The sequence below is a fragment of the Dermacentor andersoni genome, chromosome 1, assembly GCF_023375885.2.
Source record: "Dermacentor andersoni chromosome 1, qqDerAnde1_hic_scaffold, whole genome shotgun sequence".
NCBI lineage: Eukaryota > Metazoa > Arthropoda > Arachnida > Ixodida > Ixodidae > Dermacentor > Dermacentor andersoni.
The window spans coordinates 61,731,011-61,875,189 of record NC_092814.1 but is presented as its reverse complement, the minus strand read 5'-3'; the positions used below and the strand labels follow the sequence as shown (position 1 = coordinate 61,875,189).

At 49.1% G+C, this 144,179-nt stretch overlaps 1 protein-coding gene across 4 annotated transcripts; it reads left to right on the top strand.

Moving 5' to 3' along the window:
• Positions 1-35,010: 35,010 nt before the first annotated feature.
• Positions 35,011-102,206, top strand: Eip75B (Ecdysone-induced protein 75B). Of its 4 annotated transcripts, none has more exons than XM_050191328.3 (6): positions 35,011-35,528; positions 97,434-97,522; positions 98,721-98,865; positions 99,876-100,114; positions 100,428-100,827; positions 100,919-102,206. In XM_050191328.3, exons 1-6 carry the CDS (start codon positions 35,471-35,473, stop codon positions 101,827-101,829), a joined length of 1,842 nt encoding a protein of 613 aa, XP_050047285.1. In that variant the 5' UTR covers positions 35,011-35,470; the 3' UTR covers positions 101,830-102,206. The 4 variants fall into 4 exon arrangements, with proteins under 4 accessions (XP_050047285.1, XP_050047284.1, XP_050047286.1 ...); XM_050191327.3 differs by lacking the exon at positions 35,011-35,528 and adding an exon at positions 96,585-96,848; XM_050191329.3 differs by lacking the exons at positions 35,011-35,528; positions 97,434-97,522; positions 98,721-98,865 and adding an exon at positions 98,972-99,417.
• Positions 102,207-144,179: the final 41,973 nt, after the last annotated feature.

Below are 144,179 nucleotides of genomic sequence, written 5' to 3'. Positions count from 1 at the left end.
AGCAAGTGCACGCCTTCTCAGCGACGTGTCGTCGGCATGCCACTGACGTCATCGTTATGGTAGTAAGTCGTGCGGCCGTAGTCGATTGCTGTCGTCGCTGTCATGTCGTTGTTGCCGTCAGTGTTGCAAGCAATTGGGAGGAATTCGCAACGGAATGCAGGAGCTTTGCACAAAGTTCGGAGTGTTGGGTGAAGCAGGAGGAGTAACCACGCGTCATATTAAATGAGTTCAGAGTTCGACAAATTCCTGAGGACAGCTGATTTTTCTTTCTAAACCTTTTTACCACAAAAAAATAACAAGAAATCAGGCACAGAAAGAAGTTTTGGTATCTTCTTTAATGTGGGTGTAACGGGTGTCCCATAGCAGTCGCCAAAAGTCTTCAGTTTAGATGACTGAAAACAAAGCTGGGCTGGTTCTATAATACTCATGAAAATTCAGCAATTTCCCACTTTGTGAATATTTTATAATACTATCTCTTTACTTTTTTTTTTATATGCAAATGGCTACATATGTTCTGCTGTTTAGCAAGAAGCATTTAATTATTCGTTCGTTTTCTGGTTAGCGAGCCTTTTACCGGTCAGCAGGGAGTTATTTTTAATCCTCAGAATTATTGAAGAGGGGAAATGAAGTCTTGCGTGAGAAAATAAATTAAGACCTCGGTGCGAGAGTTTTATTGTAATGCTCCGTCGCGCGGCACCCAAATTCGACGCGACCATGCCGGGCGCGCTGTACCCAACCAGGGAAGGAAAGGCCATCCGACCTGGGGAATGGAGAGAACGAGTCTGGTGACTGGGGAACGCCGGGGAACTTCGGTGCTGCCTCGGGAGACGAAGCCGTCTGCACGGTGAGTGCGGTCGCTGGTTCTTGCATACTCACCTTGCACGCGGTATGTTGGTGCGCTGCAATGTTTTAGACGTCACTTGAGACAGCAGCGTATTCGGCAGGCGAACGTCATTACGATATTCACCGCCTGGAGCGTGACGTTCACCGTCATTTCGTGCTTAGGCCTAGGCGATTCGACGACCTCGGCGTCGACCGGTGTCGCCGCGCTCCCCGTTGCAGACGGTGGTCGTTGTGCTGCTGTGTAACGACAGCCTGGCGTGTATTCCGGACCGGACCGTGCACGCTGTAGTGGGCGCAGTGCTAACAGCTAGAATTTGAACAAGTTGTGCAAACACTCGCTATCCAAGCGCATGCGAACTGCTTGTTGCGAGCGGCAAACCGGCGGCGGGACAGCTGCATGCCCCTTTTTTACGATGCCCTTGCTCTTACTTTTTGAGTTCACTGCACGTGCTGTCGAGGTTATTTACAGCTCTCATTCAAAGTTCTGCCCTCGTTCTCAATTCACGTATAGTGTAGTAACTTCATTTGCTTAATATAAGTTTGTTTGCCTAATCTAATATGCGCAACCATAAACGGAGCTTATATATATATATATATATATAAGCTCCGTTTATGGTTGCATATTAGATTAGGTTGTTTACGTAACTTGAACCTAGGATTTTGAAAAAAGTGGTTCAGCTGAATGAAACGAACGACATATGATTTGCCGTCATGTGGCGAGCTTTAGAGTGTTTCTTTTTTTTTATATTCCGCTTAATTAGTTAGTAGTTATGCAAAACCTTTAATATTCACGTTAGGGCCAAGTGGGTTTCGCTGCGTTGTAGAAGGGGTTCAGAAACGACAGATCCAATTTTTTGTGGCAACGTACATGCAGCATGGCGATTTTCTTTTTTTTTTCTTTTCTTGCGTTCATAGAAAGCCTGCGATATATAGAAAAATGAAATAAAGCCACGTGACTGCGCTCGTGCGCTATCGTATTGCAGCGCTCTCAACCGTGCGTCGAGCCTATCACTTATCAGGGACGACGGCGCTTCCTTTCTGTGTGCCACCGCCAAAGATGCTGACGCGCTGTGAAGCCGATGCCTACAGCTGCGCCCTCTCATTTCGCCTCGGTCCGCGCGCACGGTTCTTTTTCACGAAGCGCGGTTGAGACCGCTGCAATACGATAGCGCACGAGCGCAGTCACGTGGTTTTATTTCATATTTCGCGGGCTTTCTTTATTAAATAAAAAAAAAGGAAATCACCATGCAGCATGTACGTTGCCACAAAAAAAAAAAAAAAAGGGATCGGTCGTTTCTGAATCCCTTCTACAACGCAACGAAACGCACTTGGCCCTAAAGCGAATATTAAATTTTTGCATAATTCATCTTAGTTAAGTAACTAATTAAGCGGAATATAAAAATGCTCTAACCAGCGCCACATGACGGCAAAACATATGCCGTCGGTTTCACTAAGCTGCGCACGGCTTACCACTTTTTTTAAAGTCCTTGGTTGAAGCCCTTCATGCGATAATTGTAAGTGCGAGGAAACAATCGCCCATCTTCCCGGTGGGTTTCCCCGCTTCAGTGCGCCCAAGAAAGAACTTTCAAGAGTGTTAGATAGTCTTGACAAACACCCTTTGTTGGAGGAAAGGGTCCTGGGACACGGGCTGAGACCGTCCGCAGCGCAGAGGGCTTTGAAAGCTTTGTTGCGCTCCTTGTGGAGAACTGGTCTTATACCCCTGACACACGGGCGAAACTAAAGTCCTTTCCAGTAAACCCCTTTTGCTACTCTGAAGGACCCTTTGCAGAAAGGAGTTGCGCCGATGACACACGGCACCGCACTGAACTTCTTTAGGTAGTTCCTCAGATGAACGCCGCAAGAAAAATAGCGCTGGCTGTTAAAGCCACAAGAGAAAACATTCTTAAAAAGCTGCGTATTTAATTACACTTAGCTACTGTAGAACCTAAAAACATATTTTTTTCATTGTTGATGGCTAATAATGCTTATAGTCGTTTGTTTTATTCGCGTTTTTGCGTTGTTAGCAGCCATTTAACTTGGTCCAGCAACTATGTGCAGCCGGTGTTTTGCTGTGCGTGCTGTTTATTCTGGTGATGCCCACGTTTCTGTCGTCCTTCACGTCTTTGTCGTCCCTTCCTTTTGTGCGCGCAGGCGAAACGCGTTTTATTCAATATGTTATTCCAGCAACTGTGGTTTCTTCTGGGTATTTCCTGCGAGCGCTGATTGTGCAGTCTCCATCTCGAGACGTGAACACACCACATGCGCGCAGCAAACAACGACGACACTGCCGGAATTCAACATGGCGGCACTAGCGACGTTATGCGAGCGTTTGAGAGTATAGCTAGAGGAAATCTTCACTATTCGACAAATTGTATTACCGCTAACAATTAAAACATTTTCGCAGGTAAAAAAAATACCTATGGGCACCGCAGTTGTGTGGTAGGTTTCCTTCTATTGGCGAGTTGTGCACGCTGTGTGCGAGAGTAACTCCTTTTCCGCTCGAAAAGTAGTTGCGCGATCTCCTTTCCCGAAAAGGAACTTTGTCGTAAAGGAGATACTCCTTTGTCGTGTGTCACTGCACTTGAACGCCTTTCCGGTAGATGTCCCCTTACCTAAAGGACTTTAGAGTGCCCGTGTGTCAGGGGTATTAGAGACGGACTTTAAGCAGTGCCGTATTCTCATTTCCTTTTCCCCTTTCTTGTTTGCTTTCCTTTCCTTTTTTTTTTAATAATATCTCTTTTCTATTATCTTTTATTCCCCTAACCCCCTTTCCCCAGCACAGGGTAGCCAGCCGGTCTGAGAACTGGCTAACCTCCCTGTATTTCCGTCTATTCCTGCTTCCTCCTCCTTGATTCAAGTTACGTGAAACAGCCTGTATACCTTTCTACTTTAAGGCTTTTCAGCTTGTCAATGAACACAATATTTTGAAGTATCAAATCAAAAATGAATAAAGGGAATTCTAGAATGGCATCCGCAGGTTTTCAGCATTGTCTGTCCTTGTTTTGCATTTGTACACGCCAATCTGCAGGGTGGCTGACATGTGCAGTAGACGTCGCCAAATAGTTTTAGCAGAAAAACAACTGAGTTTCGGTGATTTCTTGCGTGCTAAACTAAAATCATCTAATTGTTGTTTGGTAAACTCGACAGTTTTAATCGACAGCATGTGTAAAATATTTTATTTGCTAGGACCACAATGAACTTTACTTTGCCATATCAAATCCTTGTAAGTCACAATATACAAAGAATGTGTGCATTTGGCAGCACGATCGCAATTTTTTCATAATGATCATGAGCAAGTGCAACTACCGTTCCTGTCGACACGCGTACTCTTCGACAAGCAGTCTCCTTTTTTTCAGCTGATAATACTAAGCTAACTATTCCACCCTAATAAGGTAACTAACATATGAGTGAGAGATGTTGCATATATCGCTTCAGCGTATAGTCATACCGAGTTCACTGCTCGCATGCTGACAAGTGGGAAATGTAGGAATTTTTCCTGTAAACATATTGTGAATGAGGTTGATTGATATGTTATCACCGTTTCTCAGTAACAAGCCTGTCGGTAAACTAACTAATCGGCGAACGAATTAATTCATAATTAATTTTAAATGAATTAATGAATGAATTCCGTCTTGAGCGGTCAAATATTTGTGACCCAGCAGGAGGCAGACTGTTGTGATGAAATTCTCATGCTGCTTTGAGACGTAACCTGATCGAAACCACTCGGTCATATGATTACCTCTGCACGCCCAAAATGCACTTACCTGCTGTCGCCCTTTGAGCTCGTAGATGCCACTCGTGGCAGTTTACGCTACTTGCGGCGAAACCTTTCGAGAATGCGCGTAGCTTGTCTGGCGAGAGCGAGTTAAATTAAAGACGGAACGTACTATACTCTGAATGGAGGAGTACGTTGTGACTAGTTTTCCAGTAGACGAGAGAAAAATGTTACAAATAACATTGAGAAGAATACCAGTCATTTCCACAAATATAACAAATACTAGTTTCAATTGCAGACTAGTTTCAGCACCGTTTAGAAAGAAAAAAGAAAGAAAGGTTCGTTAATACAGAGACGATGAACGTCGCTAAGAACCGGTGGTGCCTAAATTTCGCTAGCAACCCAATGTACAGTATGTACACTGCGTGCATGGTTAGGAAAATGCTCGTCGATACACTATACCGCTTCGCAAGTCGCATTTCTGTCCACTATGGTGGCATAGCGGCTACGTCGTTGCGCTGCTAAACGCACGAGGTCGCGGGGTCAAATCCCGCCGCGGCGGCCGCATTCCGGTGGAGGCGGAATGCAAAAACGCCCGTGGATTGGGTGCACGTTAAAGAACCCCAGGCGGTCAAAACTAATCCGGAGTCCTCCACTGTCCGGTGTGAATCAGACCGTGGTTTTGACGCGTAAAAACTCCATAATTTAATTCTTTAACCTCCAGTTTCTGCTCACAGACAACGAGCACTTACCAAGGTAAAAATAAAACAGCATCTCACAAGTATTCAATAACGTTACAAAATACGATGCGACACAGAGCTGCGCATATGCGCAATGAGTAAACGACAAATATGTTTCCCAATGTTTCACAAAACGTGAAAGCAAGGTTAAGTCTGCAAAGAAGCTAGGCACAAGTATGCGCATGCTGCGACGTCTGTATAATAGGCCGAGACACGGAGGCCACAGATGTACGTGCGCAACACCGCCAGGGCATACGCGGCCCAGCCCCCGTGATGAATCCAGCTCGACTGCACAGATATTTGTAAACTAATTGCATATCAGTAAGACGTTTTCCTTTTTTCTTCTTTCGTTCTGAAAAGCGCTTCATCCCACGTCGAAGTTCTAATTAAGCGCACTAATATACCTTATATCGCGCTCATGCGAAGAAAAACCACCCCGCGTCTCGTATCAGCTTGCGCTCTTCTTGCCTGCTCAGAACGCGCATTGTTCTGTTTACAGGCTTTTGCATCCCCTTCCCCCCTTGTGATGCCGCGCGCCCCGATTGCACGTCATCAAATGCTGCTGTTGCAGTATTGTGTTTTAGTGATTAAGAGCTGCTCAAATTTCCTTTTATTCTCTTTTTCTTCTTTTTAGTAGGTTAAGGAGAGAGGGGGGGGGGGCATGAAATGAAATTAAGTCACTGATAACATTGCATTAACGCGTTGTGAACGTTAAGAAGCAGCTTGAGCCCCATGGTACCTTTATAGTAAAATACGTACGAAACAAACATCCGCCCCTTAGGCAAATGCTGAAGCCATTTAAGTGGAAGTTAGCTGCCATTAAAAGTAAAAGTAAAATTTCAGTGACTCCTGGAACTAGGGTAAGGAACGACAATTTTTTACAAAGTTTGATAAAGAATGCGCATATTTCGCGCAAGTTTGATGTATCTAGTTGGCAACTCTGGTATTTCTCTACGAAACCAAATATTGCAGCTTCGCCAACACGGACGGCGTTGATATACTGCACATGACCCTAGATGGTGTCGCTAATTTGTCAATAAGACATTTGAAAAATTAATCTAACTGAAAAAGAAAACATATTTTATATAGACTCTAAATTATTAGAGCAAATTTGCCTTTCTTTAAACGTTCTATGAGCTTGGGTTTACGAAACTACAATACCTGCTTTCGTTACGAAGTACTAGCAAATATCATGCTCACTTTTTTTTTCATCAACCTTACAACTTCCGTTGATTTTTACGCAAATACTGCAAGCCTAAATGAAGGTGTGCTCGCAACAGTCACTAGATTCTCACTATTCAATTTTTTCCTCTCTTTTAAACACGAGATATCTTATTGCAATAGGTTGTACAATTGTCTAAGGATAGCCTTTCCGTGCGTCGCGTGTATTTGAATAGGGAGGATGAATCAGCTTGGGTACCAGTATTTGACTAAAAGATAAATCGTGTCAGTGTGTAAATGCGGCGATTGTGTTATCCTCATGAGGGGGTGAGCAACCAACAAACGATTATTGGAAGTCAACCGCATCTGAAACACACTAAAACGGGCTTTCATAGTCATCGAGGTCGAAGTATGCGACTGAACCGGGAAAGTTCTAGGCTGCTGGAACACTTATACATCCAAGTTTACAATAAAGAAAGGTGTGTGCGTGTGCGTGCGTGTGCATGCGTGTGTGTGTGAGGCACAACTAAAAATGTTCATTAGTATAATTTTGTTAACTAATCGATTTAATGGAAATTTATCGCTCAAACCCTGACGTCCGCCAGTATGTGCTAAGTTCGTGAGCGAACGCTCAGAGCAGATAACTTCTGCACAGTAATTTCCCCAATCATTCAATAAGAAAGCCTCGCTATCAGACAGCTTACGAATTTGTTGTCTCGGTTTAGGCAAACCAGTTTATTATTCCACCAACCAGTCTCGCCATGTTCGCATACCCTCAAAACGATGTGTTATAGTATTACAATCAACTCCTTCAATGAACGCAACGCTCGTGGTGTATTCGGCAACGTGCTGTTTCCATTTTTTCCATTCCGGTCATTGTCCTGGTGTACCAGATAAGTGAAAGAAGTTGTTTGTCATTTATAAGCTCCTCAGTTGACCGGGCGTCCATTTGTGAACGGCATGACATGCATGTATCAAACTGAACGTAAATAAGCCTCTCTTTTTACCAAACGGACTTTGTTTCACTTTGCTAAGAAATAGGAAGATGGTCGGTATTGGATTGTATATTCGAAGGACGTTTTCCTCAAATATTCGTATTCGATTGATTCAGAAATTTTACTGTTTGAACAACATAATGCCTCGGGTTTCTATGAAACCTAGCCACTCTACATTGTTTTGGCAAATACCACTCGTGAACCGCGTAGTTCATAAAAAACAAAAAAACTAGCATTCTTAATTACTTGAATTTTCCTTTAAAAAATCTGCTTCTTATCAGTAGCCTAATTAAGTGCGCTGCTTGGTGGGGACGTATTCTTGGGAGATCACTTTCGGCGGTATATATACTATCACTTTTGCGTGGCATAGAACACTGCACGCTGTTATGATTCCATAGCCCTGAAAGTGATATTTCCAAAGCTACCGTCCGAGAATAATGTCCCCAGGACAAACTACTCCCTCCGGGAGTTCTATAATTACTCGAATTCTACTACGTCCGCCTTCTCCATAGCGTACCCGCAAATTCCCTCATCGTATCGGCCCATGCATGTACTCCTCTCGACAGGACGTGCCTTCCCTCGGCACCCTTACTATCAATCTTGATCGAGCACCGCTCTGCGCATTACGACGACCTGTCCAACTCCGCTTCTCCCTATTGATATCAGCTAGAACATAGCCTGCTCGTGTTTCTCGCGATCGATCCAATGTCCACACTGCGGTGTTTGTTCGTCTTAAACCAGCGACCGTAGCTCTCAGCGTCCTTTCAAGTACTTTCAAGTATTTCAGTTGGGGCACGTGTTGCGGCCGCATGCGTTTGTTTTTAAGAAGTGCATCAACTTTTCAACCATAAGCTTGCGGCAACCGAAGATATTTCTTCTGCTTTCTAGTCATATACAATATAGAGGGTATTCAAAATTAAGCTTCGTGGTTTTCTTAAAATTAGGCACTAGGAGGCACGTGAAAACCACCTGTGCAAATAAGTTATGTGGCCAGGGGGACACAAAGTGAGATGATAATTATCGCTGTCAGCAGCCCCAATGAACCAAAATTGAATAATAAACATTTTGTTTACTGCTGTAAGTGGGTATGTTTGTATTGAAAAGTTAGAGGTAGTCGCGTTTCTACACAGTATCAGTTGGAAGACTTCTTCCAGCGTGTCTGTGCTCCGAGATATCCGACTCCGATTTCTAATTGTCGTTCGTATGATTACGCATTCAAGAGAGTTAAAAAAAAATTAAGGGGTTTTACGTGCCAAAACCACTTTCTGATTATGAGGCACGCCGTAGTGGAGGACTCCGGAAATTTCGACCACCTGGGGTTTCATTAACGTGCACCTAAATCTGAGTACACGGGTGTTTTCGCCCCCATCGAAATGCGGCCGCCGTGGCCGGGATTCGATCCCGCGATAACATGCTCAGCAGCCCAACACCATAGCCACTGAGCAACCACGGCGGGTCAATCAAGAGAGTTAGGATCGGCGCAAAGCTCCTACCTGGTGTGACGCGGCTGTTGCGTGCGGTGTTTAGTCTGACAACGGGGCGGAGGCATTGGCAAAGATGATAACTGTCCCCCTTCCCTTCTCGGCTGGCGAAATAAAAAATCGAAGAACCCAGAACCGCTGTCGTAACACGCGATCACTCAGCTTGTAACTATGGCGGCAGCTGCCTTACCGAGATAATTGCGCGAGCGGAGAAGCCAGAGGCCAGTGCGCGTGCATAATAGTGACTATAGACGAGTGGTCATGGTTCTTGCCTGGGCTACGCAAATAAAGTGACTGCTTATTTCCAAGTAGTGTAAGCTTTATTGAAATCAAGAGCAACACCCGCGCTGTCATATTTTGATTTCGCCAGCATAGAGGGGAAGGGGAAAAGTTATCTTTGCCTATTCCTCCGCCCTGTTGTCAGATTAAACGCCGCACGCAACAGCCGCGTCACATCAGAGAGGAGCTTTGCGCCGATCCTCACTCTCTTGAATGCGTAGTCATGCGAACGACTATTAAAAATTGGAGTCGGGCATCTCGGAGCACAGACCACGCTAGGAAAATTCTTCCAACTGATACTGTGTAGAAGCACGACTGCCTCTAACTTTTCAATACAAACATACCCACTTACTGAAGTCAACAAAAAGTCAATTATTTAATTTTAGTTCATTGGGCCGCTGACAGCGGTAATTATAATCACACTTTGTGTCTCTCTGGCCACATAAATTATTTGCACAGGTGGTCTTCGGGTGTCTCCCAGTGCCTGATATTAAGAAAAGCATAAAGCTTAATTTTTAACACCCGGTATATCAGTGGGCTTCATATGTTTATGACTAACAAAAATCGAGCCGCCCAGTTCTCCTTCGTCTCGATCATGTATGTATGTATGTATGTATGTATGTATGTATGTATGTATGTATGTATGTATGTATGTATGTATGTATGTATGTATGTATGTATGTTTTCACGCTATGGGCGATACCTTCACCCACTTCGGCGGCTTAGTTTGGTACGTCTGTCCGCTGACTCTTACAGCAATCGTTCAGCATTGCCAATTCGATACGTCACTCCCGCCTAAAAAGGAAGCGCTGATCCTTGCTTTTCTTTTTGTTTTACAACGAAGCTGTTAAGGGATAATTTCCTCACAATCGTGTTCGCGTGTAGAAAAAAATCCCGAAGATAATGCAATGCCGGGCCGACCCGTGGCGGAGGTGCAGTTCGCCATTGAGGGGCCCACATGCACAGCTATTTTGCCTTGCCGTCACTTCTAGTGACACTCAAAAGTTAGCAATACTGTTTTCCGTGTTGTTCTTTGACATGGCCTATAATCAATTTTCTTTAGTAATTTTCATTAGGCGTCCGCTGCAGGGTATTTCTGAGGGTGCTTAGTTTGCAAAAACGTAGGGGGATGGCGTGTTGAGCAACTTCGAAAAATTAGTGATAGTTCATACAACAGGCACACTACTAACCAGCGCCTACGTCATCCATGCGTATGCAGCCAAGAATTCAAAAAATATTTGCCGGGAATATTTGAAAGTATTGAATGCTACCTTTGGATTTAGCCGCTGAACCTAGCAAAAGTTTTGGATTTGTTGTTCAGAATTACTACCTTACGTCCAGCCTGATGTAATCACCCCTAAGGAAAGTATAACGATCATGTTTGCCATTGTACAGACGTATCCGAAAATTGACCAAGCTGTCAAATCTAATTTGACGCATATGAGCTCCGCATAGCAACAGGTAAGCGCATACTTCATTCAATTGCGACGAAAACAGAAGTACCGCACTGCAGTATCTCCGTAAATCACCTGTCACGCCGAACAAAATAGGAATGTGGACGTACACCCACAGAACTGCAGGCAGAAACAAAGCGCAGAAGCCAAGCTATCGATCGCGATCGCAGTTGGGCAGTCCAACTTATTACTTTTTTTTTTTCTTTCAAGGGCGCGCTATTGATCCACGCCAGAAGGTCAAGGTTGAGCACGTGGTTGTACCCAGCGGTGAGCGAAATGAAAGGGACCCCCAGTACCGCTGAGCACTGTAGAGCTCCTAGAAACAGCGCCGCGGATTTTACTCGCATCATGATTCCTGGTTGCGCAAAAAGCTTCGCTTGACGGCCCGCACGGCTCTCACACCAGTCGGATTCGTTGGTGGCATGGGCGCCGCGTCATTTGACGGCTAGATGGTTGCCTGCGCAATGATTTGGACAACCTCGGGTCGGAAATGAATACACATAATCAGGCAACACGGCCTGGGTGGCTGCCGAGTCTCAACGCGAACTGGGCGGGCGTTGCGAAAGACGGCTCGCTGTTGCCAAGGCGCACGCCCGCAGGCAAGCCGCACGCTATGGCTGGTCAGTGGCAGACGCGGCAGCGCCTTGTGTTACATTATTAGTATTTCAATATTCGATTTCACAAGCAAAGGGATCTTGTGTGTGTTTGCGTCCACCGTTAAAGGTCAGAAAGATGGCCGAAGCAGTATATATATATATGCAAGCCGCTCGGAAATAACTTTAGTGAGAGCTCCTCAGTCGCTGTTTCTCTTTTTTTTTTTTTTTCGTTTTCTCTCTTTCTTCTTCTTCTATCTTCTTGTGTAGTTTCGACCAGACAGTCACGTGTCCATCGTCGTATCTTTTATACCGCTGTTGCAGAGACACCATTGTTTTTAAACCCTATCAGCTTTCGTGTATGAGTCATGAACTTTGATACTGTACTCAACCGTCTACTTGCTGCTAGCGATGTGCTCACGCAACAGTGCGCGAAATTGAAAAATTGCTGTTAACCGCCGAGAAGGACCAGGCCCACAAATGGAGGGCGAACGCGATCGGAAAGACAGGGAGGATGCCATGCTTTGCTCAACAAAAGCTTGGGTCGCTAGGCAAGGCGTTATTCGTGCGTTAAAGGACGCGCGAGCGGCATACGACATGAATAGAGCGGGGCGTTCCTTGCCTGTGATGCCGAATCCTCCACGGTACCATGCAAAGATGGCGCTGCACCAAGGGACGTGGGTCGATGGCAAGTGCGCGCCGGAGATGGCCCGCCTCTGTCGGCTGCAGTCCCTGTTCACGCTTTATGACGCTCTGGCCACGGCTCTCGAAAGCGCGCCGAACCCGGTGGTGACTACGTCAGTGGGCGCTGTCTGTCGCGATGGACGCCTCGTCAGGAGGGCACTGGGATACGGGCCCTCGAGCGAGGGGAGCCAAAAGCATCCGGGCACTTAGGATCTCCGGCTCCACACCGCGACTTCGCTCTTTCAGGCGTCGGTCAACAAAATGAAACCAAATGTGCCGGAAGCATGGTCTTGAGATATTAAAAGGGAAGAAAGAAAATGAAAAAGGTCGTGCCAGCTGTCATCCCTTTTGCGCCATACTTTATCCGCGACCATTACTACAGCGCCTAGAGTGTGTAGCTGGCATGTTTTGCGTATGTTATTTTACAGTGATCGTATCTCTCGCTTGCTGCTCAACAGCTATGGCGTTCGGCTACTGAAAACGTTGTGGCTGGTTAGGTGTGCCGCTGCGGCGACCGCGTTCCGAAGGGGCCAGAATGCAAAAGCTTCCTTGTGGTTAAGCCACAGGACACACTGACTAATAACCAATAGTAGAAGCTCGACCCTAACTTCGAGTGTGGGACCCAATATCCAAGGTGACGGCTAATCCAGTGTTGTTAAAACTTCGAGGTGGCTGTATTTTCAGGCGCATTTAAATATTCAGTTTCGTTTGACATTGAGGGCCACTGCGCTCTTTCCTTACTTCCGATGTCACTGTTAACGTACCCAAATGTAGCTTGGAACGAACGCAGAAGTAACAACGACCATTCAGACACACACATTATACAAAGAAAAAAAAGAAGCGTCAGGGTTGCTAGGCGAATTCTTCAGACGGCTGAGTTTCATTCACGTAAGGTACACGGGAATAGAAATAACGCATGTATCACCTGAAAGAGCAGTCGTTTTCACTCCATTTATTTCGCGTATAAAGCAGTCGTAATGCTTGCCAAGGATGATGCAACGTTCAAACATGGCAAAGCAGCCGCACGTATTGCAGTGGACTAAAAGAGCTCCTTACGTCCGTTTCACATTGTACTGACGTTCTCAGAGTTCTGCCATTCATGAATCATCCAGTCTTCCCAACGTAATGCTTTCCACAAGAGTACACGAACTCTATAAAAAAGAAGCTTATAAAAATAATTTTAAAAAATGAAAATAAATAAAGAAAAAAGCTTATAAAAAAGCTGCAAGCTTTACGCATCTGCACTTATGTCTCCTTTTCTAACTGCATCCGCACTGTATACGGTAGTCTGTTCTGGCGAACTTACATTGCGTACCTGCTACTCAAGTTGAGCTGCGAGTTCAACATTTCTGCGTAGCGGGAGACTTTCACCAGATGTACAAAGTCTTGTCGCGCAAGTAGAGAATGACGACTAATGCTTGTGTCTTCTGTAGTAACTGCTTGGACCATTCAGTTTCGCTTGCGCAGGATCTGCTGGGAATCTTTCCAGCTAACCTTCTGTGGGGACACGGAGAGAAATGCGGGATGAAAGAGAACGGAGGATAACCGGAGCTATATGTGGTCAAAACTTGCCAGCGTATTGGGCAGTCGGCGTTGGCCGAGTGCCCAGATTACCAGGTGCTCATCATCTGTGCCCGCAGGATTTCTTAAGCGCATTTGCAAAACATACCAATGCTATACATTTCGCATTTTCCCGGTGCGCAGAACGTAACGGTAAATTTGGCTCCTTGCAAAGCGCCATGGTGCACCCAGCCGGCGTCAGCTTTCTAAAGAGACACCTTTACATAAAGGAACTTTTTCTGATCCCTTCCCTCGGAAATCATAGTCTAATTACAGAGGGAGAAAACCACCTACTACGGTGGTACATAAAAACACCGGAATAGAAGATCTCCGAGTCGCTCTCAAAATATTTTTTATGAGATCATCGAAATGTCCAACCGTTTTTCTGCCTTTTCTTTTTCCTTACAGGATACCTGAAATGGATCGGTCAGGTTCGGCCAAAAGCAGGTCAATCACTATAGAAGTAGTACATCAACCTACGGAGACACCTTTCTTCTGAAGGTGAGTTATGCCGTTCCACTGGGCGAATATCGGTGCGAGATGATCATTGCGCTTTTCTAAAGAGATACTAATCTATGAAGCCGACGTGTGGAATAAGTCCAAACTCATGTGTACACTGGTTCATACAGGTTTGTGGTGCGTCAAAGGGGCAAAGAGTGAGAAACAGACATACATGCCTGTGCTACAGCTCGAACTGGCACAGTTCTCTGATTGCGGGACTGGGCCTTACTCCTGCATAGCGAAGCCAGACACCTAGGCTCGCAGCGGCCAGAATCATCCTTTATTTACGGGAATGTAAAGTACTGCAGCAAGTACAGCGTCATTGAGGACCAACGAGAAAAGAAAAAGGAAACCTATATAGCGAAAGTGTCATTTTGGACGTCAGTGTTGCAGGTAACATATTTCGCGCCTGCGAGAAAATATCCGTGCTGCGGTATGGCATGTCGTCGCGAAAAGTTTCTCACACTTTACCGCATTGTATCGAAAGGCCGACTACAAACCTATGAAAATTTAGTTTTCAACTATAAGTGACAAGCAGCAACGAAAGCGAACGAAAATTGTCCTAATACTAAATTTCTGGGCGACAGTAAAGAAATGATAAAGAAATAAGTGGAGCTAGAAACCAGGCTGCAGCAACAATACTTTCACGAATACATGCTTTAGACGGTATTGTATTTATTTATTTATTTATTTATTTATTTATTTATTTATTTATTTATTTATTTATTTATTTATTTATTTATTTCACGTACTTTCAAGGCCTGAAGGCGTTACAGAAAGGAGTGGAGTCAAAAAAAGAAGTAATGCATTAAAAATACAAACAAAAAGTATTAACAAAAATATTAACAAAAGGCATTCTGAACAGCGGTCTTGAAGTTGGTAGAGTCGGTGATGAGTGCGATTGATGCGGGAAGGCGATTCCAGTCCGTGCTTGTCCTAGGGATGAATGAGTCATTGTACCGGTTCGTACGGCACAATGGCACCCCGATTTTAAGGCTGTGGTCAGTGCGGGCCGAAATATAAGACGGAGGGGCAAGAAGGGTTTCTTTTAAAAGGGGGTTCAAGTGAAAAACATTGTGAAAAAGGGAGAGACGGGAATATTTGCGGCGTGACGAAAGATCAGGTAAGTTAAGAGTTCGTTTCATTGAAGAGATACTTGCATAGCGAGAATAATTAGATAAGACAAAGCGTGCACCGCGGTTTTGAATACTTTCAAGAGTAGAAACTAATGAAGAATAAGTCGGATCCCAAATGGCTCAAGCATACTCCAATTTGGAGCGAACTAAAGTTTTGTAAATAGTTAGCTTCAGGGAAGAATGGGCAGAGCTAAAATTACGGCGCAAGTAACCAAGCATGCGGTTAGCGTTTTTAGTAACATAGTCAATATGCGAGTGCCAAGAAAGGTTATTTGATATGTGAAGGCCGAGATACTTGTAAGAGGTAACTGACGTCACAGGGGCACCATTAATAAAGTACGTGTGCGTGGCAGTGTTACGAGATATACGCATGGCCTTGCATTTATTTGAATTTAGTTGCATGCGCCAATTAGAACACCATTCAGTTATGCGGTTAAGGTCGTCCTGCAGCTCTTGGGAATCTGGAAGATTAGTAATTTTACGGTAAAGAACACAGTCATCCGCGAAAAGCTTTATGGAAGAGGAAAGAACGCAGTTCGGAAGATCGTTAATATAGATTAGAAAGAGAAGTGGACCCAAGACTGAGCCTTGAGGAACACCTGCTGGTACATTAGAAAACCGAGAATTACAGTTATTAGCGTTTACAAACTGCGTCCTGTTAGAAAGAAATTTTTTTATCCACTCGAGTACATTTACGTCCCAGTTAAGTTCAGTCAGCTTAAGCAGAAGTAAATCATGGGTCACAGAGTCAAAGGCTTTGGCAAAATCAAGAAATGCGCAGTCAATGTCGGTACCTAGATCAGAAATTGCAAAGAGATCGTTGGTAAATGATAAGAGCTGTGTTTCACAGGAAAAGAACTTACGGAAACCATGTTGACAGGGGTTGAAAAAGGAGTTTGATTGTAAGAACTCAGCCAAATGTGAATATATTATATGCTCGAGAATTTTGCATGAAATGCTTGTTAGTGAGATAGGCCTGTAATTGCTGAGTAAGTGTGTATTACCTGATTTGTGAACTGAAATCACCTTTCCCACGCACTAGTCGTGTGGAAGAACAGACTGCTGTAATGACTGAGTGAAAATGTGCGACAAAATAGCAGCAGAAAATACATTAGTACACTTCAAAATTTTTGAATTCAGGCAGTCTGGGCCGGCAGAGGAGGACGTTTTTTGATTGTTAATTAGGCAGCTGACACCAACCCAGTCAATAGAGATTGAATCCGTGGGCGAAAAACCAGAATTGGATACAAGCGGTAATCTATGTGACATAGCGGTAACATGGGAAGAAACCCCCCCCCACATCATTAAATATATTACAGCATTCTTCAGGAGCAACAGGTTCATCGTTGGGGTATGTTAATTGGATTATTTTGCTAGGAATACCGTTAACTATGGTCCAGAAGTTTTGAGGATTAGTTTGCAAGATAGACGGAAGTGTAACAGAATAAAAATGCTGCTTCGCACTAGCGGCAGCTGCGTTGTAGTCACTCTCAGTGCGGTAGTAAGCGGACCAAGTAGCGTCACTGCGTGAAGCTTTTGCGCGACGAAACAACCGCTTTTCTTTTTTTTTTTTTTTTTTGTTACGTAGTCGTTTCAAAAAAGGGGTTGAACCAAGGGAACCTTGGCTTGCAAGCGACTGTTCTTTGCGGTACGAAATGTTCGATTAGTGATAACAATTTATTTTTGAAAATGTACCACTTTTCCTCAACACAGTGCTTACAATTAGCGATGTACGAGGCTGCAAAATTTTCCATTTCAGCGGTAATGGAAGCCATGTCGGCTATACTGTAATCGCGGATCACGTTCGTAGTTTTCTGAACAGGAGCCCGTGTGTTGATATGAAAAGTTAGTGCAAGGTGATCACTTAAGCCTTTTAAAGTAAAGAATTGGGGAAACTGTGTCGGGGTTCGTAGTGAGAATCAGGTCTAGTATGTTAGATGAAGAAGCAGACACGCGCGTTGGTTTCAGTACAAGCTGGGTAAAGTGGAAGTCCAAACAAGTGTTTATAAACTGGGTACTCTGAGAAGAATGGGACGTTGCCGTGTCGTTATGCCAAATGATATCGGGAAAGTTGAAGTCACCAAGAAGAAAAAGAGGCGGATTAGGGTATCTGACAACTAATTTGTTCAATGCGTCATGAAGGTCATCGCAAAAGGATGTCGAAGCAGTTGGAGGGCGATAGCATGTGCAAAAAAATTACATTTCTGTTGTCGAGTACAACACGCACGCAAACAAGTTCAAGTGGTGTTTCTAGGGAAACTGAGTTCGAAGTGAGCGTTTCAGTAACTGCAATCAAGACACCTCCACCTGATCGCACACCACGATCACAGCGAGAACATGAATACACTTTTTCACAATAAAAAATTTCGCTATTTTTTATCCGAGCAGAGAGCCATGTTTCGGTGAGACATACAATGTCAGCAGCACTTGAATCAATCAGTGAGGACACTGCAGCACGTTTATTTAGTAGACTTCGCACGTTAGTGAAAAAAAAACTGATATGCTGTTATTACATTGCGCATGCGCTAGCTATGTCGAACCATTTCCTTCGATAGCTTGACGCGACCGAACTGAAGAGCGTGCTGCACGTGGCATGTCGACGTCACATACATTGTCAGTGGGAGAACAGCAAACATAGCACTTCTTGTTCAAAAATAACTTGTTTCGCCGTATTGAGTAAGTCTGGCCCGATGCCCTAGCAAAATCGAGTAGCTTTTTCCTAGACTGGCGCGTTGCTCGGCAAAAATCTTCGCCCACAGATACCCCGGTGGATTTCAGATTAGATTTTAGTGCCAGAATTTTATCCTTTAGTTTTGAGCAAGAAAATTTCATTATAATCGGGCGAGTCTTATTGGCAGTATACAAGCCAAGTCGGTGGGCTCTACATACCATATTCTCGGGGATCTCAAACTTAAGATGATGAGATAAAAATTCACATACCAATTTTTCGGACTGCGCCCATGTTTCTGATGGAGTGTCAGAAATACCATAAGATATTAAGTTATCACGGCGGGAGCGATCTTCTAGGTCATCGAGACGTGTCAGGAGAAATGCATTTTCAGTTTTAACGGCGTGAGCTACAACTGCAGGTATGTCAGCTGACGACGGGTTAAGCTCAAATGATTCAACAAGCGATTCAACTGTCGTTAATCTAGTTGTTAAATCGGACACTTGATTAGTTAGTTGAGCTTGCTTTTCTTTTAATTCGGCGAGACCATTCATTACCTCTGTGTGTCGTGAATCTATTTTTGCTGAAAGGGCAGAAATGGCTGCAAGAAGTTCTTTGTACTGCATGTCAGTTGCGGGTCCCCGATTAAGTTCAACGTCACCACATAAGATGAGTAGCCTTACAACAAGCGCACATTCACACAGCGAGGCAAAAAATACACTTGGGCACGGGAAAAGCAGCAGACAGACGTTACTCGTACGTTTAGAGTAAAGAGACGGAGCTTCAAAAACCTGCATGTAGAAGTAAAAAGGTTTTAGCGGCAACTGCATGGTTGCCGCTTTCCCGTGCCCACTGAAAGTGGCCGGACGAAGGCAGCTGCTTAAGTAGTGCCAGATGGGACATGTCGCTCCTGGCGGCTGTGAATCCGTGTGCAAAGGTATGAAGATGGCGCCCTGGATTACTTGCTGGCACCAAAGATCTTGACTTGCGTCAGATAGCAGGACTGGCAGTGGTGTCGGTGAGTCATTAAAGATGAGCACTGGTGAAACCGCACATGCGCAGGTCGAGGGATACAGCCATGCTCCAAGAAGCGCGATGAACTGCATGTAGAAGTAAAAAGGGTCTAGCGGCGACTGCATGGTTGCCGCTTTCCCGTGCCCACTGAAGTATACTGTAGTCGTATATATATATATATATATATATATATATATATATATATATATATGTAAAGTCATATCATAAGAAGCCACCAAACAATGACACCAAGGACAACATATGGGAAATTACTTGTACTTACTAACTGAATTAAAACGATAAATTAATGGAAATGGAAGTGGATGAAAAGACAACTTGCCGCAGGTGGGGAACGACCATACGTCTTCCCATTACGCGTGCGATGCTCTACCAATTGAACTACCGCGGCGTCGATCTCCCATCCACTTTCTTGGGTATAGGTTTTTACTACTAGAACTAACCCTGGGAGTGTTAGCCAGCGCCACCACTCACAAACCTTGGCGGCGGATGTGGAACATCCTTCCTGCCACAGGCGTCACGAGCACGTGATCTTTTTTTTTGGGTAAAGGCAACTGGTCAATAAACCCACACATGCTACTTGAAGGGATGAATGTTGCCGGATTCGAGACCCTCGTTATGTAATAAATAAATATATATATATATATATATATATATATATATATATATATATATATATATCTTTGTGTGTGTATGTGTGTTACAGTCTGAGAAAACACACACGCGCGCGCGCCGGCCGATTTTGTGTTTGTATTATTAAAATAAAAATTGCATGATATTGTTACGTAACAATATTACTATGGTATAGTTTATTTTTGTGGGGGATAAACGTATACATTGCATGAGATTAACGTTGCATATGAAGAAAGTAAACACAATTGAACGCATGGCCGTTATTTGCATAACATTTAATTACCCGCTTCAATAAATCTTTGCTTCATATAGATTACAAGCTTTTTTTTTTTAATAAGCGGCCGGTCGGCCATCGCCAAATAGATGGTTCAATAATTCATTTATTTATTTGCTCACCATAATGACTTTTCCCAAGCTGAGAATTCCCTTGAAGTCGCTTCTTTCGGTCTATAGCATTCTAAGTGGTCCATAAGCACGATTCTCCCCTCCCCCCCCTCCCTCTCGCTTGAGCATGAATGCTGTTGATGAACGCTCGGTAGCGAATACATGTTGTCTTGCCCAGTGGAAACAGCGCTTACGTGGCACGGCTTGGTATACTGCAACGGCCGGTGCACATGCGAGGGTCCAAAGGGCGTTTCACACTACGCGCATTTACACGCGCTTGCATACACGCTGTCTCCATCATGCAAGCACAGAAACGTCATCCACGTCGAGCGGGCGGATCGTTGGAAGTCAGCATTCCGTTCGGTCACCCGTGACCCACCGCTTCTATAAGCCTTCATCTCAACTCGCTCCTAGTGTGTCCTTCACTATTATCGCTGCCCTCTAGGTAGCCGTGGAGCTGCGTACCTTTTCCTTGTGTCTGGTGTTCACCAGGCGGCAATATTGGGAGCGCGGACGCACGGTGCACTGACAAGCGGCCGTTGCGTGCTATAACATATCGAGTCTTCGTCGCGCGTCACTGGCGCCCGGAAAGGTCATTTTTTACGTCCATTCTGACGCATCTGCACACAACTTCGCACGCGTGAACAGTGGCTCCGAAATGAAAAAATGACGACCATTCCTCATGCTTTAGCAGCGACACCGAAAGCGTGTCGATCCGAGCATGGCCTCTGGGCTTCGAGCAGATTTATTGCCATCCCATGGTAATGCGAAGATATTACGCGCGTTCCTTTCTCTTAATGTCAGCGCGTGGACGCGAACTTTTCGCGCAGAGGGAAGCCGGGCGTAGATATGTGAAAGCAACGTGGCGGCGCGAGGGTGATCCGCCGTAGAATTCCGCTTCTTTCTACCCTTACTCCAATGCAAAAGTCATAAAGCCTATACGTAACGGCGCCAACAAGTATGGCTTGAAGCATATGTCTGACAAACCAACGTATAGAGAGAGAGGAGCGGATTGTGGAAAGCACAGTTACTCCGAAGAAAATCGTAAGGTCGTCGAACTTGTTATCTACGTGCTTCGGGGTCTCGCGCAGACCTCCGCGACTTCATGTTTTCTTGAAGGACAAAAGCCTCAACTAAAAGGGGAGTACGGTAGCGCGATTAAAAGATGGGACAAAAGAAGACACATAGGGACACACACTTCTTTTGTCCCGTCTTTTAATCGCGCTACCGTACTCCCCTTGAAGATGCATTACCAACAAGCCCACATTGCAACCCTCGTGAGCCTCAACTAAGTTTGCTGCCACGAAATGTCTGGACAAGGCACTCAGAAGGTTGTCTGCTTTAATTTTTTCAGTGCGTGTCTGTGTGCGCGCACACACACATTAGCACATGGGCACACACCCAGTAGCACATACCGAATGGCTAAATTAAAGAAAATAAAGTAAATCAACGAATCCTTTGACTATAATGCACCATTCCACTAAGAGGTCAGTAGGCTTTAGAGGTGCCTGTGAGCCGCTAGATTATATGTACATGTTTTAGTAGGAATTTATCATTGCGATAGCAATTATACGGTCGCTCGAGGTCGTTTTCCCTTCCCCTAGCGTAGGGTAGCCAACCGTGCTCTTGACTGGTCAACATCCCTGCCTTTCTTTTATCTCTCTCTCTCGATGCGCATTCACGCTGTTGGTAGCGCCGTAGTCATGCTGTCCGGCTGTCGACTGCGCCGATCGCGCGCGGAGTGTTAGAAGGTCTTCGGAAATATACAGTGCGCTTGGCTGCAAAAACGTCGGCGCGAAGTGCGACGCACCGTCAACGCTCCGCTTATGACTCGACGGCGTAGCCAGGGCTGTAGTCTCCTTTGCGCTGTTGGCATGAGCGCTGTGCGTACGCACGCTATAAGCACCGCGTTCCCGCTGAGCTGCTGTGTGTGCTCTGGTCTGAGCAGTAACTTGCCAAGCTATAATTTTCTTTAATATTTCACTGCGCGCTGGCTAAGGCCGACGGTTGCCCGACGCTCTCACCTCGTGGACCATCGAGGTGCGACGCCTGCGACTCCACTGGCGGCTCCCTCCTCATCCCGCCAGCGTTGTGAGACGCCTGGTAGCTGCCGGGGCGCTGTTCCTTCTGCCCAGCAGCAGTTACCTTGCGTGCTGCGTTGCGCTAACGTGCCGCCGCCGCATGTTTAGTTCAAACACCTCCCGAGGAACGCAAGCGCAACGCTAAACCTTGCTGTGGCTGTTAATGTGTCGTCCTTGGTGCTGAACTGCCAATCTTTATTATTATTATTATTATTATTATTATTATTATTATTATTATTATTATTATTATTATTATTATTATTATTATTAGCAGTAGTAGTAGTAGTAGTAGTAGTAGTAGTAGTAGTAGTAGTAGTAGTAGTAGTAGTAGTAGTAGTAGTAGTATACAGAACAGAGGTGCGCTTAGTGGCGCTATACTTTCGTCGGTCAGCCATACAGGTGTAATATAAGAAGCGCGTTCGCTGGTACTTGAATTCGGCGCACATAAAGCCTTCGTATATTTATCCACAAATATATCCGCCAAGGTACCGGCCGACTCAGCAGCGGCCAGCAGGAGCCGCCGCCACGCAAAGCCAGGGAGGGCAGGCAAAGAAAGATTCGCTTCAATAGGTTGCTCAGACGGTTTGAAGAGTAATGTGAGTGAGCCAGTAATACTGATCTCGGATCACTCGTACGATGAAACTCTCCGCGGACAAGGCCAGGAGACGATCTCGGCTTTAATTCTGCTTGCGGAGTGAGCCACTCATCTAAGGTTGGCGTTGTCGCTGTGTGCTTCTGGCAACTACTGTGGAATTCGAGGCAATGGCACTGTAGTAGAGCACCCCCCCCCCCCCCCCCTCAACCTCATTGCTCTCAATAATGTTTCGCAGGAGGGGCAGTCATTGACATACTCAAGAAAAGGACGGTTAGTTCCGTTCCGTATTATGGATTGGCTTCTGTCGCTTGTGCTCCTGCAAATGTGCAACAATGTCTGGCGTAAGGGCAAGACTGGTGCGCGTTCTGTAAGCGCTTAGTCCCTTAGTAAGCCCAGCCAGAACAGCGGCAGTTTAGCGTGTCTTCACTTTCGGGCACACAAGTAAAGACCGTGTTAGAGCAATTAAATAATGCTTTGCAGCAGCTACTAGCTGGTTAAAACACGACTGAGGCAAAAATAACCGTTCGGTTTAAGATCGCTGTGAACACGGCATGGGACGGTGGTCGGCCGTCCACCGGAGTGAAGTGCCGAACAACGGGGTGCGGAATGGGACATCGTACAGATGCTTCATCGCCACCTTCGTCGTACGGTCCTGTAGTCTACCTTCTCTTTGGCGCGCCAGAAGCATGTTTTTTGTGTAGGCCCACTACCTAGATTAAACTCTGTCCCCCATTCCCTCTCTCTGTATTTCCCGACTAGTTTCCTATACTTTCGATGGCAGCTGACATTTTTCACGCTAGCTCCAAATATTGTTTCTCGTTTTCTTCCCTCGTATACATGCACGTACGCTAAGCTAAGGAGTAATGCAAGCAAGCAGTGCAAGTGCATAGAACTATCAGTAGCGTTCAAGTGACCACTGTCGAATTCCTGACGCGGTCTTCGGCGTGGCTCCATTCATGGGACAGTATTCACAATACACTGAAGTAAATAACGCCAACGAAGAGCCTCTCGAAGAAGAGGGTGTGGGGGGACGGAGTGAAAGCGACGAAGCAGCGGCAGCCCGCACGGCGGCTATTGCCGTTTCCCCCTTCTCTCGCAGCCGGTCCGCGTATCACTGCAAGGCCAAGCGGAACGCCGAGGCGGGAGAAGCGCGAGGGGAGGGAGCGGCGCTTCCCCCCTCGCTGCCGTCCTTCAAGGTCACCCACTGCCTGGAGGAGGAAGAACGCTTTTCAGAAAGTAAGCTTTTTGCAGAGGGAAGGAAACTTCCTCGCCCGGCCCTCCGCGCTTTTCACGCTGGGCGCGTCCCACCACGGCAAGGCAACGGCGGCGGCGGCTGCCGTTTCGCATTGCCTTGTCTTCGCCCCTCCCGCCGAGCTGGTTAACGGACACAGCTCCAAAGCGGTCCAAGTCGAATTTTTAGAATTTCAATCGGTGCAGACGATTGAAACGATTAAAAAGCACCCGCGCGCTGTTGTGTTTGCACGTAGCGAACAACGATGCCTTACCCGGGATGGGGAGCAGTTCAATTCGCTCGTGGATGAGAGCGGATCCTTTGCTGACTCGATCTGATGAAGGTTAACAGGGTAACAGAAATTGCTGTACGTCGCGACGTAGCGACGATGGGTTAACGCGTGGCTCCTTGGCTGTCAAGCCGAGTAGCACGCGAATCTGGTTAACACTAGGCGCGCGGTATACACCGTGGAGTCCAACGGTTTCTGAAATTGGGCAAAACCACATCTCTTCCCGTACTCGGCAGTCGAACGTGGCCGGGCAACTCGCCAACGCACGACTCTCAGTGGAGAGGGACACACGCAGCTTCAGAGCTGATCAGGCCTGAAAGCCGACGTATATCGCGGTGCGGCAATATATGGAAAGCTCGGCTGAACACATGAGTCAGGCATCCCTACCTTCCACACGGTGTAGCCCAAGCCGCGCACGCGCGGACATTCATATACAAGGACTGTGTTGTAGATTTGACAATGCCCCACGTTAGCGACGCACGAACTACCTATGCTCGCTGCGCGACTGGCTCGCAGCTACGGCGTTCCAGTTGAGCACAAACTCGGGAGGTTCGAGTTCCGGCTCCGCCGGTTGCATTCCTATGGGGTCGCAATGGGAAAACGCCAGTGTAATGAAACTCAAAGTAGGGTAGAAGCCCAGATGACCCCTCCTACTGTTTCTTTTATGGCTTAAGGGCATCATTGAAACGTAGAGCCCCATAAATTATTGCTATATTATTTTTGTTTGTGCTCTTTTTTTTTCGCTATCTGATACGCAACGCCAGAGCAAAGTAATTAATAAGAAGTGACAGGTCCGGGAGAGCATAGGTACCCGGTAGCCTCCGTAAAGGAGAGAAAGAAAAGGAAAAGGGGGCGGAGGTAGAAGATAGTTTGTAGGTTTGTCTTCGAAACCATAGTGTCTGGGAAAACAGAATAAAAGTGCTGAGGTCTAAGAAATAAACAGCCTCCGGTACAATTCTAAAAATATCCGCCCTCGTTCGCTCCGGGAACGAGAGTAGAGAGTGACGAAGTAGAGAACGAGAATGATCACACGTGATATCAGTGCGTGCACTTATATCACGTGTGATCTTACCTCTTTAGCGCCTGTTTGTACTAACTTCATAAACCGCCTAGAGCCGCTCTCCTCAATTTTACCATCTGGCCCTATAGTGCACGCATGTTATTCATTGTTTAGAGATTGACGGTGATTTCTAACTTCTCACCTATTCCTTGCTGCTTAACTTTAATGGCGGCCTAAAGACGCATGGGGGGCATGTGCGGCCTTGTGATATCGTGAGTGTCACTAAAACGAAACTTAGCTTTACGGCAGTATATAGAAGTTTATCCAAGTGCGAATTTCAGCATCGGGTACGCGTCGCTACAACAACTTAAAGGCACTGACCACCAATTTTCATAGTACCTATGCTTTTTTTTTTTTTTTTCATGCAGTAAAAGCTTACCGGTCCGAGCGCCTAATAATGAAGTGATAACGAGGAAAACACCGTGGAACATTCTTTATCAGAATTTTTCGATCTGCAGTGAAGATGTAGTCGTTCACTGGAAGCATGCTGAAAACGGTCATAGGTACATTAGTGGGAGGCAGACGGGAAGTGCGGCCATAACTGTGAGAAAGTATTATGTTGTTTTTCAAGTTGGTGTTCCTGCGATTCATGTTTTCCGAAGTGTTAAAGTATTCCTGCAATAATAATTTCTGCGAACATACGTACGTGTGTTCGTAGTTTTCTGTCCAACTGCTTTGGTATTTAACCAGTCAAAACGAAACCAATCGGATCGAAAATGAAACGACGCTGTTACACGTGATACGCAGTTCAGCGTGTTGCCTAAGCCGTGCGTGCGATTTTGATTTCCCAAGCATATAATAAAGCGCAAGTGCCTAGTAATATAGCAACTGCAATTTTAAGCAATAATTATGTTGTACTTAATACCAGCCGACTTACGTACAGTAATCTCATAGACTACATCCGAAGTACCAAGATTTCATTGCCAGGCCTCGCCCACTTACTGGTTTTTGAGGGTTTCTTTGCCAATTTAAAATTATAGTTCCAGCTTAAATCGCGAACAGCGTGCTGGATCCTATCACTATAAATCATGGTTATTTCATTTCCATCAACGTCTCGCAACACATTCTGGCCAATTGTCAGTCCCTTTAAACTTACTTTCCCACAGCACCTTTCTACAGCGCAATAATGAAATTCAACGATACGATAGCCAAGAGGTTTACCACAGTAAAGAATGAATAGATTTTACTTAAGAAGTGCATTGGCATTTCGGCTCGCGGGTAGCCGTAGCACTCACGCACCCTTGCCGCTGGTCCCGCAAAAACTCGTTTTAAAACTGAGTTTGTTGCCTTACAACAAGAGGTTCTAATTAGTTTCCTTTTGCTTCTAGCAAATGGCTGGAGCCGTCGCAGTCGGGTGCTCCAAAACTATAGATGGCTAAATTAGTTTAAAGGGTGCGGCCGGTGCCCGAACAGCACATTGACGACGTTACGTCTTTCGCCAATCTGTGTGCCTGTTACAGTGCACTGCAAGTATTTCTTTTTTGGGTACCTTACCAATATTCCGTTGTATTACCCGCTTTCACGCAATCGCACCAATGAGAGAAAAAATAGGTAGGGACTTTAAACAAAACAATATCTGAAATCAGAGATGCGGAAAACATGGTTATCGTATAGCATTATATTACAAAGTAGTAGTAGTACCGTAGTATAGCAACAGCAGAACCACTACCATCACCACCAGCAGGAAGGTCGTGGTACCTTGTAGCGCCTCGGTATATCAGGTTCGTCCTGGAGGGTGCCCTTTGGCGATACGTTCGAAATATATGTCCAATGTGTCTTCTTGTGTCCGTGTCCCTGGGGCTTTCACGCTGTAACTCGCCTAGACATGAACAAAACCCACGTCGCAACACCGATTTTCGCACTAACAGATAAAATTTATCCGCTGTTGCGTATTGCGCTCCCTGCCGTTCTCTCTCTTTCTCTCTTGGCTCTCTCTCTATTTCACGACCCTAGAAAACTGCAGTCGTTCTTATTGCTGACCATTTTCACGATGAATTTCATACGCCAATACTATATGTGCCGGAGGGCTGAAAAATCCCATTTGTTCACGTTCGTTAATTGGACTCGCGCGAAAGTTTTCGGCCACACACGTGAACGTTGGCCAAATGATTCAAGAACAGTACAAGGGCACTGTGAGCCTCAGCGCAAAAACAGGTCGCTTAGGTCGAATAATTTAACTGTGCAGTTTCACGTGCCAAAACCACAATCTATGAGGCATTGGGTATTGGCTATTGGGTATTGATTTTGACTGCATGTGGTTCCTTGACGTGCATGTAAATCTGGGAACATAAAAGCTTCTTCTATCTCTCTCTCTCTTTCATCGAAGTGCGACCGCCTCGCCCGGGATCGAAGCCGCGACTTCGAGCTCAGCAGCGCAACGCCACAGCCACATGAGCTACCGCGGCGGGTTAGGTCGCAGAAATGTAACTAACATAACAGGGTACTAACTTCCCACTTAACGTTGTAAAAAGGCCTTCCGCTTCCTTTTCTTGGCTGCAGCTTTCACCGGCTGTCATTAAAAGAGAACAGACACTGTCGACGCGTTGCAGTAACCAACACACTGACGCGACCAAATTTTCGACAGCGTATCTAAATAAGTTGGTTCTTACTAGGACAGAGCGACGACGCCTTTCAGCGCATGCATCCGAGCGGGAAGGCCGCAGCAGCAAGCGCGTATCTACATATCTCGTAAGCTTCAGCGCGCTTGCTTCGTCATGCAGTAATCCGATTCGCGCGGCTGTTTTGTCAGGCACATGACGCATATGAAAGGAGGGGGGAGGGGTAATAGAACCCCACCCCCATATATCCAACCAGAACTGTAGCCTAAAAAAAAAAAAAAAAATTATGGCGTTTTACGTGCCAAAACCACTTTCTGATTATGAGGCACGCCGTAGTGGAGGACTCCGGAAATTTCGACCACCTGGGTTTCTTTAACGTACACCTAAATCTAAGTACGCGGGTGTTTTCGCATTTCGCCCCCATCGAAATGCGGCCGCCGTGGCCGGGATTCGATCCTGTAGCCTAAAATCACGACATGTTGAATAGCGTTATACTTAAGCAATATTCGACTTTCCTACTTTTCTTTCTTTGAACTCTCAGTGTTGCAACCATTTATTAAAGTTATCTGTCTCCTAGAATAAGTCCCACGTCATAGCCACTGGCGCAATGTCACAGTAAGCACACCTACGTCACTGCAATAGGAGCTACAATATGGGATGGTTATTCAGTGCTGATTTGATATTGCAATTGACAATGACAATGACAATAATGTTTATTTGCATCAGTACATGACGCGAGGGGCATGCAGAAAAAGCTGCCACATGGACATCTTGACGAAGCCGCAGGACCCCGCATTGGCGTTTGCGCGGCGTTAGCAAACATAATGGCAGTAGATCTTCGTTTAGATATGCCATTTATACATTTATACAATTAAGGTCCGTAACGCGCTCAAAGACATCCTCGAGTTTGTTCTCTTTTCTTATTTCTCCCTTTCTTTCTCATCTTCCTTTTCCCCAACCCTCGAGCAGGGTGGCAAACCGTTTTAACTCTCTATGTCGTACCCCCCTCTCTTCCAGTAAACGATGTCATTCGTCTGGTTAAATACTCGAAAAAAAAAAGTCAGCCATGCGCGAACGCTGCAAGAATTTTTACATATTTTTTTTATTTTTACATATTTATGCATCGCACGTTTCCTGTTTCAGTAACACGTGCGCACAAGTGAACGCGAACACTGTTCTCGATAACCCACTCTCGCCAAACCACGAGCTCATTTATAGCTGCATTGCGACATCGCACGTGACTAACGTGCGTGTAGGGACCCACATACCGGCAATCGGCTCACGCATTTCCCTATTCCTGCTGGACCTGCATTTCCGTTTAGATCACCTTTCTATACAAGAAGTCTGTCTATGCTATCAAACTCGGCCAATTAGTGTATTGGCGGCTGCTCGGTATACAGGCAGATTATCTCACCAGACACGGAAGAGAAGACAAAATCGTAGACTGCATTTACCGCTATCGGTTACTGCAGCAACCGCGTGAACTTACTTTGTGGCTTTGATGTTTCGCGCTGTGAAAAGAAAATAACTGAGCCATACAAAAGTATTTATTTATTTATTTATTTATTTATTTATTTATTTATTTATTTTCCTGCCTTGAATCACACGAGCGTTTTCAGGCGCAATATATATATGCGAATTGGCGTATTTTTGTCGATATCCTTGGCGCTGTGGACAGCTGCAATGGATGTCGTGATGTATGTTCCAGTAGGTGCGTCCATGAGCTTACATTTCTTGTAGGCTGCTTGCTTTGTCTGCATCGCAATCTGTATAGAAAAAAGAGAATCACAAGCGCTTAACATATACCTGCACATCGCGTCATTCGGGTCAACACCGCGCTCTTTATTTTTCCCACGAATGCAACCGACCTGGCGCGCAGCTTCATGGACAGTGCAAGAAATACAAGCAGACAGCCAATCCTGGAATGATTCCTCTATCCTTTTGTTCGTTTTTCTAGCAAGCCGCGCTTGTCTGCCCCGGACACTGTCACCTGACGAAATCGTATCAGGAGATTTAGTAGAGCTGAACATATATGCGGCTGCCGTCACATTTGTTAAGAGCGTGTGAATACTGGGTAGCGTGAATGCGCTCTGCGACGAAGGCCTTTAAAGTTGGCTCTTGGCTCGAAAGAGCTATGAAAATGGGCGCTGCCAAATGGACCGTAGTTTGCCTTTATTAACCCAGAATGATACGTCGAGCTAACCCGCCATGTAACGGTAACCGTCACCACCGCACTGTGATGCAGGTCATTATAATTCGTGCAATCTGTTGGCCAGCGTGACGGTAGCAGTGCAGTATTTCATTTTTGTTTTCTATTGATAATTATCAGCCACAGTTACACGCGGGTATATTAATGTGGGAACAAATCAACGGCCACCTAAACTACTGGTCATAGCACGGGAGATATGTCCGACGTAATTATTATTGTTGCTTGCTGCAATATGGTTGAAGTTCGAAACACGCTACCAAAAGACCGGTGGGGAATAGAGCAACAGTTTGCTCGAAAGAACAAACAGGTTAAAGGAAAAAAAAATCAAAAATTAAAACACCGCACTAACAGACACGCATCTACACAAGTACTTAAATATCTGCAATGACAGCGCAACCCCACAGCTCAGAAAGTTACATTTACAGAACCTCAGGGGGAGGTATTCGAGAAAGATGTGCTATACAGTGAGTTCTGTAAATATGCCAAACAAGAAATTCTCAAACGTCTCATTCAGTCTTGCGCATAACCTGAACCAAAAATGTCATAGTTTCGCCCGAAAGCCGAAGCATCGATTGTGATAGCAAATCAGTAAACAGCTATACGAAGTAAAGACAGTAGTTTTATCGGCCCTATAAACTTGTAAATGTTCACTTGCTGATTCAATTAACAAGCATGGTGTCACGCGCGCGCAAGCAAACTTGAACACATCTCACTCGATGACTGCGGAAACTCGCTGTCAAAACGCTGGAATGAGAATACGCGGCAGCAGCAGCGAGCGAATCTGCCTTCGTGCTGCCTCTCGCATCACCGCGAACTAAGCCGCGTAAACGCAGCGCACGGGGTGACTCTGTCCCCATCGCAAATGGCTTTCAAGATACAGCGGCCCGGGTGGGCGCGCGGGGCCGCCCGGGCAGCCCGGAGTAGAACGCACCAAAGTGACCCCAAGTGCTATACTTTTCATTGGCTGGCTGCATGCGCTATAATATGTCCAGCATTGGGATTGGCCGGAGTTTGCTCTTACGAACAATTCTACCGTACGAGTTTTTTTTTTTTATTTTATTTACGGGTCTCCTGCATTTTTTTTTTGTTGTTGTTGTTTTTGCTCTCTATACAAGAAAAAGCTGACAACGTCAGTGTAGTCCGAACTTGGGGCAGCGTGGGTGCATTACTCTCGACAACTCTTCCTTGGCGCAAGCCCACGACGTTGATCGGCTCGTGCAGAGAACCTTTGCTGAACAAAAACAATTGAGAGGCCACCCCGCTTTACTTCTTACACTCTCTACTATAGATGATTTGCTGCCGTTGTGGAATGAACCAGGTAATAACGATCGAATTATAATCGTTAACAGAATAATTCACTGATCAGCATGTAGCAGCGTAGCTAACATACAAGACCACCCGGGCCCTTGTAAAACTTAATTTACCGCCGTTTACCCTAGGAAACTGAACGCTTTCCCTGTTGCAGGGCAAATCTATCAAATATGTTCATTCGTAAGTGATGTTTATCATCGACAGGCCGCCTTCGATAATATTAGGTCTGAGATTACCGCTGGCCATGGCATTTGCTTTTACGAACAGCTTTAGCGTATGTAATAATTTTTGGGTGAATATGGGTCATGTTTCCGAGCGGCAATTTTCGTTACGCGTAATTTGAGAGTCGCACTATAGTAGAAGGATTCCTAGTTCATAAACAATAGTTGAGTACTTCATCTATTGGCGTCATTCCACAGATGAAACATCTAACGTAAACCAATTATTTACGAAGCTTTTAGTGAACTTTTCATTGTTGTCATTGCGCATTCCATTTTGCTGCGCCAGCATTGTGCGCCTCTTCGTGTAATGCAACTGAAATAGAAGAATTTAATTGTCTGCCATGTACCGATTATTTTTAGAAATCTGCATAGCCCGGCGGTTTAGCGTGATCATTTAGCAATAAGAACAGCTGGAATAAACAGCCTATAGCTGTGGCTCAATGTAAAATGAGTAATATTGAACTAGAAAGCAAACAAATTCATCTTAACCTACAGATGCCCTGATTGCTCCGTAATATGCTCGAATGCTTATACAGCGCTGACTAACGGCCATGTCCTCTGCTATAGAGGCCTCCTAGATAATAAGCAATACGGGGTAGGATTCGTAATCCATAACAACATAGCGGGCAACATTGACGAATTCCACTACATTAATAAGAGGGCAGTGGCGTAGCTAGGTCGTCTGGCACCCGGGGCCGATAGCTCTTCTGTCACCCCCCCCCCCCCCCTACAGCCTTAGAACAGAGATATGAAGATGATATAGAGGTAATGAATGAAACCGTAACTAGGCTGGCTTCAGAGGCAGCAATAGAAGTGGGAGGCAAGGCACCAAGGCAACCAGTAGGCAAGCTCTCCCAAGCAACAAAGGACCTAACAAAGAAACGATAAAGAATGAAAGTGTCCAACTGAAAAGATAAGATAGAATTCGCGGAACTGTGAAAACTGATCAACAAGGCGAAAATCAGTGATATTCAAAATTATAACGTGAGAAAGACTGAAGAAGCCGTAAAATAGGGACGCAGCCTGAAATCAGTGAGAAGGAAACTTGGCATAGGACAAACCAAGATGTATGCACTGAAAGATAAGCAGGGTAATATCATCAGCAATCTCGAAGGTATAGTAAAAGCAGAGGAAGAAGTCTATACTGACCTGTACAGTACCCATAGGACTCAGGATAACTCAATTCGAAACAGAAATGAACAGGATACAGAAACTTCTATAACTAGCTATGAGGTCAGAAGGGCCAAGACATGAAACGGGGAAGAGCTGCAGGAGAAGATGGAATAACAGTCGATTTAATCAAAGGTGAAGGAGAAATAATGCTTCGAAAACTGGCGACTCTATGTACTAAGTGTCTCTAGACTGCAAGGGTCCCAGAAAACTGGAAGAATGCAAACATTATACTAATCCACAAAAAGGGAGACGTTAAAGAATTGAAAAATTATAGGCCCATTAGATTACTCCCAGTATTATATAAAATATTCACCAAGATAATATCTAATAGAATAAGGGCAACACTGGAGTTTAGGCAACCAAGGGAACAGGCAGGTTTCAGGAAGGGATACTCTACAATGGATCACATCCGTGTCATCAATCACTTAATCGAGAAATCCGCAGAGTACAACCAGCCTCTATATATGGCTTTCTTAGATTACGAAAAGGCATTTGATTCAGTAGAGATAGCAGCAGTCATAGAGGCATTACGTAATTAAGGAGTACACGACGCTTACGTAAATACCTTGGAAAGTATCTACAGAGATTCTACAGCTACCTTAATTCTGCACAAGAAAAGTAGGAAGATACCTAGAAAGAAAGGGGTCAGACAAGGAGACACAATCTCTCCAATGCTGTTCACTGCGTGCTTGTAAGAAATGTTCAAGCTATGAAACTGGGAAAGCTTAGGAGTGAGGACCGACGGCGAATGCATCAGCAACCTTCGGTTTGCCGATGACATTGTTCTATTGCGCAGCACTACAGACGAGTTACAACAAATGATTGAGTACATTAACAGAGAGAGTGTAAAAGTGGAGTTGAAGATTAATATGCAGAAGACAATGATAATGATCAATAGCCTGGCAACAGAACAAGAGTTCAGGATCGCCAGTCAGCTTCTAGAGTCTGTGAAGGAGTACGTTTACCTAGGTAAATTACTCACAGGGGACCCTGATCATGAGAAAGAAATTCACCGAAGAATAAAAATGGGTTGGAGCGCATTCGGGAGACATTGTTAGATCCGGACTGGAAGCTTACCATTATTATTGAAAATAAAGGTGTACAATCAATGCGTTCTACCGGTGCTGACATATGGGGCAGAAACTTGGAGAGCGACAAAGAAGCTCAAAAACAAGTTAAGGACCGTGCAGAGAGCGGTGGAACGAAGAATGTTACGCGTAACGTTAAGACACAGAAAGAGAGCGGTTTGGATCAGAGAGCAAACGGGGTATAGCCCATATTCTAATGAAAACGAAAGAGAAAAAAAAATAGCGCTGGGCAGGTCATGTAATCGCAAGTTAGATAACCGCTGGACCATTAGGGTTACAGAATGGATACCAAGAGAAGGGAAGCGCAGTAGAGGACGGCAGAAGACTAGGTGGTGCGATGAAATTAGGAAATTCGAGGGTGCTAGTTGGAATCGGTTGGCGCAGAACAGGGGTAATTGGAGATCGCAGGGAGAGGCATTCGTCCTGCAGTGGACACAAAATATGATGCTGCTGCTGCTGATGATGATGATGATCGAATGCCTTGGAGAGTTTTTATGAAACAGTGAGAGGACTCTTCTCAGCAACAACTAAAGAAATTTAGGCTCTTTTTTAGTGCATTACACACCGTTCAAAGCTTGGTTCCACCGTGTTAACAATTATGACTGCGTTTTCGTAAAATGTGTAGTGATATCCTTCGCACCATTATCATTGTCGTATGTAGGCGACACATAGGCTCTCTTTCCCTTCGTAAAGAGTCTTATATAGATCTGCATCCATTCCTTTCCTCAAGATCTGTATTGTACTCCAAGAACGCTCAAGCGTCCTCCAGTGGTTTCCGGGGCACCAGCAAGGCAAAAACATTACAGAGTATTGTACCATGGAAATCAGTGAGTTTCCTCGCCGCCTTGATTGCTCATTAAAATCGGCGAACATCGTGTATTATAATGCACGAACACCAAATTGCACCATTGGATAGACTCTGGGCTAAGATAGCGGTGAAATTATGTTTTCTATCATTTATAAAAAAAAAAAAGTATCAGTTTTCAATGCCGCGAAATCATGAGCGCGCTTGTATACTTTAGTTGCTTTAAGGGCGAAACTTCTGATGGTGGAAAAGCATGTTACTTGTATGGTCTTGGGCGCATGGACTGTTAATTTGTTGTCACAATACACATTGAGGCCTATGCCGGCGGCACACACTTGCAACTGAATTTTCTCAATCAAAATTTGAAAACGAGTGTGTAACAACTAGCCGCGAGTGCACGGGTCTACTGCACCCCAATGTAAACAAATGAAGCCACTGCGCTGCCCCACGTGTGACCTGCGCCGCGCATCTATACAGCATGCTGTCGGACTGAGCCCTCTCATTTGGTACGCGCGGCGCTGCTGCCAATCAGAGGAGCGGTGGGGCCCAGGTCCGAGCGCTGAAAGCGCGCCGATTGCGCGCCGGGGGAGCGCGCGGAGGAGACCCGAGCTGAGTGTCCCTCCTCCTCGGTTTTCCTCGCCCGCGCCGGGGCTCCTCCGGAACGCGGGCGCTTCCTCGAGCCCGGGAAACTATGTCAATGGGGCTGGCAGCGCCACCGCGGCCGACGTCAGCGGGTCAACGTCCTGGGCTCCCCTCCTCTCGGCCTGCCCTCTCCCTCGCTCCGGCGCGCTGCCTGCGCGAATCTAGGTGGGCCGCCGCCGCCGAAGTTGGTCGAGGCGCCGCCGCAATCCAACTTCCGAGCGGCCGCGAGCAGCTGCCGACTTCCGCGACCGGATTCTTAGCGGCCGCGCTGGATCGCCTTGCCTGCCGTCCGCGCACATGTGCCGCCGAGACGGGCCCGGGGTCCAACACAAGTGATCTGCAGTCAACATGGTGCAGGGACTCGTACAAGCCAAGCCGTCCGAGCCGCCCCACGAAGGAGCGATTGGTGAGTCCCGCAACCCCTTCCGCCGACAGCGTAACTGCACGCGCAACAACCGCGCGCCGCGCGCTTCCGAGCACCGGGAGCTCGCGCTGGTGGTGTGCGCGCTGTGCGCTCTCGCCGGGTTTCGGAACTCGGCGCGCTGTGTTCATGTTGCGCCCACGCCGGAGAAGCGTTTCTCAGTTTCGTGAAGAAAAGCTGAGTGGTGGAGTTTTGTGCGTCGCATCTGGCGGTGCGGTACTAGAGACCGTGTGGCTGCCTTGACGCCTGAAAAGCTCGCCAGCGTCCAACTCGGACTATTTGGGAGAGCTGCTTCTCCGGCCGGAGGCGCAGTTGGTGTGGATGTTGTGAAGCCCGTTTGCATGCGTTTGTCGATTCTCGATACTTTGTCTGAGCATGGCACTGCTTGTTTATTTGAGTTTCGCTTTCGTAGGCGTATACACTGTGCAAGGTAGCTCGGCTATAGCTTTCAATGATGAGAGGCCCACACTAGCGTGCATCGCTTCCCATTTGCTTCCGCAATTTATTGCTTGAAGTCAAAAGGCGTGATGTGATGCTGCATAAATAAAGCGCGTTTTTCTTTTTTTTTTTCGGAATGAATGGCGGGTTCGCAGGTGCTGTCTCAATCACTTGAATGCATTTATAGAACGCATGCTGGGCTTTGGTGTTCATGTCGCTGTGCTTTATTCAAACGAAAATCTCGTTTGTGTTACGTCCCTGGCCGATCATATATATCGCATTCTTCGGTATATCTTTCATTCGCTTGCGCGGGCTTGCTGTGCATCTCATTTCACATAATTGTTGGACGGTAGACCATTGAAAGCGAGCTTCGTTTAGCTTTATAATTATTTTAGCGATGTATAATTTTTGAAATGTCGCTATTAAGCTATATACGCGTTACGCATATCCGCATGTGGACAATGTACGGTAAGGTTTCGCATAACAATAGCATGCGTGTTTCGTTCTTTCTTGCAATAGAATAAGAACGTGCAGCTTATGAGCGTTCATGCGTGCGACGGCTTTGAGGTAGCAGACTTCGATGTACAACTGAACAGGCGCAAAAATAATGATTCATTAGTCATGACATATATCCTTGCACGAATAAACAAGCAAACCAATAGATGTGCACGCTAACATCGTATGCGCCGTACATTGATGTTTTGAATGCAAAATATATATATATATCTATAAACGAAAAGCATTTCTGCGGAACACTACTTGAATCGCATGCTGTTGAAGCGTAACGCGGAAAGGCTAATGAAACTACACATAGAGCGCCCTATGGGAAGGGTCCCTGTGAGAGTGCGTATATCCAGCACGGTCACATTTCAATCAAACCGGATTTTAGTTCATTCTGGCGCCTTGAAACATTTACGCGATACTTTTGCTTGATCATTTCATGTAACACTGCACTGTGGCATGTTGCAGTTCTGCCAGCATTGTGTCAGTGTGCCGTGAGTGGGGCCCGAGGCTGACGAGCTCGTGTGTTTTCCGCATGTGCACGACAGTTTTGCAAGCGGCGGTTCTGTGCCTGTGGTACGAGCCTCGTCGAGGCGTGCTCTCGTGCGTCAAACTCAAGGGGATTTCAAACCGCGGTTCGGGCCTCGGCTCGATTTGTTTTACAACGCGCGGTGTGACGGCGGTTGCGCAATCTACCCGCCTGCACGGAGCAGTTCCTCGCGCGGAAGTTCCGCCTGGAAGAGCGCGCGGCTTCACTTTCACGAGGAAAAGAAGCAAGGGAAAAAGAGCCTGAGCGCCATCTTTGTGGTCTAGAGCAAGGAGGTGTATCGCCTCCTCGCTCTACGCCTAACACTTACGCAACGCCGGTTGTGAGCGGGCGCTTGGCCTCTATTTTGGTAGGCCCCCCTTCTCCGGCGACCGCTCAAGCAAGCGCGGAGTGGGCCACCGAGGGGCTTGTTCCTGGCTGCGCGCGCTGCCCTTTTTGTCGCTGCCCTTTAGGAGGCACCCTTGCAGACTTTGATCGGCCACTTCCGCGACGCATACGAAACAGGAACGCAACACGGTCATGCAGGACGCCGTCTCCTGTGGATGGGCCGCCCCGCTCTCTTTCGGCGCTGCGCGCCAAGTTTCGCCAGCGCGTAGCTGGCTTCCGCAAAAAAAAGTTGCGGGGAAATGGGGAAAGAGCGTTTTGGCTGACCTAAAGTGGCTTACCGTTGCCGCCCGAGCCAGGAGGCAGGTGGACATGCGCTTGTAGTACCGCACGCACATCAGTGTTCCCCGTGCGGTAACGGTATCGATATAACGGCAGCCGTAGGCGAAAAGGGCGGAGCTAGGTGCTCGGCCCAATATGATGTATTCTGAAAAATGTACATTTTCTCAAAGTTAGTGCTGGGAATCTGGAATCATGGAAGTTTCTACACATATCTCACACTCGCCCCATCTCTTTCACCCGAATTTTGCGTCTATAGAAGCACTTATTTATATTATTCACATTTTCATAAATCACTTTAGTAAATTATGTTGCATTCAAGACAACCACACAAAATGAGTATCTTTAGAGAGCACATGTCAATATCTTGCTACACATTTAATTAGTATAAATTACAATGACAATGACGTTTATTTTCGCCTAAGTATAATGTAATTATATGAAGGGGTGTGCGGAAGAAGCTGTCATTTCGACAGCTTGACAAAGCCGCAGGCCCCGTATTGACGATTACAGCAATAACAAACACAATCAGCTCATAACTTTTGAAAAATTATAGAGAAAAATTACGCAAATAACAAAAGAAAGTTGTGTACAAAAATGTAAACTTGCACAATCTTACAGGAATACATAAAATGTAAGCATATATTCCTACACAGACAAATTCAATCTTCTACAGAGATAGCATTCTAAAAAAAAAAAGCCCAAGGTATAAATTATTACGCAAATATCTTTCTGCTAGACGCAGAGCAAAACAAACAAAGCAAACATACTGATCTTGTCCAAAAAAGGCAGCAGACCAAACAACAATTTTTTAATAATAAATTAAATAAGGGAAAAGAAAGATCAAAGCAATTCGTCTAGATTTAAGTTGAAATGTCTACGAATAGCTTTAAAGGTAATGTTCTCGAGTTGAATCGCTTCGCTGTGTAATCTATTTAGTAATCTTTGCAGGTTATTACGAAGCTTTAGAAACGTTTTAGAAACTTAAGAAAAGCGCGAATTGATGCAAGGCATCCAGCTCACTAAACAATTCTCACTCTTGGAGTATTTCAGCACTACTGGGCAGCATTGTAACTATCGACACAAGTTCCTTATTCTTCACGCGTGCAAGGCGATTCCTTTAACTAGCGTGTCTCTGCTCGGAAATGCTTTCGAAGTGGCGTGAGATCGAAGCCAGTTCGAAGCGTGTATCACTCTCATTAACACGTTCGGGCGCAGCAACCGTACAGGCGACCAAGTCCCGTTCTATGGGAGATCGATAGTTCACGTCCGAGCGATCGATGTGCAGGCAGTAGTAGCAACTTATGCGCTTGTCATTGGGGGCGTTCGGGTACTGGAAGGAGGGGGAGGGCACCGTGTTCCTGTTGCTGCGATGAGAGAGCGCCAAACGACCAGAAAGAAAAGGGGGAGAGGAAGTCCCGAAAAAAGCAGTTGCGGCGGGGCAAAGAGTGAGCAGCGGACGTGGCACTGGGACCCAATCGATGCCCGTATCAACGACGACGGTGGGGAGAGGCGCGCGCACTGCCGAGGGCGGAGAGGAGGAACAACCTTAGCGCGCTGGAGGAGGGTTGAGCGGCGCGTGACTAGGTTGGCGGGTGAACGACCCGCGCGGCCCATTCTAGGTCACTGGTGACGACATCCCGAGGGAGAACCGCGCTTTTCTTCGCCGCGCGCGCGCGCGCGCGCTCCCCGAAACGAAAGTGAGACCCCCCCCTCCCGCCACCATCCGATCCTTGCGTCACCGTCGCGCGGCTCAGCGGAAGCGTTGGGGTGTTGCGCGCCGTGCTGCATTCGGCCCAAAGCCGGGCCCCGTCGGGTTAGAGCCAGCTGAACCGGCGGCTGCTGCTGCGTGCCTGCACCCCGCGTAGCTTCCTGTTCGGAGGCCGCCGTGCTGGGATGCCTCAATGCTGCCAAATTGAGCAGCGCGCAGCTGAAATCCGACTCTGTAACGGCTGAGAAACGTGCGCGTTTCGTTGACCAGCTGCTGTCGATCTCGCATGTTTGGTTTTATTGTTAAATTTTACTACTGTATGCGTCTTCTGCGTGTGAGTTGCGATACTGATAAGAGGTTTTACATGTGCCAATGGGCCTTGCGTTCGGGCAGCCTCATCACGTACATACTTGAGACACTTTAAAGTTGGTTTTGTCACAACCTCTGTAAACGCTGTAGTGAACACGCAATGTGGGGGCTTTACTTTAGAACTCCGTGTTATTTCTGAGTGAGACGGAACGAACTTAGAGAATTACTAAGGGGTACAAATAGTTAATAAATTTGGATGTGTGTTTAGTTGCCAGTGTCCGATTATTCTCGATACTGCTGAGTCGAAGCAGAAACCTTCTTGGCTTCAGTGAATAAGTATTTTCTTCCGGTGGTACTAACTCCAACTTGCTGCAGTCTTCCTTTTAAATAACCTTATTGGAAAAGACAAAGCCTCAGTCTCAGTCATATTCGTATTATTTATCGCGATGGAAGGCGACGCGCGTAACACCGCCATTATTCATGCTGCCTCTTTTGTGAGAGGAAGCGCGCCTAACCGAATGGAATCGACGAAGTGTGAAAATCGACCGGCGTGCAGGCGCTGGGTTCCTGAATGAAGCGAGAATGCGCCTGCAAAGTCGTCCGCGAGGTGCGAAACGGACAGAGCGCGCGTAGGCACCGTCTCCGTTGTCGGCGTAGCAGTCTTTGATTGGTCACGTGACCGCGGCGAATTTTTATGTTCTTCTTTCGTTCTTTAATATTTTTTTTTTTCCTTTCTTTTTCGCAAGGTTGAAATTACAAAGGAAGATGCAGGTTCAAGAGGTTAGTGCATGTCTTCAGCGTTTGCAGGGAGCCACCGACTGGCTGCGAAAAAGCAACAGGTGTTCGTGCGAAGCATCCGTTTACATCTCGGCAGCGGACCAATCAAACGCTGCGTTCGTGAGCGCAGAGGGTGGAGACGAGAAAAGGTGCAATGCGCGCGGCGGCAGACGTAGGCGAAAAACGCTGGTAGGCGCACCCTCACCTCCCCACCCCCGTCTATCTTTAGAGGAGAGTGCGCTCGCAGTGTGGTGCCGGGCGCCCTCCTCTTCGCCCTCGCAAACCTGCGTTTCTGGGCAGTGCGTAAAGGCCGGCAGGTTTTGCTTCTCCTTGTCGAGCCTCCTTTCCGCGCACTTTTCTTTTTCGCCTTGAACGGTGCGTCACAGCTCCCAGAGTCTCGCCTCCTTTGTTTCTCTTTACAACCTCGCGCTTTTGTCGGCGGAAAGGTTGCCGCTTAGCGCCGTCCGTTTGCGTGTGCGTTTAGCGCAACCTAGAAGTGGGCGCCGATACTATCAACCCCACTCGGAGCAGATACGGATACAAAAAAGAGGGTGATAGTTTTCCGTTGTATAACAGAAGGCGCGCGTAATTAACCGTTTCGTGGAAACACTGCGGCGTTGCTGATGGAAAAAATAGTTTAACGCAATGGAAAAATCTATACCTGACTACGGCCCTTCAGAGCACAGAGCACACTGTAACGAATTCCTTTTTCTGCCCCCCCCCCCTTGATAATTTCTACTTATATTTTTATTTTTCACATTAGTTTGAGGAAGACATAGGGTGTCCCAGCTAACCTTAGCCGAGCTGCCCAATGAAAAAAAAATTACAAAAACGCGATACAATATACTATTTTAAGACCTGCGGTGTTCGGTCGGCAGTGGTATGACTGCTGAACACCGTAGGTCTTATATTTGAGCTTGTACCACGTCTTTAAATATTATTTTTTTTTCGTTGAACAGCTTGGCTAACGTTCGCTGGGACACACGGTTTAGTCATTGCCGGCATGTCAGTCGCCTGGGCGGTATTCACTCTATCGTATCTTATGTTAACACTTCCGCTTAGTGTACAGCACTTTAGCTCGAAGACGTTTGTCACACGCGTGCCCATCATCGCAAACCACACTTGCGGAGTGTCGAACCCACGCGTGCCCCAGCAGAAATGTCTGACCTCCGACTGTCTTCTGCTGCGGGCACGCTAAGCGCAGCACCTGAGGCGTATGAGTTCAGCACGCTCACTAGAAATGCGTCGGACAGTTTTCGCAAGGCTTTTCATGGCGTGAGTGAGTGCTCTACCACGAATGAGTGCTCTACCAAGTCGCGAGTACCATCGCGGTGCACGTTAGGTAGGAAGTCGGCACCACTGCGCATGCTGGGGGAATTCTAAGGCAGCCGCGCGCGCATGCGCAGTAGCAGTGACGTCCATTCCGAAGCCCGCCCCACAGAGAGTTTCCTTCAGGCTATGGTAACTCCGACCAACTCCGACTCACTATAGCGCATTTTAGTTATCCGCTCGTAGCCAGAACCAATGTTCGGTGGTATACGCCAACGGAGAGAGCTTCGCTCGCCGACTGGCGAAGCGAGTCGGGCTGTGAACGCGGAGATGCTGCCAGAAGTAAGCACCCGTCTAACGTCAAGTATAACTATTCTTATCTTCAGCTAAGAGAGGTATAGCAGCTGAGGCGAGCTGCTGGGATACCGGGAACGTGCTACGTTAGCGCGTTAAATTAAGTCGCGGCGCTGGCGCGCGCGTCGGCAGCGCGTGTGCTGCAGCATAGCCGTGGTTCGGCCAGTCCTTGCGTGCAGCCAGCCTGTTCGCTGTTGCAGTGCCGAAGGAATGGTGCTGCTTCGGCGAGACCTTGCCCCCACCGTGGAACTGAGATGTGTGTTACGTCAGGCCTTGTCCCCAATGAAAAAGCGCGTGCGGCGCTGCTGCAGGTGAACGCTCGCCGTCACGGCCGTGTGCTAGAAAAAAGCCGCTCGTGGCGCCTGCTCGCCCGCGCAGCCATGGCCGCGCCGATATATCCCTTCCTTCCCCCCCCCCCCTTACCGCCTTGCCTCGTTCGCGGACCGCGTCGCTTTGCGCCTTTTGCCCCGCGTCCGAAAGCTGGCGGTCACACCCGCGGGGTTTCTCGGCATGTCACTGGCTCCTGCCTGTAATGACGATCCCTATCTCTAAGCGCTGGAAGCCTCAGCTTGGGACATGTCGCTCACATGCCCCCCCCCCCCCCCCCCCTTCTTCTATTGTTGTCAAAGCAGAGTCACGCGTATATGTATACATCGATAACAAGCAAAACACCAAATGCAACGACAACAACAACAACAACATCAACAATAATAATAATAATAATAATAATAATAATAATAATAATAATAATAATAATCGTGGAATCAGCTCTGCATGTCCTGTGTTCCCTATTTATACGTACGAATAGTAAGCCTTATCTCTGTTTCTGCACAAGAGCGTTGAAAAGCCGCTTGTACCCTGGAGCGGGCATATTAGCCACTCCAAGCTCAGTGTGGGTGTGCATTTGCGTATAAGGTTGTAGACTTGGGGTGCGACAGCGACATCGTAGCCGCCTTACTTAGGCGTAAAACTTGATGAAAAGTAAGGCGACTAATGGATAAGTCTGCACGTTTAGACTAAGCAGACACATCTCACGAGTTTTCTTGGTAGAGCAACTGCGTAGCGCTCCGTCTGTGTGCGAAGCCGTCTGAGTATACGCTGCCGGATTTGAGACAACGGCAAAAAGGTACGACTGGAGTAATAGCCACAAGATGTAAATGGGGGCGAGCACCATGCTCTTGTCAAAAGATATCTAGTAAACAATTTTACCACTGTGCTTTGTCGTGTTGCTAGTCTACTGTATCTTATTTTTTAAACTTCGGCAATGCGGTACTTTGTTACTTTGTTATTGTGTGGAAAAGAGCGGAAAAAGAAAGCGCGTGCTTACCAGTCAGCCGGGATAGTGTACAATGAACAAATGGACAGCTCCCTTGAATGGAAGATGCAGTACGCGAGAAACGTGATGAGGCGTGCTGATAACCAATGGCTATGGACTCTCGCGTTTTAACCTCGGCACGCTACGTTTCGTTTATTTACGCACTTTCTTTTTTCAAAGTAGCAGATGATCTACCAGGCTGGCGCATTTAATCTAAAGAGGGATACCTCTAATATAGTATTATATGCCGGCCGCACCGTGGCTATAACATGGACAAAGTCTACACGCGATCGATTAAAAGCGGCGTGATACGTCAGGTGTCCGGCTGTGCCTGTAGGGTACTTGTAACACCGTGCGGAAGTAAAGTCACCTTGACGCTGCTAAAACATGGCCTGCGCGAACAGCCCCTTCTCGATGCGAAGACACAGATGTGTGACCTCTAACTCCTTGTTTCCTTATGGAAGTTCAAACGAAACCTACGAAAGGGACAGTCCAACTTGCTTTATCAACTGTTTCATGAAAAAAAAAATCATATTTGCCACAGAGATAGATAGACAAAAGAAAGGGGAAAAGCAGGGAGGTTAACCAGATGGTAGGTCCGGTGTGCTACCCTACGCTGGGGAGAGAGGGGAGGGGGAGGTAAAGCGAAAGCAAAGTAGAGATAAAGAAAGAAAGGAGCATAGACATACAATCACAGTCAAATACTGTCACCGTATACCGTCACCACACAGCACAGTAGCACTTGCTGCACTATAAACATCTGTTCAGGCTACAGCCGCTTGTCCAAGAAATTGCCTTATGCTAAACGGGGGGGGGAAAAGACAACTAGGGGAAAAACTACAATAATTGTTACGCAGTTGATGTCTTTTTTTCAGTGCTTGTACATTATCAGGATCATTACGCCTTCTCAGAAAAAAAAAAGATATACATTCCTTGTCGGGCAAGATGACGCAAACTACACTGTGACACGGATGATGTTCTTGCGTACGTATAGGTAATGAATTGGCTATCGCAGCTTTCGAGTTACAAAAACTTCAACTGAGTACTTTTGGAAAATGCTGGCCAACGACTGTGCAGTTCCAGGTCTCCTCTTCCCTTTAAATATGTTTGCGTCAACCTCCGCCTCGCTTTCATCAAATGGAAGACAGCAGAGTTCTCGTTCTCATAAATCAATGTCGTTGCGCTGAAGTTGCATGAAAGATATAACCACTGGTCTGGAAGTCCCTGCTTTTTCACCCATGATGCGCACAGTGGTTCGCCTATGGAATAGTATCAGTTATTGACATGAGGGTGAATTTATTCCAATAGACATGGTGTTTTGTTTTTCTTTATCTACTTTACATTCATGGCAATTGCCACTGTAGACATTTGTAACCACACCTAGCCGCCATTCCTGGACACTAAAAGCCCAATAATGCTCCTCTGGTTTACATTTGTTCGTGTCCTTATTGCATCCCAATTTATCACATCAAGCATAGTCCGCATTGCATGCTCCTATATTTTGCTCGCGGTTGGAGCGGGCAGTAAAGTATTTAAGCTTCGGCATGTTAAGAAACACTTAGCCATCAGGAAGGACTCTCAGAGATAGGTTTTTGCAGCACTACGCAAGAGCGCTTTCCCCTGATAAATTAACACTTGTTCGATATTTGTGCCCGCTGGCGGTCTTAAGACATATTTTCATATTCCTGCGTGTGCCGCCCGTACGGAAGTGGGCGGAGCAAGCAGCAACAACATCGGTGCTGGCCTCGCGCGCGGCGTTGGCGAGCAGTACCGTCGCCGCCGCGTCGTCCATCACCACAGACAATCGAGCCAGCCGCCGCGGCGGTAGTAGCGGCGGCCGAGGAAGGGCGCTCGCGCTCGCTCGCCGAGCGGGCGGCAGCGCCCGGCGGCCTTCCACTTTCGCTCGGCCCGGAATATCCTTGGCGAAGGAAAGTGGGACTGGAGCGGAGGCGAGAGAGGGACGGGCCGAAAGTCGGCGAAGGGCACCCGTCGCCCCGGCAACGCGCGCGGAGTCAACGAACCCGTCCTCGTTGGTGGCGGGGGGGAGCAGCCGCAACTGGGACAGCCGAGCGCCGAGGACGCGCGGGCCTCTCGCGCCGGAATCGAAAGCGAGAAATGGGTTGAGATTAAGTTTCGCATTTCCGGATGCGGCGGCGGCGGCCTCCCATCGGCCCAGAGCACCGATGCCGCGTGCTCTTTCTCGGCCGTTCTGTTTCCCACTTGGCTCTATTTCCTCGCCACTGGTATTTTCGCTCACGCGCTGTGTTGAGGCTGGGGCTGCAGGCGTAACCGCAGACAGGGCTTCGCGTCACCACCGAGAAACAGGACCAGCGCCGCGGCCCAGTGGGACTCCGAGACTGGGCCGCGCTCTGATGAAACGCGCATCATGCATGTTCCAGTTCGTCCTGGACGCTTAACTTGATCCGGCAGTGTTTCGTGTCACCCTTGCGTGTGCCACACTGTCGTGCCAATTAGCACTCAGTTTCGCGTCTGGCGGCTGATTGGCTTCCTCCAGTAATATAAAACCCTTGCACAGGTATATGTACCTGGTGTTTACCATGCGACCACTGTTCCCCTTCTTCGATCACTCCGGAATATTGCGAGGAAAGCTTTCCAGGATAGAGGATAAGGCCGCATTTGTTTGGGAAAAACAAGTTATTTCTTTCCATGAACTAATGCACTTGGTGGCAAATATTGGGGGGAAATGGTATTTATGGCAACTTCGCTAGGAAACAAATAAAGAAGAAGAAATAAGCGGGAAGTATGAAGGAGAAAAATTGTTGCGAATTGCAAATTACGTGGAATTTCGGCTCTAAAGAATGCTGCGGAGTGATGTATAGTAAAGCGGTCGTTAAATCAATATTACATAAGCAGCGCAAAGGTTCTGTTGTAATTTATTCTTATCGTTACTTTCATTAGGACTTAAATTTCACAGGGCGTGATTATAACCAGAATTTTAATAGAAAAAGAGTCGTCAATGCGCTTTAGTCCCGTTATCGTTCGTTTTTACACAAGCTCTCGGTCTACAATAGACAATGCCATTGTAACGACATATTTTAACGTAACTTTGAGAAAGTATACCGTGTTTATGATAGCAGCCCTATTCCGTTTAACATTCAAGTAAGAAATTTGCATTACGCTGATGAATGAGCGCCACCGATTAAAAAACACACGCACACACACAAACAGAGACGAAATAACCATGTCCTCACTACTGTGCTCCTAGCTCGTCATGTGAGGAGGAGACCCCGAGATGAAATGTCATGGTGTTCCCGGTGCAATTTCAAACCGCTACTGCTGCATATTCACCAGCAATAGAATTGAAAATTTCCGCTCTTTTTGTTGTCGCCTTCTTGCCTAGACATTTGACAACTGTAAACTTCTGACGCACAACATTCCATTCGCGCGTAACTGGCTTTTCTTTTTTGAATTAGCTCTTCGCTCAAAGTTATGCACTATAGCGGTCGCGCAAGCTTCGATGAGGTTTGCTGCCCAAGTTACAGGGTTCGACACCCGCCACAAATGGAGGAAACGTACAAAATTGGTACAGTGTTCTTTGCTGCGCTTCAGTGAGCCGCTGTGGAGGAATGTATTCGGAATTCATAGTTTTATCGTAGCTTCTAAAGCGCAACGCAGAAACTGCAGCTCATCAAAACAAAGTCATTGTACTGTGCCGTTTGCCGCGATTTGACAATGATAACAATCGAGTCTTAGCCGCGGAGGAGTCGTCCGCGGTGTCGTTTGCGTTCCGTGGAGAAATGAAATACTTGTATGAGCACGGCCGGAATAGTGCAGAGAAGGCACCGGTACGATTCCCTTCCTGGGAACCGCCAGCTGCACGCAACGAAGCAACCGTGCGTGATCGGTTGTAGGAAGGGGGCCCTTCTTTTTTTCGGCTGTGACATAATTGCGGATTTGGCGCCCTCCTCGCGCGTCCGCCGCCGGTTGCCCTCTCCACTTTCGGACCGGGTGACCCAGATATGCCGGGGGCGACGACCCCACGTTTCGCCGGCGCGCCGCTAGGGACATTGGCGCTGCGGGCGCGCCGCGAGTCGGCTGCCCAGCTCGCTGTTGGCGCCATCTTTGGAGCAGCGTTGCTTCAACTGCGCTTAGTAGGAACAGAGCGTCCTCCTCGGCGACTGCGATGGGACGCTGTGGAAAAATATTCTTCTGTTGTGCAATAAGGGTACATGAGAGTGCATAAAGCGTTGCGTCGATGCTTTCTCGAGTGCTAGAAAATAGATTATAAATTTAGTAGCTTAAACAAAGAAAGACTGAAAGAAAGAAAGCTTACTTCCGGTTAGCATTGTACAAGTTAAGAATTGCAAGGAGAGCGAGTGCATGGAATCAAAATCAGCAAATATCTTGCTTCAAAACTATCAGAGTAGAGTTGCAAAATTATTCGTTTAAATTAGCTTAATATATAGTCATCTATTATCGGGAAGTCTCTAGAATTGCGCCATAATTCAAAGTTTGCAAGTTAAGAGATTTCTCTCAAGCTGCGCCGTGCCCGGCGCGTTACAAATATATGCGTTGGAAGTTAGCGTTATGTATTTGAGGATTCAAACCCGATGCGCATACATATCCACAGGCATTGCAGCCGCCCGGTTAAATACAGCAGTGTACATATCGCTTTATTGTTAGATTCCAGCTGTGGCGAAATACTTCTTGACAAGGCAGATGTCGACGAATTATATATTAGTCTAATAACATTTAAGTACAGACAACATCATCGTTTATTCTATCGCTACGACGGTTTGTCAAAAACATACCTTGCAACCTTTATCTTTATCAACTTTATCTCGCAGCTTCATTAAGAGCGGTTGATCGCTCGAAGAAAGTGACAAGAAAAGTGCCAACAGACTCACTGCGATCTAAAATAAACGTGTCGTTATTTAATCCGTCTTTTTAGTGTGTCACTGGTGCAAATGGTTTCACTTTCAGAAGTCTTTCGTTAACCTTTATACACAGACACAACGTTTCCGCGTTCATCTCAGCTGATAGTAGCGGGATCTGGCTCTGAGAAGTACAGTGTTAAATGATATGATACTTTGCATAAACGCTGCTAAATGTGAGATGAGATGTCTGTCCTCTAGCCGCTATCAACTGGCCGTGCTGTACTAAAGTTATTGCTTGTCACGACACGCGACGCATTCCGACAAGCACAAGAGGGTAACGTGAAGTGATGCAGAAATGTCCATGCACCCAAACTCAACTTTTTGCCTGCAGCGAAACCATATTTTATGAATGGCTTACGATTCGGCGACTTCGTTACAAAGTATCAGCGCTGAAAAGGAAGTCGGGCACTGCATGCGTACCACTGTATGCTTTCTTCGCCGTTATGCTGGTTATTCCACAGCGCAAAGGGAAAAGAACGGGAATAAGAAAAAGTGTAATCGGAACTGTGCGCGGAAAAGAAAGAGGAAGAACCAAAACGGCTTGCGTAATGGTTGCTCAAAAGCGCGCCACCTTCTTGACCCCATTGCGCGAGCACGGCGCATGCGCGAGCCGGCGCGGTCAACGACCCGACCGACGGGAGCATTGGAGCTGCGACGGGAGGTGGCGCCATCTGGTGGAGGCGCAATAAACTTGCAACAATAATTCGGCGCTGCGAAAAAAAGAAAAAAGCAAACATTTTAACGCCAATCTCTATCGCGTAGAAATTTGTATCAGGTTCTTTCTTTCTTTTTGCGCTCATGATTTATGCCTCATCGGCGATCGCGTAAACGAAGGCATGGATACGAGTTATGCCTATGTTGGCATGTATTTTATATTATTCTTTATTTTTTTGTTGTTGGTGTTTCTTTTTTCATATCAAATCTGTCATCTACACCTTAACTATCAAGCTCAGCAACACCATGCCTGACGTCTTGAGATGTGCTTTTCTCAGTTTGTTTCATGCTGTATGTCACATGCGCTTTTCTTTAGAGCCTCCCTCAGATAAAATGGTTGAATATTACTGTAATGATCTACTGAGCAGTTGCACACGCGAAATGTGAGAGCCCTACATTTTAAAGCTGCCGTTGCTTCCTTGAGCCGATTAATAGAATTTAGTCTCTTAAATATTTTCATCTGGTGTATGAAACTGAGGATAAACATATATGTTTTGACAACACTCTCGGATACCTTACCACCGTAGCAGGTGATCGAAGGCTTCGGTCATTTTGAACTGTCTATGACCGCATAATTCATTTTATTTGCTACGTTCCGCACGGGCGTGTGATATAACGAGTGAAAAAAAAAAGAACATTATGGCAGACGACTGAGCGTATGCTGCCCCCAAAGCGCGTCATATCAAATCTAAAGGCTGCAGGTGCAGCTACTCGTGGGCCAAACACCTTGTCCAGACAAGAGCGCGTTGACATTTTCGTGAAGTCTCTTTCGGCGTAGGATGCGGCCTTGAGTCCTGAGCGTATCGCTATATCTGTGGAGCGCGCATCACGGCGCAGGTGTTCTCTTGCGACTTCTCTCGGGAAATTTTGCCGATGCTGAGGTCAGATTCCGTGAATGCCGAGTCAAAGTACTGCATGACGAATTACTCGGCTATGCAAGGCTTTCGCGCGGATTCAAGTACATGCTGTGCACCAATGGAGGTGCGGTAACTTCATGTCTGTGCGCATTGCATAGTCAGTCATACAATCGCTTACTTGGGCCCGGATGATGCAGTATTCCGTTTTAGCTAGAAGGAAAAATAAAAAGCGCGCAGCTGAAAGGGGCGAGAACGTTCACCAATGGAAGCCGCTATAGATAAACCAATCTACATTAAAGCTATTTACAGACACCGTTAGTATGTGCTGTATGTTGGGTGGTGATATTGGAGCGGTGCGACATTTGTTACCACTTTCCCTCATTTATTTACATAAGGGCTGCCGCTGTTCATTACTGGCATATATCACCGCATGCTATAGTTGTTGTCTGTACCGCATGTCAGGCTTCTTCTACATGATCATATCACATTTTGGAACGTTGTTGGAAATTTCTTTTGGCCTTACAAGAAAGACGTCAGCGAGTGTGTTCCACACTAGTGCTGCGAAAAGAAACATTGACGCTTGTCGAACTGCTTCGACTGTCCAAAGTCGGGGCTGCAGAAGCGAATCAATCACTAGTCGTGGGGAGCGGCGCAACGCGTTCGTAGGCTGCACCTTAGCGTTGTGGTGCGCTGTGGGGAAGGTGGCACCGCGGGGGCTCTTTTGGCGAACCGTAGAGTAGCGCTGCCCTGGCGGGTGAGGCGCGTACTAGAGCTCGCGGCGGCGGCGTCGTAGAGCTGAACTTGACCCGGTTACGTCTCCATGGCGACCGCGGTCAATAAACGCGCGTGCGGCGGCTGCGGCGCCGGGAAAGCCAAGTCCTCCCCCCCTTCCTCCACCTCCTCCTCCGCGGGACGTGTCGTCATCCGAGCGGCCGCCGGATGGGGGCTTCGCTTTGTTTTGTCCCTCTCCCGGTGAACGGCGTTTCCTTTGATGCGCTCTCCTTGCTTGTTTGTCTGCATCGAGAGGGCCGTATTTTTAGCCGTGCCACGCGTTCATTGTGGCGGTTCGAACGTCCCTCGTGTGTCCCCAGACTGCTGCGGCTCGAGCGTGACGCTGGCGACACTGTTGTTTGGCCATGCCGGAAACGCAATCGCCTCTTCTCGAGCTCGTCACGTGAGCCGTCGTAAACAGCATGAAGACGACGCTTGACCGGACGTTCGCCGAGGGTACGCGAAGGCATATCCGGACGGTATTGTCAGGCCGATGATACGCGTTGAAACGCCATTGTTCGATGAGACGTCATAATAACCGCGTCAATTCGCGGAAATATTGTCGCCTAGAAGGGCAAAACTTGCCGTTCTGACATTTCAGTAATGTTATACAACTGAATGGAAAAATGCGCATTAATCTTTTTTTTCTTTTTATTCTGTTATGAGCGTCATAAAACTTCTACGAACTGTGTCTTGCGTATAAGTATTTACGTGATTATTTTAGTGTGTTATTTTCATTCTGAGGAATGAACAGAATTATTGGCTTCGGCGTTAAGAAGTCGCTTGTTTGTGCTTGAGCTCGCGTAGAGGTGACGTTTCGCAGAAAGTGAACGGCAAGGCGCATCTTTGGAGTGTCACGAAACGTAAGGTTAAGCCGCCTAACTTGGTTGAGGAATTCGGTATTTGATCGTGGCTGACACATGTCGACGACACAATACCGACTAGGTCCCACATCACTAGCCGCAAAAGCCCACATAAAGCGAATATTAGTACGTGCTCGTAAGCCATGCAAATGAATCGTGACGGACCTGCGTGCCACTCGGCGAAGCAGATCAGCCTCACTAAAGGGGGCAAAAGCGAGACATGCTAAAGTTGGCGCCTGGGACATCACAAAGCCGGTGTTACGCTAGAACAGTTCGTAAGAGTAGGTGCCAAGTGAATCGTGATGTTAGGCGCATCATTATTGAAGACGGCCAGCCGATGGCAAACAGCACTTACTAACGAGAAAATGTTTTGCGAATTCGGCCTATCGAAGCCGTCACTTCCGAAAATGCGCTGGTAAGCAGCCGCCCGATGCACCTACTAATGATGACTTCATATTCCAGAGCCGAAATACTAGATTGCGCGACGCACCAGGCGCACGGCGCGCAGTCTAGCGCTCTACCCCCCCCCCCCCCCCCCCCACACACACACGCGCGCACACACACCTTTTCCTTTTTTTCTCTTTCTGCTGCTCTCGGTACTGACGCGACGCCGAAGGATTGCGAACAGCGCGGCGGTCTACTCGTGCGCGCGCTGCCTACGTGCGAGTCCATCGGGCGTTATTTAAAGCGAGCCGTTGCGGACGTGACTAATGGGCGCCGTGAACGAAGAGGGGGAGGGCCCGCTGTCAATGCACGCGCCTTCCCGTGACGTGTCCGCAAGGCCACCCTGCATTCCCAGCACTGGCTCAGTGATCCACTGCGCTGGGGTCGAAAGATGCGCGATACCGCGAACCGGTGCAAGCGGTCCAAGTGCTTGATGCGGGGGCAAATGGTCCCCGTGTTTCAGTTGCGACGGTGCCCGGTGCGCAAGACGGCCTTCAGCATGCTCAGCTGCAGAAGCGTCTCTCTCTCTCTCTGTCTCTCTCTTTCTCAGTTTTCTTTTTTTTTTTCTCCTTTACCCTTGCGTTCGTCTATTTGTTTTCCAGCCACGGCAGTTTTTTTCCAAGACACGCAGCTCAATCGCAAACGAAGCCAGCTTCATTAATGTCTCCGGCACGAAGTGGTTACGACAGAAAAGCCAGATCAGACATTGTTGTTCGGCCTGCAAGAAGAATACAACCACGTTAATGTAAGCGTTCAATGTACGGCATCGGCACGATTTTAAATTCCATGCACCGTACAGTTAACATTGCCGCGGTCGTGAGGGACAACTTGAACAAAAGATGTAGAAGAAGAAAGGAGCGCATTAACGATGCACTTCGTCGCGCAAATAAAAGCGTGCACGTCCACGCTAAACTTCCCGTTAGAATACTAAAATGTGTTATGTTATTTATTTATTTATTAACAATCCTCACAAGATCCTCATATACAGAATGGTAGGGTACAACGAATTGTTAAAACATATGTAGAACATAAGCAGAGTGTGTTGTTGGGCTAGTTGGGTACATGACGTCATTTTTGTAGGGTAGCAAACCAGATTTTACGTTCTTGCTCACTTCCCGGCCTTTTCCCTTACTGCTGTTTCTTTTTCATAAACGTAAAGCAAGTGGTTTCTATGTGCATTACTTGAAACAGGTGGGCATATAACTCATTAAGCAATTAATCATAAAGCGTTGGTAGTTAACACTAGATCGTTCTGAAAAGTATGCAAGTTCTTCAAGTTCAGTTCTGCAAGTTACAATTCCACAGCCAATGGAATTCCAGAAAAGGAGCTTTTGGTTGTTGGTGCATAAGTGCGTCCGTGTTCTCTTTGCATTTAATATTACAGGTTTACGAAAATGCGTGTATTTCTCCTAAGAGGACATTGTTTTTTGTTTATATATCATTTTCTCTCTTATCCATAGCTTTTCAACCACGAGTTTTCCTAGGCTCAAGTTGCCGGCTCTAAGTTTTTGTTCTTTTTTTTTTTTTTTTTTTTTGAACACTGATCGAACTAACGGCGTAGCAAGTATACTATGTTTACCACATGAGGTAGGCAAATCGGGCTCTCGTTTAATCAACAGCTGGAGCGTGTACACGTGATCTCCTGCAGCCATTATGTACAGCTTTCATCACATTCGCTCATGTCACCCATGCAGAAAAATATGGCACGCACTGCAAGCGGCGTTTGTGACCGCGATAAAGTGTGCGAACGGTAGCGCTGCGGGTTCCCTGATTTTTTTTTCTTTGTGTGTGTGTGTGTTTAACTAAATTTTTATTCATTTGAATGTCGTCAACTATTTCCATTTGTATACAGGCGCGTCGCCATTTCTGCGAGCGAATGTTTCGCAATAACTTGTGATAAGGGTAACGGTATCGCCGTTTAACAATCGGTGGAGCAGACTGCGATTTACAGTTGCTGGCTTCTGTTCCTGGGTATAGAGGGATTTCTCTGCTGCAGGCGACAACGAATCAAAGGAATATAGGTGCACACGTCTCCAGGCTGCCCTAAATCAACGCGCCTTCTCGCGTGATAATGCGTTGTATACGCCGAAAAACGTGCCGTTAACTAACCAGTATAGAAGCGACCCTTTTCATTAGGTATTTTTTGCCGGCGTTTGGCGAGCTTTCTTGCCCTTACTGATATAGTGAGTGCCTTGTGCCTGTTGCTCCGGGAATCAAAGAGAGACAACAGTGACTTTCTGCTTTGAAAAGTGTTTGAGATCCTTTGAATGTACGTGACGACGTGTGAGGTTAGTTATCGCAGCGTGCCACTCTGTACGGTTACTTCTTCGTGAAGTCGCTCATTCGTTTCTCTGCGACTATGAAGAGAGCTTAACGATGACACAGCGCTGTACAGTTGAGTATCTAATGGGGCTTTCAAGTTTATGTGAAGAAGGTGCTAGATGAATGCTGTAGGCCTTTATTTAGCCTGTAGTTTAGTTTCGGTAGAGCCACGCTGACGCAATACAGCACACGCGTGTGGAATCCGAGGTCACTGACAGCGCATATAGAGGAAGGGGCTAGAGTTTGTACTTAAAACTCACACACACATTAATTATTTATTTTGTACCCTCTGTCAAACCCCGGAACTAAGAATACGGCGTACCTGACTAGTTATTTCGGTCTACTACACCTTGCACAGGTTCAACGTCGCCAAGTTTGCAATGTGAAAAGGATTTGTGGCAATGAAAATTATCTGACGACACTCCAAATGTAATAGCGTGAGCTGAATAGCTCCCAGAGGAATATCGTCAGTGCGAACGCCAGAAAAGCAGTCTGCAGCTGTAGGTACATGTCGCTATGATAAAAAAAAAAAGAAAAGGTGAGTTCAAGCGTTTAATTTTAGCTTAACCGTATGGACTGGCTACGTCGCGACCAATGACAATAAATTCCGGTTGACATCGTCGTTCCTAAGGGTTGTGTTTGTTCGATGCACGCTGTTTCGAACGGAGAGCAAGCGTAGCGGCTCCAGTTTCCGGTTATGCATACGCCTCGTGTATTCGCTGCGTAACAGAACCGTTAGTGCTCCGCGCGTGCACGTCGCGCGGGAAAAAAAACAAAACAAAGAAAGAACAGGAACAGTCCCTGGGTGCGTGCCGCGCGAACTGTCAGCCTTGCGCCCGCGGCGTTGGCGGTCGCACCCGTCGCACCGCCGACGGTCCCGGTCGCGCTCGCTCGTCGTCAGGCGGCGCTAGCGAGCCACAGCGCGGGGGGAGGACTTTTCCACCGCGCCTCAAACGGAAATGCCGCGGCCTTAACCATGGCAGCGGATTGAAAAAGCACGGAGGTGCGCGCGTTCCTGGGAAAGGTTAAACACACGCGCGCACACCCAGCTGGGCAGCGGATCCTGACGGTGCGCACGACCTCAGCGACGGCGCGGCCCCGAAAAGTAGTTCACCTTTATCGGAGAAGTGGCTTCCCCCGCGTCGAGCTCTCTCAAGACCTCGGGCGCGCGCGGGCGAATGCCCTTGCCGGCAGACAGCGCGCACGGCAAGGCTTTCCGCGCATATTCGGGGAGCGAGAAGGGGCGCTGCTAACCGGCTGACGCGCCAAGAATGCCCCCCCCCCCCCGCTGATTATGCAGGAAGATGGCAATAATATCCCCCGCCACTAGCCGACTCCCCCTCCCGTTAGTCGTCGCTATGCCATTGTGCGCGCCGCGGAGATGTGCAGCTCGTGGGCGCCTCGTGAAACATGCTACATACTCGCACTTGCAGGCGTCTTCGCGGTCTCGACCTTTCGCCGCGCCTTCTAAGGGGCCACAAAATGTCACCGTTATGCACGATGCTCGCCAAGCTCGCGTGGGCTGCGCATTCGAACGAATTTCGAAAGAGGGTCGCAGACTTTCCCTCGCTCTTTGCGTAGTGGGACACTGTCGCAGTGGGACACTGTTCAAGCGGTACACGTGCATGCGCGCGGTACATCTTCCGGTCCCTGCGCACACGCCTCGGCATGACATTGTCGAATATGTGTGGCCATTCCACGCGGGTGTTTTGACTTATTCAGTAAAGAAGCATGGTTAAACATCCACTGAGGCTTAGTGAGGCTACATGGATGCATACATGCCTCTAAGCACATATGTACCGCTATGCCGATTAAGCATTTTCTTTTTTAATTCTTCCGCTCTCGATTTATTTTTTGTGCCTTCTGGCTTCAAGAAGACGCAAATATCTTAGCGATGACGCATGCCAGTGGAGACAACGCACGCACACAATTCACGTCATTTGAAGGTTATCAGCCGGGCGATTTCGTGAGTGAAACGAATAATAAAAGCGCTGAAGACGCATTGTCGAGCCCATGGGGAGTCAGTGCAAACTGTGCGTGCTATTTTCCTGCCGACGACATTTCGCTCGCAGCAGCAATGAGCCCGACAGAGCGTGTCAGAACTGATCGGCAAGCAGCTCCTTGGCTAACGCGCAGTCTAAGCTGCAATCTATCTTTCTGCTCACATTCAGCGCGAGAGGAATTCGGCGACGCTGTGCGCGCGATGCGCAGCTGCGAAATGGCGTCAATGCAGCGGCGCTAAATCGCCGTGAACGATTTGAAGCACGCCGCCACAGCTTCCTTTGCCGCCTCTGTATAACTGCCCAGCACCGGGTCCCTATCCGATCGCGAGCCCTGAAACCTGTGGGCACTCATTGTTTTTGCTGTTCACTTTCCATACACTTACATGTGAAGCCCGAACATGTCTGTTCCCATTGTCCTTCCCCGCCTCCGCGTCCCTTCCCCTCCTCTGAAGAAAACAAAGAAAAACCGACGAGGGGACGATGCCACGGAGGGCGTCGTAAACAAGCCTTTTTTTTTTTTTGCACCGCTTATTTTTCTCTGGGTCATAGGGAGTCACTGACAGCGGCGGCATTATCGGGGGAAACGCGCGTTATCGTGACCCGCGGCGACACCCAGCGTTTTCGTCGTCTGAGTGGGCCTGAGCTCTTTTTCTGGCTGTTTCATTTCTTACTTGCTCTTAGGTCTGCTCCTTTCAGCTTGTCTCCTCTGCGCCTTTCTTCTTTTCTTGTTTTGAACCTCTTCCCAGGCTTGTGCACTCCAGTGCACGAACCGCGAGAGTTTGCAGCCGTTCCACCATGCAGCTTTACATATCCGATCGCGAACCCTGAAACACGTGGGCATCCATTGTTTTTGCTGTTCGCTTTCTATACGCTTGTAGCAGCTACAGCTCCTATATCCACGCGCAGGTGAACGGTCATCGGACGCTCGCACTGAACGGCATGCGGGTTTCACTAGCCCCTCGTGCGGCAGGTTCGTACGATCCCCAGAATTACTGATTTGGAAGGCCAGGTGCGCGAGATAAGCATCATACGCGACACCAGTGTATCTGGGGAGTAGCGATGTGGATCATCATAGTTTACGCTTATAATCGCCAGGTGCTAAATATCGCCGGTTAACTTTAAAAGCAGTAATGTTGCAGGGGATGTTGTGTGCGTTGAATCTGCATTCTTCCTCGTAAGAAACCTGTGGAACTCCGGTCAATGGACGCCTTGGGATTCACGATGGTGCGCCTCCCTAGTTCCGCAGATCCACCTCATCCTGCTGCTGGCAATGGTGAGAAAAAAATAGCTTATGGAAGAGGGGATTAAAAAAAAAAAGCTTCTTCGTATAGGCTTGGTCCGATCCGCTTTCCTAAATCGCATTAATTGGGCATATGTTAATTGGTGATTAAGGCACGGCTAAACGGCAAATTGTGTAAATAGAACTGCTTATGCATGCAGTGATCCAAGTGATGGCACACTCCGCTTGAGAACCCGAATGAGAGCGCGAGTATTGGCTTGAAAGTCATTTCGGCGTGTCGCCTGATGATGACGCAACGCCGGAGGCCCCGTTAGGACATACTCGAGCTTTCCTTCACAGAGCGCCTGGCAGTTCGCAAGCGACACCGCCGTGACCGCGAAGATCCGCCGCTGGGCGTCCGTTGGTGTGGTGCCGCAGCGTACAGCTTTGCGAAGGGGGAGAGGTGCTGTCATCCCACCTTATCGTGCACCCAACACGGGGCCGATGCACCCTAGCTCCGGGGCAATCTGTCAGCAGCAAAAGGTTGTCCTTTCTCCGTCTCTCCCACGCGGCTGATTCTCTGTCACTGTTTTTTTTTTTTTCTTTTTCTTTCGTACCCGTTGAGCCGCGGACGCCACCCAGGATCCAGGAACGTGTTTTCGCGAGATATTTCATGGGCCCCTTCCTCCCTCTCAGCTGATGGCGAAGGTTTTTTTTTTTTTTTTTCGACCGTTCATGCCGCGAAAAGCAAATGAATAAGGACAAAATTTACGAGGTGGCGACGGCGATAAGGGCATCAATGAAGCGCCCAGGCCTATTGCGCCAGGCGCAACCGCTAACGCCTGCGACCCACTGAGCGGCGCGACGAGTATCGGCTGCTGAGTGTGAGCTCCGAAGTTCGCTATCAACGGGTGGCTTCTCCAACGCGTGCGCACAAGGTGCCTAAATCTATTTTAACAGACATGTTTTGCTTGCTCCTGTTCGCCCACATTCGGAGCGCCAAACCAGGTGTTGGACGCCGGTTGACGACGGATGTGCTCGCAGACGTGGGAAGCGAGGTTATTGCGACTCGTGACACATTCGCTCCTAGCAGCAAATCGAGTCGTTCTCTTAGATCTCCGTGTTTTATTTTTCGACCAGCCCCGCCAAGCAAAATGGCTTCACTCAAACGCTGAACGTTAAGCCGCTGTAATGAATAAACCCAAGTGCGTCATTGCCATCTTTGCGTCTTTCGCGTGGCAAGATTCCACTGTCGAGAAGAGCTGTCAGGGTTTAGGTTTCTCGAAAAATTAACAGCAAATAAAAGCGGCTAACTCCAACTCGTTGGATTCAGCTATAGACCGCCCTTCAGTTGGAGTGGTGGAATGTAGTAATATATACTTGTATATCGTATGCCGCGAAGAGGCCTTCTGCGTCATTGCCGACAATACATAAACAGTCCCCGCGGGGGACCGTATACTTTTTCTTCGTGCAGCAGCACGGCGAAGAAAAGCAGCGTATCTTCCAAGAAATTATTCTTCGAGACGCAACGCTCATGTTTGTTTCATTTTCGTGCCCCCCCCCCCCCCCCCCCCCCTGCTTCCCCCACCAACGGGCTTGGCTTGTGTGAGGTCGTCTATCTTCGCCGGGTGTCTGAGCGGTAAAACAAGCCGGGATGCGTGCGAAGCCGACCGCATTGCTGATCTTTAACAAAGTTGAAACGAAATCAGCAACAAAACGGTGAGCGAGAAGGTGACGCCAGTGCCAGCGGTGCGCTTCCAAAGCGCGACTAGACGTATCGCACGTATCCATCCAGACGGTATCTCAGCGGCAATTGTTTGCGAGAATTCGAAAGTGTAGTTTGGCAAAAATAAAGCATGAGTAAGCTGGGGAAAGCGAGCTGCGGAGATGAAGGAGGACCGTTTTTTTTTTTTTTTTCGTTTCTTTTTTCTCTCTCTGTTTCTTTCTGTGTTTCATTTTACAGCATACAGGGGGGGGGGGGGGGGGGAGTTCCCTGCTAATCTGTTATTTTCTGAGCGATATTTTCACCGGCTGTTCTTTTCCACGGCTGCTGGAGCAACGGGGAGAGGAGACGGGGGACAAAACACCGTTGAACGGAACACAGTCCTGCCCTGCTCGTGCATTTTTCTTCTCTTTTTTCTTGTCTTAGCACCATTATATCTCTTTATCGCACATTCGCCTTCGTTTGCTTTCAAGGACAAGGCAGTCCCCTCTCTCTTTCTACTGCCTGATACGTGCGCCCACTTTTGCGGGGACAACCTGCTGTCGGGCGGCAGCGGTGGTTTCAGGGTCGGCTTGGTGGGGCAGACTATTGTGCGCTTTTGGTCGTCTTCGTCTTCGAGGCGCGCATTCCAAGCTGCACACAGGCGCCAGCGCTGTGGCTCCCGGCTGTCCCGTTGCGTCTTCGCGCCCCTTGCGAGGTGCCACTCAACTTGACTGCACTCAAGGGTTACCCGCTGTGGCCGTTGCTGGGAAAACCGTGTGCAAGCCAGTTCGCAATTATTAGTAGACTAATAAAATATTAATAGGTCTTAAGTATATATTAAGTGCGAACGGACTAATTGATATATTATTAAAAGACGCCCTAAGTCAACGCAAAGGCCCTGGAAGGTGCCGTAGTGGCTGTTTTAAAGCGCACCCAAAAGCACGGTATACATGATATTGCTTCTGAGATCATGTCGCTTCTATACATGACCATCGATCGCAACTGAGATGGTCTGCACACCCGATTGCGCGCTTTTGGCGTAATGTCGCGCGTTTGGCCCGCCCGTCCGGCGGTTTGCGAGGCGAACGATCATCACTGTGCACGTTGCCTTCGGCCACGTGATGCTCCGGCAGGCTTCACGCGTCTCCGCTGGCTCCTTAGCCCTGCAGTGCGGTTACGGGTGCCTTGTACCGTCTTCACCGGCAACCGAAGCGGCACTAACGAGAGTAGGCGCCAACCGGGGGCCGCCGGCCTTGGCGGATGGGGTCGACGGCTTCGGCGGTTTCCCCGGCGACCAGCCCTCGTGCAAGGCGCGCCTGCTGCAGTGACCGCCGAGAGTTTCCGAGTGTGCGCGACTTCACGAAGGGAGGAAGGGGGCCGACGGAACGGCGGCGACCACCCACTGGTTTCCGCGGCACTGTTTCGAAACAGGCCATATTCGTGCGAAAAAAGCTCCACACTTCGCGAGCGGTCACCGGGGGTCTCTCTTGCAACACCTCCATCCGATAGCAGCACTCAGAAGTGCCTGGCAATGGGCTACGCGTTAACTGTGGCCTTCTCTCTGTCCAGCAGCATGCTTTGTGCAGCCATTCTCTTGCGTCACAGCTTTTCCGTTCGCCTTAGGAGCGGGAACCTCTCCTCCGAACGGGCACGACGAATAGCAGGTCATGTTTGTTTAAGTGCCTGAGGAGTCCAGGAAAAGGTATCATCGGAAAAGAGAGAGAAATAAAAAAAGGAAATAGCCTCTTTGGCCATGTATATATGCATAGCATAATCACGTGCATGCGCTGAGGCGGTAGCAGAGCATAGTCTTGTAATGCCACAACAAACGAAAAGATGCATTGTATCAAGCGCACGCTGTGGGATCACCGGCCGTGAACCGTGTTCGTTTTGTGTCGTCTACATGGTCTCGTCCAACTGGGAAGAAACTTAACGCGTCAGGGAAACGCACAGTGGCGTCCATAGAATATTGCCCTGTATATACAAAGCGCTTACTATGACGTTAGTAAGAGCAGGCGCTGGGCAATCGTGATAGCAAGATTAACATTAGCGAAAGCATCAGACCAATTACTAACAGTTCTTGTGAATGGAAAGCTTTGTGAATTGGGCCTCTGACACTTGTAACCGGGGTTGTGTTAAAAGCACGCTGGTTCAGCAGTACGCTATTGAACGGGCCGCGTTGTTTTGTACATGCGTTAGCGTAAGGTCTATACCGGTGGGTGCGTCGACTGCACATTCATACCCCGGCGCCTATGCCCATGCAATGCATTTAACCTTCAAGAAAACTGTGAATACGATGAACCCACAAAAGTTTCGGAGAACGGTTTTTCGTTCTTATTTTTTACCCTCCCCCTAGAAGGCGCTATGGCAATGAACGGTATAAAGCAACTTTGTCGCTTTGAATATACGACTGAAAAGGCACGGAGCCGCACAAGTATGCGCTCGGCGGAAATTGCGATTCGGTGAACATTACTTTTCTCAACTTGACGCGTCTCTTTCTTTGACCGTTCGTGTTTTGGGCTGTTTTCTTTCTTTGCGTATTCAGCAGTTTTCTTTGCACTGTGGCTGCAGCCAAATGAAAGCGCGCGACTTTCTCGGCCGCAGCGCGGCGTCTGGGTCCGCCGTGAAGCGAGCCGCTCGAGCTGACGCGAGTACGCAGGACCGCTAAGTCTCCCCTCAAGGTTGTTAACTGTATACATACCGCAAGCAACGACTCGTGAAAAAAATAATGACTGGCCTGGAAGCTGCGAATGCCACGCGACATAAGGAAGAATGCAAAGAACACTGTAAATGAGCAGCATAACCGCATTTCGATGGGGCCGAAATGCGAGAACACTCGTGTACTTAGATTTAGGTGCACGTTAAAGAAACCCAGGTGGTCCAAGTTTCCGGGGTCCCCCACTACAGCGTGCTTCATAATCAGATCGTGGTTTCGGCACGTAAAACCCCATAATTTAATTTTTGTAACTACATTTCTTTTTTTCTCTTTTATCGCCAACAACAATATTGTGTTTCACGCGTTTCATACTAAAGACGGAAGCTAATGGCACGAAACATTAGTGCAGACACGTTATGATTACTTCAGTACAATCGTATAAAAATACGACAGTGGCAAGAACTTATACGAACACCGCAACTTTTTAACTGTGTACGAATATAAACACGGCTAACAATGCTCCTAAACGCATAAATAACGATTCAGTTATTATTCTTATTCCGTTACTCTTCTTGTATTTTTAAGCTATGGACACCTCCTTTAGCGTTCTTACTGGTGGCGTTTGCACATGCATACCCCCCTCTCCCTCTTCTCAACCTTTACCCTTAAGCATGCGGGGGCAGATTATATTCTCGCCTGTGCGGAAAAGGATGACCGGAATTCTCGCGCTGAAGTTTGGTATTGATCTGCGGAACGATAGACGCGCCCTTGTCACGCATCTTCCGTCTGCTTATACTGAAGGCACGAGCGCATGCATATAAAATAATGTAAATACACTTCTGCTCATGCGGCTTGCAAAAGCTAATCCTGCCTTTCCTTTTTCCACTCATTCGCGCCACTATAATGTCGCTTGACATTAGTCATAGGACATTTTCTTGTGTGTTTTATTTTCGCATAGCCTGGCCTTTGTGCTTACTCATCGCTCCCGGTAAGCGAGACTGGTATTTCAGGGAACTTTTCTTGCTTTCTCGCGGTGGCAACCTGGTGTTTTCGAGTCTGTCGTGTTTACTTGCCCGCCCCGCTGTGCCTGTTTCACAATTGGAGCCCACTGTTCGCCGACTATAGTCACCGTCAGAAAGTGCGGAATGCGCAGGAGCTCGTCTCAGACTCTTCGTCGTTGAAGCGGGCGCACGCATTTGCGCGTCGCGCGAAATGGCAGCGTGTGTATACGGTGTCACTGCTCCGTGAACTTGATCGCGCTCCTCTTTGGCGTTTTTTTTTTTTTTCAATGCAGCTGCGACGGAATTTGATGCAAGAAAGAAAGAACAAAGATATTAAAGCTATGCCAGCTATATCATGCTCCCGCGCAGCCGTCTAGGGGAGCTTCGAAGTAACTTCGTGGAGGTGACATTTACTGTATACTCCACATGCATTGTACCCTTGCCCTTCTTCGTCTCCTTCACCCAACTTCTTTCAATAAGGTCGGCATCTGATGCGCCTGCATTTCTTGAACTGTATAGTTCAGGGGCTGCAGCACTTGGCTATTCGTATCGCCTATGCAGCGTGGCGGCATTCTGTACACTTCGCCGTGCGTTTCACACGCGGTTCAGAGCGATTTCGCAGCATTGCCTGCGCTTTCGGGAGACGCACTGTGCAGCCCTTGCGCAAGAGTCGCGGTGCTGGTTATACGCGAGTATGACACTGGAACTTAATTACTGTGAATTCAACGGCCAATCGTATAGATGCTATTAATCTTTGCCATGCAGGGCGCCAAGTGGCCAAACGCGCCTCCGTCTCGGATAGCCATTAATAGGCGATGGAAGAATACGCGTGGCATGCATTAAGCGGCCAGCTAAATAGGTAACGGCCTTTTAATTTGGTCCCGCAATGTCGACTAAACCGTGCAGTTTAAAAACGGCGGGAGCTCATAGACAATGATCGAATTATACGGAGGACCTTTTCTCGCGGCAGTCGCTGCCGCCCACGGTTCGAGCGACATTTAACGCGATATATGCGCGTGATTCGCTCGCGAGAATTGGATATAGCTCAAGACCATATGTCATATGTCGCGTTTGTTCAGTAGGTTACCAGGAACATGATGCTCACGCGAAACGTACAGGAGCACTCAGTGCCTAATGGCAAATTACTCGCAGCTCAACATGCGAAAAGCTGTAATATGTTTGTTTTTTAATCTTGAATATAAAACTTGTGCTCTTCTCTTTGCTTTCCTTTACAACAAAAAGGGAGATGGTCCTTGAGTTGAATTGAAAACGTCATCTGTTTGCCATCTGCCTTTGTAGAACCTTCGCAGACTTTTTTTAGCAACGCAATCTCAATCTGAGCGGGCAGCAGTAGTGACTCATCACCTTATGACTGCACTAAATGAGCTGTGGTTTTTTTTCTCTGCTCCACAAAAGTGAGAGCTCTCTGCTTTTATTAGCGCTGCTGCGCCGTAACACTGCTGCCAATCTTACGCCGCAGCTAAAATACAAACAGTCATAACACGCAGACAGAAAAGAAAGAAAGAGGAAGAGTAAAATAATTTTCAAGAAAATATCACTGTACGACGCTCTTTCCTAACCCCACCGCCGCGTTACCAACGTTTGGCGCGTCCGCGAGCGTTCAGTGGATGCGTATCGTACTAAATGACAGCCACTTCCGCGGCTTTTCGTCGCCGTCACAATTTGTTGAGGTTTTGCCAAAAGAATGGGCGAATGGTTCGGCGCCAGGCCCCTTGGGGTTTCAGCGCCGAACGGCGGGCCTCAGCCGACAAAGCCCCGTTCGGAAAGCCAGCTGTGAAGACGCGCCGCGCACTGGTCGCAGGGAGGGCCCCTTTCGGACGGGGCCTCCGGGCTGCTTCTCCAGTGACGAGGTCCTTCTCCTCGCGGCGGTCCTTGCCCCGCGCAGCCCCCGTGCACGACTTCGGCTCTCTCTCGCGCGCACCGGGTCGTTGGCACGCATTCCGGCGGCGGCAGCACACGATGCACTACGCGCCGGCGCCCCCCGACTGCTCCCCGAGATTGCGCCACCCCTGTCCGGCCGCGCGCGTTCTCCGCAAGGAAACGCTGCTCGTAGCCGGCACTGGCGGACGCCAGCGAACTTTCGAGAGTCCCGGACTACGCAGATCCCTTGTGCAGGCAATGCCTTGGTGGCAGCGCGAAGGCTTTCTCGCCTAATGGAGCTTAGCGACGAAGGACAGAGTGAACTTGAGCGGTGGGTTGAATCTGAAGGGGCTCGCTCACCTTCGCAAGTGACTCAAGAACGCGTGCGCGTTTTTTTTTTTTTTTTTCTAATCGTAGTACAGCTATCTGCAGGGATCTCGAGTAGTGCTGACGCGCAAAGGTATACATTCGGATCAGATGGGAAGGGGGGGAGGGCATTCCTGCGCGACCGGGGTGCGGAAGAAAAGGCTGCCAAGGCCGAGCGGGAGCCTTGACAGCGGAGTCGGAAGCGCGTTTCAAGGGCAGCGGCCGCTAGGGGCTGCTCATTATGCATAGGCGGTAGCAGGAAGGCCCTCGCTTCCCTTCTCCTCGCCGTCCCGTAATTGTGCACGCGACCGGCCGAAGAAAGTGATTTCCGCGTTCGCTCGGCGCCGCTTGGGCGGACGTCGACCCAGCGCGGAACCAGGGCAGGTGTTGGCGGGGTCGCACAATGTCGACCTCGCGCGCCGCCGTCACAGACATGTGTGGCCCCTCCCTGGCCGGCCTGCGGTGTACGGTTCAACGACCGGCGGCCAGTAGCGCCCGCCGCCCAGGGTTGCTCGGCATGTCGAGTATGGACGGCTCGCGCCGGCAGGAGGACCCCGGGTGCTGCAGCCGCGCTGCCGCCGTCCCCCGAAGTAGCGGAAGTGGGCGCCCGATAAAACACGGTTCCCTTTACACAAGGCAAACGTACTCATGAATACGCTCTTTCCTGGCACGCGTACGGCTCGCGCAAGAAAATGGCATGTTATGACTGTCTTTGACGCCTCGTATTTATGTTTTTCGTTGTGTGTACGATAATTATGTAAGACTGAATTAACTCCACGTATTGCAATGCGTTACCGCATGTTATTTTACCTTCTTCTAGCATTTGCGTCAGTGACGGAAGATTTTAGTTTAGGCTACTTGGTGGTTAGCCAGCGTTATACAGCCTTCCCTTTGTTTGAGTTTCTGTTCCACAATATATTTTGCTGAGCGCAAAATAAATCTTCAGCAATAAATAAAACCCGCCCAACCCAGCACTCGAGTCGTCAGCTCGCTCGTCTGTGCTTTTAGTGCAATTTCTTTTTTTTAGTACTTCATAGTACGTCACCGACACTAAACAAAGCGGGGAGTCGTCAAAGCGATATCCTAGTATCTGTGCTGTACTGATAGTTCTATTAACTACTTAAGAGCTGTTTTCTAACATTAATACACAATGCCGACTTCAAGTATAATACAAAAATAAAAATAAAAAGTAGCTCGGTTTTCTTCAAGGGCATGTTCAGAGGAGCTACTTTTACTACCTGCTTACCCTCAATTAGCAGCGAAGATTAGCTATTTCATTGCAATTACGTCATTATTCAGCTAAGATGAACTGTCAAGCCTTGAAATTTCCGGGTTAACACCTCAAGCCTAGATTGTGCAACATGTTCTTTCGTCGCGAAAGCTTCCAGTAAGGGAACAACAGCGTTCGACGAGACATGCAATGGCATGGTATCGTGACACGGAGCGACCCTATGTGGGGCCATTTGGCGTGAAACGGAAGTGTTACAGCGTCGGCTTGGTACTGTGGCCCTGAAGTTCGAGCGAATAATTTCGGGCGGGGTTTGCTTCATTTCACAGGGCGTGCAGTCGTCGATCTCGCCGGCTTCGAGCATTCGACACGCACTCGTGCAGTTTAGTGGAGAGGTTCCGAGTGCGACAACACCGCCCCGTGAATGCCAAGTCAGCCGGGCCTCTTCAGGTGACGCAATGGGGAGAGGAAGAAAAGGCGAGCGCGCGCGCCCCTCGGCGCTGTAATTGGCGTCCGCGAATGACGCCGCGGCAGAGTGACGGCCATGTTTGGGGGGGCCCCGGTGTCATTGACTCGACCAGTGGAGCAACGGCCTCCTCTTAGCTTCTGCCGCTGGAATGGGTCAGCGGTGGAGGCAAAAGAAGAAAGTCCTGTCGGGCCCTCCCTCGGGCGTCGGCGCCTCCTCGCTCTCGCCGCCGTTCGCTGCCCTCGCGAGCCGCTTCTGCTTTTCTTCCTCTGCCAAGGGCAGCGGCCGCGCGCCACGCTTCCACCAGGAAGCAGCCAGAGCCGCACTTCCTTTCACTTTCCGCTTCCTGCGCAGGAAGGAAGGAAGGAAGCGCTGGCTTCCGCGCGCGTGCGGCGCTTTGTTGAGCCGCGCCCAAGGGCGATGCTCCCCGCGCAGCACCGCCCGTCCACCGTGGGCGCTCAGATGGGTGCCTCCATTGTGCGCGCCACGCTGGCACGAGCCGCCCTTGAAAACAGTGCGGCCGGCGCGAGCGCCTTTGTCGCAACGTTGCCTCTCACTGTAAACCTAGCGGTCTCGGCTTCCCGCGAAAAACAAAGCGATGGTCTGAACTGGGTTTCCTTCATTACACGAGCCTTCTTCGTTGGACGTTACATTAGGTGCGTTTCAGGCGCGGTGAACTCTTACAGATTGAAATGAAACTATTTTTCTTAGGCGTTCTGAACTGAGGCAGTGAATAAGTAGCTGAATTAAAGGCGCCTCGTGAACACTTCCATTGTTCTTTTTCTGCCGTCCAAAGCAAGGTGCTTGCTTCAACACACCAAAAAATATTTGCCGTTCAGCAGGCCGAATATTGTTTATGGTTATGCGAACTGTATCAGTTGTGCGCCGACTGGACATTCCCGCGAGGCCGTTTGTGCGAGCGCTGGTGGCAGACGAGAATGAAAAAAAAAAAAAAAAAAAAAAAAACACGCGTGCAGCCGCGGCGCGATGGAGGCCGAACGGTAATTGTTTTGCCCCCCATGCTGCGCCGCTATTAATCACACACGCGCGCGAACTCAGGCCGTCACCCAGGGCCCGGTTTGCTACCCCGTTTGCCTCTGCCGCCGGCGGCAGCCATTCATCCGCAGGTGGACGGATTGGAAGCGCCGCTCCTTCCTTGGCGAAGCCCGGGCGGCGTAGACGCGCGCCCCATCCGGCGCCGCTGGCGAGGTTATTGTTGCGGGTGGAACGCGAGGGCGGCCGCCGCTGTGCTCTAGCGCAGGGGGCCGATGCCCTCCGACGCGCAGTTCGTCGGCCCCGGCGCCGCTGCGCCACCCGTCCTCCGCACGTGCGCCGCGAATGATGATGCTCGCACTGCTTGCAGCAGGCATTGTCGCCGGCCCGCGGGGAATGATTCGGCCAGTAGGGGAGTGGGAACCCCTTGTTCTATCTCTCCCTCTCTCTTTTTATTTGCTATATGTTTAGAGCGCGGCTCGCTGGTGTGCGACAGCTATGCTGTGACCGTAGTACATTCTCCGAGAACTATGTACGCCGCGCACTGCGCACCGATACGAGTTAATTCCTACGCGACGTTTCTACTGTGACGGAATAGGCGAAACCGCGAATATGTTGTGTTGCTAGTAACAGTTTCTTTTTTTGTGTGTGTGTGTGATCTCACATCACTCACACTTAAACATTATTATTCAATATGTCGTGCGGAAACATGCGTGAGAATAACCCCCCAAAAAGAACGAAACGAGTGAAGATATTCATTCAAGGGCCACATATTTAACCTGTGCTTTATTATTTATAATACACATCGAAGCGATGTTTGACAGATGTCAGACGACGCGTGTGAGCTGTGGAGGCATAAGTTGTTTACCGTGTCTAACGCTTGAAATTCAAAAGGTATGTTGTGACGGTGCGCGGCCATGAGGTCGAGTTCCTGTAGCTGCTTGTGTACGCAGCTCGGGTCAGTCTTCCGGCTCTCCCCCTAATACTGAGGAAGAGAAGTCCGCCATCTGGATGAAAAACGTAGGAAGTGGATTAAGGTGTCACACGATGTTGCGCGCCGGAACGCTTGACTTGGTCGGTTTGCGATAATTGGAGCGTTACTGCAGACTGTAGTTAAGGGGCTTTGTTGTAATGCTGGCAATATGTGGTTGCGAAGATTCCGCTTCTATGATCTATTTCATCGCCCCGCATCGGCGTTTTCCTGCCTTTAATCACTTCTCTTTCTCTCCTGTACCTCTTCCTTTCGATGGCTTTCCAATGTGCCGGACGCGCGATGCAGCTGAATATACTGACGGAAGCGATAATCAACCTTTACATGTAAATGACAGAAAAAACCCTGCCTCGCTTTTCACCATGCATCAGCGTGTCACCGCGTGTCTCCTCTCTCGGTTTAACGGCATGATCAAATCTAGTCTGCATTAGCGCTTCCTCTTGAAACAGCTATATATATATATATATATATATATATATATATATATATATATATATATATATAACGGTGAATTCCTTTGTCTTTCACGCTGGCTTTGCTTCAGCTCAGTGAGGGAGGGAACAACTAGCATCTTTAGGAGGGAGTGGCGGGATAGCCTTACTCACAAGCGTAGCCGTTAGAGGAGGTTAATGTTATGATCATGCTCATGAGCGTCATTATGAGACCAAATGAGTTCCGGGATGGCCTGCGATAACATACACAATTGGCACAGATTCTGGCTATAGTTGCTACTCATAGTCAATCAGGTGGCTTCTGTGTCGATGCTATGACAGTACACGCTACTAACAAACATTGGCGCTGAGTTGTGACATCGAAAGCGTGTGGATAATTCTGCTGAGGAGCTGATCACCGCATGGACCATAGTGCACACACACACGCGCACGCACACACAAACATTGTTTTTCGGCCACACGTGTCGCAGGCTGTCAGAGTGGTTGTTGCGATGTCCGTTCCGGGCATTGCGGCTGTTACGAAAGGTCATCAGGTCGTGATAAACGGGGTTGGATTGTGTAATTTGCTTATGTGATGCTACCTTGCTCACTCGCAATTGCGATAAATTATCGGTCCTTCAAGGAACTCTAGCTCAGGGCTGTTGTATTCGCGGATAGCGGGCGTGTTTTGGCGAGCAGCGGCAGCGGAAGGCGCGCTCGACCTCCGCGTTGCCCAGGTGGACTGCCGCGGCCGTTGACCTCGGGGAGCGCGGCCCCAGCGGATCGATAGGGCTGAAACCCCAAACGCCACTGCGCTCGGAGCGCGGCTGTAATTGGCGCCGCTGCACTTCCCGCAAGATATATGCGGAGAGAGAGAGAGAGAGAGAGTAGGAAAAAAAAAGAAAAGGTATCGATCGGCGTCGCTGGGTGAACGAACGACCCGTCCTGACAGACGCGCCATAGCGAACAGGTTTCCTCTTCGGATATCCTTGCGGATGCGAGGCGTGCTCGGTCAGGGCGCGAGAGTCAGCGACGTTTACGTTGCTGGAATGTTTACGGCGCGAGAGAAAGCAAGGCGGTTTTGGTGTCGCTGTAGATGACTGGGGCGAACATGTGACAATGGCTCAGCAAGCGCGTTATAGCACTGCCATGAGAACAGTGTTTACTGTCGCACGCCGCGCTCATTCATTGTGGACTTGAGAAGGGAACTACGGAGCGCTACGCTCAAGTCCGGGAGGAGGCAGGTTGTCCCTGCCACTGGAAGTCGATGGTGAGCTATGTGCTGGGCGTTGTTCGAAGGTTCGTTCGCTGCGTCGGCAACATTTCTAAGGCGTAGCTTGGCCTCCAGAAGAACATGTTATTCGTGACACGGCTTCGTACACGGGGATGTTACTACTGACGAGCTTCTTGAAGAAATGGCTTCCAGGAGCGCGATGGTTGCCTACATCCCGCGCTTTTCCACATTCTGTCTGGCTCGACGCCATTCGCCAGCGCGTCAACATGTGGGGCGAGCAAAATAGCGAGCCGCGTCATCGGGCAGGCGCAAACAAACCCATTTCGACAGAGGCAACAGCCCACCCCCCACCCTGCCCCCCAGCCGCACTTTCTAGAAGAGCGGCAAGGTGTCAGGGTCACCAGAAAGTACACGTGCGCTCCCACTCGCACAGAGCTGGTCGCTCCGTAAGACGCCGTGACGTCATGGGGGCCGCATAGCTGCCCACGGGGCGGCGCGACGCACTCGCCCATTGCCCCAGTGACGGTCGCCGGAGTATCGACCTCGGGCGGCAGTCGCGCGCCCTCACGCGCGCGCTCGCCTCCTCTCTGCATCCGCGCCCGGCGCGTCAAGGCCATGCCGGAGCGTGTTGTTTGTTGCCTCGCGGTGCTGACAACATGGCGCTGCTATGTCACTGCTGTTGCAGTCTTACGCCGGCACACGTGATACATTTCGGCGCAAACCCGGTGGCTAAACCGTGGCTTTCCGGTGGCAAATGGTACCGGGAGGTACGGACGCACGCTCTTGCGTCCTGCCGAGAATTGTGCGAAAGTTTTGTGCGAAGAGTTGCAGTATGATTGACGTCATTTTAGAAAAACAGCCCGAACGCCGACAAGGACTCCACTTCGAAGGTAAGCATAGGAGTACCGAACTGCACATACTTCTCACAGTTTACTCCAGTCGATCTGTAACGACTCAAGCATAACACGCAGTTGAGAAAGAATTGAGAAGGAAAGCACGTGCGGCTCAATGCACGTAAGGCGCTTAGTTGCGCGAACTGTCGCTGTAAAAATAATGAACAAAAGGGAAAATGTTTTCATCGATAGCCTTTGAGAAGCGCAAGGGTTAGAGGGAATCGCGCTAGAGAGGATGAGCTGGAAAAGAAACACGGTCAACGGCGCGTACGTCGCACCATTACACAACGTTCTCCGGAGAAGTCTCAAGGTCAAGCTAGGGAGAGCAACGCCACGCCGCCAAGGCGAAGCCGCGCCTAGGGACTCTGCGTCCCTATGATTCCCTAACCGGCTTCCAACCGCTCTTCGCCCGGCTCGCCGCCATGACGCTGTGGGTGCAACAACCGCCCGTGACCTTGATTGGCTCAGGGCACTGCGGCAGCGAGGGCATCGGCGGACCCGTCCCCCTCGGTTACTCGCCAGCCGGCAAAACACAATCGCAGGAGCCCACTGCATTCCTGTCAGAGAACTGACGCTCCTCGCCACTAATCCTGTGCGCCTCCTTGCAATGGATGCAGTTCAGGCTGAGCTGTGGAGACAAAGAGTGTAACGTCAGGCGTGCTGCTGTTTCGCTCCTGCAACACCTCCGGATTTCCATAATTGGTTTTCTTTTTTTTTCTTTTTAGTTTCTGTGAATCAATGGATGAAACGTGGCGTAATAGTCTGTGACTTCATGGGCACTGCATTCTAACAGTTTGTGTTTTAAGCGGTAATCCTGCCGCTAAACACCCATTGCAAACATACGCAACTGCACACCGATGCGACTGTGCACGTGTCCAAGTGGGCCTTCCTGTCCACAATTATCCAGAGACCCGTAGCTCAGTGCCGACGCTATTTCAGATACACGTACAAGCGAACAAATATGTACGTTCGCGTTGTTGCAGCAACTCGCCAACAGCGGCAGTATCGGGGAACGCTCGGGCGAAGACCCCCGCGAGCTACAGACGTACCCAGCCGCAGCGGCACATTCCCAGGAAAAAAAAGCAGCAGGATTTCGAACGAAATTGGGGCCATAGGCTGACACCCGGCTGCTACAACGTACGTGTGGTTCTCGTCGTTGTTTGTGCCGGCCGGTCCCTAGGCGCCGGGGCTTCCTGCGCGGAGCCTCGAGCGCCGCCGGGAATCCTGGCCACATGACCCATTTCTTGGCAGCGGCGGGAGCACTTTCTCCGGCGGCGGGCCAGGAGCATCGTCCGCCGGGACGGGTCGCTCACCCCGGCGCTGCATTCCTCGTTCGGCCGCTCGGAAGGGGGCGCTTATGCAACGCTCGCCGGCGCTCGCCTAAGCGCGCCCGCCTGCTGCTCGCGGTTATTTATATAAACACTGTGACGCAACCGTGAGCCGGGAAGGGAGGAAAAGATATAAAGCGGGGACACTGCCCCCGGCGGCACAGAACCGGCGCTGCCACGTTTCCTGCGTTCGCGACCGGCACTTCGTGCGCATTGTTTTTCTGGAAAGGTTGCGGCGTACCGTCTTGCTTTCTGTGACGGCGCAAAGCGTAACGCCTCGTTCGGGGAAAAACTGGCAGGGGACCAGGTATGAGGGGCAGGAAAGTCGCAACTACAGGTGTCCTGCAGTTGACATTTGAAAAGTGCCTTGTCGGACATAATGACCCCGTGTTAAGTCTTATCACTTTCATCCAGCAATCTTTTGACCTTCCAGTCTCGATTTACTGTATATCCGACAATGCCAGCATCACTTCTACATTGACCTTCAAACATATATCGAGTCAGCGTTTACGCCTTTCGATCCTATACTCCTGATAATCTCGACAGAAATGCTAATAGGCTATGCTATAACGGTACCCGCAACGTGAATTAACAAAAAGTAACGGCGATCCAATAGTATGCAAGATGAGGAATAAACATTTATTGAACAGACGGTTGTTTTCGTCCTATGTTGGGAGGCCACCCTTCGTCCTTCCTAGGAAGCCTCGGCGCCGAGCCGTCCTCTTCGCCCGGCCCACCTGCTTCATATGCAAGAGAAAAAGCATCCAAGTGATTTCGCCGTTTCCCTGGTCCACAGCAGTGCCGAGTCCTACCAACGCGCACAATTTTCTCTCTCCGAGCCTGCATCGTAGATCACTGTGACGCATCCGTTGGACAAATTAGCCGAAGCAGACCAGAGCTCTCGGAGGGCGAACACCTGCGCCCACGCTTCGCGTCAAGCGGTCGTTGTCCTCCGACTGCGTTCTCGGATCGATTCACGCAAGGGTAGCTACTAAGCCGACTGGCAAAGCAAGACGGCCGCGGAATGTATACGCCTCCTATTCGGAGAGCGCGCGCGTCGCCCTGGTCGCACTCTCCACGCGGGAGCCGCGCGTTCGAAGGGTACTATCGGCTTACGGCGCAAAGTGGTTGCAGAGAACGTTGCCATTCGTTTGGGAAAACTATGAGACAGGGAAAAATGCTTCACACCGCGTGCTGCATGTAGACGCATTCGAAGGGAGAGGCGAAATTCGTCCGATTCATTTGCGCCGACGAATGCGCAGGTCTAAGCACAGTGAAAAGCCGAAGGAAATTAATAACAAAACCTGGCGCGTCGCAGCACTCGATGAAACGTCTCCCTTGCTTAATGTATCACTCTGTCGGCGAGCTCGAGCAGTATAATCATTGGAAAGCTTTTCTTGTCGTTTAGGTCCCGGAAGTTATTGGCGAGGCGGAAATTACGCCCGGAAGCAGTTTCTGATATCCAAAGGTCTTATAAGAAACTTTCTAGCCATTTGTAAGAACGCCCGGTTCCTTGTAAGCGGTGTTTCGCAAGGATCCGTCCCCGTCTACCAGCGCACTTCAGTACGAGGAAATAGAGAGATGGGTAGAAAGTTTCCGCCAGGGGATACAGAGGTTTCTAGAGGGGGAGGCACTTCGATGCATTGTGCAAGATCAGCAGTTCCAGTGATTCTCTGTTGTTTCTTATATAAGATGTGTAGGTGCTTGCCAGCGTTGTATTGACTGTGGATTGAAAATGAAGCAAGGAAATTGCGAGAAGAAATAGAGGCTAAACTTGTCGCGCAGCAAACCATTAACGTTACAAACGTCGCGCCAGTTTCACAACAGAAGGGCTGGAACAAAATGTGCTAGGCTACCACTGACTTGAAGCGTTATAATGATTTCTAGCTGGCGCGAAAGCAAGAAAATAAAGATAAATGGGGCAAGGGAGCAGCAGATATGGTAGAAGTTCATCTGAGGATGTCAGAGGGGGTTCAAAAGTGCGATCTGAACTATAGCTGTGTATTGGGCTCAGACTTTCGCGAAATTCTGGCACTGATGTGTGACAACGATGGACAGGACTTCGAAAGACACGGCACAGACATCTGCTGCGAGACCGCGGTTCTGTTGTGCCTTCGGATATCCTTGTGTCGTGCTGGCTGTATCTCATAATCATGTGTTTAAGTGCTGGCTTGGCGTCCGCTGTCGTTCCGTTTCCAGGTAGCCGCTTCAAAAAAGAAAGAAGGCGTATGCATTGCAAAGGTCAAGTCAATGTGTCGGCGCATATGCGTCAACGCACAAATTTCACGCTTGAAGAAGTTGTCTTTGACTAAATGTCATGGTGTGGCAGGGCGACCTGGCGAAGTGGATTGAAATTAACCGCAAAGGACTGCTCGTTAATATACGTAGAGCGAAGCATGACAGAACAATGGCAATAACAATAATTTCGCGGAGCTTCTCTTAACAGAGAGCAAAGAACAGTGTGGAACTTGTATCAGAAGGGACCCTTGTACTGGGTTTCTTCTAACGTATATTTCCATGACGCGGAATGAAGAAACCATTATTATCATAATGAGCAACAAAATTATTTTGCGCGCCATTCCTCTTAAGTGCATCACTGTGAACAGCTCCTCTTCAGTTCGCATATCCAGATGATGAATATATGTAATATATTCCTCCTTTTGCGTCATTGCTGTAAAATATTTGAAAGGTTCTTTATCCCCCTTTTTTTTTCTTTTAAATCAATAGCAAATGTCGTCTTGGTTGGAAGAAACAAGACAAAGTCATGTGCTTGTACCCGGTGCGATACCCGTGAAATTTCATACTCATGGTCATTTATCTTAAACTCTACTCTCGTTTATATTTTCACTAATTGCCGAGTGAAATGTTCGAATTTCTCTGTCTTGTCTTTCTTCTACTTTTTCGATGTGCAAACATCCCTAGGACTCGGGCTTTGAGATCTTGCGTCATGGAAATGCAGAATTCAAGATGGTAGTTATGTGGCTGATAAAATAGCTATGTCTGCCATTGTAAAAGAAGGGATAGGGAGAAACGAGTGTCCGTTGAAGAGTGTAACTGTGACACGTTTCCTTTAATGGCGGCTTCCAGCAAAACAATGAACGAGCGCAATAAATACGTGACTTCACCGCTTTCACAGTTATGCGTATTTTGTTCGACGCACGGGTCGTTATACACTGCAGTGGCTCTTGCAAAAACAGCTCGCGGCTCCAGACAGTCATTGGGAGTCGGATTTTCGCTCGCAGTGTACGGAAAGCTGCGCGTTCGTTACTGCGTATAGTTCGTAGCCTTGCGTCACTGGCAACTTGGGCGCTTGCTGTGCCTTTGTTTGCCCCCCAATGAACGTTTGTTCATCGTCATCCGAGAGGATGGTCCTCCCAAGAGCCGTTCGCGTGCAGCAGCCGACCACCAGGTGTCTCGCGCGATGATGCCCGCGATCCGTTACCGCGGCGTGTCCTCGAAAACAGTGCCCCGTAAGCGGCCTCCGCAGCGGCAGCTGTTTTCCACTGGCGCGTCCCTGACCGCTTACGTGTCGGCCAGAGCAGCGGTCATTTACCGACCTGTCGCCGACGCCGCCGCTACTGCGCAAACGGCATGTGCTGTTTTCTACGCCGACGGGGACTAGGCGCGCGCAGACAGTGAGAGGTTCAGTTTCGAAAGTGTGTCTCGCGCGCTGGGCTGTTGTAAACAAGGCTTGCGCCGAGGCCTTGAGGCCCGCCAAGGCCAGCAGAGGCGCAGTACGGGGAAAGGGCCGCTGCTGGCTTTTCCTTTCGGTGCGCCCGTAGTCGGCCATCCCATACCCACAAAACCCCGTGCACGTGCGGCCGCTTTCCGGCTCCTGGGAGCCGCCCGGGCGCAAAGCGTTCCTCTACCAACACGCGCAATCGCTACTATTGCAGCGGTGCAGCTTTTCGATGTGGCCAAATCGAAACGCGCCAAGCCTCTCAGCTATAGCTCACTTGACCGCAAGAAATTAGTAAGGGCGTTCTAAGGCGCTTGTCAGCACATGCGTCCGTGGCGTAGTTTCAATATCGGGAATCTATGCTAGAGGTCCTGTGTTCGAATCCTGCCGCCGGAAAATTTTAGTAATGCTATTTAATTATTTATTACGCCGTACACTGGCGCAAATTATGAAATTACTAAGTCGCGGAGCCGTTTGAAGCCAGAAGGACGAAATGTAGGCAAATACATGCGTGCAGCTCATCTGTCCCATGCTGGCTGAACCACCCAGGTTGCAGCTCTCGTAGACACTACAGCACCAGAGTCCCCGCCCCCCCCCCCTAGTAATTATTGTAGAAACTATATGGCCGCGACGAGACCAGTGCTTCAGCTTATGCCCGCGGCGCTGTCTGAAGCTTATGTGCCATTTTAGACGATATATGGCCATTGCTATGGCTTTGATGTATCTTCCATTATGCTGGCCACGGCGGCAAAATGGCATTTTGTCGCTGAGCATGAAATCGCGAATTTGGTTGCCCTTCTGATGGCGACTGAATGCAAAAGAACAACGCTGTTGTCCGTGAATTTATTTGCGCGCTCGAGAACCATTAATGGCCAGTGTTGATCAGGAGGCCTTCCATGCACGCGGCACCCCTTACAGCCACTGTACATATTTAAGATGTTAAGTTACATATAAAAAAAATTGCCATTATAGTTGCTTCACTGAGAGCAGAAGACATGGCGACAAAAATACTAGGGACCTATGGTTCTGCAACAATTGAAAAAAAAAAAAAATACGCTACGGCCTTATAGCGCCTGTGAACATGTAAAATGTCTAGTCGATTGTTATGACTGCGTTCCTTCTGGCGATGAATAAGTAGGTTTTTCCTTTGATTTACTTCCTCCGCCCTCGAGCTTTTTTAGGGGATATACATTCTCACGCCGCCCTTTAGAGAGCACGGCATTTGCGACACCAGTGTGTAGCCGCGTTCCGCTGTGTACTCCAGACGTGTTATTTCAAACCGCGTCGTTCGCTTCTGTTCCCGAGCAAGCGTCGCCGGGCACACTTGCTTCCCTTAAGATGCCTTTTGCACGGATAATTTATGCAACCACATTTATTTCTACTGCTGCGCTGTATCTTATGAGACGCATGCATATCCTGCACGGGCGAGATATGTGTCATATATTCGTCCCATACTTATTCGTGCAATCGAAACGCCGGCTGCGGGGATACTTACTTGCTCTTTTGTAAACTCGTTTATGTAATGTGTTTTGTACAGATTCCCAGAAATTTTTCCTGCGTAATCTAGATGTCGTTTTTTTTTCTTTTTTGCCTACACAGTGTAATTGACAGATACTTGCAGACGGCCATGAACAAGCATCGTAATTGGCATCGTCTCTTGTGAGGACGCACGTAACGATAGTTTTGCAGGCTCTTGGGGAGTTGTGATCTTTGTAAATGGCCAATTTCGCGTTCAGAACAGTCTGAGTAGATTGTTGCCACGTTAATTGCTTCGTTTAGGACGCTCGCTGAGTGCATAACACTGGCTTGTTCGAAACGCGCCACCTCAATCGCTCAAAGGTCAATGCTATACACAAAACAGAGCTTGTCAGTTATTCGCCCTCGTACAGCTTCGGTACTCTACGGAAGCTCGGGGAACGTTGTGTTCGGTTACAAAGCGGATGTTGAGGGAGTTTCAGTCGTGCTAACTGTGCCTCCCAGCTTTGGCAGTAAAGGTGTGCGGACCTTTGCTGTCGGAAAAGGCTGATGGCTCAGAAAGCGCGCCGTACCAGCCAGCTGCCAGCTCTGTGTCAGCAAAGCACTCGGCCACAATGACCGGCTGTTGGCGATGTTGAGGAAACCGAGCGCGAACGACCGAGGAAAGTGTCGGCACTTCGTTTTTTTTTTTTTTCGCTTTCCTTTATTCTGTCGCTGTTGTTGACTCATAGAGTTGCGTTCCGCGACAGCGGAAGTGGTTGTTGTCCCTTTCGCTTCCTCCTAGTCTAGGACGTCTGTCTGCGAGGGGCTCTTTGTGCCCTCCGGTCGACGGTCCTCCGCACTGACCATATGCCGAAAACAAACCGCACGTGCGGCCAGCCACGCGCCGACCCCTAACCATCCGTCCCCCTCCCAGACTGGCGCAGACAAGCGAAAAAGAAAAAAGAGGTAGGCTCGCGCCACGAGACCCCCACCACTTTGAACCCAAACAACAGCTGCTGCTGAAGCGCGTGGCGGCCAACAAAAGGCGCCGGTTTCGATCATCGAGACGAGCGGCCAGAGAAGCCGTAACGGCATTCCTGGGGTCCCCGCCGCCAGCTGCCGTTGGGCTGTCGGTCTGCCGGCTCCCGTTAGGGCCAAGGCGGAAATAATCAGCAGCCTGCGTGGTTTTGTGCACTCGGGTCTTTGAACGCGGGAGGGGAACCCTGTGTTCGGGGGGCTGCCACTTCCGCACGCGCGGTGCACGCGCCCGGGCTCGGTGAAAGTTGCCGCCGCCCGCGAAACAAGACCAGCTGGCGGTCGTGGCAGCGCGCTTCCGGGTTGATCGCTATCGGGTGGGGGGAAGGGGAGGGGTCGTACGTTGTGGAAGCCACCAAGAATCTGACGGAAGGTCGCGCAGACCGGAAGACTCGTCCGCGACCGCGAAAGTGAAAACCTTGGGAGTCGCGTGGCTCGGGCAACGACCCCTGGTGCAAACAATGCGCCGGCTTGCGCCCAGACGTCACATTCTGCCACATTGGACGAGGAGGTGGTCGGGCGGGGGACGCGCCGTACCGGGCATGAGGCGGGAAACCAGTGGGAAGGTCCCGCCCCATTTGTTCTTGGTGCCCGCTGGGTCAGCAGACGCCCGCTCTTGCGCGAGGCGTTGTTGTGACCCGGCTCTTCCGGGTACCCTGCCCGTGGTGCTGTGACGTAGCGCCGGCGTCATGCTTCGCCAAACACCAAACTCTAAAGCTTGAAAAAATGTTATGTGGCCTCTCACGTTGCAGCACCAGAAGTCACCTCAAATCTGTCGGCTGGCTACGTTGCTTGCGACAGGTACGCGCGCTCGCATTGATGCATGGAACGCGACATAAGGCAATACACATTCGCAATAAGCTGTTGCTTTAGACATACTATACTGCAGTATGCGTGTAGATCACGTGAGGTAAGGTTGCTGCTTTTTCAACGGAACCGCCTGTTCAGTGGAACGTTGACGCTGAATATACCGCGGAGAATCAGGCGGTCTTAGCGAATGCCATCCGGCCGGGCGGTTGGAGCGGACGCGCAGGAGCAAGGTAACGCTTGTTTACCGCAAGCGTCTGGCGTTCCCAATGGAAGGTCGACAGGACGTCTCGGCTCGTGGAAACTCGCGCCGTCGTCCGGCCAGTAAAGCGAAGACGCACGGGGTCGCGAAGACAGCGGCACGTCACTCGACAGGCTCTCTATACGCCCAACTCTGTTTTCCTAGCCGTTAGAAAATTTTCCGCCATTGTCCATCTTCGCTGTCAGTTCCAAGGGCGCCAGACGCCCAGTTTTCCACTGATCTCCCGTATGCAGTCGATCGGTGTTTTCTTTCTTTACTGTTGTTAGTGTTCTGTCTCTTCTTTTTCCTTTTTGCCATTAATTATGCAGCATTCTTGGCGTTGTACTCTATAGGCGCTAATGGCACGTTAAAATGCGCAAAATGTGGAGCGAGTCCGGCAGCGGCAGGGTGTCGCTTCTCACAATTGAGCCGCTATATCAGCGCTGGCCTGTTTCTTGCCAACATGCATACGTGCTTATGATGGTGCAGTCGCTAGAAGAAAAAAAAAGGAGGGATTTTTGTCATGTGGTATAAACAGTCTTAAAAAAAAGTTTGCACCCTGTGGGGATTATCTTGTCCCACAACAATAATCGTCATCTATCTTGCCCGCATTTTTTTTTTTTTCGTTAAGACTGCGCGCCCAGTATACTTACAAGTCGCGAACGGCATGCGCGTTATGGGCGTGACATAGCATTATCGACAAGAAGTAGCGAGCACAGAGTTTCCAGGAAAAGAATACAAGCAAGGCAGATTACAGTTATTGTTGTGGGACAAGATACACCCCAAACGATGCTAACTTCTTTAGGAGTGCATGCACGTTGACTCTCGGGATATGTGCGAATGTCGGCACCAAGCATTCCAGCAGCTCCCGAATGCCCGTTTCCTCGCAAGGTGCCTTGTTAAAGCGCGGTACGAGAAAGATAAATGAGGTCGCTAACTACATGTGCGTCATTGCCGAATCCTCAGCGGCGCCTCTAAGCGGCACCTCAGCGCTTTTTGCATTATAATACCACAAAGCACTGTGTCGACACACTCCAGGAACGAGTGTAACGTCAAAGTTGTGACGCGCTACTCACTGTTTTTATGCGTGCGTACTTGAATCCTTGAGACTTGTTAATACGAACACGCTTAGCGAATGACATTCAGCGCCTCTCCATCTCAGTAGGGAGCATAATGTACGTACCTCGTGTCAGCAGGACACCAGCTCTGGGATTGTTTGACGTAAACGAAAGCCTGAACAAGGATGTCCGAGGCTGCTGCTCGTTTGCTTTAGTTACGTTGCATTCGGCTATGCAATGTCAGTGCTGCTACCCGCTGCGTTGGCTTAACGGCTATGGTGTTGCGCTGCTAAACACGATGTCGCGGGATCGAATCCCGGCCGCGGTGGCCGCATTTCGATGGGGCCAAAATGCAAAAACGCCCGTGTCCCGCGCATTGTGGGCACGTTAAAGATCCCCTGTGGTCAGAATTCATCCAGAGTCCCCCACTACGGCGCGCCTCATAATCAAATCGTGGTTTTGGCACGTTAAACCCCAGATTTCAATTCAATACTGCCGTACCACCCCCCCCCCCCCCCGCCCCCCACACACATGAACACTCTTTCTGACATAGTTCCTCTGTTATTTACCAATCGCATACGTCACTCTGACATTTCCTGTAGCATTCTTGTAGAAGTTTCTTAATCAAAGCACGAACATTCATGAGAAGACAACGGACACCGTGTCGGGGCATGTATTAGTAAATGAGCGCGGAGTCACAAGTGTCTGATGTACAAACGTGCGCAATCACTTCATTTGCGGTAGGCAAATCAAATGAATGTGCGCCCTAGATCGGCAGTGTATTCCGTCCCTGTTGACAGTGGCAGGGGATCCCTTGAGTGGGCGAACTTTCGTGCAAGATCTATCAATACGCGTCAAGCTGCGGCAGTCGTGTGCGGCGAGGCGGGAGTGGCGTCAGCGGCGGCTGCTTGGCGGGTTCCGGGGTGGGGGGGGGGGGGGCGGCCGAGGTCGTCGAGCGGCGGTCAGCGCGCGCGAGGCATTGACCCTAGCGAACTGGGTCAGGCTTGGCGGCGTCGCCTCGGAAGGGGGCCCCTTCCGCCGGGTCAACCACCGGCCGGACGACGCTCCCTGCGCGCTCGCACTTTCGCTCCTGACTCGGCAGTCCAATGGCCCCCTCGCAACCAGTCGAGCTGCGCTATGAGAAACCCATTTGCCGGCACCAGCTCTTGGCGAAGAAGCCGGTGGCGCGCCCTTCACACTGCACGCTCGCGGCATCATTCAGACACTCTTGTTCAGGCAGTGATCTCTTGTTTTACCTTGCATGCCTTGGCGAAAACAGCAACAAAAACAAAACTAAGAAGATCATGACCCTGTTCATACGTCGCTCTTGTGGTAAGCTGCACACATCATCGAATAGTGAACGCGCTTTTAATGCACACGTGTTTTGTTGACCGCAGACGTAGTCCAGTATGTATGTGACCTTATGCTAGTTTCTCGAGGACAAACTTGTCATGACCCGCTTCAGATTAAGTGGTCATTTGTATAAATTTATGTGTACTTCTTATAGACGAAAGAAAGCACTTACGGATATATTGCTATTTCACGTCTACACGGTCGTTCCCGAGCCGCTTTCAGAGCTCTGTTCAAGCTGCTGGAGTTTATTGCAAAAACAAACTAGTGGTGAGACTAACGGAGACGGGCCACCACATGCCTCTAGTTTCTGTTCGTCGCAAACGCAGGCGCTATCAAAAATTGCCTCTTTCAAATTGGCAGCAGTGAACCGCTGATTACGTCACCGGACGTCATGGCAGAGCGAAAGTTTGAGGAAGCGGAAAGGGGTCAGTGAGGCCAAACCGGTTGGCCGCCGGTCAATGCTCCTTCCGATTCGAAATCCAGCTCACTTGCGCAACCGCTCCACGAGGAAGGCGGTTATGCCACGCGACTGAGTTGCGTGACGTGCCGCGAAAGTTGCCAGGCTGTTCTCAGGGGGGGGGGGGGGGGGGAGGGGGGGGGGGGCGTCGGAAGACGCATTTGGTGCACTTATCGTTGGACGAGGAAGGGTAGCCATCGTATTCATTAGCAAGAAACGACCCTCTAGCAGAATATTCGCCTATCGGTTGCTTTGGTTAGAAACTTCGTGGAGACGCCAGCGTCGGCTGGCGTTGGCCTTCACAATGCTTGAGCCCAGAACGCCAGCGTTGTGGCACTTGGGCGGACGACGAGCAAGGAGGGCGCTACCCCGTTACATAAGACGCGCGTTTGGGCGGGTGCGCGCGCCTCTCCTTCGGAGGTTATTTGGTTCCCGCGGCGTGGGGTCCCGTGGGTTGTTGAACCTGGAGAAATCGACAGTGCTCTTCGGCAAGGAGCCGGCTCTTGCCCGGGGCGGCGCCAACCCGCGGCTGACCGGAACCCGATTTGGGTCAGAGGCTTACGCGGTGCCAACGAACCGGTTCCAAAGCAGACGCACTTTCCTCGGTCACGCTCCTGGCCATCGCTCCGCAGGTCACTGGCCGTCGTTCTCTCGAAGGGCACATGGCTGCGGCGTTCCGGGAAGCACTTCCGATCCGAACCCTTTGGGACCTGGTCTCCCCTTTCACTTCCTGCCCGTCATGCACATGCTGTCGCACAGACAGCGGACCCGGTGTCCGGTTGCATGGCTGCAGGCCAGGAAGTAGCAGCGGCGTTTCCCCCAAAAACGTTACTTCTCTCGAGAAGCTGCTTCGGCGAACGGTGCAGGATTTCTGGCAGCCGCTCGGGCCGTGTGTGACGTGCGACGGCACGCTCCCGTCGTGTGCTTCCGCGTTATTTTTCGTTCCCTAAGGCGCCGAGAAAGGCACGTTTTCTTCGCAACGCGTGCTGTATAAGGCATGCATGCGTATGCTATGTGAGGACAGCGCATCAATGACCAAAGCGGGCTACAAGTGGTGTCTCGCATTATCACAGGGTTTCTCGCTGTCGAGACATTGGACGCCGATACTTAGTGGCTGAATTTCCCGGCGCACTGGTGAAGGGGATCCCTGCAAATCTAAGTCCCCTTGTGTCACGTAGTGATGCTCGCAGTTAATTCTTGAAGCGTTCATTCTTCGATGTTGTTTTTCTGTACCCGTACGCTCTTTATTATTGTCGCCGTCGGTGATTATGAAAGGCGCCAAGGACGCGCACAAAGAAGTGTTTTCTTTTCACCAGCTTCATGTTTGGCGTGAAAGACGCAATTCTTTGGCTGCCGCCGTTTAAGTGCTCTTTCGAGAGGCAGTGGCCAAGTTAAAGGACGGCAGTCAGGGCTCAAGGCCGACTTCGTATAGCCGTGCGAAATCTTGTTTTTCACGGTCCGTTTATAGTGCTATTCAGACGTCCTTGCACTCTCAGGAATTCGCATACCTTCATGCACACTTCTTCTCTTGGCTTGGATACTTAATTCCTAGCACGTTCGGTAGCAAAGGCGTGCGCATTATGTTAGTGTACCACGTGAACTACTATATGGCCAAGTTTATTAGAAGTTTACACGTAAATCTTAGGATGCGCGCTTTTCAACGTGCAAGCCTTTGTGTGCCATAACAGCGAGCTCAACACCTCATTTTACTTCGACAGTAATTACAAACCCGGAAGTCGCTTTTTCTGTGTGTGTCCGTCCTTTCTTTTAACGCCGTCGTCAAAGCACCCTTCTCAACCTGGGATTCACGTGAACCTCCACCATATGGCGAAGAAAGGCACACCTTTGCCCGCCGCCGATACTGGGGATCGAACGCATGCGCCGCGTGCCAGTGTGTACAGTGGGACGCGCTAAGCTGTCACGCAACATAGACGCTTGACAAATTGTGCGAGGTTTTATGCGTCATGCAGTCGCTGTCCTTGTAATTTCAAGGCCGCAGCAGGCGGCACTACAGAGGACAAAGACGATGTTGTTGCGGCGCAGAGAGCAAGTGCTTGAGAAGACGGCGGTGTCCTCTGTAATAGCCTGCTGTCGTCGCGGTCAATAAGTTCAGAGCCGGTCAAATCGCTGAGATCTGTTGAACCTTGCATGTTTTCCCTTTCTTTTTACTTCACATCGATTCATTCCGAAATGCATATTTAGCCCTCTCTGCCTCCTCCGGTAACGGAAATCGGAGCGCCGCGCGCATCGCATGGCCAATCCAGTCGTATAGCTGGCTTCCGAGCAGAAGCGTCGATGCGTCAGCGACATTGTTTACGCCCCCTGGTCACGTTCGCCGCGCGTTTCTGCAACGGGTGCGCCGCACCGCGCGCTGCTTGGAGCGGCCGATGCACACAAGGAGGTGCCGTCTCGCAAGCGGAAGACGCTGTCAACACAGACGCGCACACAAGGCGTGCGCGTGTTCCTCGGACCAGCGCGAAAGAGCGCGCGCCCCATCCGGCCATTGGCGGCGGCCCTACGGCAGGGCCGCTGGCACACTGCCAGCCGGCCAAGACTGTCGTCTTGGGGGCCAAGGTCGGCGTTCGTTCACCCCACGGCCTCCTTCACTTTCTCCGAGGGAAGGAAAACAAGAGTGGGGATAGGAGCCGTGCTGCTTGTTCGACCCCCGTGTGCATGCAGAAAACGGAGCGGTGGTGCGGGCTTTGGGGAGGGGGACCGAGATGCAAGACACCGCTTCTGGCGAGTCCTGGGTGCGCCGCGGCCGAAGCTCCCCCCTCCCCCCAGCTCTATTTTTCCCTGAAAAAGGAACGCTTTCGCCTTCGCGGCCCCATTTCTATGTTTTTATAGCGTTCCCAGTCTTGCCGGGAGAAACTTGAAGAAAAGGAGGACTTTGGTTTCCCCAGAAGCCCAGTTCGACGCCCTGGAAACCTTGCAGAAGGTCTCTCTCCCTTTCTATTCTCTTCTTGCGCGCGCTGCGTCCATGATGGTGGGGCGAGAGCCACTGGCCTCGTGAGAAACAACCTGCCTCGGGGGGCGGCCGCCTGCTCCGAGGGCCGAGCTGGTGGTTTGCGCCAGGGTGCACTCAGGGTCACTGTACGAGGTCTGGGCCGGTTTCCGGTAACCAGGGCGGCGGGGCGCATACGAGGGCGCCTCAAACGAAAGTTTTTGGCTTCGCTGTCTCTTGCGTTTACTTACCCTTGGTCCAGGCACGGTGACGGAACGCCGCGACCTGCTCATTTCGCGCTATCTGTCCTACTGTCGTTACTCCCGCTTGTGAATATTTATAACTTGGACAGTCTACTGGTTTTCTGCGTGATAAGAAACGAATTCAGAGCTACGTAGCGAAGGAGATCCTAATTAAGAGTGACGCCGGCGCAAATCAATGGTGGCCAATGACAAGCGTTATGCAAGAGCGAGAAGTGCCGGTGACTGACCTCGGCACTGCTATAGAGAAGTTGCACCGTGGCGTAATATGGCATCAAGTACCGTGCCACGCAGTCGGGCGCGTACGTCTCACTGCCCAATCGACGTGGACAAGGCGCACTATATAAAAGATGGTTAGAAAATTGGTGGCGGGGAAAACAGATTGAAAAGAGTGTCAATAATTTAGGGCGCTAAAATAACAAAATGATTCTGAGGTTTGTTAGCACGAGCTGAGAATAAACGCATGGCTGATAATAAACACTGCGAAAGTGACGAGCTTAGTGGCACCAACCACATCCTCGTTGCCAAGGGGATGCTCGCAAACTCCAGCCACTCATCTTTCCACTCAACCACATTCTTTCCTTTGATAGCGCGTTGCTTTAGCTGGCTGGATCGCACGTAACGGAACCAGGGCCGATATTTTGTAGCGATGCCTTTTCCGATTCTATGCTCTTTCAGGCTTTTCGCGCTTGACCAGTGGTCAGAGCGACGGTCTGCCCACATTATCAACGGGATCAGGCGGCCGTGTGTGGTGGATGATAAGAATAGCATAGAATAAGGCATAAGGCATCGCTACAATATAGCGGCCCTGACCTCTTAGGTGATAAAGTCTATCGGTTGGAAGTTGCATCGTTGAAATGCTGCAGTTTTGTCTTTTGATGCTGACGAAGATACACGCGCGCTGAGTAGTAACGCACGTGGTGTCTGAATTCTTCGATCAGTGCAACACACCGTAACAGCTCGCCCTTTGAAGCGATAGTGTGAATTTTGTGGAGCACATCTTATCGTGTCCCAATTTCGTTTCCGAGTGTAGCTGCTAACTTTCCTAAAGATTGTGCATGCGATCGCTCAAAACCGGTCCCCGGTTCGATCCATCCTCCCGGTTGCGTGCGCGAAGCCGTAAACTCTGATGGTAGAAGGTGGGTTCGAACCCGCAGCTTGCTTGGGAAGTTGGAAAGCCGCTCGCCGAGTGCGCGCCCGGAGGCGAGAATATGGAAAAAAGCGAGGGTGGAGGGGGGGGGGGGGGGGGAACGCGCGGCGCGCGCCCGAGGGGCGTCGAAAATAGCCGCCGGGTCGTGGCCTTTTTAGCGCTGTCATAGCCTCGTTCGGAGAAATCCCGGTGACGGAACGAATGGCCGGCCTGCGACGGGCGCGCTATTTCGGAAAAGGCTCCTCGGTTCGATGACACCGGGCAGGCAAGGTCATGGCGTCGGCTCACCCGCTAAGGGCGTGTGTGTGTACGCGCGCGCGCCGGACGCCGCCGCCACTGACGCTGCGAAAGTGCGCGCGTCTCCGGCGCGTTTTCCCCGCCAGTCCCTGACGCCCTTCCGTTCTTCCTGCTTCCTTGTGAGTGGAGACACGCTGCTGATAGCCCGGGAGACGCGGTTTCCTCCCGTCGACGACCGAGAAGGGACGCGTCGTCCGGAAAGAAAGATGGTCAGCGGAACGTGTCACCGACGCTGAGACCGGGCGCGAACCACTCGGCCCGGATAGCAGATGGCCACATCCTACTGTGCCCGAGGCTTAGAGAAAGCAGAAATATATATATATATATATATATATATATATATATATATATATATATATATATATATATATATATATATATATATATATATATATATATATATATATATATATATATATATATATATATGTATATATATATAAAGGAAAGAAGAGAGAGCATCCTCACTGCAGCGCGCAACTTGTGCCGCGTGCTCGAATGATACATAACATCTGCGCTTCATCCCTGTCTGTTGTTTACGTAAACTAGACTCCTTTAGTTTCAAATGAATCATACTCCACTTCTGCGGCGCTTCCCATTACGCAGGCGGTGAGTGCGACTTCAGGGGATACCAGCGCCTCAGCGGATAGCGACCGGCGTCGCGCAGGCGTCTAGTTGACCTTTTTTTTTCTTTCTTACATTACCAAAGCAGAGGCAAAAAATACTTATTTCCCGAGTCAGAAGCGCTGTTACTCAAGAGTGTGTGTCATACTATTCTATTTCTTCTTTTTCTCAATCCGAAGTGTTTCCTGTAATCGCCGAGGAATGCACACGTCACAGCTAACCTTTAGCAAACGATGAGAAGAGCGAGAAATGTTGAAGTGAAACGATCATAATGGACTGCAATATTATAACGCGCCATTTCTCTCAATAGTCCCGAGTTGAATATCCTGTTACCCTGCAGGGCCTGGCTTTAATGTGTCGCTAGGCGTTTTACATTACACTGCCAGTGGTGCCCCTTAGCGGTGTATGCATATATTTCTAGCCACGACTCATATGCTTCGTGTGACTGCCTTCGCAGTTGCACAGACTCAATACCGAACTGGCAGTCGCTCTTCCACATCAACAAATGTCTGGTCAGAGATCTGCCATGTAGAAGGCTGCTAGCTTTACTCTACTTGTCTCTGCACTTGTGGGTGTGGGAGCTGGCAGGCACGAATAGTGATGATGTGGTAACGCTGTATGGTAAAGTGTACATTTTCTTTCTGCTTCTGAATGAGTTGCGAATGTAATGAACTGTGAAGTAAAAAATAAACAAAAGATAAAAAAGCACATATACGATAGTGGTGGTGTTTTTGCTCGCACCTACATAATAGTATTTCCACATTTTGTCGCGCAAAAGCTTTTGGTTGATAAAGAACGTTTAACACCTTATCTCAGCTACTAGTAAGGCTAGCACGTAAATTATCATATTTTGCACTAAACACAATTATCATAAGAGTGGCTTCAACGTAAAGCCGCTGGCGGCGACCTACCGACGAACGAAAGCGCTGAGACGATTACGTGGGTAGTGAGATGTGAAACTGCTGTTCATGAATACTTTGTTCTAACGCCAATTTCTCTCTCTCGAATAATCCTTTATTACAGTAATGCTTTCAGTAATGCTCGACTGAAAGAATGTGGTAGTATAGCTAGCTGAGCGGTGACACTTCTAATAATATATCGTATGTGACGCAACACGCGGGCTCCACCTTAGCGTAACACTGACCGTTCCGAGGGCATTCGAAGTGTACAGCGAGTAATCATAAGGGAACTTTATGATACACTGGTTGTGCGAAGGCGCGAAAAGACAGTACGAGGAAAAGGTGCGACATTATAACAAGCAATGGTTGCAGCGCGCAGATGCAGACAATTGTTCCTCGCTTGCGCTGCCGCACGTCGAGCTCTTCCAGGACACTTCGTGCTGTACGTGTCTCGAAGGATGCAAGGACGGCCAAGCTGTTGCAGCGTGACACACGTCCGCTTTGGACTTTTGCGACACCGCGCCGTGACACATGTTGACACGTTGATCTAGCGGCCGCCGCTGACACACTCTGTTGTCGTGTCGCGGAGCTTCGACACACAAGTGCGCGTGCTCTTTAAGGAGATCCCGGGAGAAAGTCGGGTCACCGCGAGCTGATTCAGCGACGGCCATTTGTCGCGCAATAGCAGCAGGCCAGAAGAGGCCCCCGAAGCGAAGCGCTCACAGCGGCGGTCTGCTTCCGGAGACCGTTGCCCCCGCGCGCGGACCAAACAGGCCGATCGACCGGCCGAGCCCACCGCGCTCCCAGTGCGGGAGCATTGCCCGCTGCCAAAACACGCCGCTGCCCTCCCCCGCGCCGCGAGGAAGGGGGGGGGGGGGGGCTTCCAAGAGCAAGGTTAAGGACCGCGCGCCGCCCCGGGTTCAACGGAACCCGGGGCTCGCGCTCTTCTCCGCTCGCGCGCAACTTTCACGGCCGCGGTCAGCGACCCGCGCGGCGCCGCTTATCGATCGAGCGCTCTCGGTCCTCGCCGCAGTCCGTGGCCGCTTAATTGGAGCAGCAGCCGTGGACGGAAGCGGCCACAACCCGGCCGCCTCTCTTCCTGCACGGCGCGGTGTAGCCAGACGCGCTGTCCGGTCAGGGCTTCCGGGGCCTATCTTGGCAGGCGGCATCGTTTGCTGCTGCCTGTAGCTTTTTTTTTCTTTTTCTTTCACTGTTCCGACTAGCCACTTCGGGCGAGACAATAAACGATAGAACTAAGGCTTAGTGTGCCGTCACTGCCGCGGCTGGAAGGCAAGCCACGATTACAGTGAACATCTAACTATGCACAGTGAACGGTATTTGCGCCCGGTGAATAGTATACATTGCATAGCGCTGTGGTTACAACGGAAGCGGGTACTTCTTTTTCTCTTATGCATCGACAGCGAACTCCTTCGTTATGTCGATATATGCATTCCGTCGTTCTCAGAGGGATACCTCAGTTGTCGTGCAGTGGGCACTCCGGATATATAACCATGCGCGAAGTTCCGTGGCGAGAGTGTAAATTCGTTTGTCAGTCTGTGTGTGTGTCCCCATTCGTTCTTGAGTTTAGTTTCGTCGCGCTACTTCCATCATGCTCACAGTTGAGCGTGTTACGCAACGGCTCTCCTCCGCGTTGTAATAATCCGAAACGCACGAGGCAGCGCACCTTTCACTATACCGGCGACAGCACAGGCTTCCCCAGCAACGTTTAGTGGTTACAGGGATGACGACGTGACCGGTCAGCGGGGGCCATTGCACCCTTTGTACAAAAGCGCACATCGAGTGCCCTTGAAGTGCCAGTCGCGATCGTTGTCAGTTCGTCTTTTTTTATTAATATTTTAGAGCGCCTAGCTGGGCACGTTGTTTTCTCAGCCGCGTGCAAAACCGGCATCTCGAGTGCCCGTGAAGCAGGTGTCGCCGATCTCTGCGATAGCGGCCGTTATTCTCGTTCAAAAACAAACAAGGACCCCAACAGGCGCGGCAAAAGCACTGCAGACAGCGGCGAGAACACAGGCACGCGGCGCTAGCCCCTCGCTCGCGGCTAATCAATTGGTTGCTCAGTCAATAGGGTCGATAGGGCGAAGGGATGCGGCAGAGTCGTCGACCGTGCCGATTGTTCCGAGCCTTTCTTTCTTTTTTTTTTCTCTCTCATGAATGGCATGGGCGTAAGTCCACTGGGCAACAGAAAATGTGCACACAACCGGAACGCTTCGGTGTGACATTGGCGAATTTCATGGATTTAACCAGGCAGGGGGCTATAACGTTTGCTTCGTTCTCTTTCTGACGTAACAAATGACTGCTGTATGCAAGAGAAGGCCCCCACGATGTCTTTGTGCTCGGAAGCGGTACGGTTACCTACTATCAACGTCGACTCGTAACGGCTAAGAGGGGGATTAGCTGTCTTCTGCAGAGGTGTTAAGTGAAAGTCAGATTGGTAAAAAAATAGTATCCTTTTTTCTTCTTCTTTTGCGTGTATAAAGAGAGGGGGGGAGGTGGAGGGTCACGGCGTGTTCTTCCCTGCGTGGGCGCACTTCTAGAGTCATTTCACAATCTGCTCGTTCAACATGTTCATTTCCGTGTCGAAAAGCTTTTCGTTCGTAATAACTGCTTTTCTTATTGAACGGAGGCTTCGCTATAATCTCGTTCTGTCTCAGAATTGGTCGCCGCCTGTATAAAGAACGATTTTGCACAAGCACAACTTAGTGAAACGTGGCGCTCACATGAGAATTGACCTTTTCGACACTTCGAAAGCTGTTGAATTCTCCATGGCAAGTTCGTTCGAGATAGCTTTTACGTCGTGATTGAACGGTGGAACAATGCGCAGTTCGCCGTGCTCATCCGCCCGCTTTGTAGTTTCGCAGAAAGGCCGGTGTGACTAGGCGTTCATTGAAATACAACTCTTCTGCCTCAGAAACGCTATGCGGCGATCACTTTCTGCGCACAATATACCGATGTGTGCTTATGCGATATAAGAACGAATATTTCCGAGATGCTATAGTAGCGGATGCTTCGGTTCCAAGCACGCTATATAATTTTAGTGAACGTACTTGCTTTCCAGCAATTAACTTGTTGGTTTTCAGTTTAGAACCCAGTTGTGCTGTAACTGATAACGTCGAGAGCATCACCTTGCTTGGCAACTCCGAACGAGAAATCTAGTGGACTGTTAGGAATGCACATCGAACCACGATGTTTAAAAAGCCACGATGTCTGGACCGTAAAAATGAAAGCCGTCGGTGGTCGCGACCAAGCCAGACCAGAGATAGCTGAATAAAATAAAAAGAAAAATACTTCGTAGTTTCTAACTTGTCCTTTCTCTCCGGTCAGCGGTTACATTACAATACCATGGAACACGTGGGGATCGGGTATTTGCACCTCGTATGGCTCTCGCCTGCGCCGGCCGCTGTCAAGTTTTCGTTTACCAATTCTTCCTCCTAATTTTTACAATGCCGTGCCCATAAAGGAACCCCTTTCAGTGAAAGTCGGTAACTCCGTAGCAGCCTGTCGGTCTCAGGTCTAAATAAGGAGGGCAGGCGCCTATCTTTCTCGAGTGCCGATAGCACGACGACGACGGGCGCGTTGAGGTCAGTGAACCACTCGACGCATCCAAACAACGGCAGCAACCCCGGAGAGAGAATAGCGCTGCGGCCAACGTCGCGGGGAGAGAGAGAGAGAAAGCGGGGGTGGGAGCGATTTAGAACAATCAAACAAGGACTGACGATCTGGAGGAAGGTGCTGCAGCTTCCCGACACGGGCATGTGCTCATTGCCGTTTCCAGCCAGTGCAACGCTCTGGAAACAGCTGAAGCATGTGCAGCTTGGGTATGCAGAGATGTCGGCGTGGGCAACACCGGAGGAAGTCCGAGCGCCGCGGCGCTCGGACCGTGTGTCAGAGGAAGTTGTCGACCAAGGCGCCCAGGAAGGCGCTCGCACCCTGCAAAGAAGGGACGGGAGGAGTGGGGCGCACCCACTTTGCGCACTCGCAGACAATGCAGTATGCGCCGCCAAGCCTGTCCGCGCACAGCGGGGCGAGAACCGCGCGTCCTTGTCCTCTTACTTCCTGTCCCTATATTCTGCTTGACTCCCCATTTTGCCGAGCGTTAATCTTGCATCCACGAAAAATTCGCGGTCATGGGGAGGGGGGCGTCAGGAAAGCTCACGGCTTCAGATAGTGATCGCAGCTGTGGTATCGAACACATTTTGCTCTGTGTGCATGCTTTCAATGACTTGAAAGCAAGCGACGATGTGATATGCGCTTGCTTGTTCACCCCCCCCCCCCCCCACTCTCCCCACTTTTTTTTTTTGCTCGGCCAGCTGTTCTAGCGCTTATTTCGCCGCACCTAAGACGCATTATTGGGCGCTTGCGGTCATTAATTGCGATTATTGCGACGGAGTGAGAAATTGTATGGGAAGACGAGTGTCGGCGGACACGGCAAGGAGTTAGCAAAGGCACGCTCATGTAGTAGGTCCCCTAGGAACTGCGAATTTGCTCAGCCCAAAAACGTCGTCCGCAAGGGTGCTGGAACCCTAAAGCTGCAAATAATTGTAGCAACGAGTACCCACGCGCTGCGGTAACCAGTTCACAACACGGATGGCGTCAACTGCTATTTTCTCTTGCAGCGGTATGCATCTGAAACATCCCATTTAGTAACGGAGGTGCGCGAATTGCAGGTCTCGCTTGCGCCAGGCCGCTAGTAGAGACCCGGGTCGGAGCCCCGTGGCGAGGAGGGGTGCGCAGAGCGCGGCGCTCGCACTTTCTCTTCGTGCGGCCGGCGGGATCGAGTTCCTCGACCTGCGATTATCTTCGGGCCCTGACAAAAGGCGCCCGCAGGGGGGGTGGCGGTGAGAGAGGGGCCGGTCAACGGCCGGAAGCGCGAGCGTTGTCCTAGTGACGGGTTCACTTTCCTCCGGACGACGAACCGAGCTGCTCGGTCACCGCGCGGGGCGCTTGCTTCCGCAAGGTCGTCGGCACGCGCTTATGCCACTGCCGCCGTGGCCCTTGCTCCCACACTTTTTGGGACAGACCAGGGGCCGTATCGCAGGCGGCACCAGATAGGCCCCAGTTGGTCCGTTCCCCTAGGCCCCGTGCGAAGACGAAGGCTATTTGCGCTGCGTAGGCAAAGTTGGGCGTCATGCGAACGGCCCCGATAACCCCTCACAAGCAAAGAGAGAACGCGCTTAGCGGAAGGGCGCGTTGATTGAGCGAGCTACGGAGATCAGAAACGCACTGGCTGCCCCTGTTTCACTCGCAGGCAAGAAATGAATCGCTACAAAATTATGGCGTGCGGTAGCTGTGCAAGACGACAACGACTGCATCGTTATGCAAGTGTCTAAGAAATACATAAAAATGCTTGAGGTGTACATGTGATACTGCCAAAAAAAATAATCGTTCAGGTTTTCCTTGGCAATCACAGCCTTATTCTCCCATTCCTTTCTTTGTCTCTATAGAGTGCATGAATTCGTACAATATACCTTTTTCCTAGCAGTGGTAATTGACGCATAAGGAACGTGGCTGCATGCGTAGAAATGTAACTACAGTTTTGCTGTATCGGGAGCGTTCTCATTCCTTGAGCGGCAACTTTATTTTTTTAAGTGCGTCAGTGCCCTTGCAACGACTTGAAACGTAACAAAGCTGGGCGCGTCATACTATTTGTTTAGAGTTCGTGTTGCTCGATGTCGACTTCGCTGAAGACGATATCATTGCACTAGTGGCTACGATCTGGAGGAATCGCAGGCATTCATCGGGCCACATCAGTGCCGCGACGCGCGCTGTAGTATAGAGCCTTGGTGGCGGCAGAGCGTCAGAAATGCGCGGGCGGATTGTCCGGCGAAAGGCGCCAGGGTTTTCCAGTAAGCCAGGGCCGCATTCCGTTCGCACCTGGGGACGCGTGCGAACGAAAACACAACACGGGGCTCTCTGACCGAGTTTCAAGGCTTTCCAGCCGAGCGAGGCAGGCGAGCGGCGTCCAAGGTCAGCCGATGGCAGTGCATCGACCTACGGCCTTGAACGGGCTCTCTCGCAGGTCAGCCCCGTAAGGAGGGGAACTGGGCCATAGCCGGAGTTCTGGGAAGCCGAGGGGTGTGGCGGTGCGCCCACAAAAACCAGTGCGGAGGAGGCATACAAAAGGACCCGCAAAAATGCGGCCGCCTTCCTCGAAAAACGCGCCTTTGTCGGACCCCCCAGCCTCTGGACACGGGCTCCAAGTCGGCGCTTTCGAGTAACTCTGAGCCTGTTGGGCACGCCGCGCACGCTTGCGCAACGCGCGCCTTTTCCTGCTGGTTACCGAAGATTGCGCTCGCTCTGGTACCGCAGAAAAAAATGTAATAGCGGAAGGCTCTCGGGTGGTAAACGACGCGAGGGCGAAAATATGCGTCCAAGAAAGGAAAGGCAAGCGTCGCGAAGCCGCTGCGCTATCAGCCGGGAAGCTGCGTTAGTAACCGATAAGGGGCCCCGCCCCGTTGAGCTAGGCCAAGCGCCGGTGAATGAACACATGAGCACGCAATCAGATTTATGGCTGAAGACATCAACGAGAAAAAGAAAACACCAGGCGATATGCGTTTACTGATATTGCAAGATTCAATAACTTGGCATCGACGCTTCCCTAAGTGCTAAAATCTGAAATACTTTTTTGCTAGATATCAGTAATATTAAAAAAACGTCACGTAAATAGTTTGCGCTGTTAGTAGAAGCAAGCGTGGTTGAAGTGCAGTGCCAATATTGTATGAGCATAAAAAAATGTGGCAAGTACGATGTCAAAAGCAAAACAAATACCAGCTATGTTCATCGTCAACTGGAAGCTCATCGCGACGGCATTTCCTTGTATGTTAAGGGAAGCGTGTACCGAACAGCATTCAAACATTTCAATGCAACACGGCATCGAGTAATAACAGCGACCGCTGTTGCGCTGAATAATAAAGGGTTCAGTGCGGCGCGCGCCGAAGACAAGAAATCAAATGTCGCGCGAGACGCGCCGAGCAGCCGCCGAAAGCGCCGCGAGAAACAGGTGCGACGTGGAACGCGCCCTAGGCCTAAGGCGCGTCACACGGAGTTCAGCAGCGCCGCGCACCAAGAAAGGGCAACTCGGAAAGGCAACGCTTCTTTCTGCTATGCAGCCACGCATCGAGGAAAAACACGGCGCTCCGGGTGCCTGACCTGAGGCGCCGCGTCAACCGGAGAAAACGATGGCGGGAGAGGGAGGGAAAGTGGAGAGGATAACAACCCTGCAAACAAACAGACGAAAAAAAGAAAACACACACACGCGACTCCGAGGGAGCCCAGGGCCCAGGCCCCTGGGCGGAGACAAGTCCGTCCACAGCAATGGCTGCCATGTCAGTGACCGAGCCGCTTTTGTGGCAGCGGGAAGTTTGCACCCTTGAAAAAAGTATTTCACGTGGAGCGTTGACACCAAATATTGATCCATAAAACGCGAGGTTAGCGACACACTGGCGTAGTGGCTGGGTCATCGAACTCCTAAGGGGGCGGGCGCAGTTCCGCCGGGCCAATCAGCTTCCGGCGCCGCGCGCTCCTATTGGCCCTCGCCGGCGCTCACGTCAATCAACATGGCGAGGGAAGGAGCGGAGCCCCGCGCACAAAACTAGTAGCGGTGAACTTGAGCTGTACGATTTGGCCTGCTTTCTCCGCGCCGACAAGTCGGGCTGCGTCGTCGGCCGCGCCGAAACCGGTTTGCCGCCCGTCTACTTTCACTGTCACTCGGAGGAGCGGAAGGAAGCGGCAGTTCTCCGGCGGAGCGCTCTCGTGAACGGATGTGCTAGACCGCCGCTCGCTCGCCATGATTCTCACCGAGAAGGATCTCCAGCTCCTGGCGACGTTGCCGTTCCAGCAGCAGCAGCTCGAGCGAAAGGACGCTGATCTCAAAATAGGTGTGTGTTCCGTGGGCCTCGTCGTCGTCTTTGGCGCACAGGATTACGCACCGACGTCTGTGTGTGGCTTCGCGTGATGATGCTGTCCCTGCGTACTGCCCGCAAACAGTAAGGTTTTGCTGCGTCGTCGCGCGAACCGAGCAGCCGCCGGAGTTGTACGCTGCCGCCGCGGTCCGACCAGCCGCTGGCAGAGGGACTCCGGCGACGGCTCGCCTCCGTGCCGCCCGAAGTCGCCGGCGAAGCCCCGGCTTCGTCGCGCGGCTCCGAGCGGCGTGCTCCTAGGGACTTTTGTTCCCCGAGAGTCGTTGACCCGAATACCCGCGGGTTTCCATGGCGACGAGACGAAAAAATGTTTATCGGAGGAGTTCACTGACCCAGTGTGCAGGCTCGGGAGAGGGAGAAAGCGCGCGCCCCGCGAGTTCGTTGACCGAGTGAGCTAGCGCCGCGTGAGCGCCATCTTGGTTGCTCTTAGCAACGCCGGCGTGGGGAATGGGGAGCAGGCGGCTGGGGAGCGTCCACAAAACATCGCTGAGAAAGCCCCGCTCTGAACCCCTGCCCGTCTTTTTTTCTTTCTTCCTTGTTCAGAATTCGACGGGACCACCGTGTTGTGCCGAGTATGTGGGGACAAGGCCAGTGGCTTCCACTATGGCGTTCACTCCTGCGAAGGATGCAAGGTGAGCGTTTTCTCGCAAATGTAGCCACCTTTTTGAGAATCTTGCAACGGAAGGCGCCTTTTTCAAATACTTGCAGAAAGACGCCAGCCATAGAAATGTCTTACAGCAAAGCAGTTGTTTGTGCCGCTGCAATGACCACAGCTGAATGTACAAAAGTATATGTGCAAACAACTGCTTCGCACACTTGCTCGCACTAGCCCATGTGTTAAGTGTCGTATTGCGAAATGTTTATGTGAAAACAGATAAAAGCTTGCCAATGTTTGTTGTGTTCAATACTGTCAGGCATCTTCGTGACAGCATTGAACACAAATTTAAAGAGATTTTTGTGAGATGACGTTTTGTTCACTAAACACTCGCATGTACCTCCTACTGGAACAAGCTTGTGTGCAAGTGACGTCATCCCAGTATTTCACTTTCCGTGCACTACCCGGCCTGACCCATAAGTTTCATAAAAGGTTCCTCTCATCCGGGCGCACCCATGGGCGAGGAAGCGAACAAAGCGCTCGAAACAGCTTTGTTCGCCTCGAAGCCTTCTGTGTCCCTTTTGTGAACTAGTTTCGCGCTCCCCCAGAATTTGTCCTCTGCTCCAGTTCCCCAAAAGAGCGGCCCGTCACCCTGGCTGTTCCCATAGCGACGAGCAGGTGTGTCCTTGACGCGTTCATTCAACTCTAGGAGGTGAATGCTCTCGCGAGACCCAAAATCACATATTCCAGTGCGGCCATTGGCTGGCCGCCGCGCGCTCCTATTGGCTGCCGTCAGCGGAGATAGAAAGTTATTGGCCCTCTCTTCGTCAGGCCGGGTTGAACGCCCTTCAGGTCAGCGAACCGCGCCATTTTTTTTCGGCGCCGGGGTCACGGTCAAAACAACCCTCCTCTCCTAGGAGCGTCGGAAAAACAAAACTGAGCTATTGGGACGCGGAAAGCTTTGCTCGTCCGGTCACTTCCTGTGCACGGCCCTTGTTTTGGTGCTTGCCACATGCCCCGGAAAGCGGTGCCGCACTTGGCCTCTGCGAGCACCGCTACGCCGGACCTTTTGTGTCGCTTTCGTAGTGCTCTTGTCACGGCTCCAATGCCACTTAGTACACTGCTCTCCGTAAACTATAATTTGTTTCGGGGGTATGCCGTTTGCAAGCTTCTAGTTCAGCTTTCGCACCCTTCCGAAAGCTAAACAAAAGAGCGTTCTTTGTTCTTATTTGCAGGGCTTTTTCCGGAGGAGCATCCAGCAGAAAATTCAGTACCGACCCTGCACCAAAAATCAACAATGCTCAATCCTACGTATCAACAGGAACCGGTGCCAGTACTGCAGGCTCAAGAAATGCATCGCAGTCGGCATGTCTCGTGATGGTAAGTCCGTTTTGATTGTTTACACGAGACAACGGCAAACTATGTGTTTGTAGTTGGCGTCGTGTCTTATGTTCTCCGTATAAAACCGGTGCAATTGTTACTGCGTCAGCTATAGCGTGTTGTAAGGGAGCAGTCGTTTTCATCCGCCGTGGCAGAACCTGGCAGACCACCGACATAGCGCAAACTTCGCGGGCGTCGGGTATCGACAAGGGTATTTGCCTTCTACCCCGATAGATGGCGGAGCGGTCGGCTACGTCGGAAGCTGACTGTTTCCTGCGGTAGATGGCGCACCGTCAAGGTCGACTCAGAAGTAGGTCGCCGCGCGGGCGTTATTAAACAAGTTCAAGGGCAGGAGCTAGAGAGGGAAAGCGGAAAAGGAGTGACGTTATTTCACCGGCGCTTGGCGCTCTTCCTTGTGGCGGCAGCATCGATGGGTAGCGCCGATACGCAGTAGGCACAAGAGCTCGGACCGCGGGCCTGGTGCGACCATGATGATGGCTCCGGATCCTAGGCCGGGGAACACGGGTTACCTGTACTATGTCGACGGAAAACGTAAGCGTGTGTCTATGGAACTGTTCCATCTGTTGATCGGAAAAGCGTAGGGGAGCGGGGAGACTGCGCCGCGCGGTGTCGCGCTCGTTCGAGTCTCGCGTTCGCCGCCGGAGAGCAGTGCGGACGCTGTTCGGCGTGCTCCGCGTGCGCGTGCCCTCGGAAGTGTCGGAGCGCGCGCGTTCGCCGGAGTCGCCGCCGGGACAGTGCCGGTGCTGCTCGTTTCTCGCGCGTTGCGATAGGATGGCCATGCGAGGTACGCGGTCGCTTCGGTTTTGCATTCGATCGGGGAACGTCAGCGTGATGAGCGTATTGTGTAATGTGTAATTAACGTGCGGGCCGCGCCGACGTGCACCTATCTTGTCTCGCTGGTTCGCAGAGTTCGTTAGCGCAAGAAAATGTGATGCAGTTGCGAGTGCGCGTGTCTAATTGTAGTCCTTTTTCTTTCCTTTCGCACGCAGCCGTGAGGTTTGGACGAGTGCCGAAGCGTGAGAAGGCGAAGATCCTCGCTGCTATGCAGAAGGTGAACGCCAGCTCGCAAGAAAAGGCGTTGGCTGTGGAGTTAGAAGACGAAATGCGGCTATTTGAAACTGTGGTGCGTGCACACGAGGAGACCTGCGATTTCACCAGCGACAAGGTTGCACCCCTTCTGGAGCGCGCCCGATCCCACCCCGTCTACACCTTGTGCCCTCCACAGCTGGTAAGTACATTTGCTGTTTCTGGTCATTCGTGAGTGTACCACGAACGCGCTAGCTAGCTCACACAGAGGTCTGGTCAGTGTGGGCATGCTGCAAGTTCATGGTACGCCTCGATTGGAGTTTAGGCCCGAAAGCTTGTGCCTGACATCTCCGCGTTGGTTGTTGTGATGGATCAAGTGAATCGCAATGGCGACAGGTGACACGCACTCTCATCAAGGGCGAGCCACCTGTAGATATTATAATCTTGGGTGTATGCACAACTCGACAGTAACACTGGCATCGGAGATTAAATTTCTGTTCGCCGTTCTCCTGCAGGCATGTCCGCTGAACCCTACTACGCAACCAGCCGAAGGCAATGGAGCCCCGCGGCTAATGGAGGACTTCTCCGAACGCTTCTCCCCTGCAATCCGCGGTGTGGTGGAGTTCGCGAAGCGTATTCCTGGCTTCAGTCTCCTGGCACAAGATGACCAAGTGACGCTGCTCAAGGCTGGCGTGTTCGAAGTACTCCTGGTGCGGTTGGCCTGCATGTTTGACAACCGTAGCAGCTCCATGGTGTGTCTCAACGGCCAGGTGCTCCTTCGCGAGTCGCTGCATTCGGCCAGCAACGCCCGGTTCCTGCTTGACTCCATGTTCGACTTCGCCGACCGGCTCAACTCCCTGGGCCTGTCGGACGCCGAGCTGGGGCTTTTCTGCTCCGTCGTGGTCATTGCACCCGGTGAGTACTGTCGCACGCTCAGAGCCCGACTGTGTCAGCGCGCTGTTATGGGCGACCTCAAATGACGGTGTCCCCTCTTGTCATTGTACAGACCGGCCCGGACTCCGAAACGTTGACCTGGTGCAGAAAATGCAGCGGCGCCTGAGCGAGGTGCTGCAAAAGGCCGTTGCCGCGGGCCACCCCGACCGACCGCAGCTTTGCGCCGAACTGCTCAAGAAGGTGCCCGACCTGCGCACGCTCAACACGCTGCATTCGGAGAAACTGCTGGCCTACAAGATGGAGCCGGCGACGCCCCCGTACCTGGAGCAGTGGGGCACGTCCGAAGACTGGAGCCCGGCCAGCCCACACTCAGTGGCCTCGTCGACCAACTCGCTAGATGGTGCCAAGAGTCCCGTGCGCTCGGGCTCGTTCTCAAGCAGCACCGACTACTCGCCGGACAGCCCAGCCAAGCCGTTCGCCAAGGTGCGCCGGCTCGACTCGCCCACGGACTCTGGCATCGACAGCGGCAAGGAGCCCGGCTGCTGCACGCCCAGCGCGTCTGTGTGCTCGAGCCCGCGTTCGCTGGACGACAAGGCGGCCGACGAGCCGGACCGTGCCGACGAGGACATGCCGGTGCTGAAGCGTGCGTTGCAGGCGCCGCCGCTCGTCAGCCCGCACCAGCTCATGGAGGAGGCGTACCGGCACCACAAGAAGCTCCGTGCTGTGCGCAAGGAGGCCGCTTCGAGCTCGGCAGACCTGGCCTCGAGTCACAGCACGCTCGTGGGCCGGCTGCAGCAAGCCCCGCGCTTCCTCAACGAGCAGCAGCTAAAGCGCACCGACCTCATTCATAACATCATTATGCGCAACGAGGGTCCGCAGGGCTTCTTCCAGGGCTGGGGCTCGCCACCACGTTGCCCCTACAGCCCGCAGCCCAGCCCGCCGCTAGTCCCGACCCAGGACGGGCCGCAGCCGCTCAACCTATCCAAGAAGCCCCCCACGCCGCCGCTCAAGACAGAGACGTAGGCCCCATCCCCCCACCAGTGTACATAGGGCGCACGGACGCATAACTTATCACGCGAGGACTGTACAGAAGGGTAATATAAGTTATGGTGGACATCATCCACGATGGCGCTGCTGCTGTTGCGGGAGCCAGTATTATGTGCAATCATTTGTTCCCTGTTGTGTGTCTGTCTTGGTGTGCTTTCATTATTTATGGAGCTCGTCTTTAGCAAGGTGTTGTAAATTATCGAACGTATGTATGTGCGCGTGCATGTGTGTGTGCATGTCCGGTGATGCTGTCTTTTAGAGTGTTGTCGGTACTCTCCCGTTTCATCATTCTGTACAAAGGCTCCTTTCAAGCCATTTCTTCAAGAATAAAAAAAAGGAACGGTACAGCCTGACGCTGTTGTAGTGTCTCTTATTCGTCAGTTTTGGAGCCTAGTGAAAATGCGTAGTAAAGCTCTGGGTAACAGTGGGCCCCTGACCTCCGCCCACCGTAACCCCTGCTGCTCCAACTAAGATTGTTGCTTTTGTATTTGGTTGCTGAAGAGCTGACGCCCGTCACCGTGACGTGCGTCGGCTGTTCCACGTTATCTTCCCTGTTGGCTAATAAGCACAGCGACTGCTACACCATGTGGGATGTTGCTCTCAAAAGTTTTCGCTCCAGTACATTGTAGTTGTGTATTCCTTGGAGAGCTTGGGCACAGATAGCTGCGTGAGTGCTAGGAATTTAATGACTGCAAGAAAATTAAGTGGCCCACATATGTACGCATGAAAAAGTACGTTGAGTCCCACATGTTAGCTGCATTCTCTGCCTTGTTATTAGTCAAACAGTGGCCTGAGTTAGAATATTCCTTGTGGCCGTTGCATCTTGCAACACTGATTTACTTAACTAATACTACTGTCGACTTGGGGCTTTCACACTTTAGTGGTTATGATACGCAGTTGCATAAGCTATTTAGCTATACGCGCAATCTGCGAAGTTGATAGGTGAAAGGTAACAGAAGACCAAGCATGGTGAGCGCAACGCTTATCACCATCTGTGTGATTAAAAACTTCCTGTTCGCAACTGCCAGTTCAACTAAGAAAGGTAGGAACCCACGTGTCGAGCCTCCCTCAGAAAGGGTACCTGAGTGTTTGCAGCAAGGGTGCTGTCGGATAATAGGGTGCTCGTAGTATCCCACAAAATGCAATTCATTCAAATAATGGTAAGTAGTTCTAACCTTTGAAATTTGCGGTATTATTGCCAGTGCTTTGTCGTTACCGACGTTAAATCTATAAATGTTGGCAATACGCATCCGTCGAGTTTTCGAACATCTGTCAGTCTTTGCAGGAGGCATTCTGACGGTTATCACCTTGTAATAAACTGAGCGGAAAGGCCTCCGTAAGTTGCTGGGACCCAGAGTTCACTGACCCTGATGTCACAGAGGACGAAATAACTTGATACTAGGGGCGACTTGAGTGTAGCGACGGAACGGTGCACTAGGTTGTGGCACGTGTGGGAAAGATTCCTGGTCAACGTCGCAAGATCTAATCGTCGAGCAAGCTTTCTCGAGCTGCGAGGACAAGATTGTTGCCCATCACATGCGTTTTCTTTACCTGCACCTGAATGTGCTTGCAGAATTGCAATTCGATGCCACGTGAATGCTGCCTTCGTGACCGAGATACTCTGTCATGTACCCGTACGCGGCAGAATAATGTAGCCCTCGCGGCGGTAAGAGCAGCCATGTTAACGTCATATCATGAAACATGAGACCACAGTAACTGTTGCACTGTGAACTGAACGGATATGCTTCCTTGCGTTATTTAGCACGCATGGTGAAAAGGGCGTTAGCCGAGAATTCTCGCCCGACCACTCGGAATTGGTGATCACACTTTCAGTCAGCAGATGTAAGTATAGAATGGCTATATCAGCCCAGGAAACAGTCCATCGAGCATTTTATGTTCTAAAACATGTTAACACTGCAATGCCTCTTGGAGTATAAATGACACCCTAAATTATTACATTAAGATGAGTTTAAAATTAACAAAACATTTTATATAATATTTAAAACGCAAAAAAATAAACAAAAAACTTGGAAGGTGTCGGCACTTTCCTGGGACTTCTCTTTTTACAGACGTTCAATCAAGTTCGTTTGAATCATAGGTTGTAGCGTTGCATGCAATATACGTTCATTATTCAGGTACCATTTGCAGTGCGAGTAAAGAGTGCAATTAATCAGAATTTCTTTATCAGTAATGCCGCAAATTACAAAACTATTGGAGCACATAGGTACTGGATTCACACGACTTAAACCAAGAATAGGCATTTTGCTATACCCTACGCCAAGAGCCGCAGCACCGTGGTTCATTTAACGAAAAGAAAATATCATGACAGTTAATATACGTACAAGTGAGTGCGACGTGCAACCACTCTGTAGCCCGTTTCTAAGCACGGTGTAGCCAAGAAAGTACATTCTGGAGCGTGCGTTATACTACCTCTACAGGTCCAGGTGAGCCTGGAAACAAACGAACTTATCGTAGTCGTTTTTTTTTTACTTGCGCGCATTGTAATTTATGCTGATAATACATGATCGTGTATTGCAATACCGGAGAAGGCATCTTCCATACGTTCACGTAGCTAGCTTTCAGTTCTCTTCCTTCGGTCTATTTTCTATCGAATATCTAAGGTTTAACCAGGTTTAACTGCACGCTTATCATAACATACACAACGAAGTCGACAAAGGAGCAGGAGAAGATGAAGGTCAGCATGCATCTCCGTCGCTCAAAAGACATGATTACTCGGGTAAGTCAAGGTCATAGAGAATTGTTCCGGGTGTTTTCTTTATTCTTTTCTTCCTTTTCTTTTGTTTTTTAACCTCCCCGTGTACAGCTGACATAACCTGTTAACGCAACTTTGGTTGACCTCAGGATTTTAGCGTTGACGAAACTGCGATAATGAAGCAACTAGCCGTATCGGACGACGTGCTCAATGAAATAAAGATACGCATTGCGATCAACAACCGAGCTTTGTTATTGGGTAAATAAGCGCATCGTAACTATACAGAAGAAACGGGGACTGAATTCGCAAAACTTTTTGTTCTTAAGTGCTATTTGTCGTAGGCCAGTCCACTTCGCTGATAATATGTCCAGCATCAAGAATGGCTGGAATTCGCTCTTGCGAACTATTCTGTAGCATAAGAGCTCTTTGTGAATAGGGACCCAGAATCATGCAACTCCAACTGGCCACACAGCCGCTAGTGTTGCGAAACGAATCCGAGTATCACTGCTCCTGTTTTAATGATTCACATCTACCAATGAATCGAATTCCCAAACTACGAAAACCTAATCTCGGATGACAAACAGCTGAAACGCATTAACGAAGGGGTGGAAGTGCGCAAAACGTTAACTCATCAAGTGGATTGCCCAAAGAGTTCAATAATCTGCCCTCTGTTCTGAACGACGCAAACGCAGGTATTGGAAGGAAAGTTGCATGAATAACGCTGAGCGTCCAATAGTTCGCACGCCGCAATACTCGGAATAGAAGCGACTCCCGTTACCGCGAATCTGTATGACACTTTGGCGGACAGTACTCGTCCCGACCTTTGGTGCCCGGCCCCATCACGAGGCTCCGTGCGCAACTCACGGCGCGAACGTCAGACGCATGCGACTACAGTCCGCGCCTGATGGCTCGAATGTCTCGAGAAGGAATGGTTCAAGAACCGGCAATCATTGTGGCGGGCCGACGGCCAAGTGGGTAGCCTCTTTTGCGCGCTGCATGATGCAAGGAGCTCTTTTAGGTGGCCACTGTAAAAGAGAGAAGAAAACGTGCAGCTCGCTTTAACCGAAGGACGTTGGCCGCGTGATTCTGGTTTGAGGCTCGCGAGAAGGCGAGCATGTCTATTATGGTTGTTTTCTGCCCCTGGGCTGGCGGCCTGGTCAATAAATGTTAGCCAGGCAAATTCAGAACGGCCACCAGCTTGCCTCAAAGGTTACGCGTATTTTCTGCCTGTGAGCAAACAGAAGGACCATCGTTTCAACCCCGACAGATGAAGGACAGTGCGCAGACGATCCGCAGCGCACAGAGAGAGAGAGAGAGAAGGGAAGACAGAAAGGCAGGGAGGTTAACTAGACTGAGTCCAGTTTGCTACCCTACACGTGGGGAGGGGAATGGGGAGTGAAAGAGGGAGAGAGAGAACTTAGCACAATCATTTGCTTGGTCGTTGCACGACATTCTCGAGTAGAAGCCAGGGCAGTAAAATATACAATGGCGTGAAGCGTGGCTGCAGCTAGAATCAACCACCAGGGCCCGCATTCAGAATTTAATTAAAAATTAAATTATGGGGTTTTACGTGCCAAAACCACTTTCTGATTATGAGGCACGCCGTAGTGGAGGACTCCGGAAATTTCGACCACCTGGGGTTCTTTAACGTGCATCTAAATCTAAGTGAACGGGTGTTTTCGCATTTCGCCCCCATCGAAATGCGGCCGCCGTGGCCGGGATCGCATTCAGAATGGTTGTCGTTCGTAAGTGCTCTTTGCGGTTGGCCGACAGTGTTTGCGAATAATGTGTCCAATAATGAGGAGAAGAAAGAGAGAGGGGCCTCTTTAGTGAATACTGGAGAGGCTTGACTGGCGGCATGCCTAGCATACTAGTCCAGATCGGTCTGATGAGAAACGATATGATAACGTCACTGATACACAACACATACAAAACACACCATGGCACTCAACAAACTTAGGTATCTCTTAGAGACCATGCAGTGTCTCCAAGGGAGGTCAAAGTGTATTCGTTGCGAGATATGCACTGGCAGCGTTAGACCATGGGTCGAGTACATAACGCGAATGGAGAGAGTGTAGAAAAGCTAAACGAAAGTGTTTTGTTGACTCGAAGGTCTGATACCCGCTCCCTTATTCTTTCTCCTTTATTACTTTATGCACCCCGCGCGATGTCACGAGGAGATGCTACTCCGAACTGGTAGTGTAGGTGCAGCTTGAACAGCTTTGCTGAATGCAAAGCTTTCTATCTTTGCCTGTAGTTATACAACTAAGCAGTGCCGACGCAAAAAGTATAGGAGGAGTACGAGGACGAATTGTTGAAAACAAGGAGAACGCCGCGGCAAGCGTACGTAACTGTGTCGTGTTGCGGTGAACCCGAGCTGAAATCGCAAAGCTTTTCATTCGTAAGTGCAGCTTCCTATTGTCTGAGCGCCTTCGATAATATATGTCAAACATAACGGCAGAATGACAGCTGCTCTTGAGAACAGTTCTAGAGTAAACACTTTTGGGGGAAATAAGGACTCTGGACCGTTGTCTCGCGGTCGAAGTGCAGACACAACAAAGGGTGGCAAAGTTGAAAGGTCAAGATACGAACACTAAAGTACTTACATAATTACAGTGTAACAGTATATGCAGGTGTTTCAGCAAGGACTACGCAAAACAGTGCAATGGAGGAAAAGAGGTTATTTTTGGGGTGAAGCATTATTCGTGCCGGAGGACGACAGTAATTCCGCGATATTCGCTGATTTACCTTCTAATAGAGTGAAGTTAACTAATTAGCTGTTTCATCACTTATACCTGAAGAGACTTGTTGCAACTTCATAAGGGGCCAACAAACAAAGACACCAAGGACAGCACAGGGGAAATTACTTGTACTTACTAATTGAAATAAAGAAATTATAAATTAGTGGAAATGAAAGTAGATGAAAAAAACAACTCGCCGCAGCTGGGGAACGATCCCACGTCTCCGTCCACTTTCATTTCCATTAATTTATAATTTCTTTATTTCAATTAGTAAGTACGAGTAATTTCCCGTGTGTTGTCCTTGGTGTCTTTGTTGACCTCTTATGTTATGATTAGTAAAAATCGAGCCCCTCGGTTAACCCCCTTTCTTCTCGTTCTGTTGCAACTTCGGGACTGAAGCAAGTCATTGTTAAAGACAAGGGCCAGTATTCACAAAAAGCTCTTACACTAGAATTGTTCATAAGAGCACATTTCAGCCGATCCCGATGATGGACATACAAATAGCCAAGGCGACCAGACAATGGCAAATAATATGTATAAACGAAACGCTTTCTGGAATACAGCCCAAGTTTACTTAGTAATGTTTCAGAGACTAGCGCAAGCTTCCAGATTGGATTGGATTGGAAAAACTTTAATGAAACTCCTGCAGGACGCACGTCAGCACGCAGTGAGCGTCTCCCATGCAGGGACCGACAGGGAGTACCTGGCGGCCATCTACCGATAAAGTTTACCATGAGATACGTTGATGCTCCCTATGCATTTGTCCCACTGTACGTAAGAAGGTGGTTCTCTGGGCATATAATAAGCAAAACGCCAAATCATTTCGCCGCAAGTTTGCGGCCGGATACATGAAAAGTATAGTGGTATGGTATCGGAACACGTATCGCGGGACATGTATTGAGAAGTCGACTGGCTTCTTCACCGAGATTGTAGCATATGTCCTGAAGTAAGTAAAGGGCTAATTAGTAGACTTGGGCTAAATAAGTTTTTACAGCACCCCACAATTTCAGATGCCCGCCGAATGGATTTTATGACAACAATTAAAAAAAAACATTGAAACAATACAACCTTGCTATCTGCACGGCATAGTTTCTTTTTCTCTTTCACGTTATTCCACGTTATTTCACGTTATTATCAATCGAAGCCTTATTTGCTTTTGAGGTCTGCCACAGACTAACGCGCTCGCGTAGGTGGGTCACAGTTCCCGTCTAAATAAGCGAGAACGGCGAAACTCGTTCTGCTCGGCATCAACTAAACTGATTTTGATGAAGTTTGTTGCAGGCAGAAGGACAAGGTAAAATGTACCAATTCATAATTGCGTGGCTGTAAATATAGTTTTCAGGCCACCCAAACTTGCACAAATGCGGCCTCCGCTGTGCTCCTAAGAAGTCGGAACACCTCGTCCTCAAGTCAAGAACGAGAGGCAGACCACCTGTCTACGATGAAGCCGATCCCAACGTCACCCTCAGTGGAACGCCCATTCCAAAAGTGCAAACCCTGCGAGTTCTGGGGCTACACGTACACAAAGACGGGTCTGGGGCGGCCACCCTCCCGAAACTACAGCGAACGCTATCACAGCTCACGCATCTCGTCAGGAGAGGTGCAAGTAATAGAAGCGAACTTAAAGAACAAGACACGCTACGCGTGATGCAAGCACTCCTCACCAGTCGAATAACATACGTCACGCTCTACCTCGCGCTGAAGAATGCAGAGGTAGATAAAATTAACATTCAAATACCCAAAGCCATCAAAATCGCCCTGGGCCTACCATCTACGGCTTCGACTACGAGACTTCTCAAGATGGGCGTACACAACACCTAGCAAGAACTAGCTGAAGCTCATAAAGCCAGTCGATTAGAACGACAGAAGCTCACGCCCGCCGGAAGATCAGTGCTGCAACGGCTGAGCTACGGTGAAACATTTATAGCCACCACGCACCGAAAAGAAAGAATTCCTTCAAACCTCCGCGAATCCCTGTGCATAGCCCCAATTCCACGCAACATGCACCCCACGTACCACAAGGAAAGAAGACAAGCCCGAGTGGATGCTCTACGGTGAAGACACAGGCAAGATCCGGACGCCAGATACACCGACGCAGCCAAATACCCGCAAAGAAACGCTTACGCCCTGAGCGTCGTAGATTCTCAGGGCAGAGAGCTAGCGTCTGCCACAGTACGTGCACAAAACCCCGAGACTGCAGAAGAGACGGCGATCGCCCTAGCAACTGCCACCTGCATGGACGCAGTTGTCATCTTCTCCGATTCTGAAGCAGCTGTCAGGAACTACGCTAAGGGTCGTGTGTCGATAGAAGCACTGAAGATATTGAAGCACCGCAGCACTCCGATCCCCTACACCTGCGTGACATGGGTTCCTGGGCACGAGGGGCTGGAGGGGAACGAAGCGGCACACGCCGCGGCCCGAGGCCACACCTGCCGGGCCAAGCCTTCCTGCTCTCGAGACGCCCGGTCTGCGTCAGCGGAGGCAGAGACCGTACCCATCACCTACTCAGGGATCCTTCAACATCACAGGCTGAAACGCAGGGTGTACCCACCACTTCACCCAAAGCTCAACAAAGAAGAAAGCACTACACTCAGAAGACTGCAAAGTAATACTTACATCCACGGAATCCTTATGCATAGACTATACCCAACGCTACAAGGATACCACTTCCTAATGTGCGGCGTACCGGACACCTTAGGGCACCTGATCCTCGAATGTCCATGGCATCTAGACAAAGACGCATTGCCTTCACCGAGAGACTGTTGTAACGCCAGACAAGAAAGCGAAAACCTCATAGAAACGTGGAAGACCAAGCTCGTCTCCGAGGACCTGGAACAACAACGACGCCTCGTCGCCAGGACCAAGGAGGCAGCGAAGGGCAGGGGGTTCCTGGAATGAGGAGACCTCCCACCGAGAGTAGAACCGGGGCTTACCACGGGATACTGTTTCGAAAATAAAAGTTTATTCCTCCTCCTACAAAATTGCGTTGGGCCTGTCCCCCTCCACGTCCACAGTGAAATTACTCAATATGGGAGTTCACAACACGTGGAAAGAGCTCGTAGAAGCGCACAACGTCAACCAACTGGAGAGACTAGAGCTAATAAAAACGGGAAGAGCCCTGCTCCAAGATCTGGGCTACCAAGTCGAAGATTAGAGGCACCTACCTCAGCGTATCCCACACGAGATCAGAGACAAGCTACACATAAGTACCATTCCCAGAAACATGCATCCCGAGTACAAGGAAAGGAGACAGGCGAGAATACAGGCGCTCAAGCACATAGTGAAATACACCAAGAGCAAAGAAAATGTGAGATACACGGACGCAGCTGCGTACAGAACAAACAACCGATTTGCAATCAGCGTGGTCGACGAGAAGGGCGAAGAACTTACAGCCACATCCATACGTGCCAAGGACGCGAGCACAGCAGAAGAGCTGGGCATAGCCCTGGCCATCACAACGTGCAAGAAGACCCTGGTTACCGTGGTGACGGACTCGCAAGAAGCATGCAGAAGGTATGTGAACGGAAGGATCGGAAAGGCAGCCCTTCAGGTCTTGACCAACACCGAGATAGAAACAGCACAAATCCTCTGGACGCCGGGACACGAATCTCTCGCAGGCAACCAGGCGGCGCACGCCGCGGCTCGAGATCATGCACGCCGAGCCATCTCCGACACGCAGAGAACATCGACCAACGACTGTGACGAGGATGCTGAACGGATATCCAAGAAGTACTCGGATATCCTGGCGCACTACAGGAAGCAGAGGCGTCGCTACCCGCCCGCGCATAAGACAATGAGTAGGGAACAAGCAGTAACCTGGGGAAGACTCCAGGCTGGAACCTACCCACACGGAACACTGCTGCACGCCATGTATCCGGGCACCTACGGGCGAGACTGCAAGTTCTGCCCGCCGGACACGCCCAACACCTTGCGCCATATGGTGCTGGAGTGCAGGAATAACCGCGAGATACCACTGTCATCCTCACCACCAGGCGATAACATGCAAAAAGAAGCGGATTCAGAAGAAGAACAGGAAGACCAGTGGGAGGCTCTGCTGGTGACGCAAGACCGTGACAGCCAGCTGCGGTTGGTGAACAGGGCTCGGGCAGCGGCAGCGAGCCATGGCTACCTGGACTGAGGAGGCCACCCACCTTTGGGCTCAAGAAGCCTGGTCTAGCAATAAAGTTTATTTCTCTCTCTCTCTCCCTTAATAAGGGTGTGGACTCTAGGCTTTGAGTAAACCTGCCAGCTATGTCATTTGCCTCTTCCTTCCGTCATGATCGTCACCCGTGTGCTTCCTCTTTCTTTCCCTCTTCCCCCATGGCAGAGTAGCTGGCTAGAGGAATGCAGCTCAGGCAGACCTCTCCGTATTTCTCATGATAGTAAACTTCTCTCGTTCTACGAATTGCTGGAAAGAGATTTTTGATCAAGACCACGAAGTTTGTTTGTAGATTTGAATAAGAATAATAAAGAATAGTGGGAGAATTGAATAAAGAATAATAAAGATTGTAACTCGGTAATTTAAGAATAGGAGAAAAGGGTAACATAATTTTATAAATTGCATCTATTGGAATATCTACAATGTCTTTTGAAATAGCAAGAAGTACTCCCGCTCGACGACGCTCTGTACGATCACAGCGATAGATAGCAAAAAAAAAAAAAAAAAGCATGAGCGGCAAGGAGAACACGGGGGAACCGCCAAGTTTCGGTTAGTACGATTATTTTGAGAGTTCACGTGCCTATTGCGGATGTTAAGCAGTTATACTTATTGTGAAAGATGCCGGGGAGCATGGGGGGGGGGGGGAGGGTTAGGGGCATAGTAAAGAGAACGTAAGTTTGACATGATGCTGTTCTACTCCGGTGGCCACTGCGTGTGGCGCGGCTGAGCCGGGCCGTATTGTGAAAGCGATCGGCGATTAGTACAGAGTCTAGGTGCGCCGAGGGCTCATAGCTTCGCGTGCGCTTTGTTCTCGCCGCTTCTCGCATTGAGGCGAGAGGCAGCACGAAGGTCAATTAGCACGTAGCTCCTGCGGCTCTTTCTCACGCCAGCGTTTTGACAACGATAGTGCGCGGTCATTGAGTGAGATGCGTTTATGTTTACCTGTGCGCGCGTGACACCTTGCTTGTTAATTTAGTTAATAATTGGATGTTTACGAGTCTATACGGTCAATAAAACTACTATCCTTACTTCGTACAGCTGTCTACTAATTTGCTATCGCAATCGATGCTACGCCTCACGCGCGAAACTACGACATTTTTGTGCCTTGTTTCCTTATAATATGACATGTGCCTCCTAAGATTAAACTGCCACGCCGTGACCTCTCTTGGAGTTCAGCAAGTCGCCCTTTTAGGCCACTCCTCTGAATCCCCTCCTGTCGTTGAATTACAACACAACGTAAACAAACCGGTGCGCCAACACACGGTGGAACGATGCCCAACGATGCAAAAGACACTGCCTCCTTTGTATAAGGAGAGAGTCACCAGCGCACCTTAAAGCAGGATGATGAACTGAGTGCGCGTACTCCGCAGGTACGGCAAGTATTAAGGGCAGAAATGAGAGAACGCAAAACGCCCCAACAACTCTTGGAAGACCAAACAGAGAGCCGCAGTTCTATAGTCACCGTTTACTTATGGCTGTGCTTCGCACTCAGCAGCACGCTGCAGACGTTTCTGGGCACTTGGCGGGCCTGTCTTCCGCGCGATGCCAGCCGTTGCTAGAGAAAACTCACATATAACTCATATTGTTGTTTCGGCAAGTAAGACCCCATGATTTCATTTTAATTTAATGTCATTCTGATAAACGCGTTGAAACTATGAAAAGAATTTTCGACCAATTTCGAAGAATTTTCTAGGCCGGCAAGTGGTAACTGAAATGAGTTACATACATGTAGCAAGCAAATTTTGAACTAGCAGGGAGCATTACGTCACGCAGCGAGCCTTGGCAAGCCAGCAAGTCTGTGAAGCCATTCACTTAGCTTTCTCCCTCGAAAAGTGGACCCAACACGTGACCTCTGAGACTCGGCTTATTGGCCTAGAATGTTTGGTTCCCGGCAGTTTTCAATCGATACGTTGTTAGGTTGTTTTGTCGCATGCCTCTGCCTGCCAGAGCGGGAACAGTAGAATCTACCGCGTGGCGCGTGCTCTGACGACGCGACCACGTGTTGGGCCGACTTGTATATCTTCAATCGCGTTGCGAAGCGCTCCCTCCTAGTTATTTCCTTCCTCCATGGTTATAGTTTTGGCTGAAATAATGGCAATTGTGATGAACTACATTGTCCTGTAACAGTTACTAGATCGTATACTGTATAGCTAGACTGGTACTGTATGTATACGGACAGCAGACGGCTACGCGCTAACAATCTGCGAGTACGCTGTAGACACAAGGTGCGCCAACATACCTGAACACGTGATCGCCCGCAATATTTCGTCCAATTTGCGCGAGAGGACACTCGTAGTTAACTGCTAGTACCTCAAGATGCGAGCCCCGCTCGTGGCATACATTAATTGTGCTGCGAGGGATCTCTAGCCAGACTACGCTTGGATCCTCACTTCTAAAAAGCTCAGAAGAGGGAGGTGAGCTCTAGCTCTCACCCTCCAGAGCTTTCAAGTACCCGAAGTTCCACGGACGCGACAAGACACCGTCTGAGCTCAGACACAGTCGTGCTCTATAGTGGCTTCGTTTCTTTTGAAAAAAGTTGTCCGACGTCCGTTCCGAACAGACTGCAGCATTGTATTTACGCCCTAAACGCCATGGTTGTTAGAGCTACGTTGTGTGGTTCTTTCAATTATGTGTCATGTCTGGACGTGCTCTTTTAAATAACGACAATTTTTTTTCCACGTCAAGCATTTCCTTCTGAGTATGCCTCTACAGTATGTCATTAGAGAATGCCGGTTATCATATGACATGCCATGAGCACTCGCTTACCCAAAGCGCTCCTTCCTTAATTGCCATCCGGGCATGGAATGAGGCCTTTCGTTTCGCCACGGCAGGAACGTATGTAATGTCCCGCTAGTTATCTATGTCTAAAAGCCTGTCAAATGTATGTATGTATGTATGTATGTATGTATGTATGTATGTATGTATGTATGTATGTATGTATGTATGTATGTATGTATGTATGTATGTATGTATGTATGTATGCATGCATGCATGCATGCATGCATGTATGTATGTATGTATGTATGTATGTATGTATGTTCCATACTTAAGATTTCTGGTGCACGTGCCAGTCTGCATCTTTTTGCGAATATAAGTGCAGAAAGCGGAGAGAGAAAAACTTTAATGAGATGGTGGAGATGTTAGCCTGGCGTTTCGCCTTGCATGCTACTCCAGATGCTGGAGGTGATGATTATGATATATACTGTGATAAACACTTAACAACACACACACACACACACACACACACACACACACACACACACACACATATGTATGTATATATATATATATATATATATATATATATATATATATATATATATATATATATATATATATATATATATATATATATATAATACATATAAAGCTCGTTGCTCGTAAGACCGCCAGCAGCGCTTTAGTGGCGCATAAAGCACGGGTGGTGTTACACCATGGGTCGAGAATGTCCCCGCAGCTCCAAGCTCGAGACCCGTTGAAGGTGTAGTGTCGCCTTCAAAGACTGCCTCTCTGACGCATAGCGGCAGCAGTTGCCCAGAACCTGTTGCAGGCCATCAGGGGCGTTGCATTCAGAGCGCATTGGGGAATCCGTCAGTTGCATCTTGCAGTTGAAGGAGTTCGTTTAAGCGACGTTGAGTCTGATGCGTTGTAGGCATGATTGGAATCGTCTGCTGAGGCCTCGCGACATGTAAAAGTCACACAAGAAGCTGAGTGTCATATGTGACGCATTACGCCGAACGACGTTTGATCAACCGAAGAAGCCGCTAACGATCGGCAAAAGCAACCCACACAACGTGGACAGCGCGTTAGGGGGCAAGCAGTGCGGCCAAAGGAATAGCGACATTTCAAGAACAGGCTGCCACGCGTTCTTCTTTCGCCCCCAGCACGGCTTTCCTTCGCTCTATCTTCCTCTTTGCCTTCAGTATTTAGGCACACTTGCAACATCGATCGCTGTTGCCGAGCGCTCACTATCGCCGCCCTACGTTAGATGGTGCTTGCGTAAGTGCCAATTTCGTCATTATTGCAAGATCGTGTCGGTGTACGTTTTCTTTTTTTTTTATTTCCCTCGATTCTGCAAGCGCAGACGCGTGCCATCTGCGCCTCCAGACTCGTGCACGTACTTGCTTTCTTCAGATATGCCAGACCGCTGGCTCTCATTTGTCAAAACGGGAGCTGGTGCCATCCTTTATAGACGTCACGACAGTTGCGACCTTACTCTGCCTTAGGTTATGATGCAGTCACATGTTCAACAGGATCCAATTGATCAGGCGTGATTTCGAAATGGGGGAACCGATTATTTGCCGGAATGAGTGTGCGTATACACTCGGCTGAAAACCAGGCGCCTGATTCGGAAGGCCTTTCTCTCGTAGGTGCTGTTTGTCACTGGCCGGCCGGCTTCGCTAATAAAACGTTCGTTATCACGATTGGCCGGCGCCCGTTCTTACATAAACGGCTCTAGCGTAAGACGCGCTCGGTGACAACGTCGTATCGGACGCCGAACCAGAGTCCGACACGACGTGCTGTGCGTCTGAAAAATGGCGGCTACGACTAGTCCCTGATCGGATGCCGAATCGTACCGTTTGTCTCCTCCTCAAGTACGAATGTATACATAATGTGGCTGTGTTTCCACGTTCACTGGGGAGTGACAATCGTCGAGGCTGCGCGAGCCACACGGGATCACGTGAATCCCGACGCCCATCAAGAAAGACCGGTGGTCAATCTGTGCAGACGGGGTGCTATCAGGGAGATCTCTGGTGCACTGCGTCTGACAGGCCAGGCAGTGGGCGACGCTCTGAATAGGGATCGCCCGGTGGCCTTTCCAATTACAGCCCGCCGCACAAAGCGGTCTCTCGATGGGCTCAGTTCGAACGGTGCTTGGAGGGGCCGCAAGAGCAGCAGCGACCGAGACTGGAGGAGTGAGGTCCCCTTGAGAAAGAAAGGAAGGCCAGTTCCACTTTTCCCAAGGGAAGGGCGCGGAGTAGAAAAGCAAAGCCGCTGAATTGCTCTTCTGTGTCGCTGTGCCCCCCACCCCACGCGCACATGAGAGAGAGAGAGAGAGAGAGAGAGAGGGAAGAAAAGAAGGAGAGGTTTGCTTTATCGCAGGAGAGCCGCGGTTATGCCAGTCGAATTTTGCGGCAGCTAGCGCGGTGAACAAAAAGCGCGTAACACTTGCCTAAAGGATCTTCAGAAAATGAAATGCCGTAGAAACGGCACCGCGCGCAGTTTGGAGGTGCGAAGAATGAACCCGAATATGGACAGAAATAATTTTCCGCGATTGGGGAGGAGGGTTGAAATATGGCCCACTTTCGGAGGAATGACATAGTGGCCTTTATGGTGCGGAACGGGGCCTCACCCCGTAAAGCTTGCCTTTATCCATACCACACGCGCGTTGGGTGGAAGAAACGTATTTTGCTCAGAAACAATGCCGAGAAACAATGCCAGATCGCCGCTGACTCAAGTCGCTGACCACGGGACTGATTACCACTACCTTGCGTTCATGGTTATTGATTTCCTCGATGCATACATTATTACTTTTTACGCGCCCAGGAGCGCCAATAAGAGCGTATACAACGTTTTTATTGGTTTCAAATTGGCCGAGTGTCAGGAGGGGATCCGTCTCCTCGCTTCGAAGTCGTTTTCTCGCAAAGAAATGCAGGCCAGAAAAACAGAAATGAAAAAAAAAAAGTTGACTTCTCTTCCAGCTCAGAGCAGCAGGTGCAAGCAAGACATGGCGTCATGAACGGTCGTATCTTTCTGCCATCATCGTGTTCGGTATGAGAAGCACCATTGGTGCTTTCAAAGTAAAGCACGAAATACATGCGGGTAAAAACCACCCGCACGGCGTACGGCTAGTTGTACCAGGCCCCGCACGCTCTCAAGTTCAACAAATGGCCACAGAGGGCGAAAAATCAATCGAGGCGTGTTTCCGCGTAAGCGCGCAAGTGGAGCTACTGTACTTTAATTTGTGCTTTTTCTGCTAGGGGCGCTGAACATGCTGAATTTTTTACTTTACACAAACCATTGACATAAACAATCGAGGTGTATAAGGATGTTTTGTTACCTCAGGCAAATAGGCAGTTGATTTTTTTTTAATTTGATTGTTGAAGCTGCTTTTTAGTCATAGCGTCAAGGTTTTTGTACTTGATTAACCACCGACAGCCGACAGCCTATTGGCATCGATGTGTTTCCTGGCCGTTGGCGTTCGAATACTACGGCGGTAAAACATTTTCGATAGCATGCTGGTTTCGTCTGCGAGTTATTACATAGACTTGCTGTAAAGAGGTCTACTCTTGGCAAAAAATAGTGCCTCATTTTGTTTAGGCGTTGATTATCATAATGAATGCGGCGGAGGTTGAGGGAGTACGCTTGAAGGTACGTTTTTATGCCGTTGATCTCCATAACACCGTAAGTACGCAAACCGATGTCACAGAACACCCGATGCATCATTGTGTGTTCTCCGTCATCGCTTGTTTGCTGTACGCCTACTAATTCTTCATTTCTTCAAGTGTTGTATCCTCCTTTTGTCCTTGTTCTCTTGTGCTTCACTTACAGTGTGTCGTTCCGTCAGCTGTAATGCGCATTTGCAAAACCAATACGTTTGATAAGACGCGTGGTTATCATAATTTTACTACACATGTATTAAGCTGGCACATATGGTTCAGATACAGATGCCTGTATGCGGACTTGCACGACGTTGATGCGGAGATTAGGATAATTATGACACCCGTAAGGAAGAGGCAGCTGACGGCCGTAGGCTGTTGCGTTCTTTCCGCCAAACTACCCGGCCTGGTAGTGCTGTAAAGATGCTGTACAAAAGTGACACGCGGTGACAGGGAAATCATTATACTTAGCAGCCGACCGTACGTTTTGTAGCTTAGGTCTTCTTTCTTGTGCGCTTGTGCTACCCTTATTAATGAGCCATTTCTTGACTATGTTCTTGACTATGTAACCGCGTTTGTGTGGATGCGTAGACGTGTGCTTTTTGTTGTACTTGTAAAATGCAAATAAAATATTTTCAGGCTTACTCAATCTTTGGTGTCGTGTGCATTTATTCCAGTCGAGGCCATCGTGCCACCTGGAAACCGCATTCTGTCAGTAGCCCTACACGAAATGCAACAGCTGGAGCGCGGCGGCACAACTCGGCGTAACGGCGGCGTAATAAACGAAAAACCGCTCGGGATGCCCTTAAAAGTCAGTTCAGAGTGTGCCTTAACTCGATATGACTCAGCGCTACATGCATTCTGCTGCGCCTCGATCGTGCTCCCGCCAGTTTGGTTGCTGTGTGGCAAACGCAGCGCCTACATAATGTAGGCGCTACGTTTGCTACACAGCAACTAACTGGCGGGAGCACGATCGAGGCGCAGCAGACAGAAACCCAGTAAAGCCACAGAACACCTGGTAAAGCGTGTGCAAAACCCCGTTTCCGTTTCCTGTTGTACAGCGCCACCTGTGGTCACATACTTTAGTTCACGACGCCACCACTACGCTTATTTCCGTAGCACTGTGGAAGGTACAGTTTCCCTTCTCTAAGTTTGTATAGGTGTTCTGTGGTTGTACCAACAACGAATCCAACAAGTTTACCACACCTTTCAAGCAGATCCCAAACGTTTCGTCGGATCGGGTAATTTGTATGCCCGCCGGTTTGCAGTCGAAAGCTTCTCGCAGGCTTGAGTTAAGGCGTTAGAAGATTTCGGAGATTCGATCTGGGCCGACATAATGTAACAATTTTATTCCAATACTGTCGTACGTGTCGCTGTTTTTACACGCAAGATTGCCGTGCGACTGGCCGCTCGAGGCACTTTGCGTGCATTCGCGGGCTTGTTTCACGCTCGGAACAACACTTTCATGTAGCACTTATTGAGCAACAAAAAGCTGTATCGGGAATTTTTCATGCTGCTCTACAATTTTCTCATTGACACTTTTCGTCTAACTACAATATTAGAGAAGTTGATTAATTAATTAGGACTCATTATCAATTAGGCGGAATGCAAAAAAGAAAAAAAAATGATCCGAGTATCTCCAATCGACGGAAAGCAAAATTACCTTAGTTCTTTCCAGCTACGCGGCATTTGCATATTTTAAAATCTTGGTGCATGACAGTTGGGACACCCTGTACAAGTGCTTAGTAGATAAGCGATTCTTCGAAAGATTTACTTCTTCCGTCGGCACGGCCCGCCAATAGATTGTTACGACTCACGAGAATGGGGATATCCCTACGCAGAGACGCGTGTACTTCTGAACTCGGCCATGCCAGTCGTGTCCCACGGCAGAAGCTTTGTTGCAGGGGCTCCGCACAATCACCGTTTCTGTTAAGCTGTACACTGTGGGACGTAGGACTGTACGGTGACACTGCGTAAGACTAGGAACGCCTTTGCGGGCAGCGTGACAGTGCCCACAGAAACAGTTCCTGTGTACGTGCGTGCGTGAGTGTGTTTAGGTTTTTCTTTTCTTTTTTTTATCCTTCTATCTCTCACCTATTGCATCCCCTTGTCCATCCCCCAGTACGGGGTAGCCAACCGGAGATAATCTCGGGTTAACCTCCCTGTCTTTCCTTTGCCTTTCTCTCTCTCTCTCTCTGTTAAGCTCCAAATTCGGCCGTTAAAGATCACCTTGCTACCATTTGTACTGATAAATTAACCGTAAAACGCATACGCCAAGATACGCGGAGAGCAAGAATGACGGTGTTCTCGAAAAGGGAAAATAGGAAAACCAACGAGTTTAGCAGTATACGGCTTCTTGTAACAACAAAACTGCGGTCGTTTGTATTTAATGCTGTCCCCACCTGAATGCGCGGCAAGGGCAGCGCTTAACGACACGGGAAATGTGCTACTGTTACGTGCCATGGTTCATCGTACGTTTGTCGCCTCCAAGCAGATTACAACGCTCTTCGATTTTTCAAATCTTTGCCGGGGCGCAATGTGCGTGACTTTTCTTTCTTTTTTTTTTTTTTGTCCGCGCTTAGTCAGCGCAACACTCTGCGCCCCATGCGGTTTCGTACAATAGAACGTCGCGGTATTTAGCACAGACTGTCCGCGTTTATTGTTCAGAAACATCAATGTCCTCTGCTTTTATTCTAAAAAGAAAGCAAAAAGAAGCCGGAAACTGAGCAAGATGCTAATTGCTAGCTTCTTTCTTTCCTAGAGACTAAGTTTGCAGTAGTAATTTGTGTAATACAACGCGAACGCGCGCTCTCTCCGACACCCACAGATCAGATGCCACACTTCGCTCACCACCGGTCATGTGGCAATTACTTGAATCAAACCTAACGTTATTGACTTGACTATGCTACTGTCAAGGCGTGGAAGTTAAGCCTGCCCCACGCAGACGCACGCGTTCTGGCTAATTAACTCTGTCTTTGATATGTACATGAAAATTTATCTGCATCTGCCCAATGAATTAGTCAACTGCACATTGTGGGGAAAATCGTATTCACTTATTCGTACGAAGGTGCCTCGGCTGCTTCCCGATCTGTCATTTTCGAAAAAAAAAAAAAAAAAAAAGCCATCGCTAAAATTGCGGCGATGGCGGCCACGCGAAAAGCTTATCCAAGCAGCGCTCGCCGTGCTTCGCACGAGTGTATTGCCGGCCTTGTTCGCCAGGCTAAACCCGCCTGTTGCTACAATTCACCACCACCACCACCACATACACAAAGAAAAAAAGAAATGACCCAGGACGGACCCACGCGGCCGCTGTTCACGTTGTGGGCATCTCGACGCCCGAATCTACGCTGCATCCGCAAGACTACCCCTTACAGTTTGAATACGCTAAGGGGCAACAATAGTTCTTGTAGTCTACACGGAAGAAAGGCTGATGCAAATGGAGACTCATCTGAATGATTCTGGTTTAGCAGGACCGTAGTTGTTGCCCAGGCGATCGCGTTCCAGAGCAAACACGTGGAAGGGGTCTCTCCCGTACAATAGTTGACAGCCGTCGCGTAAGCATATAACTCATCTTCGGCAGCCTATGGATCGCTGTCTCGATTTAGACGAAGCAATGCATTATTTGACCCATCTCAACGTGTGTGGATACCTTAAAAGCGCTGCGTAGTGCTGTGGTATTGCCTTTAGCTCTTTCAACGAGCACTGCATTCTACTAAATGCATTTTTTTTTATTGTCATCGTGCACCAGATCTGATGGTGCTGTATCACGTATCATAATGCAAATTAGCCTTTTGTTGTCGAACAGACTCCACAAAGCTCTTTATTTCCCTTTTGTTTTCTTTAGAAATTGTGAGTATTCGATATTAAATTGTATATTCAAAGGGGCCGTTTTTTTTTTTTCGAATATTGGTATTCAATTCTGTTCTGGTTGACCTACCTGCCTTTCCTACCCTTGTTTTCTCTCTCTCTCTCTCTCTCTCTCTCTTGGTATTAATTCGATTGGCAAATTTTACTATTCGAACGCCTCTATAAATTTCTACTGCGGCCATGGGCCATAAGGTCTATTCCTCCCACTTCCTCATACGACCCGCGCAAAAAGGCGCCGTGCGGACAAGGCACCTGCACTGTGCAGCCTTGCCACCGTAGGGCAAGATAAAGTTTACTGTGCCGAATCGGTTCGCGAAACAGTTTAGTGTTGCGAACAGCTCACAAAAAAATTACTCGATATTTGGTTTGATTCCCTTCTGGCACTATGCGATTTGTATTAGATTCTGTCTGAAAAATCACTATTCGCGCACCCCTAAAAAGTTTATTTTTCCGAACCGGAGTTGAACCGGAACTAAATCGGAGCGCGTTGAATCGAAACCCGAACCAAATCGGTAAATTTTCCGGTTCGACACCCTGCATACTGCTTGCATCTCTTTAAGCTTTGCTTTAAAACAAACAAATGGTGCCATTTTCAGTGCCTATACCTGCCGCAAGTTACGCGATGTTAGATGGTTGGTATAAGTCTTTTGAGTCAACTGGCATCCGCACTTTTGAATATTCCACAAGTGCTGCCATTCGAAGTATAGTTAAAAGAAAGAAAGAAAAAATTATGGGGTTTTCCGTGCCAAAACCACTTTCTGATTATGAGGCACGCCATAGTGGAGGACTCCGGAAATTTCGACCACCTGGGGTTCTTTAACGTGCACCTAAATCTAAGCACCACGGGTGTTTTCGCGTTTCGCTCCCATCGAGATGCGGCCGCCGTGGCCGGGATAAAGAAAGAAAGAAAGAAAGAAAGAAAGAAAGAAAGAAAGAAAGAAAGAAAGGAAACGACACCATGCATGTCTAGGTTACTATGTACGTATAACCATCAAGCACTGTCCAAGCTGCAGAACGTATCAGTCAGTCAAAAGTGGCATTTGCAAATCTCTTCGAACGCAATTACTGTGCGCCTTTGGTCACCGTTTCCGTAGTGGAAGACACGATAGCCACGGGGCTGGCCATTTAAGAACCTCTTGTCATTGGTCGGGCCGCTTTGTGAAGTGGGAATCACGGCCGGTGTTCTCAAAATAGTTCTTACGCTAGAACGGTTTCTAAGAGCTTCGTATATCCTGCCAATTGAAATGTTAGACGTACAACTAGTGAAGGCGGCCGGCCAACCCCAAACAGCATTTACGAACGGCAATTCTTAAAAGCATTTTGGCAGTTGCTAGGACATCGCAGATTCTTCGCTTTCTGAATTCGTCCTCTGATCCTGTATTCACAAATGTTCTCGGGCGACATATAATTCAGTATTAAATTATGCGTTGTTACAGCTAAGAATTGAGCAACGGTGAACTTAAAATATCAGAATACGAGAAGAATACATTCGGTCACTGCACAAAGTTTCTCGACCATGAGAAAAAATGTGAACAGAAAGCGCGCACAGTAGTGAACTCTGAATTTGACATATGTCGACGGTTCACAATTCGACATTTTTCCACACTTAGGCTTCCCCATCGCAACGATGGGACCAAATTACCGTGGTTCTCAGCATGCATTATATAGACTACCTTGACTCAATAATGCGCTTCAAGCGAAAAAAAAAAATATGTCAGCACATGCAATATGGTCAAACCGCTGTTGCGGCATGAACAGAAAGCCGCCATATGCGAAAACCATGGCTTCTTCTGAAATAATAATAAAGATATCTCATTCATCCCAATTCTGTGAATTTAACACTGTCGGCAAAAAATTTAACGCTTGCACATATATAAGAGAGAGAAGCGTTCACACTCGTAACGTGTCAATTCGACTTCAGCGCGTGATTAATCTGAAGCTTCTGTCGCATATTCGTAACAACATGCCATGTCCAAATTCCGTATTTAAACTTTCAAAAGTGCCTTGCGTTTATCTATGACATGCATTATAGGCCAGGAGTCGAACACTCCAACCTTTGCTCAGCAGCGCAGCATCACTGGCACTGGGTTACCGTGGCGGGTATAGGTTAGGGTTGCCAACCGTCCTGAATTTCGCGAGACAGTATCGGCTTTTCGCGCAAGTATGCCGAGTCCAGACTTGACTATGCCGGGACGGCCAAGTGTCCCGAGTCGGGAATTTTTTTTACTGAATAACATTCGATGAATTATTTAATTAATGCATTATTTCCTTTTAATAATGCATGACAGCTTCTCTTTTGTCTTCGGTAGCAGTGTCATGTTTCTAGTTGTGCTGCTGGCACTAACCATTCAAAATACCTCTATTCGTATCGGTAGCCGCGTTAACCAGGCAACAACTGCACCTTTCTTGTTGTAAATCGCGACATGGTAGGAAAAAATTACTATGCAACATTTTGTACATACAGAAATGCGGCTCCTGGTATTGACAGGGTCAATCGTCACAATATATATATATATATATATATATATATATATATATATATATATATATATATATATATATATATATATATATATATATATATATATATATATATATATATATATATATATATATATATCAAATGGATGGTATGCTCCGGACCACCGTCAGTTGCACTTCGCTGCTCGAAGATGCAGGACGTGTATCCAGTGAACTCCTGAACAACACTTTGCAATGTGGGGAACGCGGCTTAACTTATGGATCCAGGACCCCAAAGAAGTGCGACGTAATGCTAACATATTTCTCTCACATTTACCTCTAAATCTCCACTGAATTGATTAGTATGCTGCAATGTTACCCAGAATTAAATGAGGTCCACGTTACTCTGCCTGAAAAGTGGAAAAGCACGGTATAAAAACACTTTAATATTCGACGTCTTCATAGTAATCGACGGTTCCTAAGAGCCGAGAAACAACGCCGCGGAAAAAAAAAAAAGAAGACACAGAATGGGCCTGATGGCAGCAACGACCACCCCGTTTCAATGCGGATGCTCATAGAAATACATCCATTCTTGCATTTATCCGCCCAATACATGTTTGCTTGTCCCCTTGCTACCACTGACGCAAACGAGACAAAACAATGACACAATTTTACTGGAAGTGCCAGACACTGACAGCCAACGACTAGTTCAATATCACGCAAGGTTCCTTTTCCCTTATTAAGCATATGAAGCTTATGGAAAATTTGGCCCACCCCTACGTAAATAATTCTACATGTTAATTATAAAAACAGCTAGTTGACAAATATATTAGGCATCTTTCTGAGAGTGAGTGAGTGAAGAAACTTTGTTATGAATGCCTGCATAACGGTTAGCCTCCCCCGTTTAGGGAGGCGTCACCGTGACGCGGCCATGACGTCTTCGCGGCGTGTGGCGCCTCTATATACTTCGGCCGCGGCCGCACTACTCCCTTTGGTCGACCGCGCCTGCCCCTCTTTTGGGGTGGCACCCTCCCTCCGGTTTCGCTCGGTCGTTGCCTTTTGAGGGACGCCGAGATCTGCTGGACGGCCTGGGCTTGGACATCTTGATCATAGCACCTCGTTGCGGCCTCGAGCCGCGCCGGGATCGTTGTTATCGTTGCAGCTTCGTGCGGATTCTTAGCACAGTCCCGGAGGATGTGAGCTGCAGTGGCTATTTCCTTTCGGCACACACAACACAGGCCACTTACATAAACACTCGGACACACGTGCCTCATCAGCACCGGGGTGAATAACGACCCCGTTTTAAGTTGTCGACATGGAACCCCTTCCTTACGGGTCAAGCCCGGATGAGGTGGCGGCATAGTCCGACGCTCTAGTCTGTACCATTTCACAATTTCGTTGTAGAAAGTCATTTTGTCCTTGGTTTCCCACCACCACGACGGGTCGACCGCAGTAGCAGCGGCACGGTTGGTTAGTCCTTGCGCCGCCGCGTTCGCCGTCTCGTTGTGGTTTGCGTTGGTGCGATCCGACACATCACTGCCCATGTGGGCCGGAAACTACTTTATCACCACACACCGATTTTCACTCGCGAGATCGACCGCACGCAACATACGCGCTGCTTCACCACACACCCTTGCTCTGGCGTAATTTCGCACTGCCGTCCTAGAATCACAGAGCACAGTCGTGCACTCGGGGTCGGCGATGGCCAGGGCAATGGGCATTCTTCTCAAAGTGAATAATCTTGTTCATTGTCAGTAAGGGACCCATATAACGTCCTTCTTCAGCGACGCTGGAGATGACTATAACAAACGATTGAGAACCTTGAGCGAGAAAGTGTAAGAGTATATATAGTATTGAAGAGCAACATGCAGACGACAAATGTAGTGTTCCATAGCCTGGCAAGGGAACAAGCACTCATGATCACCAATCAGCTTCTGGAGTATGTATACAATATCTCGATCAATTACTCACAGGGGACCATGATCATGAGAAGGAAGATTACAAAAGAATAAAAATGGGTTGGACTGCATACGGCAGGCATTACCAAATCTTGATTGGGAGCTTAGCACTGTCGTTGAAACTAAAAGTGTAAAATCACTACATTCTACCGGTGCCAACATATGGGGCAGAAATTTGGAGGTTAACGAAGAAGCTCTAGAACGAGTTAAGGACCGTGCAAAGAGCGATGGAACGAAAAATACTAGGCATAACGTTAAGAGACAAGAAGAGAGCGGTGTGGATCAGAGAGTAAACGGGGACAGCCGATATTCTAGCTGACATTCCGATGGATGGATGCAAAACTTTAATGATAGTCCTGAGGTACGCGACTCAGCGCGCTGCGGGCCACTCTCACGTTGGGACAGTCTGGTCATGCCCGACCGCCGCACCCGAGAAAAATATAAAAATATAAATGGAGCTGGGTAACCCATGTAATGCGTAGGGCAGATAACCGATGGATCATTAGACAGATGGACCATTATAGTTACAGAATGGGTGCCAAGGGAAGGGAAGCGCAGTCGAGGACGGTAGAAAAATAGGTGGGGTGATGAATCTAGGAAATTTGCAAGCGCAACTTGGAATCAGCTAGCGCAAGACAGGGGCAATTGGAGATCGCTGGGAGAGGCCTACATCCTGCAGTGGACATAAACAATAGGCTGAAGATGGTGATGATGGCAGGGGTGGTGGTGGTGGTGATGATGATGGTGAATTCCTTTGTGTGCTTACGCGACACTAGCTTGTGGCGATCCATAAGTGGCCTACACAGTACATGTTGAATAGCTTCAAGCCAACCAAGCACACACACGCACACACACACGCACACACACACGCACACACACACACAGGCACACACACAAAGAGCAACGATGTGGTGTCTGTTCAATTGGTTTAGTGAAGCTTTTGAAATGTTCGTAATCCTATTTCTTTCTTTTACTGCGAGAAGCAGTAGCTGGTAACTCAGTTTGGTGTGTCCGTCGAGTCCGTTACGCCGCCGACGACGGCGGCCATAGACGTCATCGTCAAATCTTCGTCGCCAAGAACATGACATCACCAAGACCTTGACAGACGACGGAAACTTGGTGCGCATGGCAGCGGAAACATCTGCGTGGCTGCTGCAAAGCCACCCGCTACATTTAGAAACGTTTCACTCTCCGAATCGCTGCGGTCGGCGTCAAGTGCGACGATCACAGCATGCCGTTTCATTGCGTGCGTAAGGCTGGTAGGCGCTTGACGCAAATGCTAGATAGATGATGTGATAGGAAGCGTTGAAGCGACCCGAAGAGTACTACACCGAATGCCTACAATTAACAATCAGTTTGCACATGACGACTGTTGTTCCCAGATATATGCCGAATCTGCGCATAATATTCAACGGATAAATGAGAGAGAGATATTCAAGGAACGTCAGCAACATGCCCGATGGTTTACCAAAGAATCGTTTGCATTTTTAAAACGAAGGTTCCCCTACCATTGCCACTGAAACTAGAACTAATGTCCCTGCTGCAATGTGCACTTCCGAGCTTTCTGTCTCCCCCTACCCCTTCCCCAGCGCAGGGTAGCAAACTGGATATCTCTCTTCCGGTCAACCTCCCTGCCTTTTGCATCTCATTTATCTCTCCCTCTTTCTCGGAGAAGGGCGTGCTAAACACTATTCTATTGCGCAAAATTTGTGCCTGGTAATTTTTACAAGGTGTTGAGGCCCACAGAAACTCTGAGAGCGGTGGCTAATGAGTCCATTTCGGGGGACATGATAGGCAATGCTGTAGCGGCCGACGTCGGCGTAGTGTGTGTGTGTGTGTGTGTGTGTGTGTGTGTGAGATAGATAGATAGATAGATAGATAGATAGATAGATAGATAGATAGATAGATAGATAGATAGATAGATAGATAGATAGATAGATAGATAGATAGATAGATAGATAGATAGATAGATAGATAGATAGATAGAGAGAGAGAGAGAGAGAGAGAAATGGGGTGCGAAAGGTAGGGAGGTTAACCGGAAGAGCTTATGGCTTGCTATGCACTGGGGGAAGGGAAATGAAAGACCGAATGAAGAGCGGAGGTAAAAAGCAAAGGCAGGGAAAAAGAAAAAAAGCTGGGACCGTACTCACAAAACGGCTCCTACGCTATAACTGTTCGTAAGAAAAACATTTCAACCAATTCTGACGCTCGACATACGATTAGCGAAGGCGGCTGGTCAATGGCAAAGAGCACTTACGAACGAAAAGCTTTGTTAACTCCGTTCCTCTTCAGAAATTGAGCTTTAAGATAGACTGAGTTCATCGAGTGGCGCATTTTAACTGCGCCACTAAATTCCTGGTCAATCCCCTTTGGTGGGTATATATGCGCCATGGTTCGAGGTCATCATCATCATCAAATTCATGTTTACTGTTATGTTCAAACAACCGTCTAAATTGCGAGTAAGACCATGTTTTCTATCACTTTCCCTGCTCTTTCTATTTTGTGTATTGTTGCGCTGTTATTACATGTTTGTTGTCTCTGATGATAACGTATAATATTTTTATTTTCAATTTTCTATTTAGTTTGTTTTTAGTACTATGTTGCAATTCGGCCATTTGTACCTTCTTTACGATCACTTGTAAATTCGTTTCATTTGCGGATTCGTTTCATCGCTCGATTTCGCAGATTTATTTATTTGTTTATTTAATACCCACAGCGCCACAAAGGCAATACATTTAGGGGGTGGGGGTTACAAACCACAATATGAAGATAAAAATACAGCAGGTTTCAGTTCACAACAACAGAAGGCAATCACACAACTGCAGTCGAGAGAAGAAAAAGAATATAGCACTTTCAATGTACAAGCCAATACACGTGAATCATAGATCGCACGAACGGCACATTTTCTTGCGCAGTTTCCGCAGCACAACGCAGCATGAAAGCCTACTTCGGCTCGCGCATACAAAGGTCAACAAAATAACAAAAATACATAGCACAACATACAGACTGCCGCCGCACACAAGAAAACGTGTCACATTTATTCATTATTAGTTCATGGCGCAGTTACAGACAAAGCATCGTAAAAAGAGTCACTTCTAATGCGTGGCACTATTGCCGACGGTAACCGATCCCACTGTCTGACAGTTTTGAAAAAAAAAAAAGAACTTACAACCGCTGCAGTGTTGCATTTGTATTCACGTACTTTGTAAGTATGGTCCACGTGGGCCGTTACGTAATGTGTTGATGCAATGTAATGTTCACGTGTAATACCACTTTTGGAAATGCATATTTCGTTGAATAATTTCAGGCGAAGGTTACTTCTGCGATGTTCTAATAATGTCCCATTTTAATGTTCGTTTTGAAAGTGTTGTGCTAAATTCTCTATTTCTAACATGTTTCCCTAATACATATCGGGCAGCCAGATTCTGCACTGTTTCTAGTTTTCCCTCGTCAATCAAAGTCGGGGGGTCCCACACCATGCATGCATATTCTAGTACAGAACGCACATTTGATTTATACAACAGTTCTTTTACAACCTGAGCACAGTTGCGAGTATTCCGACGCAGGAACCCTAGAGATCGGCTAGCGTTAGCAACAGTGTAGTCCACCTGTCGATGCCAACATAACGATGGTGTGAAGTACACGGCTAAGTACTTGTACTCTGTAACAGGTGAAAGAGTAATACCGTTCATAGCGCAAGAGAAATGATTTTTTCTAGTAAACGTCATACACACTGTTTTATCTAAGTTGAGCTTCACTTCCCATTTTTCGCACCACGTTTGTATTTTGCTTAAATCACTCTGAGTTTGAAGACAATCATTTTCACAGGTTATCTTACTATATAGTATACAATCATCTGCAAACATTCTCATACACGACGTCACACCTTCACTGATATCATTTATATAAAGCAAAAAAAAAAAAAATAATAAAGGCCCCAATACGGATCCCTGAGGGACCCCCGACGTCACCTCAACAATACTCGACTCTTTACCATTCACAAGAACATACTGCCGTCTTGACCTTAAGTAACCGGAAACCCAGTTTATGATTTAAACATTAATGTTATAACGTGACATTTTTTATAACAATAAATCGTGAGGGACCAAATCGAAGGCTTTTTTTTTTTAATTCAGGAAAATACAATCAACAGCTGTGCGACTATCCAGTGCCTCAGCAACATCATGAGAAAACTCGGTTAACTGCGTGACACTTGAGAAGCCCCTGCGGCAACCATGGTGGTGCGGGTTTAACTGGAAATGGTCATTTATATGTTTTATTAAGGCTGTGTATAAGACGTGCTCAAGTATTTTACAGCAGACACTGGTCAACGAAACAAGTCGATAATTTGAGACGACGCTTCGGGGCCCTGATTTGTCAATTGGTACTACAGATGCTATTTTCCAATCCTCAGACAGGGAGCATTGTTGGAGCAATTTTTCGAAAAGAACTTTTAAATACTTGGATAATATATGCGCGCAAGGTTTTAATGAACCATTCGGCAGGCAGTTCGGCCTAGCAGCTTTCAAAGTGCTTAGGCCATGTAGTAAGGCCTCTATTCCATTACAATTAAAAACAATATCTTCCATGCTAGGCCCTTCCCCTACTAAAGGCCGCTCCCCTCGGTCTATCCGTGTTTGTATCGGCGAAAACACTGATTTAAAATAGGAATGAAAGCACTCGGCCTTTTCGTTAACTTCATAAACGGTAGAATTTCCTACAACAAGGGCAGGTATTGACACTGTCCTTTTGGTTCCTTTTAGCGTATTTCCATATCTCCTTAGGAGTTTGCTTAATTTTACTTTGAAAAGAATCAAAGTAAACCGATTTTGCGAGTGCTATCGCATTTTTCACGTCATTTGCTTATTTTCTTCAGTTTATCAAGATTTGCTGCTTTAGGAGTGCGCTTAAACGTGATGTAAACCTTATTTTTCTTTTGCGTCAGGATGCGCAGTTCTTTTGTAAACCATAATCTGCGCCTATTTTTCCTTTTGGTTAGCCACCAGGATGGAACGTGACGGTCGCGAAGTTCCAGAATTTTCTCTTTAAAAGTCGACCAAAGCTCCGCTACAGAACAACATTCAGCAAGTGTTTCAAAAACAACAAGGTACGCCTCAATGGCGCGGTTAATTTCAGCAATATTCACCTTTTCATAATTATAGACACGCCAATTGCTAATACAGTAATTTTTACGTAATCTAAATTCATTTCACAGATAACCGCGTTATGGTCGCTAATTCCCGGTATAATTCGTGTGGACTGCACTAGATTTGGTTCATTTGTAAAAAATAGACCTAGAACATGGTTTCCTCTAGTGGGTTCGAATACTGTCTCAGTAAGTGCAGACAAATTGACGATATTTATCATTTCAACATTTAGTCCACCCGTTAACAACCAGAGAAAGAGGGCTGTTGGCTCTAATTTATATCGGGAAGGCTAAGATACCCAGCTATAACAATGTAATCTGTTTTAACAGTCTCATTCTTGCGGGCTAGTTCTTGCAATACATCTGCAGAAGCTAGAGGGGGTCGGCAAAAGAACACACAGATAAGGATTTACCGTTTCGAAGTCTGAGTTGGCACCAGACCGCCTCGCAGGAATCGTTCTGGCTATCAATTTCACACGATACAATACTTTCGTCCACTAGGATGAACACTCCCCCTACATGATTATTCCTATGTTTTCGGTAGCATGTAAAGTGTTCGGGGAACACTTCCCTGCTTGCAATATTTTCGTCTAGCCAGGACTCGGTACCTATAACTACTGATGGCCGTGTCGTATCTATATATATATACAAGGCTATTAATATTCTTGTAGCTTTCGTATAATATAGTCCCTCTCACCTTTTATTTGTTTCGATTCCCACCCCTGCCCCTCCCCTTCTATGTAATGTCCGTTCGAGAGCATTTAGGGGTATCGTTAAATAAAACAAAAATGGTGGTATTAGCTGCGACAGCCTGCTGCGGTCGCTGTAAAAGGAGTTCAGCGCCGAAAGAGTCGTCGAAATCTGCTTAATTGTTTCGCCTGTGCTGCCTTATTGTGACGGCGTACGCTGCATGTTTTGCTTCGCATGCATTCAACCCTGGCTCAGGAACGGCGTCGTATACACGATGTGCAGAAGGCGCGATGCGTGACATTACATCCGTGGCGCCCCACTGCGGTGCCGACCGCAACTTACGTAGAGATCGACGGCACGAAGTGTCCGGTTGTACATTACTACGGCCACAGTGACGCTGCGAATGCAGAGAGGGAAAAGATGCCACAAATGAAAGGGAAAGACACTTGCGCTGGACGAGAGAAAATCAGTTAGGCTCTAACGGGGCGGACGACCGATACGCGTTAGGTCTGCTTGTTTATCCATGTCGCAGCCGGGGACGACTCGTGGGGAGGGCTCACGTTACAGTTCCAAGAACAGAGTTCACGCAGGTACAGAGTTCACTGCGCTAGTGGTCACTCTGCAGTGAGCAACAGGGTTGGGGGATGCAACCGAGGTTGGGGGATGCAAGCAAGGTGTGTCTTATCGTTCTTTCTCCTCCATTAAAGTGGCCATTGAAACTGCCGTGAAGCTTGCGTTTCTTAGAATGGGTGACCTGCAGATGCTGTGTTCTCTCGTTCTGCTGCCCTGATTACTCGGTTCGGTGCCTTCTATGGATTTCGACTCATTTACCGCATAGAAAAACGCCATAGCCAATGCATGATATTTGTTCTATCTCGTGCCATGATGTGATATTCGAAGGCGATGTCATGTTTTCAACGTCATATTGCCACGTGGACTTATCGAAATCGCTATCTGTGGCGGCGAAGCAACAACCTATTCGTGCACCCAAAGAAACAGGAGTGTTTCTGCGGTCTGCCCCCGTCAGAATGAATGCGGTCACCGCGCAGCTGGGAATCGAACCCACGGCATCGCGCTCAACAGGAGAACGCCATACCCGCTGGAACAGAATCATCGCGACAGGTTTAGGCTGCGGCAAGCTGTTCTTGCGCATGCACGTGTTGACCCACGGCCCCCATCTCTCAATCACTCTCTTATCTCTCAATTCTCATGTTCCCCTCCGACAGCGCAAAGTAGCGAGCCGCGGACGCCCTTCTGGGTAACATCCCTTCAACGCTGGCCTGCCCGCTAACCTGTAGCGGAGAGACCGAGCGGCTCGTCGCCGAGTCACCGCAGCGCCTGATACGCCCGCACCTGCAGCCCTCAAATGTGAGCGGCGCGCCTCGGACATGCTCGGGCCACGAGGCCTTGCGGTGAAACGGGATCCCGCCGGGACGCCGAAGGGAGCGCACGCGTACGACGCATCTATCCTCGCATCGGAAGTGTGGCAGACGTGTTTACGCAAGCCGAGAAAGCAAAACGCAGGCAGACGCGGTGGCGAGCCTGGCTTCGATAAGCGGCCCCGGCATATATACCGCGCCGGATTGTGTCCCGTACTCAGGCCAACGCTCCGGATCTGCGAGACGAAAATAACGACATCAGCCAGGGCGCCGTACACAGCGCAGACTGGACCTGTCAGGCCCGAGTGAAGCGATAAACGGCCGCGTCAAAGACCGAGTCTGCTAAGGCGCGACGCAGTTTATGTGTGGGTGAAATTAACATGGAGACGAGCACTAGCGAGGTAATCATTATTATTAATATTACGCGCGCGGGTGACAGGTTCAATGAAGTACTGCTCTTGCTCGAGCGTCGCGTTCAGTATGTCAGGTGCAGAACAAAGCGTTAAACCTTGGCTACTCTTGCTACAACAGCAACAGAGCGGGCTTGGAATTCGTTTCGCCTGTTCCCAACCTCGGACCAGTCGTCGTCGCCGTCGTCGTAGCAGCATCAGCAGCATATCTTTGTGTCCACTGCAGGACGGACGCCACTCCAAGCGATCTCCAATTACCCCTGTTTTGCGCCAGCTGATTCCAACTTGCGCCTGCAAATTTCCTAAATTCATCACCCCACCTATTTTTCTGCCGTCCTCAACTGCGCTTCCCTTCCCTTGGTACCCATTTCGTAACTCCAATGGTCCACCGGTTATCTATTCTACGCATTACATGCTCTGCTCAGCTCGATGCTTTTCTCTTAATGTCAATTAGAATATCGGCTATCCCCGTTTGCTCTGATCCACACCGCTCTCTTCTTGTCGCTTAACGTTACGCCTAAAATTATTCGTTAAATCGCTCTTTGCGTGGCCCTTAACTCGTTCTCGAGCTTCTTCATTAACCTCCAAATTTCTGCCCCATATGTTAGCACAATGCAGGGATTGTACTTTTCTTCTCAACAACAGTGGTAAGCTCCCAATCAGAATTTGGTAATGCCTGCCGTAAGCACTCCAATCCATATTTATTCTTTTGTAAATTTCGTTCTCGTGATCAGGGTCCCCTGCGAGTGATTGGCCTAGATAAACGTACTCCTGCACAGACTCTAGAGGCTGACTGGCGATTGCGAATTCTTCTTCCCTAGCCAGGCTATTGAACATTACCTTTGTCTTGTACATACTAATCTTGAACCCTACTCTGACACTTTTTCGGTTAAGGCTATAAGTACCAGCTGTAAGGACAAATAAACCAGTGTACTATTAGAGTCGCGGAATGGGTGCCAAGGGAAAGGAGCGCAGTCGAGGACGGCAGAAAATTAGGCGGGGTGATGAAATTAGGAAATTTGCAGGCACAAGTTGGAATCAGCTAGCGCAAAACAGGGGTAATTGGAGATCGTTCGGAGAGGCCTCCGTTCTGCAGTGGACATAAATATAGGCTGATGATGATGATAAGGACCAGCTATAAAGCACCCTTAATGGGCCTTCCCGCAATGCCGTAATACAGTTGACTCTTAAACAACAGCAACGATCCGTACGACGAGAAAAAGCTAGGGAGCTGTACGTCTTTTGAACGTCACACGCCTGGCTTAACTTCAAAGCGTCACACGCTTGCATCGATCGCATACCTTCAGGAAAAAGAATAACAATAAGTGCGGAAGGCATTTAATCAAACCACTGTGGACCCTGCAAAACTTTAAACGGTTCTGTGCTCTCTGCCGATTGCAACGCCGCCGAAGCGCGCGCCCGAAAAGAAATACATATGCCCGTAGACGCTCACGTATTACAGCAACATAAAGGTTACCAAAATTGATACGTCATCATGCCACGAAGTTCCCGCATGATACGGCTTCGTTAGGCACAGAGATGCAAAAAAGTATAAAGTATGCTTCAAAAACACATGAAAGAAAGCAAAAAAGAAAGAAAAGCTAGCAGCTCCTGCCTATTCTGCTAACGCGCGCTTTGACGTACGTGCCCCAGACGTACACGAGCTCAGACAGCGCGGCATGACTCCGATTAGTGTCGCGACACTTGAAACTGCCACATAGATTTTTTTTTTAATTTCATCTCATGGCTGACGTCACCAATTCGCGTGGTTTTACCAGCATGTTAATTGAGCACATTTAGCGGCTGCTGCTTTCTTTCTGTTTACCTTCAACAGCATCGTGATAGGGATACCCAAGAAATTCTGCTATGTAATACCTACTTCGAAGCCTAAAGAATGCGGTCCCGATATTGTTTTGCTCACTACGCTCTTTTTCTCCATTATTCTCACTTTCTCTCCATTGCTCCCCCCCCCCCCCCCCCTCTAGGTGCTCGTATATGTTGAGGTGCCAGCTGTCGGCGAGGCTAGCAGAGCTTCCCGTTTCTTTTATTCTTCGTGTCATTACAAAGAATAAAAAAAAAAAATAGTTTAGACACGCAGTGCCAATCGTGGAAGTTTCCGGTGACCGTTCCGGACTTACGCTGCACCTTTGTGCAACAAGGAAGGATTACTATATCTCACCGGCCCCCAATTTCTCTAATTTGTTGTTTGTGCAAAAAAAAAAAAAAAAAAGCTGCCAGAAAGGTGATGAAACGAGGGTCGCGCCATGTAAGGGTGATGCGACCAGCTGAGCTGTGTTTGTGTGTAGTAACGAACGCTGTCGTATACGTGCGGGTTAGCATAGTGCTTGAGCAGCCTTGGACCTCTCTACGGAAACAGATGTACATTAATGCGCGTGGGACCACAGCGAAATAATCCACTCGTGCTGCTTTCTTTAAATTATGGGGTTTTACGTGCCAAAATTACGATCTGATTATGAGGCACGCTGTAGTGGGGGACTCCGGAAATTTGGACCACCTGGGGTTCTTTAACGTGCACCGAAATCTAAGTACACGGGTGTTTTCGCATTTCGCCCCCATCAAAATGCGGCCGCCGTGGCCGGGATTCGAACCCGCGACCTCGTCCTTGAGTGCCCAACACCATAGCCACTAAGCAACCACGGCGGGTTACTCGTGATGCTTTCTACCATCTTTTGATCCTTGGTCATACCCGCCGCGGTATAGCTCAGTCGATATGGCGTTGCGCTGATGAGCACGAGGTCGCGGGCTCGATCCCGGCCGCGGCCGCCGCTTTGCGATGGGAGCAGAACGAAAAAAAAAAAAAAACGCGCCCGTGTCCTGGGTACAGGTTGAAGAATCCCAGGTGATGAAAATTTATTCGCAGTCCCTCAAGACTGTGTACGTCATAATAAGATTGTGATTTTGGCACGTAAAGCACCAGAGTGGAATTACTTTTATCTTGGATTGTAGCGCGAAGTGACACGGACACAGAAAAGAGCAGACAGGACGAGCGCTCGTCCTGTCTGCTCCTTTCTGTGTCCGTGTCATTTCGCGCTACAATCCAAGATGATGTTACCGTACCAACTCGCCCTACTTTCTATCCTTTTGGAATTAATTCTTGGCCACTGTATATGTATATACGTTCGGGGAGGCTGTGCGTCCACTCGGCAAACGCAGCGCGCGCTCGGGAATGGAAGCGCACCTCCCGGCAGGAAATGACGAGCACGACGAGAAGGATGCCTTGTTTACGAGTCGCGTCCGTGGAGCGCTCGTGCCAACGTACTGCCCGCTGCCCTGCGAGCCGCGCGCTTGCTAACCGCGCTTCCTATGTTACGTTAGTAACGAGCGGAAAATAACATTCAAAAGCAAATGACAGCAGCGGCATTGCGCTGCACGGCCTTTTCGCGCACTGGTCGCCGACAGATAAGCAGGCGTCGACATCCGCCCGCTTAGGCTGCGAGGGCGAAAACAAAAAACAACAACGAAAAGGCCGCGCACGCACTTCCAGACGGCCGGACAAGCGCGCGGAAAGGCGAGCAAACTGTGCGCCCAAGGAAGACCGCCGCCCGGCTTGCACGGCCTGCTGCGCGAGCAGGAGCGCGGGATGCGAAAGGACAAGGTCGCCGCGGTGAGAGTGCGCGGCGCAGTTACGCCCGCGGCAACGGGGAAGGAAGGCGATCGCATAGCGCGCCGCGGCCACCTCGGCGCGCGGATGCACGGCCGAGAGAATTTCGAGCTTGTGGCGCGATCGCAAACCACGTGTGCCGAGGAAAAAGAAGCCCGGACGTACGCTATACGCGATTCTCGTTGGGTTGCGCGATAGTTGCTGATGTATGCTGGAGAACTCGAAAGCATTGCACGTGGCGGGACTCGAGGAAGTGTGGCCGCGCGTTACTGAATTAAAGGATAAAAGGGCACGGGTGCGACTAATCAACGGACCAACGCGTTGCTATTGGCGCTTGCCCTGGCACCGGATGAGAACGCACTGCAGCGCGATTAACCAATAGATGAACGAACCCATAAAACCTTCAACGCTATATTTTGGAAAACACCGGAGCTAGAAAACTGGCACCTAATTTATGACGCGGATTATACTTTTTGACAGTTTTCGGCTGCAAACAGCTTGTCAGAGTGCTCAAAGAAAACTCCAAGTTACTTTCCACGTGAGTGAGTGCCTTGGTGCTTCCTCGAGGACGCCGTGCGTGGAGGCAATTGTGACAAACCGCTGCGATAGCGCACCTGAGGTGGTACAGTGCACAGCACAGTCCCTACATCGCACTCAAAAGGGAACGCCTGAAATAACGGTAAATTTTATCCATTTAGGCCTTGCGTTTTGTAATTTTCATGTATCTGATTTGAAATATATTCTGCATGTAATAAAAAAATAAAAAGACAATAAATAATTAATTCCGTATAACTCCCAAAAAATAGAACCAATATACTTTGTGCGAACACGCCGTTAACCTTTCACCCTTCATAGTTTGTTTTCAGCCACTGGGAAAAGGCTGTACAACGCAAAAGCAAGAGAAGGACATAGATCTGTCATTGCCAGACGCGACTAGTCACGCATCACATGATCAGACTAGCTTGAGCTCCTAATGTAAAGGGAATTATTTTTGCTTTACTTAGCAAAACCTCCGCAGGCACCCTTGGCAACAGGGCCGCTGCGCCTATGATTCATGCATTCTTGTCAAAAATCCCGAGCATGACCATTTCAACGAACTATATCCGTTACATCACAACGTCTCGCTGTTTGAAATGTCACTGGATTATGAAGGCTGCTCCACGTTGTTAAATAAATATGCTTATGCGTGAAATGCCACTGCGACGTTCCTGAAACAATCGGAGAAATCGTTATGGAGCAGAAGGAAGCTTTCGCTTTAATTTCTTTCCGCAGCAAACCAGAAAAGCGGAACTATGCGTTTTACGGCAGATTCCTATGACAGATTAGCGCAGATGAAAACCTGGAAAGGATCCTAAAAGAAAAAAAAAAATGATAAGAAAGGACATTGAAAACGCTAGAAGCGTAAAACGATCAAAACATCCTACTCCGTAATGCAGGGCTATTATGGAGTGCCGCTCGAGATTTTGGGGTACGCAGTTTGATAAAGACACGCCATTTAAATGAAGAGTGCGACTGCTTTGTAAATCGAACAAATAATTTCCGTGGCAAAAAAAAAAGAAACACTGCCAAGTGTGTTACATGTTCACATTGAAACATTAGAGAGAAGAGAGAGAGAGAGAGAAGGATAAATGAAAGGCAGGGAGGTTAACCAAGACCGAGCCTGGTGACTAGCCTGCACTGGGGGAACGGGAAGAGAAAATAAAGAGAACGAGAGAAAGTCCGATGTTCACGTCGCCGACGTTGTGAGCATTTTCATCGTTACCTTATCGCACCTCTCTATCCCTACCACTCCAACTACGGCCACCACGCTCCAGCAGCAAGAGTACCTGGTAGCGTATACATCATATCCATCATCAAGTACGCTGATAGAGGTGGCCTGAACTGAGGCAACCTATTCTTTCTTCATCCACTTTCAATTCCATTAAATTATAATTTCTTTATTTCAATTAGTATGTACAAGTAATTTACCCGGGGGTTGTCCTTGGTGCTTTCGTTTGTTGGCTTCTTAGGATATGATTAATAAAAAATCGGGCCCCTCGGTTAACCCTCTTTCCTCTCGTTCATTACATTACAGCGAGGGTCTCGAATCCGGCAACATTGATGCCTTCAGGTAGCACGTCTGCGTTTATTGACCAGTTGCCTTCACCCAAAAAAGATCACGTACTCGTGACGCCTGCGGCAGAAAGTTGTTTTTTTTTTTTTTTGCGCTTTTGCGCCCTGTTATTTTTTTTTTTTCTAGCGGCTGAAATTCCAGTCGCACGTTCAATTTTTCGTTGATACATTGACAGGAAAAATTTGCGCCAGCTCGCTATACATTTCGTTACTGCCAGTCGAGCGAAGACGCATGAGAATGCGCATATACGTCCTTTAATGACGCACTTTGGGTGCGATAACCGTGAGCACTTGCAAACAGAATTCTCGAGTGAAGAGACAAACAACAGTGACTCTCAGTCAAAAATGTCAAGGGCAATTTCCTAAAGGCACTGCGAACGCATTATTTCGCGAGAAGGTCACAAAGTCAGGCGAGGGGAATATCAAATGACGCATGTTTCAAAGCAAAGCTGGAGAATCTCGATCCCCCATGGAGTGTCACGCGTTCCACATTTCCCGCGACATTCAAGCATCATTGCTCCTTCGAGTAGCGCGCACTTGGTATCCTCGTATAAGACAAACAAAAAAAAAAAAAAAATAGGAGAAAGAAAAAGAATAATCAGACTACGGAGAACACGTGCACATACCCGTAGAGGACAACACAGACGGCGCCAACTGTCAAGCGTGTTTATTATAAAGGCCAGAAGCAACACATTTAGGTTTGGCACAGATACTTGGGGGAGCGCTGGAAAAAAAACAAAACAACAGACACACACGGGAACAAATCGAGTACTGAGTAGAGCTATAGGGACAAGACGGCGGGGAATCGCGCTCACATTTTCTCAATGCTTAATATGAACACCAATGTCAACTTTGCGCAGGTCTTAATTACTGAGACTAGTTGTTCTGAGCAAAACACCTTCGTTGCGACTTTGCTTATTGAAATCCAACCGCTCCGCGGTTGATCACTTTGTTTTCGTCGTTTTCCTTTCTTCTGACAGCGCGTAGAAGTTATTTTTTTGCCTTGTTCTTAAACTTGCACCGAGCAGGACAGAGATGAAGTAACGCCATGTTTACAAAAACAACATTTCTAACCGGAAACGAGATAAAATACAACAATCATGACAAAATAAAATGTTCAGGAATCGAGGTGCGAGAAGTCTGAGACGTGTAAATCATTAGAGCATTCGACGTGGTCTCACAGGGAAGCATTAATTAAATATCCTCATTCTCACGGATGCGAACAATCACCGCTGCTGTCACTTCCAAATATATCTTGTCACGTGTTATTTGTTTTCTCAATTAGGAATTTTTTCTCACGTCTGCGATTCAAGCAGATGTGACTTAAAACGGACACTAAATAAATATGAAGTTAAGCTAGTAGGCATACTTTAGACTTCTGGAATAGGGACAAAGTTTCGCCATGCTCAGAGGACTGCTAAGTCTGATGGCGGCACAGCGACGCCACATTGAAGCTCCCGCTGCACCTCCCCATGGTGTAATGGATCTTGACAGCATCTACTCGGGGCGAGTAAACAGGCAACACTACACGATAGAGATATTGCTATGAAAAGTACGCAAATAGTAAACAAGGCACATTTCTTGAAACTGTTCCTGCACAGATATAGAGCCCAAATGCGTGTGAAACGCACTGAAGTCAGCGACATCACAGGGACACCATCGGCGCCGCAGTGTGGGCGCCAAGGCTAAAGAGGAAGGGGCCGTAAGGGGGTAATTTTGGCCCTCATTTAACTTCGCAATAGTTAACCTTTATTTTTTTCCGCCAAGCAGAGCTCCGAAAGAATACCGCGGCGCTTAATAGAAACTGCCATTCACAGATACAAGCACGGGCGCCGTTTGTCTCGTTTTTACGCAAACAACCGCCGTGTCTCTTTCGCGTGCGCTTCCATTTTTGTGGCACCCCGCGCGTCGAGGAATATTGTTCGCAAGGGCTCGATGGGAGTCTGGGTGTGGTGACATATGCGACATACGTGTGAAAATGTCACACGCGAACAGAGTCGACCGAGAGCACGCCATTCCACAGCGCGCGCGCCGGCCTGTTGCCGAGCGTCTCGGATTGCCGCGACTGGGTGCGCGGTGACGCACAGGCAGAGCCCCGCAGCCGGCGCCGAGACAATGCGACCGCACGAACCCCAAGTGCGCGCCCCGCGCTGCTTCCGCCCGGGCTCGCATGCAGGGGGCGAGGAGGGGCTTGGAAGGAGAGAGCCTGTCACGAACGGCAGCGACGGCGTCAAGGAGGTCTCCGCTGCGGTGAAAAGGCGCGGAGCTCGGCCGACACACGTACGCGGCAGACACACGGGAAACACCTTGGCGGCGGCGCGCGAGCGACGCGCTAACTCGCGGTGGCGTCACACTCGAAAGGCTCCGAGTCAACAAAGGGGAGAGTGCGCGGACCCGCAGCCGGGTGCGTGTTCGAACGCTCGCGTCGCGGTGGAGATTGCCCGGCGTGTCAACTTGTTGCTGCTTCGCAATTGCAAACAGCGGTGACAGTAAAGGAAAAGAAAGCAAGCGCCCGACAACCGTGTCAGACCTTTGGCCCGACACAGGCGAAGATGACAACGGAGCTTGCTTTTGACGCTCTGGCGGACCGGAGTTGAAATGTCACATTGAACTTATTGTGTTCGATTTCCGCAAAACGTCGCGCAGGCTCAAATAAATGTGCGCCCAGTGTTGAGAGAAAATCTAAATGGCAATAAAGAAAAAAAAAAGGTTAGAAAATTGTTTAACACTGATAATAGCGCATAAACTCGGCAACATTAAAAGGAACTCTGCCCGAAAGGACCGTTGCGACACGCTTCGAGGACTTCGTCACCACAACAAGCATTATAACGCACAGCTGATACGAAAGGGAAATAAATAACCCATTAACAATCAAGATACAAACGCCAGTCGCAGTCTCCGGAAAGCCTCGGACACACATCCTAACCCAGGGAGAAATTTTTCGTACCGATGAGCGAAGACCAGGTATCCACCGACGAGTTCACTTGCGAAGGCAGCTTGCAAGAACGTGCTCCGGCATGGGCGGTCCTTGCAAACGAAAACCTTTGGGAATTCCACCCAAATAACGCACACAGATGTTTGCGCAGCAAGAATCTATTTATATTGACGCATTCTTCCGAACACGAGATATGTGTTTTTAATACCACCTAATATGTTTTACATCTAGGAACATATTTAAAAAGTCCACGTTGTGGCATATAGGGCGGTTTGGCCTCTTCAGCTGATCTTATGGAACAGGCGGTAACAATCTGCACAACAAATTTCTAAGTTTAGTTCGATAATTAAGGAAGTATCGCTGATTAATATTCTAGTTATCAACTTCAGGGCATATTTTGCAATTGTAGAAATGAAACTGGATAAAAACGGAGTCTTATCCAGTTCAGTAATCTCGATAATGGCATCGATTTTGAAATATATATTATCTCCAAAATCTGCCAGAAAATGCTTTGGCGTTCCAGTTCGTTTCTTCCCGCGCGGAGGAGGCTTTTGAAAAATTATCAAATCAAATGTTGTCACTGTTTGTTGGCTTCTTATGATATGGCTAATGAAAGTCGGGTCCCTCATTTTCCGTTCTTCTCGTTCATCACATATATAGGGAGAGTCTCGAACCCTGCAGCTTTGATGCCTTCAGGTAGCATGTGTGGGTTTACTGACCACTTGCTTTCACCCAAAGAGCTCACGTAAACGTGGCGCCTGCGGCAGAAAGGATGTTCCACATCCGCCGCCGAGGCCGTGAGTGGTGGCGCTGGCTAACACTCCCAAGGTTAGTTCTAGTAGATAAACATAAGGGCTGGTTCGGTCGTCCTCTGAGAAGGTACCTTAACCGCCCCGCTCCCGGTCGGTGCGCCGACGTAGCAAACCACGGTTTCTACGTCTTCCTCTTCTCCCTGTTTGCTAAAGTATCTTATAATTCCGTTTACAGTTGATCTGTGCTCATCTCGTGAGAGATATTGCGATCACTTTATTGTTTATTGATCACTTCACGACAGCGAACAGTGGAAAAAAAAAAAAACATTGTTCTCCTTCTTCGCGTTACAACGCATTGTCCACTCGTTTCCAGTGGAGCCAGAACACCGAGCAGCTGGGCCTTCCGCCTCTTTTCAAGGAATCGAGGTGTCTTGCGTTTCGCGCTTTCAAATCGTCATTCTTCGCCCACTCAAAATTTCTCACTCGAACAAAAGACGGCCGAGCAGGCTTGGCGCGAACGTGTCGACGCGGCGCCCGTGTGGCGGGTGTTCTTTCGCCTGTAATCCAGGCCCCTGGCCCGCCACTTTCTGACAGCGGCTGCAAATACTTCAGGTCGCCATTGAACGACAGCGACTGTGACAAGCGTCACACGGCAAATAAGTAGCGTTCGCGGCCGCTTTCCCTTGCAGCTCTGGGCACCGATTTGCGAGGAACACAATGCGGCCAGTCAGACAAACGGGACCGAGCCAGCTCAACAGGTTTGAAGCCATCCGAGTCCCTGTCCAAAGAAGCCTTGGAAAACTCGAATGAGAAGGTCAGCCGTGGCAGTGCCTCCCCCCACCCTCCCCATTAAAAAAAAAAAAAAGAAGAAAGAAACAAACACTGTCGAGCTGCAGAGAGCTGCAGCCTGCTGGTGCCAACGGATTCATTGGTTTCTTTTTTTCCTTCGACGTATACGTGACAAACGCATACGTTCACACATGCCATACTGAAAAGTTTGCG

Coding starts and splice junctions, on each gene's coding strand:
- Eip75B (XM_050191327.3), top strand. CDS start 96,758: ATGATTCTCACCGAGAAGGATCTCCAGCTCCTGGCGACGTTGCCGTTC. Junction 96,849..97,433: donor GGACGCTGATCTCAAAATAG/GTGTGTGTTCCG, acceptor TTCCTTGTTCAG/AATTCGACGGGACCACCGTG. Junction 100,115..100,427: donor CCTTGTGCCCTCCACAGCTG/GTAAGTACATTT, acceptor GTTCTCCTGCAG/GCATGTCCGCTGAACCCTAC.